This window comes from Neovison vison, chromosome 2 (genome assembly GCF_020171115.1).
Source record: "Neovison vison isolate M4711 chromosome 2, ASM_NN_V1, whole genome shotgun sequence".
In the NCBI taxonomy this organism is placed as follows: domain Eukaryota; kingdom Metazoa; phylum Chordata; class Mammalia; order Carnivora; family Mustelidae; genus Neogale; species Neogale vison.
The window spans coordinates 19,405,177-19,531,824 of NC_058092.1; the positions used below are offsets into that span (position 1 = coordinate 19,405,177).

General features: G+C 50.1%; 8 protein-coding genes across 12 annotated transcripts; 6 read left to right on the forward strand and 2 right to left on the reverse strand.

The window, feature by feature from the left end:
- Positions 1-1,721: 1,721 nt before the first annotated feature.
- FAM110D (family with sequence similarity 110 member D) lies at positions 1,722-4,566 on the forward strand. Its single transcript, XM_044236333.1, has 2 exons — positions 1,722-1,825; positions 3,615-4,566. Exon 2 carries the CDS (start codon positions 3,709-3,711, stop codon positions 4,564-4,566), a length of 858 nt encoding a protein of 285 aa, XP_044092268.1. The 5' UTR covers positions 1,722-1,825; positions 3,615-3,708.
- A 1,462-nt stretch (positions 4,567-6,028) lies between these two features.
- On the reverse strand, positions 6,029-9,410 carry C2H1orf232 (chromosome 2 C1orf232 homolog). The gene is made up of 4 exons (XM_044236334.1): positions 9,327-9,410; positions 7,911-7,994; positions 7,725-7,822; positions 6,029-6,329 (listed from the first exon to the last, which is right to left on the reverse strand). The coding sequence occupies exons 1-4, from the start codon at positions 9,408-9,410 to the stop codon at positions 6,029-6,031; spliced, it is 567 nt and encodes a 188-aa protein (XP_044092269.1).
- A 1,438-nt stretch (positions 9,411-10,848) lies between these two features.
- ZNF593 (zinc finger protein 593) lies at positions 10,849-11,776 on the forward strand. Its single transcript, XM_044237495.1, has 3 exons — positions 10,849-11,114; positions 11,339-11,401; positions 11,493-11,776. The coding sequence occupies exons 1-3, from the start codon at positions 10,915-10,917 to the stop codon at positions 11,632-11,634; spliced, it is 405 nt and encodes a 134-aa protein (XP_044093430.1). The 5' UTR covers positions 10,849-10,914; the 3' UTR covers positions 11,635-11,776.
- A 4,347-nt stretch (positions 11,777-16,123) lies between these two features.
- CNKSR1 (connector enhancer of kinase suppressor of Ras 1) lies at positions 16,124-25,560 on the forward strand. The gene is made up of 21 exons (XM_044237496.1): positions 16,124-16,248; positions 18,299-18,456; positions 18,541-18,722; positions 19,318-19,402; positions 19,827-19,868; positions 19,953-20,057; positions 20,612-20,671; positions 20,782-20,850; positions 21,169-21,270; positions 21,352-21,422; positions 21,501-21,574; positions 21,733-21,839; positions 21,917-21,947; positions 22,307-22,479; positions 23,335-23,408; positions 23,571-23,642; positions 23,928-24,001; positions 24,161-24,222; positions 24,305-24,404; positions 24,488-24,669; positions 24,929-25,560. Exons 1-21 carry the CDS (start codon positions 16,197-16,199, stop codon positions 25,196-25,198), a joined length of 2,145 nt encoding a protein of 714 aa, XP_044093431.1. The 5' UTR covers positions 16,124-16,196; the 3' UTR covers positions 25,199-25,560.
- Positions 25,561-26,404: 844 nt separating this feature from the next.
- CATSPER4 (cation channel sperm associated 4) lies at positions 26,405-40,261 on the forward strand. Its single transcript, XM_044236335.1, has 11 exons — positions 26,405-26,473; positions 26,597-26,671; positions 27,149-27,292; positions 31,020-31,121; positions 35,939-36,036; positions 36,194-36,314; positions 36,526-36,659; positions 37,905-38,079; positions 38,849-39,060; positions 39,386-39,551; positions 40,208-40,261. Exons 1-11 carry the CDS (start codon positions 26,405-26,407, stop codon positions 40,259-40,261), a joined length of 1,350 nt encoding a protein of 449 aa, XP_044092270.1.
- Positions 40,262-54,987: 14,726 nt separating this feature from the next.
- CEP85 (centrosomal protein 85) lies at positions 54,988-88,341 on the forward strand. 4 transcript variants are annotated; one of them, XM_044237499.1, is made up of 15 exons: positions 55,000-55,103; positions 60,933-61,008; positions 64,367-64,519; positions 72,081-72,397; positions 72,653-72,775; positions 73,586-73,719; positions 74,124-74,241; positions 75,216-75,401; positions 79,210-79,362; positions 79,592-79,743; positions 80,849-80,963; positions 81,844-81,894; positions 84,649-84,756; positions 85,902-86,127; positions 86,644-88,341. In XM_044237499.1, the coding sequence occupies exons 2-15, from the start codon at positions 60,954-60,956 to the stop codon at positions 86,802-86,804; spliced, it is 2,052 nt and encodes a 683-aa protein (XP_044093434.1). In that variant the 5' UTR covers positions 55,000-55,103; positions 60,933-60,953; the 3' UTR covers positions 86,805-88,341. The 4 variants fall into 4 exon arrangements, with proteins under 4 accessions (XP_044093433.1, XP_044093432.1, XP_044093434.1 ...); XM_044237500.1 differs by having other exon boundaries at positions 72,668-72,775; XM_044237498.1 differs by having other exon boundaries at positions 54,988-55,070; positions 72,081-72,775.
- A 1,207-nt stretch (positions 88,342-89,548) lies between these two features.
- SH3BGRL3 (SH3 domain binding glutamate rich protein like 3) lies at positions 89,549-91,034 on the forward strand. The gene is made up of 3 exons (XM_044236336.1): positions 89,549-89,730; positions 90,325-90,492; positions 90,613-91,034. The coding sequence occupies exons 1-3, from the start codon at positions 89,683-89,685 to the stop codon at positions 90,676-90,678; spliced, it is 282 nt and encodes a 93-aa protein (XP_044092271.1). The 5' UTR covers positions 89,549-89,682; the 3' UTR covers positions 90,679-91,034.
- Positions 91,035-91,752: 718 nt separating this feature from the next.
- On the reverse strand, positions 91,753-113,267 carry UBXN11 (UBX domain protein 11). 2 transcript variants are annotated; one of them, XM_044236338.1, is made up of 15 exons: positions 113,217-113,267; positions 109,200-109,305; positions 108,393-108,421; positions 107,667-107,765; positions 105,150-105,250; positions 104,605-104,659; positions 104,068-104,144; positions 101,655-101,781; positions 95,129-95,343; positions 94,749-94,826; positions 93,680-93,797; positions 93,446-93,549; positions 92,216-92,289; positions 92,001-92,141; positions 91,753-91,920 (listed from the first exon to the last, which is right to left on the reverse strand). In XM_044236338.1, exons 2-15 carry the CDS (start codon positions 109,268-109,270, stop codon positions 91,758-91,760), a joined length of 1,452 nt encoding a protein of 483 aa, XP_044092273.1. In that variant the 5' UTR covers positions 109,271-109,305; positions 113,217-113,267; the 3' UTR covers positions 91,753-91,757. The 2 variants fall into 2 exon arrangements, with proteins under 2 accessions (XP_044092273.1, XP_044092272.1); XM_044236337.1 differs by having other exon boundaries at positions 107,667-107,858.
- Positions 113,268-126,648: the final 13,381 nt, after the last annotated feature.

Sequence of the window (126,648 nt, forward strand, 5' to 3'; positions counted from 1 at the left end):
GCTAGGGGCCTGCACATCTGTAAAATTAGGTGAATAAAAGTACCCCTTTCACTGGGTTGTTTTGAGGATTAAATGTGTTAATCACAGAACAATGCCTAGCATATGTTAATCCCCCAATAAAAGTTAGCTGTTAAAAAAAAAAAGTTAACTCTTGTCTCATTGTGAGTTTGGATGGATCCTTTCACATCTCTAAGCCTTAGTATTATCCGCTGTTAAACGGGGAAGTAAAACCCCCTACTCTCCAAAGACTGTCCCAGGGATGAATTGTGAGCATGTAGATTAAAAAAAAAAATTTTTTTTAAGATTTTATTTATTTGATAGACAGAGATCACAAGTAGGCAGAGAGAGAGAGAGAGGAGGAAACAGGCTCTCTGCTGAGCAGAGAGCCCGATTCGGGGCTCAATCCCAGGACCCTGGGATCATGACCTGAGCCGAAGGCAGAGGCTTTAACCCACTGAGCCACCCAGGCGCCCCTAGATGAAAATATTTTGCAAAGATAGATAGCATCAGGATGCAATATGGAACTATCGTGGACCAATAAACAAACAAACAAAAAAAAACCCCCAAAACCTTCCCTTGACTAGGTGATTAAAATCTCTTACTAGCAAATGGGCCTCCTGGTTTTTTCAAACTCATTACCTTACTTGACAGGCAGAGGGTGCAGCATAAAGAGCGGGTGGTTTCGGAGTTGGGTTTTGGCAAGATCCCATTTCCTCATCCTTCAGGTGGGGTGGTCACCCCTACCGCCACCGCCCCCCCACCCTGGAGTTCTTAGGAGAAACAAAGGAGATCCAAGAGCACAGGTGTGAATGTGCTTTGCAAACATTAACAGTTCTACAAGGGAAGGGAAGGGGTTTGTGGAAAGTGGCCAACTAGGGGTGGGGCAGGGGCCTGTTGGGAAGGGCTTTGAGCTTTGAGGTCTGGGTGCTGCAGGTTACTGGAGAGATGGGGGCGGAAATTACCTGACACCAGCGCTGTGGGGACAGGGCTCCGCCTTGAGACATGAGATGTCACCTTGAGAAGTCTCCAGTGGGGCAAAGCAGAAAGGAGGCCAAAGACACGGGCTTGGCCCCAGAATCATCCCTTTATCTCCCTCTTCCCAACCAATCCCATTGGCCATCAGAGGACCTTGGGCAGAGGCACCTCCAATGGGCTCCAAGGTAACTGTCATGCCAAGACATGACATGCTAGGACAGGCTCGCCCTGCACGTCCATCCGCAGCACCAACGACCCCACCCTTAGGCTGCAGATTCCTGGCCTCACCCCTAGGGAGAGCAGGCCTGCCACCCTCCACACACCCCAGCCAGGACAGGCCTAAACCTGCTACAGAGGAAAACAAGCACAATCGGCTAGAACCCTGCTCTACCTTGTCTTTTAACCAAGAGGTTCTGCCAAGGCCTAGCAGAGGGGGCTGACCCCACATGACTAGCATATCCCTACCCCAGGCCTCTGGAGGGAGCTAGGGAATCAGGAGACCTTGTTTGGGTCCTGGCTGTACCCCAACCTCGCTGTGCCTCCCTGCAAATCACCTAGCCTGTCAGGGCCTGTATGACCATCTATAAAATAAAGGGTCTGGACCTGGTCTGAAGGTCCTCTCCAGTACTGAGACTGTGACCAGGAAGGAGTTAACTGGAGACCAGGCTCCAGGTCAGGAAGGCAAGGGTTAATCTGGAGGGGCGGGTGTCGAGGCTCTCTCTCCTTTTCCTGTGGAGAGTGGAGTTTGGCTGCCACCAAAGTTACTTCCAGTCCTTACTGTCCCTCCTGCCCTTGTCTGGTCCTGCCCAGGGACCCCTGCTTCAAGCCTAGCCTCAGTGAGGGCACAGAGGTGAGTGCATCCCGAGCCCAGGGCTGGGGTGGGAAGGCACTCGGGGACCCAAGGGCAGGGAGGCTGGCACTAAACCAGTGACCAAATGCTTCCCACCCTCCCCCACCCCACCAAGTCCAGATCTGAAGCTGTGGTCAAAGTTCAGACCACTAACCACAGGACTGGGAGAAGGTGGGCAAAGGGGACGGAGGGCACAAGGATGTCTGCCAGGCTTCTAGGGCGGAACATCTGTGGTCGAGCATCAGGGCCAACCCAGGAGGCAGGGAAGAGACGGTGGATGGCAGACTATTTTAGTCCCTGTGTTTAGGGACTTTTTATAGCCTTGCTGCTCAGGGCCGGGAAGAGGGAAAGGGATGGGAGCATACCCATAAGGTCAGGTAAGCACAGTGCCCTCTTGGGACCTTGGAATCAGACCCATTGCCTGGTATAGTTCTTGGGAGCCAGGAGGGAGGTCATTGCCAAGCTCTCCTGGCTGCCTGCGTTCGCAGTCACCAGTCACCAACTACCTATGTACTGACTTACTAGACACTAGATAGGGATGTATGTGTGTGTGTGTGTGTGTGCACACACACGCACACACATGCTGGAGTGGGGGGTTTGGCAGGGTCTCTGGCCTCCCCCTATCCTGGAAAGTTCTCTTCTTTTGAGGACCTTTTGAGGTCCTCTCAGCCCCCAAAACTTCTATGTCCCTTTCAACTGAATGGAGGATTCAGGGAGGAGGGAGCAGGGGTGGGAGGGGTTGTGCTGAGCCTTGTGGGTGGCCCATTCTCTTACTGCCAACGGCATCATCAGCTCTTGATTTACAACCGCTTCTGGTCCCCTTCCCCAGTGGCAGAGGGGAGGTGGCGGACAAGGGTCACGGGGTCTCAGGATGAGAAGAGGACAGAGACCCTGAGGGCAGATTGCTGGGAGTGCCAGTTATTGGGAAGAATCTGTGGAAGGAACTTTTTAGTGAGGCAAAGGGCCCAGGTCTAATGGAAAGTGCTTGGGATTATAGCAGCAAGAAGAGAAGCAAAACATGAGAGGGACAGAGAGACAGGCCATCTGAACTAGTTCTGCACTGCAAGGCTAGAGACCCAGGTTTCAATCCCAGCCCCTACCTCTCAGTAGAGACCTGAGCAAGCCCTTTCCTCTCTACCAGTTTCCTTTTCTGTAAATGGAAATGCAGAGGTAGGCAAGGTGGTGTTTACAGGCGGGCACTGTGGAATTCCCTTGGCAGGGGTACAGAGGAGGGAGGTGGCTGGATGACATGACCTGGTCACCACCTCTCTGTCTCTTTCCCTGTGGCCCAGCTGGGACTGGGCAGGGCAGTTGGCTGTGATTACTGGAGGCTCCTACCCTGTGGTTATATCCCTGACCTCGGGTGCTTGGGGGCGGGAAGGGTGGGCCCTGCTGGAGCCGGCCTGTGGCTGGGGAGCCTTCTTGTCTTGGACTCAAAGTTACTGGGTTGGGAAGAGGTATTTTTTCCGGTTGAGGCCACTTTCGGGAACTGAGCAGGGATCAGCCCCATTTCCTTTTCCAAGTGTCCCACTTGCTGATGCTTGCTTGGCATGGCTCTATGGCCAGATTGGGGCATCCTCAAAGGAGCATGTTTCTGGGTGGCCAGGGCGCCCCTGCTCAATGTCTTTGAGGGATAGAGGGGGGGAGGGGTAGCCTGAGCCTCTCTGCCCCTTAAGGACGGTACCGGCTGATTTGGATGGAGGAGGGGTGGCTGGCTGATCCTATTCCCAGGACCAACGGCAGGAGAAGTTCAGGGACTCTCTTCCTGACCATTCCTCTTTCCCTGCAGGCACCAGGAAGCCCCGGCCAGTTACTCTTGGCTCCTCAACTAGCTGCCTACTTCCAGTGGCTTATGGGGTACAATCCTGTCCAGCTCCGCTGAGATGATCCTGGCCTCTCCCTCCACCCCGTCCAGGGGACGCACCCCCAGCGCGGTGGAGAGGCTGGAGGCCGACAAAGCCAAGTATGTCAAGACCCACCAAGTGATAGCACGACGCCAGGAGCCCGCTCTGCGTGGGGGTCCCGGACCGCTCACCCCGCACCCCTGCAATGAGCTGGGGCCCCCTGCATCGCCCAGGATGCCCGGGCCCGCCCGCCGGAGCAGCGGCAGGCGGCTGCCAAGGCCTGACTCCCTCATCTTCTACCGCCAGAAGCGGGACTGCAAGGCTTCGGTGAACAAAGAGAACGCCAAGGGCCAGGGGCTGGTGAGGCGCCTCTTCCTGGGCGCCCCCCGAGACGCCACCTCGAGCAGTCCGAGCCCAACAGAGCGACCAGCGGCTCCTGGGGTTTGGGCCGCGCCCCAAGATGCCCCGGAAGCGGCAGGAAAGCGGGCGCTGTGCCCCACATGCTCACTACCCCTGTCGGAGAAGGAGCGCTTCTTCAACTATTGCGGCCTGGAGCGCGCGTTGGTGGAGGTGCTGGGCGCTGAGCGCTTCTCTCCGCAGAGCTGGGGCGCCGACGCCAGCTCCCAGCCCGGAACGTCGCCGCCGCTAGGCTCTGGGGACACCAGCGACTGGACGTCCAGCGACAGCGACACGGATCGCCCGGACGGAGCTGGCGGCGGCGGTGGCGGTGGCGGTGGCGGTGGCGGTGGTGGCGGCGGCGGCGGCGGCTCGGAGGCGGAGGGCTCGGCGCGGGACGGGCGCCCCCCGGTGTCGGTGGTGGAGCGCAACGCGCGCGTCATCCAGTGGTTGTACGGCTGCCAGCGCGCCCGCGGCCCGCCGCGCGAGTCCGAGGTGTGATCGCGGCCGCTCGGGAGCGGGCTCCCGGGGAGTCCGGGGTCCGGGGTCCAGGGTCCCGGGAGGGCTAAGGGGTGGATGCAGGGCTGGACCCGGGCACGGGCAGGGGCGCCCTGTCTCTGAGGCGCCGGGTGCCTTTAGGAAAGCCCTTCCCTCTGGATTCTTGGTTCCCCCTCCCCCCGCGAACCTTGGGAGGATGGGACAGAATGATTCGGAAGGCCCTTCCCAGAGCAGACGACCGAGGGGGAGGGGGCAGCTACGTGGCCCCTGTGGAGGCCGGATCTGGGGAGAGAAGCCTGGGGTGGGAGATCGGAGAACCTGCTGAATAAAGCCAAAACGTTATTTAAAGGAGTCGTGATGTTGGCTTAGAGAGCAGCTATTGAGGAAGGGGGCGGGGCGGGCTTGCGCCGAGTTAAGCGCCTGGGTTTTTGGAATGCGAGTTCCCGGCTCACTGTGTGATCCTGGGCAAGCACTTAACTTCCCCGAACCACAGCTGCACCCCTCAGTGATCAAAATATTTTTGAAATGGTCATAAAACGCATGGCAAAGTGCCCGGCATATAGGAAGTGTTCAATAAACGACAGCCACTAAAACCACTACTGAATCAGTACTAACTCCATTATGATCATCTCCACCATCGACCCCCAGAGGTCGATCCAGGCTAGATCTGGGAGCCAGGAACAGCATGTTTGGGGAGTTCTGGGGAGGGGTCTGCTCCAGAAATGTGGGTCTGCTGGCCCAAAAAGGCCCCCATTCCTGGAGATTTGCTGCCCTCTTTGGTTACTAGCTATGAATGGGCTGAGACAGGAAAAATCCAGAATTGAGGACACCAAAGGAAAGGACCATTCAAACCAGGACTTTGATCATCGGCAGCCTCACAGAGGGCCACTGTCTTCCTTTCCCTCAAAGACACACAAAGTCATTCGATTGCCTCCAAGTGGTCCTCCTTCCTTTGCCTGGGCTACCTTCCCCTTTCCACTCATCCTTCTAAGATTACATGTATTCATTCTCCCTCCGAAATTCCTGAATTCCTCAGTTGGCCTCATCTCCGAGCTCCCAAGTACAGCCTTATTTTTGTGTCTCAACTTGTCACCTTTTGTGGAACCCGCTGGTCGGTGAGTCTCTGACCTTCCCCCAGTGCAGGGACGGTGCGCACAGGAGGGCCACAGGCAACGTTTGTTGAATTAAAGAGGCTGAACAAGGTGATGGGGGCCTGTTCTCTAGGGTTCCCCAGTTTCCTGGAAAGTTGTATCCTAAATCCGACGCCAGGGCTGTCATTTTCTCCCTGTACATTTGTGGGGGAAGGGAGTGAGGGTGCTTTGAGCTGGATCTGCCTTGAGGTTGCCCACCCAAAAGCAGTCATCCCCGCCGTCCGGACAAAGGCACGCGGTCACACGGGGTGTCGGGTCAGGGTTTTTATGGGAGTGGGGGAAGAAAGGAGGGGGTGTCCAGCTGGGCCGGCCGACTAGTCGCCCTTGGGCGCAGCCTTCACCCTCATCTCGGCCAGTTTGTGGGTGAGAAAGCCCCACTTGAAGCCGGCCACGTTGTCGGCCTCCCCCGGCTCGGGGCGCTCAGCGGCCTCCTCTGCGGCTTCGTCCCCGGCTTCGGGGTCTGGCTCCGGGTTGGGTTCGGCGCCGCGCAGTATGGACGCCGCTGCCGCCTGCTGCTGCTGCCACCTGCTGGCGAACGCGTCCCAGAATCCCGGCCCGCGCGGCTCCGCCTCCGTCGCGGTCACTGCCTGCGAGGGGGACCGCGCCGCCAGCGGGCTGCGGGATTAGGACGGGTGTCACCGGCCGAGAGGCCCGAGGAGAGGACGAAGAGGGGAGACAAGGCGCAGGCGCCAGTACTGGGACAGGAGGAGCCAGAGGGAGGTCAGGTGACGGGGGTGGGGCGGGAGACTGGAGGTCCGCGGAGGGCTCAGAGGCTCTGGGAAAGGCAGCTGGGATGGGTCAGTGTCAGGGGATCAGGTGAGGAGTCTGGGAAGAGGGGACTGAGACGACGATTCCTGGGAAAGAGTCGGGGTCAGGCGTTTAAGAAAGACGGGGAGAGGAGTACAGCCAGAGGAGGGAAGAAAGCCTGAGCCGTGAAGTCTGGAAAGCTGTGGGAGGATCTCGGACGAGGGGCGGGGCCCAGCGATGGTTGGGGCGGAGTCAGGCTCTGGGAGAAGAGGTCCGGAAAACCAGGGTTGCAGCCCTGGGGAAAGAGGCGGGGCGGGGGCGAGCGCGATGGAGGGAAAAGGGGACTGGGAAAATGAGGACACACTGGAGAGAAGGACAGGTGGAGCGACCCAAGGAAATGAGAAAGGCCTAGATGAGGGCTTAGTGGGGAGGAGCACTGGAGAGGTGGAAAGGCGTGTGGGGGAAGGGCAGTCAAGGAGCGATGCCGAGTCTTGAGGTGGGAGCCTCAGATCTGAGGAGGAGTCCTTGGAGCTCTGGGAAGGACAGGGGATGAGCGCCAGGAGGGAGAAAGGGACCCCTGGGGAGGGAGAGATGGGTGGGTCAGGGGGACCCCCAGGGGAGAAAGGAATAAGGGAGTGTCAAAGAAAGGGGGTGTGACTGGGCTGGAGGAAAGGGCAGAGCGGGAGTGTGTGCCAGAATGGAGCTAGGAGAAAGGAGCTGCCCTGGGTCCTACCCCTACCCTCAGCATCAAAGCCCTTCTAAATCAGTGGTTCCTAACTAAACTAGTGCCTCTCAGGTCCTCCCAAGCAAGCTGCAAATACAGATCCCAGGCCTCAGCCCACACCTGCCGAATCAGAAGCTTTGAAGCTTTGAGGGTCTGGCACAAACTTTCTAGGAGGAGGAGGGTTTAGACCAGCACTGGGAACCACTGGTCTGGACCATCCTCTGTTCGGAACACCTAAATGTTCTCTCTTCTGTTCCTCAACTGTAGGGAGAGGACCACCCCCCAACCATGCGGATGGGGAGGAGAGAGAGTATAAAGTACCTTTCTAGTACCTCAATTTCAACAGCCCTTAAAGTCCTCCTGAGATCTGACCTAAACTCCAGATATGTCGACTTGGCCTCTTTCCTGATGAGAGAAACAGAAACAGCCAGGAGCTGGCTCTCCCCCTGGCTCCCTGGTCAGAAAGATAGACAAATAGATCAGAAGGAAAGGACATTGGGACGTCAGACCCAGCCCAGCCCCCACCAACACACACGTACTGGTCGGCACAGGGCTCCGGTGGCAGTAGCTTGTCCTCATCTTCTTTGTTAAACAGAGACGACATTGTCAGCCAACCTTTCACCCCAACCCCCTGAACCTGGGAGGAAGGGGCTGGGAGTCAGGGAGGGGGTCACAGCAGCCTCTGCCAGGCGCCCCAGGGCTGGGGTGAAGAAGGGAAAACTCACCCGGCGGGCCAACTGTGACATGGAATGGAAAGCCTCTTCTGCGGGTTCTGCCGGCTCAGATTCCGCTAACGCTGGGTTCCCTCTCTGGGACACAAGACCCCCTCCCAGGATGAGAGAGGCCCCAGAGGAATGAGACCTCCCTCCCTGACTGCTAGCCTGGTATGCACACTCCAGTACCCCAAACCCTCCCACCTAAACACCCATCTCATCCACTCACACAGCCGGTAAATCCAGACAGGTGGCCCTCTACATAAAGCCACGAGTCCCATACCTTACCTGGATAGTAGACTCCTGCAGACAACCTTGAGCACACACCTGCTCACCCACAGACACATCCACACGCACCCAGAAATGTGTGCATAAGGGCATGCATGCCAATGCAGACACACCTGTATGTGAGCAACCCCACACGGCTATACCTCTTCCCTTGTGCTACATGTACGTCCTGGGAGGCACCTCTACAAGAACATGTCCTTGGTTACCCCATTCACACCTGTACACCAATGCAGACCAATGCAGATGGCCTTACACCAATGCAGACGGCTGCCTGGAGGCCCACCCACAGCTCCCTCCACCTCTCCACCCCTCCACAGATGCCAAGGCCGAGACGAACACACAGGATAAACAGCCTGCACAGAGGGTCTCCGGAAGAGACATGCCCCAAATCCACACACCCAAAAATCCCTATCTCTAGATCACGCCCACCCGTACAACTTCATGGACATTCTGCACGGACCCCAGTCCTCATACCAAACCCACAGCTACTTCTACACAAGCCCAGCCGGGGACACCCACCTGTCTAGACAGATGCTTCTTCACATTGACACACACACACACACACACACACACCCTTACAGAAATAATTCCTGCCCTGCAACACCTGTTTGCACAACTGCCATATATCACAGCATCTGGATGGAAGATGGTTCCCAGTTTCAGAGCTTTTTTGATCTTTAATGTCAGGACAAAGATGGTCCAAGTTCAGGCTCTGACCTGATGCTGCAATGGTGACTCCACGTTAAGTGCCGCTTTCCCTACTTCCAGTCCCATAGGACTCTCTTCCTCTCAAGGCAAGCCATCTGCATTCCACTGAGCCCTGCCCACTAGAAAGTCGTGTCAAACCCCACGTACCCCCGGTGGCTACTGCCCACTGGTGCTGGAAGGATCTCTTCCATGCGGTAATCCTTGAGATCTTTGGAGACAATGACTATTCTTCTGGTGGTCCCCAAATCTTCTCCCTCAGTTTTCTTCAATACCCTGGCTTTCTGCACCATGCCATTTGTCATCCCTGAATGTGCTGCTGGCTTCTGCACAAATGTGCCCTTCCCCCAGAGCCTGTCCCTTGCCCTTCCTTGTACCTTTCACACCTGCTGCCCCTCTTCCAGGACCCACTCAGCAAGCATGGATCGTACTCACCTCCTCTGCCAGGTCCTCCTCAGTTTCTCCACTTAGGGTCTGTAACACTTTGGACTTGTAGGTTTTCCAGAAGGCCTGGTTCATGGCTGCAGGGGAAACACACCTGGCGCCCTAGTTCAGGCAGGCAGTGACTCAGTGGTCACCCAGTGGGTCTGGCTCCAGGAACTTGGTGAGGCCAGGAGCCTGTCCCAGGGATCAGGTGACTTCATTAAAGATGCACCAGTCTCCCCATCTGGCACAGTGTCCAGCAGGTGAATCTGATCCAGAGGAGTCTGGGGTGGGGATGGGACAGAGCTGGCTTCTGTGGCTTCAGTCCCTGGTCTTGACCCACATTGGCCAAGAATAATGAAGACATCTCCATGGAGGCCTCCTTCCTGGCCCTAGGGGTACTTGAGTTTGAATCTGATCTCTTGGAATGGCTCCAGGAAAAATCTGTTTTCATTCACAAAGTCCATTTATAAAGTCTTTGGGCCCAGGACCCACTCTGGTGCTCCTGTGTCTGTAGTCACACCAGTTGTGCCCTAAGCAGGGCCTGCCCTAGATCCCTACTCAGCTGTGAACTGGATTGATGAGGTTCTAAGGCCCCCAGTTGGCACCCTGGGCTTACATTTCATTGCTTTGTCTGGGCTGGAAACTGATTCCCTTCCCCAGGGATGCACGTGCACGTCTACCTGTTTCCTGGCAACAGGTTCCAAAGAGCTGGAGTCCCTGAATTATTGCTGAGCTCCTCTGGTCAGCCAGAAAGGCACCAGGCTCCAATGAATGGGGAAAGGCTCTCTGGCCCTCTCCCCATTCTGAGCACACAACACCTCGGCTGTATTTGCCTTTGCTGCCAGCCCATGCCTGGGAATCCAGGGCTCAGAGAAAGGGGGCAAAGATGAGAGGTCCTTCTGTGCGCACTTCCTCTTCCCGTGAGAGGAGCTGACCCCCATTCAGTCTGAGGACATGCCTGTGCACTGTCCTCCCCGAGGAGGAACACTCCTTGCTCACGGATCTGACTGGGGTGGATGAAGGATGGAGACCCAAGGGAATAAGTGGGGAACGGTGAGAAGTGGTGAGGGCTTTGTCAGGAACTGGAAGTATCTCAGGAATCCTTGTGGGGGCCAGGATCGCAAACGTACTCACTCTTACTCATTAATTCATTTATTCACATCACGGACATTTTTCAGCACCTTCCAGAGATACGCGAAGCATTTTCCCTCTCTCGACTGACCGCAGAGTCTAAGATCTGAGAAGAAGCTAGGGATGACAGTGCCCGGGGATGACGCAGAGATACACTGGGCCAGGCAGGACGGGAGGGCAGGGACCGGAATCCCCCGGGGGCACGCACCACCCAGCCGCTCCCCAGCAATAGCCTCGCTCAGGTCCGATGAAGCCGCTTCTGGGCCCCGCCCCGCGCTCCGTCACTGACGTTGACGGCCGCGTGGGGGCGCTCAAGACTCCAACAGCGCGAGTGACGTCATCTGAGGCGGTCTGGAGGAGCCTGCTCTGCCCCCGGGCGTCACGTAACGTCAGCCCACAATCCGGAAGCTCCCACACGTGTGCGCCCGACCCGGCTCTGGGCGTCCTGGCCCCTCTGTCACCCGCCATGGGTCGCTCCCGCCGGACGGGTGCGCACCGAGCCCACTCCCTGGCCCGCCAGATGAAGGCGAAGCGGCGGCGGCCGGACCTGGATGAGATTCACCGCGAGCTGCGGCCCCAGGTTCCCGCACGGTCTCGGCCAGACCCGGGCCCTGAGCCTGACCCCGACCTGCCAGGGGGCGGCCTGCATCGCTGTCTGGCCTGCGCGTGAGTCCCGCCCCGGCCTGGCCTGGGGAGGAGAAGCTTAGGCGGGACGGGACGGGGGCCTGAGGTCCGGGCCCTGGGACGTGCAGGGTCTCCTCTCCCGTGGGTCTCCTGGTTTCCCATCCCTTCAGGTTCGCTGCCAAGTGTCAGGAGTAGCTAGGTTCAGGGAGATAGGCATACCTGAGAGGCATCACCTCACTCTTTTTAGCCACCTCCCATCCCTACAGGAGATACTTCATCGATTCCGCCACCCTGAAGACCCACTTCCGATCCAAAGACCACAAGAAAAGGTATGAAGGAGTAAGGAGAGGACTGATGAACGTCTGGGCAGACAGGGCTTGCGTCTGGTCAGCTCCCAACTCTCATTCTTCTTTCTCCCAGGCTAAAGCAGCTGAGCGTGGAGCCCTACAGTCAGGAAGAGGCCGAAAGGGCAGCGGGAATGGGTTCTTATATGACCCCCCAGCGACTGGCAGTGCCCACGGAAGTATCCACTGAGGTCCCTGAGATGGACACAACTCCCTGACATGACCTGAGGATGCAAGTCAGGGGAGCTGCCCGTGGACAGCAAGGCAAGGGCTATGCTGGGAGAGACTGTGCCAACCTCTTTTGGCCCTGGGCTTGGGGAGTGGATGGCCTCACCCCCAATAAAGGAACTGGTTAGAGAAGATTTGCCTCTGACCCTAACCTCCAAGCCACTCCCCTCAGCTCCTGCCCTGGGTGGGGGTGGGGGCGGGTGTTTCTGCTACTTTTGTTTACAGGGTGTCTATTCCCTACTTGGTCCAGCTTTGGAACCTACAGCTGTGCCTTCCCTCCGGGATCCTGCATCTTAGCTGGAGACCCAAAGTGGAACCCAGGTCAGTGAAGGGGAGAGGAAGGATCAGGTTTATACTGTCCTGCTCCCATGAGAGCAGGGACTGGCCCTCAGAAAAGAAATGGGCTCCCGAGATTGCAGCCCCCACTGAGTCACCTCCCCCAGGACCCAGGTAAGAGGCTGCCTACTTTATCCTCAGGCCTGTGGCCGCCGCTGCTGCCGCACCATCTTCCAGACAGCATAGCAGGAGCCACCCAGTCCCAGGACAGCCAGCAGCGTAGCCACAACCCCAGCCAGCGGACTTCGGGGCTCTGCTTTCAGCTCCCCAGCTATCTGCATCTGGAGATACACAGAGGCTCCATCTGAGGGGTGGGTCAGTTGAGACTTCTGGGAAGGTAGAGGGTGGGAAGGAGCGGAGAAGGGACAGCTGGGTGAAGGAGATACGGGTGCCATTGTTGCCCCAGGGAGATTCCATCCCAATCCCTCTCGCTTCACTGCCCATCTGGGCCCTGGCTGCTCAGGCGGCAGGAAACGTGACAGCCTGGCTGCTGGGGGTGTCAGCCCAGCTATGGTAATGGAAAAGCGGGGGGCCGGTGGCCGAAGCCATCAGTGAGAGGTACTTACCTGTAATACCCGGAAGTAGCCGGGGGTCAGGCGTCGGAATTTCATGGTGGATGCCACTGGTCTCCCTGGCGGCCTGTGAGGTGGAAGCAGGAATGAGGGGTAGTGGTGTTGGTGATACCCAGAAGCGGAAATCAGGGCATAGAGGTTTCTGACCTCCCATATGCATGAGAGCCATGCCTGAGAGGATGCTCACCAGTGTTTGCTCTCCCAGGTCTGGCGGGGGGCGGGGCAGCTAAACCTTTAAATCTGGTCCCTTCCCCCTCCTGCCCATCCTGCCAGCCTCAGGAACAGCTGTCAAGAGAGATCAGCATCAGGCCTGAGCAGCACCTCCCCCACTCGCCAGGGAGGCCAGGCTGGGTAGGCAGGAGAGGCCTTGCCTGGCAGCGCTCAGGAGTCTTAGACCCGGATCAGGTACTGGGAGGGTCTCCCCAGCCCTGGTTCCGGCTCTTTCCCTACCCCTCAGATGGTTGGATATCGCCAGTCAGTCCTCAGCAAAGGAGGAACAGAGTGCCTTATTAACTTCCTATCCTCCCAAACATTGGTAGGCCTTTTCACTTGGTTTCTGTTGGATCAACGGCCCCTACCTTGGGGAGAGGCACATACCACTTCTTTCTCCAAGATGAAGTTCCTATAGGGACTTTCCTATTCTTGGCTTGAGAACAATAAAAGGAAATCAGTATATACTGATTAAGAAAGTTGTCCACGGCATGCTAAAAACCAGTGGCCAACCGTGTCAGGCAGTATTCTAAGCAGTGAATGTATATTATTTTATTTGGTGTTGACTATCTCCTAAAATGAAAAACATAGCATGTGGCGTATCTGCCTATGTAGAGAATGGAAACTTACAGTAGTCCCCGTTTGGGAATGGAAGAGAGAGAGAGAATGCCCTACTGTTAACCTTTGAATGTTTTACAGCAAATGTATAGAAGTAGCTCTTATAAACTCATAAAACTACTACCATTTACTCTACCCTTACCTGCCAAGCCCTACCAGGTACACAAAATAAAGGCAAGGTTGTGGGTGTGAGGCCCCCAGGCCTCTCAGGGGAGCAGTTGAGTATGAGCGGTGAGTTCCTGTCTGTTTTTCCCCTGCAGGATTTCGTGTTCAGGGAGGGCAGGGGCCGGCTGGCTCAGGGAAGGTGTTTGACGAAATCAGGATGGTGGAGACAGGGTCTGTGTTTATTGGGATTCCGCAGAGTGCCACAGGAAGGCTGTTGAAGGAAGAGGCAAAAGTGTGAAAGAGGGGTGCAGCATGGAGCAGTGATGGAGGGACACATGCTGCGCAGGGTGTAAGGAGGCGTCAGGCAAAGGAGGAAGACAGAGGTGAGGGCTGTGTTGCACATTTGGAGCCTCCTGGGTCACCAGTGAGGGACCTGCGGGGACCTTGAAAGATACAGCCAGCAGTCTGCATTCATGTTCGATGCCCCATGTGAAGGTGGGAAGGGGTCAGCAGAGCTGGCCAAGGTCCAGAGACCTGCATTTGTATGTGAAATTATTCAATGATGACAACTGAAACACACTATAAGAGCCATCCATAGGCCAAGTGCAGAATTTGGGTTTTAGGGCAAGATCATGACAGGCTGGGGCACTGGTAGGGATTCCAGAGTGATACAGCCAGAGGGCCAAGCCCCTCTCCACAAAATCAAAGCAATAATAACTCCTGTGTATCCTATGTGTTAGATTTCAAAGTACTTTGAGCAAATCTTCACTGTGCTAAGGTGTAGATGTCCCTGTTTTAGATGGGAAAAAACAGGTTCAGAGAGGTATTGAGGTTAGTCTCAGTCACACAGCAGATGGAACTGATTCTGTCTGATTACGAAGTCCAGGGAGTCTCCTGGCATGGGATGATGATGGTGATGGTGGTGGTGAGGAGGGTGACAGTTCTAAACAGTATGTTTCAGACTTGTTCAAAGAGAAGGGGTCTTAACTGGGATTCAGAATTCAGGGGCCCCATAAATTTGGATGAGAAAAAATGTTACATTTTTCACTAACTTATAACCAAAATTTACCATTTCTTTCTAAATGGATTGACATATCAGTAGTATCTGTGTCTTTATCACCTATTGAAATCACAGATATTTTCATATCAAAATACAGTTGTTCAACGGTCTCCACATTATATATGCTCATGACTATTTCAAAATCGTGATAGTTATTAGCCCACTACTAAATCACACTCTTTCAGACACTCCTGCTACATAGCCACCATTGATTGGGCAGCTGTGGCCTAGCAGAGGATCCGTGACCAAATGGTGCATCTCATCTACCCGTTCTCATGCTGGTGACCTAGGCTTCCCCATTAAGCTCCTGCATTCCCTCTGCTTAGTTGTTAACTGATAAATATGTGCAAAAAGGTGAATCAAAGACCCCCCCCCCACAGCTGAACGTTCTTCTAGGTGAACAACATGCTGATATCGTTACAAAAGGAAAATTTAATAGTCTTATTTAATGCTAATAAACATAATACTATATCATAAATTTGTGGTGTGTTTTTTTAAAAGATTTTATTGTGTTTTTTTTTTAAGATTTTATTTATTTATTTATTTGACAGAGATTACAAGTAGGCAGAGAAGCAGGTGGGGGGTGGGGTGAAGCAGGCTCCCTACTGAGCAGAGAGCCCGACTCGGGTCTCGATTCCAGGACCCTGAGGCCATGACCTGAGCCACCCAGGCACCCCTAGGATTTTTATTTTTTTAAGTAATCTACCCAATGGACATGGGGCTCGAACTCACAACCCTGAGATGAAAAGTTACACATTGTACTGACTGAGCCAGCCAAGCACCCCGATCATAAATCTGTGTCTTGTTTTGTTTTAAGATTGCATTTATTTGCCAGAGAGGGAGAGCACAAACAGAGGAGCAGCAGGCAGAGGGAGAAGCAGGCTCCCCACTGAGTAAGGAGCCTGATGCAGAATTGGATCCCAGGACCCTGGGATCATGACCTGAGTCAAAGGCAGACGCTTGACTGACTGAGCCACCCAGGTGTCTTATAAATTTGTGTTTTGTATATATTTTGTATATATTTTGGTTATAATTCTCTTCCTTGTAAACTTCAGCAATTTTTAAATGCTTCCAAAAGCACTATTCTGCGAAAGGGTCTGTAGCTTTCATCAGAGTGCCAAAAGGATCTGTGTGCCAAAAAAGAGGGGAACTAAAAACCCCTGTTCCAAAAAGTTTTAGAGCTGTTAACGCAGGTACTATGCACAGCAGCCCATTTTGCAGACAAACTGAGGCTCGGCAGCTAAGAAGCTGCGGAGGGGACATTTGCAGTCAGGGCTCTGGCTCCCTAACCTCTGTGCTTTGCTGCTGCACTCCCTGCTCACCTTTTTCTTTTCTTTCTTTTTTTCTTTTTTGAAAAGCCTAAAAGTCAAAGTGCAGTTTGGGGCGGGATCCTTGGGTCTCACAGCAGGGACACCGCCTCGGGTCGGGCGGCGGAGTAGCGGGAGGACGCCTGGAGGGCGGGGTAGGAGGCGGGCCAGCGGCGGGCCAATGGCGGTCGCAGCGCCTCACCTGGCGGTCCAAGTTGGGCCCAGGTGTGCCGGTGGCTCCGCCCCGCGCCCGGCCCAGGTCCCTCCCAGGCCGGACTCCGCGGGCGGAAATTCCTGCGCGGGCGGGACCCGGCGAGAGTGGATCCCAGCGGGCGGTCTCGGCCATGGAACCAGTGTCGACCTGGACCCCCGGGAAGGTGGCAGCTTGGCTGAGAGGTGGGCCTGGGCAGAATCGGGCTTGAGGGGCGCTGCGAGGGGAGAGGGAAAGGAAAAAAGGACGAGCCAGGTCTGTCGGTTAGTCAACAAGTCCTGTATAGACGGTCTGCCAGGTACCCGGTACTGTGCTAGGCAGAAGGATCGGCGGCATGACCCCGGGGGCCCCGAGAACTCAGAATGGGTCTCCCGGCTCCCCAACAACGCCGGTGGCGGCCAGGGCGGCGGAGGTGATGTCAGGAAAACAGAGAGACGGCCCCAGCGCGCCCCCGCCCACTCAATCTCCTTTATCTTCCCTCGGCCCCAGAGCTCAGTGGGCTGTTCTTAAACCCATTTTTCAGAAGCGGAAACTGACGCACTGAGCCAGGAAGTGATTTCCTTGGGCTTTGAAATAGGCCCGGTCCTCCTGTGTTTTCCTTTCTCCCCACCTTGAGGTTCCCAGTGAGAGAAACAGAAGGCCCAGCCAGACCGAAGGGGTTGGCACAGCCCCACCCTGGGGGCCTCCAGGGAGGACATGCTGGCCAGCGTCAGTCCCTATGGGTGGAAACGGCCCAGACTGCAGTTAGGAGAGGGGAGGGGAGGGGAGTCCTGACAGCCTTCCTGGGAGGGAAGCTCGCAACGGAGTGGAGGGGAACGGAGGACGCTGCTGGCAGGCTCAGGGCTCAGAGCGACCAGCCCTTGAAAAGCAGGGATTCAGGGCTGGAGTCAGACTCCTAGGCCGAGCTCCAGGCCCCTCCCCTCCGCTCACCCTCTCTGCGACCAGAGGTCTCAGAGAGTCTGCAACTCTCATGAGGTAGACAAAATGGGACAATCATGGCAGGAGCCTAGCCTGTGTGGCTCAGTGTGGGAGACTTTGGGGAGGAAGGCAGCGCAGCAGGGTCACTGCACAGGGCAGAGGGGCTGTCCAGGGGCTGTATACCTGGAGTCAGAGGTTTGGGAACTCACAGTCCAGTGTTCTTAATGTCACCTGGGGAATGAAGGAGAAATATTAATGACACTCACACTCCCTGGTGATAGAGCCTGACTTGGAATGGAAGGAATTCCTTCAAAGGGTGAGCAAGCTACTTTTTTTTTTTTTTTAAGATTTTATTTATTTCTTTGACAGATCACAAGTAGGCAGAGAGGCAGGCAGAGAGAGGAAGGGAAGTAGGTTCCCTGCTGAGCAGAGAGCCTGATGCACGCTTGATCCCAGGGTCTGGGATAGTGACCTGAGCCGAAGGCAGAGGCTTTAACTCACTGAGCCACCCAGGCGCCCCGCTACTTACTCTTTGTATCACTTTGTCCACCTGTAAAGTGGGGATGACAGTAGTCATTACCTTCTACACTCAGTGAGCACCAAATGTGTTAACATGTAGATTGCCCTTGAAATTTTGCCTAGCTTTTAATAGATATTATTCCTATTTTTGGTCTGCCTTGTGTACCCTGTGCCAGGCATGGGCTAGAGTTCAAGATGAACAGTTATTTATGGCCCAGAACTTGAGGGGCAGTGGGAGCAGGAGAGCCCAGGACCCGCTCTGGGGAGTTATGGAAGGCTTCCTGGAGGGAGTTGTATTAAAAAGGCAGGTAAAGTAGCTAGAACCACCCAGGCAGAAGAAATAGCACATACGAAGACCCTGAGGCAAAAGAGCATTCCAGGAGCCCCAGGGAGTTCGTGCTCTGGATCTAAAGTATTGAGTTCGAGGGGCTGTGTCAGGGGGTAAGACTGGAGAGGCAGGTGGCCGCCTGCTCATACAAGGCCTTGTAGGTCTGGGAAATAGTTTGCTAATGATACAATGGGAGATGTCACTACCATGATTGAGGGAATGGGCCAACTGCTTGACATGTATCCTGTCATTTGGTACGCACTGGATCAGAAAATAGGTGCTTATATTACTGCCATTTCCCTGCTGAGGCACAGAGCAGTTATGTTACTCACTCAGTAGTCTCATCTGTGAAATGGGCAGAACCCAGCCTGGGTCCCAGGATTGTGGTTAGGAACAGATGGGAGAGAAAGGGACTTTGTGGGAGTGAGGAAGTGGCCTGAGAGGCCATGGAAGTCCTGTCCTCCCTCCAGGCCTCGATGACTCCCTGCAGGATTACTGCTTTGAGGACTGGGAGCTGCCCGGGAAGTACCTGCTCCAGCTCTGTCCCCGCAGCCTTGAGGCCCTGACTGTGTGGCCTCTCGGTCACCAGGAGCTCATCCTAGAAGGGGTGGAACAGCTCCGGGCCCTGGTGAGTGAATGAATGGTGGACACGCTGGCCGAGAATGGGGGGCTGGCTGCTGCCAGGAGATAGCCTGCCTTTTTTCTGGTCCAGAGCTCTGGCCTACAGACGGAGAACCTTCAGAGCCTGACAGAGGGGTTGCTCCAGAGGACCTATGCTTTCCAGAGCTTAGTCCAGGGCCACCTGGAAGGCTGTGCCAAGCCCCCTGCTGATGTCCTCAGTGCAGCTGTGGAGTTGGTGCATGAGGCCCGTACCCTCCTTTTCTGGCTCAACAGGTACCTAAAACCCTACTGGGGAGGGGACCCTTCTCATCCTTGACCTCCTCTGCAGCCTGGGAGAGAATAGAGCTATGCTGATGTTCAGATGTTGTGGAGCTGGGCAAAGAGGTTATTTGGTTCGTGCAGAGGCACTGGGAAGCCTGGGTTCCCATTCACCCCGCAGCTCATAATCATAACTGTCCCGACACTGCATGGAGAGCTTCTCCACTCCCTTCAGCCGCCGCTGCTGGTCCCACAGATGCCAGCTCAAATGTCACTCCTCTGGGAAGCCTTCCTGTTGTAGGTTCTCAGAGCTCTCTACATCTCACAGCTCCTGGAGTTATATCATTATTGATATAATCATGTGTGTAAGGTCTCTCCCTAGTGCTTGGAATAGGGCCTGGCCCATCCTGGGTGCTTGACGGATGAGTCCTGTGCTAAGCTCTGTCGATGTATTAGTTCTCTCCTTGACCCCAAGCAAAACCCATCAGAGCAGATATCCCCCACCCCCACCTCCCGTGTGGCAGACGAGTAGTTGCCTATGAGTGGTTCCATGACTGACTGGTCATCACAGTCCCCTAACCACTGCCCTTACCATCCTTCCCCCTGCCAGGTACCTCTTCTCCCACTTAAATGACTTCTCGTCCTGCCAGAAGATTGGGGAGTTGTGCGGGGAGCTGGGCCAGGCCTTGCAGGAGGTAGGAGAACCAAGGGCCAGGCTTGGCCCAGGCCATAACAGACCAAGTCAGGCTAGAGCTTTTTATCACCTGTGAATCAGCACAGGATCGAATGTGGGGGTTGGGAAGAGACGGGCAGGAAGAAAGGAGGCCTGACCACGGGGTAGGGGGTGATGGGGGCATGGGGTCTTCTAGCTGGCAGGGGCGGCTCAGAAAGTTTATCTCTAGGGATGGGGGTGGAGCGGGGGAGGGTATGTATGGTGATTTCTGGGGCTTGGCATCATTAGAATGAGACCCTGGAGCCAAAGCTCTGAGGCCTTGTCATTCTGGGAGGAGACCAGCATTCAGGTCATGGGAAGGGACCACGGGGAAGCCCACCCTTCCCTCGGGCAAAGGCAGTGCTCCTTCCTGTCTCAGGGAAGGCTGTTGCCCTCTCTGCTTCCAGGACAGTCCGGCAGCCGAGAGGGAGAGCAAAGTCCTGAGGATCGTAAGTGTGGCTTCAGTTGAATGGGGGGTTGGGGTGGCGGTGGGATGGGACTCGAGGCTCAGCTTCCCATGCCCCCTCCCCCAGTGCAGCCACGTGGCCGGGATCTGCCACCACATCCTGCGCTGCAGCCCCCAGGAGCTGCTGGAGCAGAGGGCCCTGCTGGAGCGTGTGCAGCTGGATGACCCTTTGGTGAGCACTGACCTCTCAGCAGCTTTGTCTGGGCCCTGAAGTATGGTTCTAGGAGCCCCCGGAATGCTGTACAGTCACGGCTAGAAGCCCTCTTCTGTGCAGCTGGTAAAGGCCTAGAGGACTTAACTGGGGTCTTAGGTCATTAAGTACTTTCTCCAGTCCTGGGGGGCTTTAGCTGATGTGGTCTCAGGGGACACATTCTAGCCCTTGGACACAGATGTGGCAGATTAGGGGACTGGGGAAAGGACACAGACTTAGTTCCTTTCTTCAACTGGTTGAAAACACCAGAGCCCCCAGCCCTGCCCTTGTCCTGCCCCAGCCCTACTGATCCCTTCAGGAGGGCGGCTGAGGATCTGAGACCTCATTAGTCAGCAAGCCCAGCCTCTTCCTGGCCCTTATTAGAGGAGGCAGCAGGGGCCCAGAGAGGAGTGACAGGCCCAAAGTCACACAGCAAGTTGGGCAGCACCTACCTGGGGCCAGCTGTCCTCCCAGTTCCATCCACAGAATAATCCTGGCCCCCCAGCACTCAGTGACTACGGCCTCTGCTTGGGCAGGGCCTGGAAATCCACACCACCGGTAACTGCCTGCACTTCGTGTCCCGTGTGGGCCCCCAGGTGAGAATCCTACGCCCTTCTCAGCTGCCCGCCCCAAGGCCCTACTCTCCAGTTGAGCCCGCTTCAGGCCTGCGGAGAGCGAACCCCATAAGCCCCACCCCACATTCCAGGTCGCTGCTGACTCCCCGCTGCAGATCCTTCCCGGAGACGAGATTGTCCAGGTCAATGAGCAGGTGGTGGTGAGTGAGGAGGAGAGGGATGTGGCTGTTCGGGGCAGAGGAGGGTGGGGGGGGGGTTGGTGAAGGGGCTGCTGAGAAAACCCAGGGCTGGTGGGGGTGGGGGGGCCTCATGCAGTCCCTTGTGGAGACCAGGCTTGTGGGAGCTGCTGTCTGTGAGATGAGCCAGAGTGGCCTTGGCAGGGCCAAGGTGAAGGGGCTGGAGGGGTAGTGGCCGGAGGCTGAGGGCAAGGGTGGGGGGCTGTTGGCTTACTCCAGAGACTCCTAGGCCGCTGCCTCAGCCCAGGGTCCCTGACCTGCCCCGCCCCCTGCCCGGTCCAGGTGGGCTGGCCCCATAAGAACGTGCTGAGGGAGCTGCTGCGGGAGCCGGCCGGGGTCAGCTTGGTGCTGAAGAAGGTCCCCGTGCCAAAGACCCCTCCTCAGGTACCAGTCCCCCAACCCTACTCCCATCCCGCTTTCAGACCCCTGTCAGCAGCTCTGTCACCATTTCTGGTTGTTCCCCAGACTCCTGCTCAGACCCCGGGCTCTGCACCACTGTCGAGTCCCCTGCTGGCTTTCACCCCACTGTCTCCCAGGTAATAGGCTCTGCCGCTGGTGGGTCTGGGCGGGGGTGCCACGGGCTCACTCACCACATCTCCCCTTGCTCTCCCCAGGGCCCCATCCGAAGACGTCTTTGCCTTTGACCTGACTTCAGACCCAAGTCCTGCACCCAGCCCTACCTGGACAGGTAGTTGCAAAGTCCCAGCAGGTGGCAGATGTCCCCGGCGAGGCTTGTGGGATGCCTGGCTCTGACCCTGCTCCCCCCACCAACTCTGAGATTCTCACCCTGCTGCCCAGCCTGGGACTGGGCTCATGGACCCTCCTCTCTCTCCTCTTTCCTGACAGACTCTACCTCCCTTGACCTTGAGTCCCAGCCCGTTCACCCTGCACCTCTAGCCACATACCCAGCAGGGGTAGCGGAGACTCAGGAAGCCCCAGAACAGCCTGACACGGTAAGGAGAGAGCTCTACAGGGAGGGGTGTGTGGCTCTGGGCCCAGACCCTTCTCTAACCATTTAGGGCCTTTTCAGAGTCCTGTTTCTGGTCGGAAGAAATCAAAAGGTAAGAGACATACTTGATTGGCTGAGGGTCCCCTGACAGGAGCTCTTCAAAGTCTTTCCAGTGTTTGGCAAGACGCAACCCCCCACCCCTGCCCATTGCACACACAGCGTCTCCTCAGCAGCCTGGGCCTCTCACCAGCTCTGTGACTTTGGGCTATGGGCTCCTCTGATCTTCCATTTCCTCGTCTCTCAAATGGGAAGAGTCAGCCCTACCTCAGGGGGAGGCCTGTAACACTTCAAGCACAGTATGGGTTCAGAAAGATCAGCTGGGAATGCTGGGGTGGGGGGTGGGGGGCAGGTGGGGGTGTCTGGGGTGCCTTGCTAGCCCTTGATCACCCGGGCCGGGCCGTGCTCCTGCAGGCGTGGCGACGCGGCTGAGTCGCCGGCGGGTGTCATGCCGGGAGCTGGGCCAGCCGGACTGCGACGGCTGGCTTCTGCTGCGCAAGGTGCCGGGTGGCTTCATGGGCCCTCGCTGGCGCCGCTGCTGGTTTGTGCTCAAGAGACACACGCTCTACTGGTACCGCCAGCCCCAGGTGAGGCCCCCCTCCCCCGCCCCATGCACGTGTCAGGGCGGGAGTCAGAGCCACGGTCCTTGTCCCTATTCCTCCAGCCCCTCCATCTGTGGTCACAAGCAGGCCACAGACCCCCCCCACCCCACCCCAAGCCCTATCTATAAAATGAGATCGCTCTTTGGAGAGAAACGAACGGATACGTGTGTGAAAGCAGGCTGAGAAAGGCATCATGGGCAGCGAAGAGAGTCCTGTTCGCTCTGCCCACCTTTCTTTCCTCTTCTGTTCCTCCGTCTGTCCCATTTATTCACTCTGTGAGCATTCCGGTGCCTGCTGTGTCCCCCACTCTGGGCCTCATACTACGGACGTAGGGCAGATGGGGACAGTCGCTGCTGCTCTGGGCTGGCAGTGGCAGGGATACAGGCACACTCAAGGACAGTTCAGGGAATGCATCCTCTGATGAAAAAAAGCTCAGGGATGGGTAGGAGCCCAGTGGCGGTGGCCAGTCCAGCCTCAAGAGCTGAGAAGGCCCCCTGGGAAATTAATGCCTGGGGGTCATTCAGATGAAAAGAAAAAAGTAAACCAGGAAGGGAGAAGATCATTTGCAAAGCTCATCCGATAACAGAACAAATGCATAAGCAGTTTTCTCCCTTGTGGCTGTTCTCCTGGCTGCCTTTGGCTCCCCTTTCTGGCTTAAGAGCCCCCCCTTGGTTGTGTCCCCTCCCCCCACCCCAGATTCCTGCCCTGAGCTCTAGGCACTGGGAGATTTGTGGTTGGAGAGCCCAGGAACCACTCTCTCCTCTCCCTGCCCCCAGAGCCTGACTGGGCCTCCAGGGTAATGGGACTTCAGGCTGACCCTCACTCTGTGATTCCCCTCAGGATGAGAAGGCTGAGGGCCTCATCAATGTTTCCAACTACAGTCTGGAAAGTGGACAGGATCAGAAGAAAAAATAGTTAAGTCCTGGAGTGTGACACATGGGGGGCTGGGGCAAGAAAGAGAGGAGGAGGAGGAGGAGACGGGGGTGCCGCAGGTAGGTGGGATTCCTGGGGCAGCCTCATGGGTTCTGGATGGGCACCACCAGGCTGAGTGAGGCCTCCCGTGGCCTCCCTGGCAGTGTGTTCCAGCTCACGCATGACGTGTACAAACCCTTCATTTTTGCTGCTGATACCCTGGAGGACCTGAGCATGTGAGTGCCACCTCCCCCTCATACCCCCGCTCCCACATGAGGGCTTGTGAGCCTGGCTCAGGAACCTGAATCCCTAGCCCCACTGTCTGATAGTGGCTGGTCAGGGCACTCACTTCTCCAAGCCTCAGTTTCCTCATCTATAAAATGGGTTATTAAGAGTTCCTACCTCTCAGAGGTGCTCTGCAGATGAAGTTAGAAGATGATAAAGGTGAAAATCCCCTGGCATATGGTAGATGAAAACTCCAAGACCTATTCCGCCTCCCCCCCACCCCGACCTCCCAACAGGTGGGTACGCCATCTCATTACCTGCATTTCCAAGTACCAGTCTCCAGGCCGGGCCTCCCTGCCCCGAGAGGAAGGTGGGTATCTCACAGGGGTGGATCCCACCAGGTGGGTCTCAATTGAGCCTCTGTCTCTCCTAGAATGGGGGCTGGAAACTCTAGTGCCCTAGCCTGCTCCCTGGTCTCCCCAAACCCTATGGGCTTAGTGGGCTCCCTCTCTGCTCCTCTTCCCCCCAGACTGCTACAGTGAGACAGAAGCAGAAGACCCTGACGATGAGGCTGGGTCCCGCTCAGCCTCGGTGAGTAGGAGACTGGTGGGGAGCTGAAAGCTGACCATAGGGCTCAGAGTGACACCCACCTCTCTGTATACGCTGCCCACAGCCCAGCCCAGCCCAAGTTTGGAGTCCACTCCATGGAGACACGTCACCTGCAGCTACCCCCACCCAGGGCAGCCCACGGACTTCCTTTGGCCCGCCATCAGGTGTTTCACTGGGGTTCGGAGCTGAGCTGGAGGGTGGGGGAAGCTGGGATGGGCACATCCTCATCTGCTTCCCCCTCCCACAGACAGCAGCGAAGGGGCGCTGGAGGGAATGGTGCAGGGCCTGAGGCAGGGGGGCGTGTCCCTTCTGGGCCAGCTGCAGCCCTTCACTCACGAACAGTGGCGGAGCTCTTTCATGAGGCGCAACCGAGACCCCCAGCTCAATGAGCGAGTGCACCGCGTGCGTGCGCTACAGAGCACGCTCAAGGTCAGCTGGAGGGCACTGGGCATGGGGAGGGACTGGGCTCCGGACTTTCTGTTCTGGTTGCTGGCCCTGAGCGCTGGGCTCAGCTGTGGACTGAGCCAAGTTGTAGGTTCCCGGAGCCAGCCTCTCAATGTGAGGTTTGGGGCTAGGCCGAGCCAGGTGCTGGGTTCTAAACCTGGACTCCAGAGTGAGCTCTGGACTTGGGCTCTGGCCCCTCTCCCTACGTGATCATGGCCCCTTAACCCCCCAACTCTCTTCACAGGCAAAGCTGCAGGAGCTGCAGGCCTTGGAGGAAGTGCTTGGTGACCCGGAGCTGACAGGAGAGAAGTTCCGGCAGTGGAAGGAGCAGAACCAAGAGCTCTACTCAGAGGGCCTGGGAGGCTGGGGAGTGGTGCAGTCTGAGGACCCCTCCCAAGTCCCGAGCTCTGACTCCAGAGAACAGTCTTCCCACCCCCTGCCCTCTGACCCTGAGGAGCAGTCCCATCTCTGCCCCCTGACCCCAGAGAGCAACCTCCGACCTCCTGACCTCTGACCCTGGTCCATACCCTGGCTCCTGACCTCTGGCCTTGAGGACCACCTCCGCCCCCAAGTCCTGACATGTCCAGGACAGAGCATCCCTGGGTTCTGTTCAGGGTTGGAAGTAGTCCTTGTGTCACTCCCAGAGGCCCCCCCTTTGCCCACGTGTCCACCATTTCTGCTCCTCTCTCCCTTAAGTGCACTCCGTGCCATCTTCTTTCTTGCCAGTGAAGGAGTGGCAAGCTGGGTTGAAATTCTCTCCCCCTTCATCCTCCCACCTGTGGGGAACAGACCTGTCCCCCTCCATCTCTGACCCTTCTCCCTTCCCCAAACCAGTCTTGTATAGGTGCTCATTTTACACAAACACTTTCAACAAAATAAAATCAGTTTATTTAAAATGAATCTGCGTGTGCCTTTGACTGCATATTAGAACCCTGAATCTGCTCCCGCAGGGGACAAGGATGGAAAGTATCAGGAGGACATGAATGTAACTAGTCTTGGTAACTAGTTAGTCTTGGTAACTAGTAGTTGGTTGGGAACTAACTTGGTAACTAGATAATCTTGGCAACTAGGTCACCATGTGTGCAGACCAGCGGCCTGGGCCCTGTAGCTAAAGTCTGTGCCTGTCAGGATGCTGAGTTGCTGATCCATGGTGAGTGAGCGCTTCCACATAAGCATCTCTCCAAGCACTTCGGAGATCAGGGCTGCTCTCCTGCCCCATCCTCCGTGGGGGCACGAACAGCAACAGACAGGCCTTTTACTCTAGATGGAGAAGCACACCTTGCATGGAAGGACAGGGTGAGCAGCCCTGGGGACTGGGGTCATGGACGACATAGCTGGTGGGAAGCAGGACAGTTTGAGGTCAGCTGGGAAGAGGGCCTCGGGGCCTCTCTTCTCTCCTCTCTTCTCTCCTCCCAGTCTCACCTCTAGCTCCTGGACCTGAAGAAGGGACAAGCCCCGTGTCTCCAACCAGGCCGCACAAGAGACCTGACCTTCTCCCATCAGCCTCTGACCTCCGACCGCAGCCCAGCCCCTTGGTGTCCCTGGCTCTGTCCGTGGGGTACCGAGGGCAGTCAGTGGGAGGAGCTTTTCTCGGTATCAGAATTCCTTGGTGGAATGCAGACGGCCGGAGGTCACAGAGTCCTCTATGATATCACCACGAGGGGGAGCAAGACCACTTGGAAAGAAGTTTCTTTGAGGGGTGGGAGGAGACTGAGCAGCTATGATAGGTAATCAAGACAGCTGGTGGCAGCAGTGGACCGATACCAATATTAAACCTTTGACTGTCCTGGTAGGTGGCCCCTTCCTCGGTCCACCCCAGCTGGGCATGCCAGGGAGGGGCAGGGCGCAGGGGCATCGCCCTGGGTCCCAGGGGCCGCGTCTGCACTGATGGGCCCTCTGCTGACCCTTGCAGAGGGCCCCTGATGAGCCCTACGCCCGGCCGGAGGAGCAAGTCCTCATCAACCGCCAGGACATCATGAGCACCAAGGTAAGGAGGAGGCTGGGGCGGCGGCCTACAGCTCCTCCCCCGCCCCCACAGTCAGCCTTGTGCCTCTGCACCCCAGGGACCACGGGCTGCCATCGTAACTCTGCCCCTTCTAGTTTCTAAACATCCCCCTGAGGACCCTCCCGGTGGCCCCTGCAGTGACCCCTTCATGGCATGTTAGTACCCACCTGGTAGTGCTCCCCATGGGACCCCCGTATAATGACAGTCACTTACCAGCTGAGCCCCCAAAGGTCTCCCTTGCAATGACTCCCACAAAGATTCCCCAGCAGTCACCCCCTTTCAATGGCCATTTAGGTAGTGATCCCCTACATCGACACCCCCATTTCAAGACCCCTCTCAGGCAGCTTCTCCCCCTAGAGCAGCCCTCATCCAGGGGCCCCCATTCACTGAGAACAAACGTCCAGGCCGAGGCCTCCCACGTGACGCCTGCCTGAAGGAAGGTCCCCCGCCCTCTCCCAGGATGCCTGGGACATCCAGGAGTTCATCACTCGCATGTATATCCAGCAGCTGCTTCGACACCCCGCCTTCCAGCTGCTGCTGGCCTTCCTGCTGGTGGTCAACGCCATCACCATTGCTCTGCGCACCAACTCCTTCCTTGGCCAGGTGGGACTCCAGCCCGACCTCTGTCCCCACGGATCTAACGGGGGCCTGGGCAAGCCACTTTCCTCTCTGGGCCTCAGGCCCCTCACCTGTTCATGACGATTGCATTGAATGTTCTTCACGGGCCTGCCAGCTCTGACCTTCTAGGAAATCAGAGATCAAGGAGGACTTTGTGGTGGAGGGGGCCCAGACTTGTTGTAGAGAGGGTGGGAGAAAAATAGTGTGAGCAGAAGCAGACAAATGGGTGCCTGGTGGGGGAGGGTATTCCAATTTAATCAAGAGTTACTCTGAGAAGTTCTAGGTATGATCACAGCAGACCGAATGCTGTCTCAGACACAAGCATGTCATTATGGATACCTGAGTGTCATGGAGTACATGGAAGTTCAAAGTAGGCATCGAACTTGCCTAATCTGTACAGTTAGGGAAGGCTTCTTGGGGGAAAAGAATGCTTCAGATGGGAAGAAGGAGTAAGTAGGAGTCATCCAGGCAGAGAGAGGTGGGAAAGAGTGTTTAGGGATGGAAGAAAGATCTTGTGAGCAAGTTCTGTATGTCGATCTTGAAATCCAGTATGCGTTTGGTCTTATCCTTGATGTGTTTTTTTTTTTTTTTAGGTTTTATTTATTTATTTGACAGACAGAGATCACAAGTAGGCAGAGAGGCAGGCGGGGTGGTGGGGGAAGCAGGCTTCCTGCTGAGCAGAGAACCCAATGCGGGGCTCAATCCTAGGACCCTGAGATCATGACCTGAGCCAAAGGCAGAGGCTTAACCCTTGAGCCACCCAGGTGCCATGGCTGATGATTTCAGAGAAGTGGTCAGCAGCCAGCTGTTGGAGGGTCTTTAAGTTATCTTAAGGAGGCTGGCCTCTACCCTATGTCATTGGAAAGCCAAGGAATGGTTTAAAGCATGGAAGTAACCATGATTTAAACACATGACCAGACATGTGTTTTAGAAAACTTACACTTGCTCCCACAGGGTGAACCACAGAATGGAGGGATCTGGGAATGGGAAAAGATGGGCCAGGCACACTGTGTTGTGTTCAGTGGAAGGTGGTGGTACTTGGACTTGGGCAAGGGCCATGGGTGAAAGAGGTCATGTGTCTAAAGCTCTGTAGGAGTCAAATCCATGGGCCTTCCTGACTGGTCTTTTTCTTCCTTCCTTCCTTCCTTCCTTCCTTTCTTTCTTTCTTCCTTTCTATCTTTCTTTCTTCCTGTCCTTCTTTCTTTCTTCCTTTCTTTCGTTCATTCATTCTTTCTTTCATTCTTTCTTTTTTTTTTTTTTTTTTTAAAAGATTTTATTTATTTATTTGAGAGAGACAGTGAGAGAGAGCATGAGCGAGGAGAAGGTCAGAGAGCGAAGCAGACTCCCCATGGAGCTGGGAGCCTGATGTGGGACTCGATCCCGGGACTCCAGGATCACGCCCTGGGCCGAAGGCAGTCGTCCAACCAACTGCGCCACCCAGGCGTCCCTCTTTCATTCTTTCTTCTTAAGATTTATTTTCTTGAGAGAGAGACAGAACAAGCAGGGGCGGGGGCAGAGGGGGAGGGGGAGAAACTCTCCACTGAGTGGGAAGCCTGATGTGGGGCTTGATCCCAGGACTTCAAGATCGTGCCCTGAGCCTAAATCAAGAGTCAGAGGCTTAGCCGACAGAGCCCAGGTGCCCAGGCGCCCCTGATCACTATTCTTTCCAACAAACAGTAAGCGCTTAATATATGTACACTGTTTAACATACCTTATCCTCTCACACATGTAGAGAAAGGGAGAGCAAGGACTCACATTTCTGGCTTGAGCAACTGTATGGGGACGGTGCTGATTTTTGGGATGTGGGGGACACAGAGGGTGTGGGGAAGATGCTGAGGTCAGATTGAGTTGAGTGGTGTGGTGGTTGGAGGTGCCAGGGCAATATCCACACAGAGAGGTCTAGGGAGAGGTTGGAGGTCAGCTCTGAACCAAGAGATCGGGGACAGAGATGGCAGCGTGAGGGTTGACAGCATCTGGGTATGTGGTGGCCAGAAGCTAAAGGAGATGAGGCCACCTGAGGAGAGAGTGTCCAGTGAGAAGGGAAGCACCCCAGGACAGAGCTCTGAGGAGAGCCTTCGAGTGAGGACAGAGAATGGTGGCGGCCAAATGAAAGGAGAATAAGGAGGGGTGGGCAGAGGAGTGGGAACACCCGGGAGAATGGGCTGTCGGGGAGGGTGGGGTGCAGGGCCAGAGAAGGTGAGAGAGGAGGCCAGAGAAGGATCATGGAGCATCCCTCAGGTTCAGTTCTTGTGGCCTTGACAAGAACGGCCTCTGGTGTGGTGGAGGCAGAAACCCAGCAGCCAAGATCGCCGCTTCTACCCCTCATAGATCGCGAGATGGGTCCAGACTGCAGACACCAGGCTTCTGAGATGGAATGAAGCCAAATGAAAAAGAAGGAAGTAAAAGTTGTGTGTGTGTGTGTGTGTGTGTGTGTGTGTATGAGAGGCGGGGGGCGGGCAGGAGGAAGAGAGCGTACTCTGCTGCAAAATACAAAGCACTTCCATTTTCCCATGGGTCCTGGTCCAAAATGCTGATATGTGTCCATGAAGGTAAAATCCTAGAGGCCTGTGAATGTCAGACTGGTTTTGACCTGGTTTAGACACTGAAGGCCATCGGGAGCCATGGCAGGCTTGTGGGAAGAGGAAGCAAACTCTAGAATCTCATGACTTGGAGAAGGCAGGAGGCCTACTCAGGAAAGTTGCATAGTAAACAGTGAGGAGAGCTGTTGCCTCCCAGAGCCAGCGGGATGGAGCTGAGGGGACAGATAATGGAAAAGAAAGTTCTTCCTTGTTGTAAACAGACATCCCTGGCCTGTGATGCCCTTTGGGAATGTGGAACAGGCAGCAAGCAGGCTCATAACCTTAACCTCCCATCTGGGTTTAAGGAGCTCTGCTCAGCCTCTCATGAACCAGAGGACATGGGTGCTGGTAAGGTGGGGGAGCCAGGAGGCCTCTGTGTGTGGCAGTGAGCTTTGAGGCACTGAGTCTGGACCATGGAGGTGAAGGAAGAGAAGAGTCTTTACAAGAATTTTGGTAACTTCCAGGGTGGAATCAGAGGTTCTCAGAGCTGTTAGTGGAGTCACAACTATAGTTGGGTCAGGGGTATGAGAGATTGGGGGGTAAAGTGAGTTGGATTTCAAAAAGAATTCAAGGTCATCAAGTCATCCATCCATCCATCCATCCCTCAGTCCACCCAGGGAACTGGACCCATGAGTATGGGGGATACACAGGAGTTTGGCCAGGCTTTGCCTGGGGGATTCGGGAGCTGGAGAAGCAGGAGTGGCTGGGACAACCAGAGAAGGAGGATGAGGCTTGTATCTGCCCTCTCGGGAGCAGGGCCTTTCTTCCCAGTCCTGGGGCCTGTTCTACCTCTCCCGAACCCCTTTCTCGAGTGTCCCTACTCTAGAGGTTAGGAGGGAAAGTTTATAGCCAGACAACAGTCTTTCTTGCTAATTATCTGACCTTGGGCACCTCTCTGATTCCTCCTCTGTGAGATGGGAATAAAACCTACTTTGTAGGAGGGGGTGATGCTAACATGAACGGCGCATGTACACGGAAAATGTGCTCTAAAGGGAGCCGCGAGGATATTGAGGATGAGAAGCAGCAGGAATACAGGCCTTCCTTCCCCCGTGGATGTCCGCTCTCTCCGGCCTCCCCCAGGCTCTGCTCCACTGACCTCTCGGCCCCTCTCTTTTTCTCTGTCTTCCATATAGAAACACTATGAGTTGTTCTCTACCATAGATGACATTGTGCTGACCATCCTCATCTGTGAGGTTCTCCTCGGCTGGTTAAATGGCTTCTGGATTTTCTGGAAGGTAAGATCCTGGGCCCTCCCTGCCCTTTCCCCAGCTCCTCCTTAGGGACTGTACCCCAACCCTGTGCTTCTGCCCCAACAAGCTGAGAATGCGTGTGCGCGCGCGTGCATGCGTGCGTGGGTGTGTCTGTGTTGTGATGTGGAGAAAGAGACTATTTCTGAGATGTCTGTCTGAGGTGCAGCAGAAAATAATTTGTCCTAGAAGTGCAGCCTCCATGGGTTCCAGTCCCTGGATTAGTCTTCCCCAGTTCTGTGATCTTGGGAAAACCTTGCTTTCCTTACCTGAGCAATGGGCTTGAGAGTCTCCACCTTAATTTACAAGGTTCAAGAGCAGAGGTCAGCAGACTTTCTGCAAAGGGCCAGGTAAGTATTTTAAGCTCTGTGGGACATACAGGACCTGTGACAGACACTCACCTCTTCCCAGAGCACAAATGCCCTATAAACAGTCCAGACATGCTGACCATGGCCGTGTTCCCAGGAAGCTTTATTCACAGACGCTGAAATTTGAACTTCATATAATTTTCACATGTCACAAAGTACCGTTCTTTTGATTTTGCCCCCTAACCATTTAAGAATATAAAAACCATTCTTAGACTGAGGGTCTTACAAAAAATGGGCTGCTGGCCAGATTTGACCCAGAGGCTGTAGCTTGCTGACCCCTGTTCGGGTCAGAGCTATTTGGGTGGGAACAGGTCTTAATGCTACATTAAATGAAACTCAAGCTTTGCTTCACTAGGACTTCTGCAGTCAAGTGGTTTCTGAAGTCAAGGGATTTATTTTGCCTTTGGGCATGTTTGAGAAGAGGCTTTAAAAAAAACCTATCGGGGGGCGCCTGGGTGGCTCAGTGGGTTAAAATCTTTTTTAAAAACATCAATTACTTATACCTTTTATAAAAATAAACATTCATTTATTTAAAAAAAATATTTTACTTATTTATTCATTTGAGAGAGAGAGCCCAGAGTGAGAGAAAGCATGAGTCGGGGGAGGGGAGAGGGAGAAGGAGAAGTAGGTTCCCTGCTGATCAGGTAGCTCAATGTAGGGCTCGGTCCCCAGGACCTTGGGATCATGACCTGAGCAGAAGGCAGACACTTAACCAACTGAGCCACCCAGGCACCCTGGAAGTATCTTTTAAATATCATTACCAGGGGGCGCCTGGGTGGCTCAAGCAGTTACGAGGGTGACTTGGCTCAGATCATAGTCTTGGGGTCCTGGGATCAAGCCTCACATCAGGCTCCCAAGTCAGTAGGGAGTCCGCTTGCCCCTCTGCCCCTCCCCCTGCTCCTGCTCTCTCTCTCTCCCTCTCTCAAGTAAATGAATAAGATCTTAAAAAATAAATAAATAAATAAATGCCATTACCAGGATAATCAATTAAAATTTTAAGTTTTCCAGAGGTCAGAGGTTTTACTTTATAGAATACAGAGTGTAGAACCCAGAACATTTCTGAAGTCTGGATGTCCTAAGAACTGCTTTGTGCAAGCAACGTTTGCAAGGATGTTTATTAAGAGAAAATAGAATGGGCTGGTGCATTTTTACATGTTTGCACACTCAGGCTTTTTGTGAACATTTCAATACACCACTTTACCAGAACTAGCCCTAGGAGGCAGGCGGGCAGCTGTTCCATGAGAGAACACAGTTCCTCCTTCATATCTTCTTGAGATTTCTTTTCACCAGCAGTTAGGGGGTCTGCATTTTCTGGACAAGGCTTCTTTACTTATTTATTTTTATTCTTATTTTTAAAAAGATTTTATTTATTTATTTGATGGAGAGAGAGAGACAGAGAGAGACAGCGTGAGAGGGAACACAAGCAGGGGGAGTGGGAGAGGGAGAAGCAGATTCCCCGCTAAGCAGGGAGCCCCATGCAGGGCTCGATGCAGGGCTTGATGCAGGGCTTGATCCCAGGACCCTGGGACCTGAGCCGATGGCAGATGCTTCAATGGCAGACGCTTAAGGACTGAGCCACCCAGGCACTCCATTCTTATTTTTTTAAGTAAGCTCTATGCCCACTATGGGGCTTGAACTCATGACCCTGAGATCAAGAGTGGCAAGCTCTACTGAGCCAGCCAGGTGCCCCAGGGGTCTACACTTTCAAGGCTAAGCCCCAGGGTTCCAATAGTGCAAGAAAATTGAAGCAAGCCTGAGAATCTAATGTTCCTCCAAGGCACTCTGCTTGTCCCCTAAATCCGGATTTCTTTTTTTTTTTTTTTCCAATTTATTTATTTTCAGAAAAACAGTATTCATTATTTTTTCACCACACCCAGTGCTCCATGCAAGCCGTGCCCTCTATAATACCCACCACCTGGTACAACCTTGGCAATATTGACATTTTTACTTGGATAATCCTTTACTGTAGGGGCTAGCCAATGCACTGGAAGAAACATCCCTGGCCTCTCCCACTAGAAGCCATTAGCACCTTCCCAGTCGTGATAAACTAGTCATGACACCCCCAGACATTCTGAAATGTCCCCTAGAGGGCAAAATCATCCCTGGCTGAGAACTAATGTCCTAAACCCTAACCTTCCTCTAGGGCCCAGGCTTCTGGTTCCAAAAGCCAGGGCTTGTGGGAGACTGCTTCTGCCCCCCGCCCCCCTTCCTCATCTATCCCCTCCCTTCTTCCCCTCGGTCCTGGTTTACAAAATCTGCTCCCTGATAAATAGCCATGGTAGAAGGGGAGGCAAGAGGAGGGAAAGGGGAGATGCAGGAAAGGGAAGAAAGTCTATAAATTAAGATCTCAAAATATTACCCAGCCTCATAGGAATCCCCAAAGTTTAGTCCCCAGCTCTTCCTTTTCTTCTACCCTGTGGGGTCCCTCCCACCCCCTCACCCCCACAGCCTATTAATTACTATTTCACCACCTAAATGTTTCTCAATTTCTTAAAAATACCAGAAGCTCCCTATGGTTTATAGGATCAGGTCCAGTTGCTTTAGAGTGCTTGAGGCCTTCCAAGATGTGGCTTGCTTATTTTTGCGGCCTCATTTTCTGCCTTGCTCTTGACGTTCCAGCTACCAAAATGATAGGTGCATTCCCCAGCACACACATGCACGCACACACACACATACACACGTGCGCACATGCACTGCTGCCTCTCACCTCCTGCCTTTATTCAAGCTGAGCCCAAGTCCATGAAAGCCTCTTGCCATGTGACTCACTTGCTTTACTCCTGCTTACAGCTTAAGACCCCTTCAAATATCTTCTCTTCCAGGAATTTTCCTGTCTCTCCCAGGCCAGGTTAGGTGTTGCTGCGTCTCCCTGATGCTCTGTACCTATCGGTCTCACATGGGGTTTAAATTCGTTATCTATCTTCCTGGAAATAGTTGGTGTGCCCTGCAGGGCAGAAACCTTGTATCCTATGATCCCGTTCAGGGTCTGGCATACAGTAGGAGCTTAATACTGGCTGGGTGGAGGGCTGGGTCTGTGGATAGACAGACTTGCATCTCCTTGTGTATGTGTAGGCACAAGCGTGCTGAATGTGGGATACCAGGAAGGCTTGTGTTCATTGAACGGCCCAATACATTTAAGAACATTTTTTCCTGCTAAAAAATAATTTTTCTCTTTGAATATTTAATGCAGATACAGATTGGTCAAAACTATATGGAAAGGTAGGTACCCAGAGAATACTTCTTCCACTCCTTCCCTTCATCTCTTCCCCTCCCCATCAGGTGGTCTTTTTGTATTTATAGTCTCTTGTTTGTCCTCATAGTGTGTATCTTTTTTTTTTTTAAGATTTTATTTATTTGACAGACAGAGATCACAAGTAGGCAGAGAGGCAGGCAGAGAGAGAAGGGGAAGCTGGCTCCCTGCTGAGCAGAGAGCCCGATGAGGGGCTCAATCCCAGGACCCTGAGATCATGACCAGAGCAGAAGGCAGAGGCTTTAACCCACTGAGCCATCCAGGCGCCCCTCATAGTGTGTATCTTGCAATCATAAGTTAATATGTATGTATCTTAGTCCTCCCTTTCCTTTGTCCTCCCTCCGTTTGTACTTGGCTTTTGTCACTTAATGGATCCTGGCAACCTTTCTGTATCAGTACATGGAGATCTTTCTCATTCCTTTTTTTTGGCTATGCAGTGCTCACTGACTAAATGCTCCGTGTTTTACTCAGCAGTGTCTCATTGTCGGACACTTTAGTGGTCTTCAGCCTTACACAAATGGCATTTTGTACTTGGATCAGAGTCTCCGTGGTTCATATTTTAGAAGTGGGATCACTGGTTAAAAGCTAAATGCATCCATGGTTTGCTATATAAGTTTCCATCTTTAGTGGCTGTGCTTGAACTTTTCATACATGGGAACTTCCTTCCTCTGTCCCTATTCCTCTATGGCTTTATTCCTTGCTGGACAAAGGGCTTGTAAAAATTCCCTTCTAAATTGGCTACCGAAGCTGTATTCTTTAATGGTTTTCTTGGTATTTATTTTCATCTTATTATTAATTGTAGCATGTGTCACACAAAGCCTGGAGTGCCCAAACCCTCTTCTGTCCCCTAACTGTAGGTCAGGGCCATTTTCTGCACTGCACTGGCCAAGGCCGGTGCTCAGCTTGGGAATCAGCTGTGTGTATGAGAGTCTCCACCTTGTGTCTCCCAGAATACACTTGGCTGTTGACATACACAGGAGACAACGAGTGCCTGTGTATTTTGTGGCACATTTGGGGGCAGCAGGAGAAATAACAGCAGTGGATAGCAGATGACTGGTCCTGCCCTGAGAAGAACATTGAGCTCCCCCATCCTTGGGGTGGTGGGAGGGCAGACCCAGGATGTCCCCACGGCCTGGGTCTGATAGACACCATTGGGGCTGGCCCACCTCCCCATCCCCCACCACCCCCAGGACGGCTGGAACATCCTCAACTTCCTTATCATCTTTACCTTGCTCCTGGGGTTGTTCATTAGCGAACTCAATGTCAACGCTATCACCTATACCCTCAGGTGAGCTGGGAACTCTGGGGAAAAGAAGGGCACCTGTCTGGATCCCGGGAGAAAGATGGGGTGGGGATCGTCTCTGCCCCTCTGGGCAGGTTGGGGGTAAGTGGGGCGGAGGGGCGTGGGAGGGGCCGAGGGGCACCCCTGAGAGGCTGTGCCATAGGGCACTTCGTCTGGTACATGTGTGCATGGCGGTGGAGCCTCTGGCCCGGATCATCCGTGTCATCCTGCAGTCGGTGCCTGACATGGCCAACATCATGACCCTCATCCTTTTCTTCATGCTGGTCAGTGCTCTCCCCCACCCCCAACTGCTCCCTTTCCCTGACCAGAACCCCCAGGTCACTGGGGACTGGGGGGAGGGGGTTGATAGAGAAGAGGAGAGGCCTCTGAGCCTGAACCCCTGGGATTCCCTTGGCAGCTTTGCATGGCAGCTGCTTGTCCTGTCTCCAAGGTGGTTGGGTAAAGTTCAGGCATCTTCTTTGGTCTCTCCGGCAGGTGTTTTCCGTGTTTGGGGTCACTCTCTTTGGTGCGTTTCTGCCCAGGCATTTCCAAAACATGCAGGTTGCTCTGTATACCCTCTTCATCTGCATCACCCAAGATGGCTGGGTGGATATCTACAATAACTTTAAGTGAGTGTCTGCAGGGTATCTCTTCCCCCCTCCCCCGACCCCAGTGGGGCAAGGCAGTAGGAGTGGAGATCCAGGGCTTAGGAAGAGGATGGCCCAGCAGGAGGGGGCTGCCTGGGCCTTCAAATCAGGGAAAAGGAGACCCCCTAGGACTGGTCTTGGTTTTCTGGAGGCCTTGTCCCCCTTTCGAAGTCCTACTGCAGACCCATTCATGAAGATGGCCCCTGTCACACTAAACAGCTGGGTAGTGAGACCTCGAGCAAGAGAGCAGATCTGTGGTTTCAGGACAGCCTCCCAGTCCCCATTCGAGCCCATCAAACTGCCTGGACTCCTGGGAGTCTCATTTCATTCATTCATAGAGCCACTGCCCAAGGTTATTTCTGGCCACAGATGGCCACCAGGTTCTGTTCTTTATGTCTTTTCCATTTACACCTCAGCCCTACTTGTTTCCCGTCCCCTCCAGAGAGTAGATCTCTCTGACTGATACCTTTTTTCTCTTGAGGGAATAGAACAGTTGGCAAAGAGCTTCTGCGGGCATTGCCCAGTATGATGTAGGCAGTGGAAAAATCACAGGGTGAGCAGTAAAGGTAGACTGAAGGCTGGGCTTTTGAGTCCTTGCTCCTTCACACTAGCCATGCAACCTTGGACAAGTTACTTCATCTCTCTTCTAAGCCTCAGCTTCTTTACCTGGCAGTTGGGAATGGTAATAATTAACTATATCTGAACTGCTATGATCAATAGAGAAAAGCTATATAAATCTCTTAGCATAGAGCCTGGCACAGAGTGTATATATACATATGTGTGTGGTGGCGGGATGTGTGGAAAGAGAGAGAAAGGGAGAAAGACCTTCTTACTTAGGAGATTCATAATGTATTAAGAATGGATGGGCTTTTTTCCTGCATATCTCACTTCTTCCTTCTGATCCTTCTATAATGAGCTTGAATTACTTTTGATAATAAGAAAAACATGAATAAAGAGTATAGCCAATAGATTAAACTTGATAATGCCGATGTACAAATCCCCACCTTGGAGGGCTGGCTTGAGGCCTATGCTCTGTCCCTGGCAGGACAGCAGGTGCTCAGCAAAGAGTGGATCCTTTGACAATCAGAACAGGCACTAGATCTGCCCAACAGCAGTGAGGTAGCAGAAGTCCCGGGAGGTCTTGAGATATTGTCCGCATTTCATAGATGGGGAAAAGGAGACTCAAAGGACCAGGGCGGTGATGGGGCCCCTGCCTGTCATCTCCAGGATAGAGACAAGAGAATATGCAATGGAGATTGGGGGCGCCATCTACTTTGCCACCTTCATCACCATTGGTGCCTTCATTGGCATTAACCTGTTTGTCGTTGTGGTCACCACCAATCTGGAGCAAATGATGAAGGCAGGAGAGCAGGGGCAACTGTATCAGATAAACTTCAGTGAGGTAAGTGGGCTGGGGAGGGCAGAAGGGAGGAGAGGGTGAATGTATAGGTGCTGACTGGAGCACACGTATGTGTGTGTGTGTGTGTGTGTGCCCATGTGTGCATACACGCTTAAGGGCCTAGAGAAAGTCAAGCCTGAGACGTGGGGACAGCATCCCCCACCTTGTGTGCCATCTGAGGGGTGTGGGTTCCCTAGATGTCTGGTTTCCATGGCAACTCAAAACTGAGTGGCTGGGTAACCTTAGGGCAGGTAGCCAATCTAAACCTCGACGTCTTCTTCTGTAAAATGGGAATAATAATAGTATTGCTCTCATAGGACTATTATGAGAATTACGTGGATAAATGAACAGTAGTGGGCACACAGGTAGAACTCCTTAAATGTTAGTTACAGTGTTACTCATTCATGGGTAGGACTTCCAAAATGTTGGTGGAGTGGAAGGGGAGTACATCCCAAATGTTGAGGGCTGGGAACTATGACTTGAGAGTAGTTAGAGCTTTAGACGTTGGTTAGGTAGGATTTATCAAGAGTGAAACTGGGTGCTAAGTTTTGAAAAGGGATGAGAATTTTCCAAGAGGTGGAGGAGGGGGTAATGCATTTGAAGCTGAGCTCCCGCAGCAGGGGGGGAGGGCTAAGATTGGTTGGAGCTGAAATGAGGGGCATTAGAACCCTGGTGTCCTAAGAGACTCATCCTCCCCCAAACCAAGCGGGAAGGGGCTGGGGGAGGGGTGCCGGCTGAGCTGTCTGTCTCCTGTCCATTTCCCTCTTCCCAGGGAGGCAAGCAGGAGCTGGATGGAAGTAACAAGCTGCCGCTGGTGCACTGTGTGGTTGCCCGTCTGGAGATGTCTGGCGTCCCGCAGGAGCCACTGTCGGGGGGCCACCTGTCTAACCTCTCAGAAAACACCTATGACAACTTTTGCTTGGTGCTCGAGGCAATACAGGAGAACCTGACGCAGTACAAGGAGATCCGAGATGAGCTCAACACGTAGGGCGGGTACTGGGGGTACCCCGAGTCCCGTGAGTCCGGGCTGAGCGGAGCCCCAGATTTTTCTGGCTTCACGCCCTCACCGTTTTATAAGGCGGACCCTGCGGCTCAGAGAGGTTTCAATGACTCGCTGGGGGTCGGTGGGTGGAGGAGCCGGAATCCAGACCTTCCTGTTCCTTCCATCTCACACGACAGCGCAGCTTGGCTTGGATCTCCATAGGAGCGAAGGGGGAGGGCGGAGCGGAGTGGAGGCCAGGGAAGAGATGGGCATCTCGCTTCTTCCACTCGCTCAGCCCTCGGAAAGTACTCACCCTTCCGCCCGCAGGATAGTGGAGGAGGTCCGCTCCATCCGCTTCAACCAGGAGCAGGAGGAGGAGCTGTTGAACAAGTACTTGTCACTGAACCTGTCGGTGGTGAGCGGCTCCTCCCTGGACATCCGCGATATGACGTACCAGCAAGACTTGATCACCGCACTCATCAACAGGGAGAAGGTGCGTGCAGCTTCCCTCTCCTACCCAGCAAGTGCTAGCCCGCCTCGCACCCCCAGGCCAGCCTAGCCTCTGCCCCATGAGCCAAGCTTTCTGTCTGCTCCGAGATCGGATCCCCTGCTTGGACTACCGCATGCCGGCGGCAGCCTCGGCCGGTCCCTTCAGTTCCACCCCTTCCCTCTCTGAGAGGCTCTGCCTCAACCCCTCATCAGGCTCCTCCCACTGAGTCGCTTAAGTCCCTGACTCCCTCAAAGCTACTACTCCTTCTTAGGGTGGTAAGAACCAACTCCGTTTCTGCCTGGTGGCAGATACCTAGGCTCACTGTGGGCAGAGGACCCCTGGGTTCACACTAGAGCGCCCCAGAACAGCCTCCTCCAGAGGGAGGAAGCTTCTAAGGAGAAAAAGGCACACACCCATTTTCCATTTTCCTTAGTTTCTTTCTCTGCTTCCTATACCACCTGAGGGGGCTAGAATGACCTGGAGTCTTGTGAATGTCCACAGCTGCCAAGCTTGGAGAGGACACTAGGCAGCTAGAGTCAGACATAGGATGGACTTCCCTGGGAAGCCCGGTGGGGTAGCTGGTAAAGCTAGCAGAGGGGGAGTGAGGGGGTGTATGCCATGTGAAGGTGGGGGACTGACACAAGCCCCTTGGTTTGCAGGTTCAGGAATCTAACACAAACGTACTCCTTAACAAAAACAAGAGCAGCCGCTGAGAGGCAGAATGGGAGCCAAGGGGCCTGAACACACACACCCTGCGGCATTTTCCTGCATCGCTATGTGACTTGGCACAGTCTGTCCTGAGCCCACCTTCTGCCTTACACCTAGGCAAATCCATGGGGCTGTGAAGGGGGTGGCTTCTCCAGGGCTTGTGTCTGTGAGCCCCAGGTCCGGAGGAATTCAGATGGAGAAGGATGCTGGATGAGAGAAGGAGCCCCACAGCAAAGAATGAGCGCGGAAAGGGAGTGATGGCCAAGGCAGCCAAGATTAGTCCTAAGGATGGACATCCCTGGTCCCCTGCTTTAGGCCAGAGCTAGCTGGGGCCCAAGTTGACCTAAGCACTTAGAGGAGAAAGGTGAAGCCAGTGGGGCCAGGAATCTATGTATTGACAATAAAGTTTTGTGTTGGGATCAATATGTCTAACTGGTAGATCTCCAAACTTGGGCCAGTCTTGCCCCTTAAAAGCCTGTTTGTCTGATGGGAGAGTTACTGACTGCTCTCTAGAGCTTTCCAGTCTAATGGGAGAGAGAATGTACCCTGAAAATTTCTGACTTAATGTAATCTCCCCTTAGTGTTCTAAATTTTTATTTTTGGCAGGGGAGGGGGTGGGAATCTGGTTCTCATGGTTGGGAGCCCTAGTCTGATGAAGGAGTCAGCCCCAAGATAGAGAAGACTGGTCTTCATTCTGGGGGGGGGGGCGCTAGTCTGATGAGGTCACACCGACCAGTCATGCAGGTACAGCTTTACAGAGGAGAGGAGCCCTGGAGCTTGCTGGAAGGTCGCAGAAAGAGTTTGTGGGCCAGATGAATGAGATCTGGTGGGATACTTGGGACCTGGGAGGTCTCCTTGGGACCTTCACACTAAAGACTATTGAGAGCCACAGCAAGCTCCTGAGCTAGGAATGCAGGAATCTAAGAAAGCTGTGGCAGTAATAGGCATTAGGAAGACCTGCCTGGAGGGCTGGATTCTCATCCTTGGGTAAGTCATTGGACCTCATTTTCCCCAGCTGTGCAGTGGGGAGACAGTGAGATTGATCTGCAGCTCTAAAATCAAGTGGCCAGCTCTTAGCCCAAGAGTTGGGAGACCAGTAAATCATCCATGTCATTGAGACTCAGATTCCCTGGTGTTGTGCTGGGGGGAAGGCTGGAAGGCCCAGAGTTCTTCCCAGTTGGTCAGCAAAGGCTGACAGAGGCCTTGGGAATATTTACCAGTTGGAATGGGAGTCCCCAAAGGCCCACTCATTGCAGCTGGTGGGAAACTTCACCTTCCATCCACCTCTTGTCTGCATTGGTTCCAGCCCTGTAAAGTCCCCTGGGGCCAGCTAGGAAGGAGTCTGGACAACTGGGGACAGGGGTGGTAATATACTCAGGCAGAAGAGAGATGGCACCAGTGCCAGCAGCGCCTCACTATCTTGGAGCACTGCTGTCTGTTCCCCTGTTTGAGCTCAGTGCTCTCCAGGACCATCAACCAGCAGGGCCATGGGTATCCAGTGATTTTTGTGACTACTGCCATCTCTTTGGAAGGAGACCTTAATCTTCCTGGTGAGCACCCACATTATACCTTTTCCATCTATCCTGCTCTGGGGGCTCTCACAGACCCAAATAGAGGGGAAGAAGCTGTCAAAAGAAGAGACAGAAGGTAATGTCCCCAAGAAGATCATATAATGTGAGTATAGCCATCCCCCGCCCAACCCTAAGTTGTCTGAATGGCTTGGGACACCAGTGAATTTGGAGGCAGGAGCATGACAGGATAACCTCCAAGGGACTTCCAGCTTTGCTCATCCATCCTCTTCCAGGATGCTCTCTTTGTCTACTCCCTCCATCTTGTCTATCAGCCCAGCTGTCTCTCCCTTGCTGTCTGTCCTTCCCATCTGTTGCCAGGCCAATAGCTTGGGTAGTTCCCTCTTAAGATGGTCCAGACTGGAGGCCTTGGACCCCTACTGCCCTCCCCTGCCCTACTCCAGTGAAGAACAATGACCATCTCCAAAGCCTCTCTGAGTCCAGATAGGAGTGCAGCCCTGGGTCCTGAGCTTCTAGGACAGTATGGGGGAAGATCTTGGGAAGTGGCAGGAAATTAGATGTCTTATTGCTCCCATGAATCTGTAAATTTTGCCAGAGAGAAGTATCTTTGGCGAGCACCCAGGAAGCAGATACCGATCTTGGTGAAAGGAACAGAGGGGATAATCATTACTAGTAGCAGGCTCTACTTATTGAGCACCTACTATGGGCTAAGCACCATGCTAAGTGCTTTATAGGTATCTTCTTATTTAACCCTCATGACCATCAGCGAAGTGGGTACTATTACTATCCCTGTTGTATAGCTGAGGAAACTGAGGCTCATGAACGTGATTCTATCCCAGGTCAGACTTCAGAGGCCTGGGATACACCCAGCCTACACCCCACTCCTTCTCAAAAATACTGCTGTGGATGGGGAAATCTCATTATCATAAAGTTGTCCACTCTTACCACATCTATAATTGTAGCACACTTCCAACCAAAATCCCAACAGGGGTTTTGTAGAACTTGATAAACAGATTTTAAACTATATGGTAGAACTAAAAGCCAACAATAGCTGAGATAATTTTGAAGAGCAAGATGGGAAACTCACTCTACCAGATACTGAGATTTACATTATATGGTGTCGGTGCAGTGATAGACAAGTGAACCAAAGGAACAAAAGAGCATGAAAATTGGTCTGGATATAGCATGACAAATCAGTGAGGGAAGGATGGACTTTACCATAGCATGGCAGGGACAACTGGTTAAATACATGAGGGGGGAAAATCCCATAAAATCAGATCCAATGGAAACGTCTCTCCCTGCAAATTAAAATTTGTGGCATGGCCTCTATTCATTACAATCAGGATTTTTGTTGCAAATAGACTCACAGATCACCGGAGCTTAAATGACTTCTACAATATTGAGCCCAAGTCCCTCACTGTTTTGAGGGGGACATGGAAGCATAAAGAGGGTTGGGTCTTCCTCAAGATTACACAGCAAGTCAGCAATAGAGCCAGCTCTAGAACCTAGGTCTTCTTACTCTTTCCACACATTCTGGCCAGCTCTCCTGCCCTGTTGTGACTCCTTAGCTCTGCACAAGGCTAGAATAAAGTGAGGTGTGGAGGGGGCAGGTGCCAGATGCAGAATTGAAGACAAGGGTTAGTGCCTCTTCAAAGCTAGGTTGTGGGAAGGATGATGAGCCTAACACCTGGGTTGGGTCACCTCCAGTTTTTGGAATTAGTCCTTTGATGACTGTGCCAAGGATGCAATGAGAGAGCATTGGGTTAAGGACCTATTTCTGCCCATCGCCCAGGGGAAAGAGGAAGGTTTCCAAGAGACCCAGCTCTTAGCTGATTTGGGACTTTCTCTCTAGAGTGGTTGACTCAACCAGGAGTATGAAGCTACATTTTTGCAAGGTGGTAGAGTGCGACAGGGAAGACATTGGGCTCTAGAATCTAACAGACCTCGTTTCAAATGCAGTGTCACCACTTCCTGGCTGTGTGACCTTGCACAGTTCTCTTTGCCTGTCTGAACCTCAGTTTCTTCATTTCATTATTATAGAAATAATAATCTTTACCTCATGTTGGTTGTGAGGATTAAATGCAACAATACTTGTGCAATGGAACAGCACCTTACTTGGACAAGGTGAAAACTGAATGATGTCAAAACTATCCTGGACAGCTACTGCATTAAATGAAGCACTTGGATTGCAAGTAGGGATCACATTATACCAAAAAATGTATATCTTTAAATATTAGAACCATATTCAATGTAGAAGGAAATTCACATCAAGAAAGTCATCTGGAGGGGCGCCTGGGTGGCTCAGTGGGTTAAAGCCTCTGCCTTCGGCTCAGGTCATGATCCCAGGGTCCTGGGATTGAGCCCCACGTTGGGCTCTCTGCAGGGAGCCTGCTTCCTCCCCTTTCTCTCTCTGCCTGCCTCTCTGCCTACTCGTAATTTCTCTCTCTCTGTCAAATAAATAAAATCTTTAAAAAAAAGAAAGAAAAAGAAAGTCATCTGGATACTGAAGACCAAACGCAATTGCAGATTTCCATCTTTTGCTGACTCTGTCTCTAGAGTAGTCATTGAACAGGAGACATAGTTGCCAGCACTAGTGAAATTCATCTGTAAGAGGAATGAAGATCATGCATCAGTTCAGATCTATTCGCACAGGGCTGGCACATAAATGAAAGTGAGTCAGCAATAGTGTAGTTGGTGTTGATAAGATTTTTATTGACTCTTCAAATAAAGATAATTCATCAACTGAGAACATTTGAAAAGAACTCTGGATTGGTGGAGGGAACAGGTGTATTGGTTTCTTTTTGTTTGTTTGTTTACAGGCACTATTACAACTCAGGGAGTTGAATCAAATACAGCAAACTCCACAAAACCTAAGGGACCTACAGCATGCTCACTGAAACCTTGGCTGTATCCAACAATGGGAGAGACAACAGCTCTGCAGTTCCCCTTAACCTCTCACCAACAACCAGGAGGACAGTAATGTCAGAGTCCAGAAGAGTACACCACTAGCTACTCCTCCCATTTTACCACAAGCCAACAGCTCTGCTGGGTCCACTGAGCAGACTACCCCAATACTTGAGACTCCAAACGAGAGATCCAGAAGCACAGCCTCATCTAGAACAGCTACTTCAGCTAAGCACTAAAACAGAATCAGAGCTCCAATCAGAGCCCCATTAGCATCAAGCTCCATAATCAATGGATTGGAATCATCAGTGTCCACTGACACTCAGATATCAGCCACGATCACAGTTCTAACAGCATTAAGCATACCAGGTGATGGCGTCCTATCAATGGGGTCCATGACAGCCACTGTGTCTGAGGAGTAAGCTACAGTGATTTCCCCAACCACACTGAACAAGATCACCAATGTGAAAGAATCTCTACACACGACAACCAGTGCGGTCATCCACACCACTTCACTAGCCTTGACCATCCTAGGGATAACTGTTCCTGGAACAAGCATGTCCGGGACTCAGCAAGGGGAAACTACAGCTGCACACCCAGCCCCAACAATAGCCCTCATGATAAGCATACTGTCCAAAACACATCACAGCGCTGCCACACAGACACCTTCCTGGCCAGTGGAATCAGCCCCGACTGCTGGAGCTGCAGCAGCCTAGTCACCTGAGACAGTAGCTGCTCACTCAACAGCCCTCATCACCCAGCTCCTCAGGGACAGCAAAGTCCTCTGACTTGAATGGGTCAGGTCAGGTGTCCCTAAATGCACCCAGAGCAGTAGTCCCGGAGCAGGAGCCCATGCTTTGGATGAGTACCCAGCTGGTGGGGGTGTTTATATGTGCAAGGACAACTACTGCGCCCACTCAGGTGAGTCAGAGCAGCTCATGTCTCTACAGCAAAGAAGAGGCGGGGGCCAGAGTGGACACTGTAACTCTGGGAAGGCCCAGACAATATATGTGTCCAGCGACTATGGGAGGACCAGTGAGGTTTGGCCAGACCCTGGCATCTGAAGAGTCCGTTGGGTAGAGGTGATTTTCTAGGAAGAGGACAAGCAGCCGAGCCCATGTTGTGACAGTAGGTTTAGTCTGCTGGGAGAGAATACCACAGACTGGGCAGCTTTTAAAGAACAGAATTTTATTTCTCATAGTTCTGGAGGCTAGAAGTCCAAGGTCAAGGCACCAGCAGATTAGGTATCTGGTAAGAGCCCACCTCTGTTGTCCGTTTGTCAACAAACCGTATTGGTGAGATACTTGCAAAATGCTGTAAAATCCTTCCCTAGAAATTAGGAAGTATATCATTGTGTTTTCATGCACTGAGAATGAGACAGCTTTTGTTTTGGTGTTAATTTTTTTCCGGGTTGGTTGGAACATGGACTCTGCAACATAGACTGTCTGGGTTTGAACTACGCCTCATTTTCTTCTGCTGGGAGTAATAAGAGCATGTTTACTGCATAGCATTTGGGTTTATGAGGGTTAGCTTTATTGATATGATTATTTGGCATTCTGTATCACAAGATACTGCTGACTGCAACAGCAGAAAGTTATATGACTGAGTTGACCCCCACCCTGCCCCCGCCGAGCACATATTGGTACAAAGCACCTGCTCTTAAATTATAACCCAATCCTCCAACCAAACCTGCCTGCCAAAACAGAAAACAGTGAGCTTTTAAAAAGAAAAGGGAGAAAAGTCTATAAATTCAAAATAATAAGCCCAGATGCATTTAACACTAGTATCTCCATTATGTTTTGCTTTTTAATGACTTTTAAACAGTTCATCCCAAATTCAGTAGAAGTGTGGAAAGAGGGGGCGCCTGGGTGTCTTAGTTGGTTAAGCGTCTGCCTTCGGCTCAAGTCATGATCCCAGGGTCCTGGGATCGAGTCCCACATGGGGCTCCTTCCTCAATGGGGAGTCTGCTTCTCCCTCTCCTTCTGTCTATTGCTCCCTCTGCTTGTGCTCTCTCTCTGTTAAATAAATAAATAAAATCTAAAAAAAAAAAAAACCTTGGAAAGAGCAGGCACAGAAAGAAGGGAAGGGTTAAGTATGAGCTTCTCTTTCATCACCCCAAAAGCATCACTGTTTGACATGTATCAGGACACTGTGTATTGCAAGTGGCTGAAAACCCAACTCTGACTGGCTTGAGCCAAATAGATAGATAGATAGATAGATAGATACTGTGAAAAAAAAATAAAACAGAACTTGTTGACCCATGAAACTAAAATGTCCTAAAGAGGACTTGAAGATGCAGATGCCCCTGCCTCCTGATTCCCAGAGTGAGAGTGACTCCCTCCCTCCCACCTCCCTCCTTCCCCTCTACTCCTCTCCCTTCCCTCCCTCAGGGTTGCCTCTTCATTTTTTTCAAGATCTTATTTTTAAATAATCTCTACAACAAACGTGGGGTTTGAACTCACAACCTTGAGATCAAGAGCCCCATATTCCATGACTACAGCAGCCTGGCACTTCAGATTCGACTTTTAGGAGACAAAAAGAGTCCTTGACTTCAAACAGTTTGGGTCCTTCAAACACCCCAAAGCCCAGACTGCCTGTTGGAATGAGAGAGAAATCAAAGAACAAATCAAATTAGTATCTCTAAAAAAACCACCTTGCCAGACAAGTAACAGAAACCCAACTGGGCTGCTCAGTGAAGACAGGAGAACTTATTATAGGGTGTTTCCTGGGGGCTCCTGAGTGGCTCAGTAGGTTAATCATCTGCCTTCATCTCAGGTCAAGACCCCAGAGTCCTGGGATTGAGTCCTGCATCAAGCTCCATGTCAAGGCCTACTCAGGCTCACTGCTCAGTGGGGAGTCTGCTTGTCCTTCTCCCTCTGCTGCTCTCCCTGCTTGTGCTCTCTCTCTCTCAAAAAAAAAAAGGTAAATAAAATCTTTTTAAAAAATTTATTTAAAAAATTTTTGCTTGTTTATTTGACAGAGAAAGACACAGCAAGAAAGGGAGCACAAGCCACGGGAGTAGAAGAGGGGGAAGCAGGCTTCCCACCAAGCAAGGAGCCCAATGTGGGGCTTGATCCCAGTATCCTGGTATGACCTGGCAGACCCTTAAGGTCTGAGCCACCCAGGTGCCCCAGCTCAAAATTTTCTATGTCTGTCAGAGTTTGCCGACCAATCCCTACATTGCCACCAATAACTGAGGTTTATTTTTATTTTTAATTGGAGCAATTATTGCTAATAAGTGATGATTGATAAACTATGCCCTATCAAGCAAACTTTACCAAAAGAAGAGAGCCTTATAAAAACAAATAAAATTAAGACAAAGAAAATGAAAAGATGGGGCACCTAGGCTGACTCCATCTGTTCAACATTAGACTTTTGGTTTTGGTTGAAAATCTCAGGGTGGTAGGATAGAAACTCTCAGTGGGGAGTCCTCTTCTCTCCCTCTGGCTCTGCTCCTCCTCCCACTGGTGTCCTCGCTCTCTCAAAATAAATGTTTAAAAAAAAAAAAGGAAAGAAAGAAAGAAAACTAAAAGATCATCTTGCCATGAGTTATCACCACCACACCACCAAAGTAATAGTGAAGAGAAGAAGAAACCAAAACACAGAGGGAGAGAAAAGATAGAAAGAAAGAGAAAAGGAAGAAACAAAGAAGAAAAAAGAAAAGAGAAAAAGAAAGAGGGAGGGAGGGAGTAGGCGGGAGGAAAGAGTCGGGAGAGAGAAAGAGAAAGGGAAGGGGGCAAAAGTATAATCTTCCGGCTAGGATTGATGCGAGGATGGAATGAAACAATGCAAGTAAAGTTCTCAGTTGGAGACGCAGCATCTACACTCAAAGCACAAGCAAAAAAGGGGAAATCAATGTTTCTGCGCCCACAGAGCCAGCCCAAGCCGGGACTCCAAACAGTGAGAGACGCTGCCTCTCCCCCACAGCTGCCCAGTCAGCAACTGGTTGCTCAGAGGCTGCGGGCCAAGGGGGCCTCTCTGCCAGGGACGCTGGCCTTCATTCAACGCGTTCCACTTCGTAACCAACGACACGTTCTACCTGCACAGCCAAGTGACCTTGTGTGACGAGCGAGAGGGATACCTGTGCCAACCAGTAAGCAGGCAGCCCTGGAGACTCCAGGCCGTCGAGGCTGGGGCGGCCACTGGGCACCGCCACTAGGGATCCAGACGCCTAGCAATATACCAATGCTGCCATCCTGGGGGCGGGACTAAGGAGGGGCCTGGAAGACAGCGAAGTTGGGGATTGGCTTATCTTGACAGGGGCGTAACCAAGGTGGGGCTTGTGGAGCACGGGGCCCGTGGATTGACCCATGGGACGGGATTTTGCAGAAAACACCTATTCTTTGCTGTCTCCCGCAAAGGCCTTCCCTGGCTGGGGCTGGGAGGGACCTTGCTACCTTTATGCTGTGTCCTCCGCAGACCTGCAGGCAGAAGACCTCACCTGGGGGACCCCAGCCCAAGAGCTCCTGGAGAGCGGCGCCGGCTAGATGGTGTGCGGGCCCAACCGGATAAGCGGTGACTGGGTCATTTAGGAGCTTCCTTGACTCCTTGCAGAGCCTCCCAGGGACCTGCTCTGAGGTCCCTAACCTCCTTGTCCTACACTCTTCCCTCGGTCCAGGTCCATATCCCCACCAAATCTATATCCTCAGCTTCTCCTCTGCTCTGGAGGCGTCCCCTCCCTTCACGTATCCTGTTCTCATTCAACTTCTACTCCTCCTCCATTCCTACCTTTCCTGCCACACCAGTTCACTCTTCTAGTCTGTCCCTGCACCAGTCTGCTTTTGCATATTCCTGCTAGTCTGAACAGTCTCTTCTTTCTATTCCATTCCATCTTCATTTCTTTTTTTTTTCTTCTTATATTTATTTTTGACGGAGAGAGATCACAAGTAGGCAGAGAGGCAGGCAGAGAGAGAAGGGGAAGCAGGCTCCCCGCTGAGCAGAGAGTCCCCCGTGGGCCCGATCCCAGGACCCTGAAACCCTGACCTAAGCTGAAGGCAGAGGCTTTAACCCACTGAGCTATCAGGCGCCCCTTCATCTTCATTTCTATTCCATGAGAGCTGACCCTCAGGGGAAAGCCTATCTTAGGAAGTCCGTTTTAATTAGAGGCAAAATGGTCATCATCACACACTTCTGAGGCCCTGCTTCAACAAAGGGTCAACCCTTTCTCTTTATCTTGTTGAAGCAATGGGAATTCTGTCAGGATGGTTCCTCAAGCTCAGTCTTTCTTTTTATGGGGTTCCGGAGTCCAATGCCTCCAGCAGATGGTGCTTAGCAGGTTGGTGCATAGAGACTGGTGTGAAATTCTGGTAGGTGCACCAGGGTTTGAGGGTGCACACTGGGTTCTGGATGGTGCTGGTCTTGGATCCTGTCTCTGCTCAACTCTATGTGACTTGGGAGAAGTCAGTTACCCTCTCCAAGTCTCAGCTTACTCAGCAGAAATATGGCAGAGTTGTCATTGTGAGGTTGTTGGTGGTCACAGAGCTTTACACCTCATCAGAACCTAAAACTATCCAGAAATGACTTAGAGTAGGGGGTTAGGGCCAGGCAGGTAATAAGTGAGGGAGGCTAACTGGGGTCCCCATTGAACTAGAGAGTGCATTTCATCCCTATACTCCATCTGCCTCACCCCCATTTTAAGGGAGGGACTGTCAGACAGTTGGGACAGTGGGACCCAGGAAAGCTTTGTTGAAAGAATGCATGACTGGATGGCTAAATAATCCCCCAAAGTGGAATATTTAAGCCTAAAAAGTTTCCCAGGCTCCCAAAGCCACTGAACCCTATTTGTAATCATTTCTTTCTTTCTGCAGGAGCCTGGATGACTGTCTTTCTTCTGCTAGGCTTGCTGCTGGAATAAAATCCTGCCAAGATATTTCCCCCAACTCTAGCGTTGGTCTTCTAGTTTCATTGTCTGAGCTAAGGGTGGGGTGGAGGAAGACTTAGGGAGAGAGAAGTAGTCTGTCCTTTTTTTAGGGAGTAGAGATGGAACCCCTGTGTGTCCCAACTACTATCTGGTACTTCTACTATCTTGAGCTGAGCCTTGAGCTGTGCTTCCTCATCCCACCATCCCTTCCTAGCTCTGGAATTCTTCCAAAGGCAGGGCTGGGCTGCTCAATGTGGTAGAGGGCTAGGCAAAGAGAATGGCCAATAAACAGCAAGAAATTCTACTTTGACCTCCCTTTCTATGTAATCTGACTACAGATCTTGTATATATGTGAAAAGTCACTTTCTTCTCTATGGCTTCTGGTTCCTCTATATGTGAAAGACTTTGACCAGATCATCTCTGTCTCAACGCAGGGACTGAATGACTGGTTCCAGGGAAGGTGTCTGGGCATTGGCCAATTGGTCCTGTCTCCTCTCTTCTGCAGAATGGGCGGAATGGACATTCAATTTCATAATTAGGATTAAATGATTCCATATGACATATTATCATGCATATTAATTACTTCCGACCTCATAATCCCCCTCTCCTTACTAGTAGAGGGGGATATAGGGAGCAGTGTTTGTGCTACTATCATTTATGCATTCAAAAATGGGCTGGAGGGGTGCCTGGGTGGCTCAGTGGGTTAAGGCCTCTGCCTTCAGCTCGGGTCATGATCCCAGAGTCCTGGGATGGAGCCCTGCATCGGGCTCTCTGCTCAGCATGGAGCCTGTTTCCTCCTCTCTCTCTGCCTGCTGCTCTGCCTGCTTGTGATCTCTGTCTGTCAAATAAATAAATAAAATCTTAAAAAAAAAGAATGGGCTGGAATCTACTATGTACCAGTTCCTGTGTTAAGCCCTGGGGATTAAACAGTACATAAAACATGGTCTTTGGCCCTTACAGAAAGGACAGGTGAGTCCAGGAAGTAGGTGATATGGACCAGGAAATAGGATAGGCTTTGTAAGCTGGCAGAGGTGGATCTTTCACAAAATCACAAGAAGGCCTCTTTTTTGTCGTTTTGGTTTTGAAATACTACTTTTGATTGATATCTGTGATCATTTTGGAAATTAATTTCTTGGGAAAATATTTTGGTACAAACAATAAAAGCTAAACTTAACAGTCCTAATGTTTCATTTGCAAGAACCTTTCTTGTCATTTAATGCTTTCACGGCTCCTGAAAAAAATTAAGTCGGATGATCAATACATTTTGTATTTTTAGGTACACCAAAATCACACATCCATTAAATCAGCACGCAAGTAACTACATTTCATTGGGAATTCATATTCACTTTATGGGTCTGGAGTAGTTTGTTTATTTATTTATGAGTAGACTATTTAAATAGACCTGTTGGTGAGGGCATTAACCCATGCTCTTATTTAAAATATACCCTGGGTGCACCTGGGTGGCTCAGCTGGCTAAATGTCTGCTTTGGTTAAGCATCTGCCTTCTGCTCAGGTCATGATCTCAGGGTCCTGGGATCTGAGCCTTCTGTCAGGCTCCCTGCTCAGTGGGGAATCTGCTTCTGCCTCTGCCCCTCCGGCCCCCACCCCTGTACTCTCCCACTCTCTCAATTAAATAAATCAAATCTTTAAAAATAAAAAATTAGGGCACCCGGGTGGCTCAGTGGGTTAAAGCCTCTGCCTTCGGCTCAGGTCATGATCCCAGGGTCCTGGGATCGAGTCTGGCATCGGGCTCTCTGTTCAGCAGGGAGCCTGCTTCTCCATCTCTCTCTGCCTGCCTCTCTGCCAACTTGTGATCTCTGTCTGTCAAATAAATAAATAAAATCTTTAAAAAATTAAAATTAAAAATTAAATAAAATATATCCTGAAGGATAAAGGCAAAAAGATTATGACTATACTATACTAAATATCTCCAAAAGAAAACAGAATGAAACAAAATTAAGTAAACAAGGAAGCTACTGAACTTGAACTATACTTGGTTGAGCGCATGAAAGAAACCTCTGTGCTGTTTAACAATAGATGCTTATAAATTAAGCCACTGGACAACACTAATGCATGTGAAAAGTGGTAGCTCTAATGATATGATTATAACTAAAATGCAGTTGTTTTTCTCATGTTCTTTAATTAAGCTGAAGTGGCACATATCTGGCTAACTTTTTTCAGTCATGTCAGGTGATAGTTCCATTGACATCTTATTTTTTATTTTTTTCCATTGACATTTTATTAAATTTTCAGCAAGTCTTTTTTTTTTTTTTAAAGATTTATTTATTTTGGAGAGAGAGCATGCACGTGCATGTGTGTGTGTGTGTGTGTGTGTGTGTACAAGCAAGCATGAAGTGGAGAGAAGGGGAGGGTGTGAGAATCTCAAGCCCACTCCTGCTGAGCTGTGGAAAGCAGTTTGGGGCTCAAGCCCACAGCCCTGAGGTCATGACCTGAGCTGAAATCAAGAGCCAGTCACTTAACCGACTGAGCCATGCAGGGACCCCTTTCAGCAAGTCTTTTTAAAATAATAGAGTAACTAAAGATTTAAGACTACCTCTTATCTAAAAATTGATTGTGAATATTTTCTGAAATTAACACCAAATCATGGCTAAAATATGAAGACTCAATCCCATTTGAAAATTAGTAGTATGATAATGGAGTTACTTTTAAAATACAGATATTTGGTTCAGTCTGTTGGGCATCTGCCTTTGACTCAGGTCATGATGCCAGGGTCCTGGGATCCAGTTCTAAGTTGGGCTCCCTGCTCGATGGGGAGCCTGCTTCTCCTTCTGCCTGCTGCTCCCTCTGCTTGTGCGTGCTCACACTCTCTCTAACAAATAAATAAAATCTTTTTAAAAATTTTTTAAGAAAAAGAAATAAAACACAGAGATCTGGGGCACCTGGTTGGTTCAGTTGGACCATGCGACTGTTGATCCTGTTGTGAGTTCTTGGGTGTAGAGATTACTTAAAGATAAAATCTTTTAAAAAATCCATTAGAGGGGCACCTGGGTGGCTCAGTGGGTTAAAGCCTCTGCCTTTGGCTCAGGTCATGATCCCAGGGTACTGGGATAGAGCCCTGCATCCTGCTCTCTGCTCAGCAGGGAGCCTGCTTCCCTCCCTCTCTCTCTGACTGCCTCTCTGTCTACTTGTGATCTCTGCCTACTTTAATAAAAGATTAAATAAAATCTTTAAAAAAATCCATTGGAGTAAACTGTACAAATGCAGTATTTGCCATTTGTAAATTTAAATCTTAGCACTACCATTATGTTTCCAATTAGGTTTGTCTTCCCTTCTCTGCATCAGCACTTCAGATCCTACCCATTCTTCTCAGTCCCCTACAGGTCCCTGTTCCCTCCCTCTTCACAGATGTTTCTCACAAAAGAAATAGAAGCAATCAAGTAGATGTTTCCACCACCCATCAGTCTACTTCCTACCTACTAGTCCACAAATTTATTCATTTAGATATATATCCTTACCATTTATGTTTTTAAAAAAGCCTTTGGTCCTAATTTCAGAGAATACCCCCTAAATGCATCTATCACATCATACCCTGATTCATTACCCATTAAGCCTATTTTATGCCTTCTATATGCTTACCTTAAAATGTTATATGAAGCTGGGGGTGAGGTGGGGGAACGGAGCAGAATTTTGGAGCACATCCCCAGAGTCCTAACTCTGAAGTGAATTTCATCCGTAATTAACTCTCTTTAAGTCTGGTTCTTCAAAGTTAAGAAATCACACAAGTTTTCCATGCCTCTTCCTCCCAAGTCAGGTTTCCAGAAGCCTGGAATTTATCACTATCCTTTGGCTGATGGCTTTGTTCCTCTTTTTAACAATTCCCCAGTGTGATTCTTAAGAATATATTAATGCAAATGAACTTAGTTCTTTTCCTGGGGACCGAGGTTGGGTAGGGAGGCAAGATCGATCTGTTAGTTATCCTTCAGCCTGAGTTCTGGTCAGTCTGACCACTGGCCCTAAGCCAGCCCAAGCCCTGACCCCAGCCACAGACAGCACTAACCCTGACATGGCAGTGACTCAGGCCACACACTAACTCGGGACCACTACCTGACTGACCCCCTGGTTCATTTCAGATGGGAGTACTGAAAGGCCCTGGGGAATGGGAGAAGGGTGGGGCAGGTGTTTGGGGATGGGGCTCCCGAATGATTTTCCCTGGCCTCCAGCTCCTCCAACCGCCCAAGCCCAGCAAGCCACTCCAGAACCGAGAGACGAGGGCTCTGCCCACAGGCGAGACCTGGCTAGAGGCTGAAGAAGAGGATCGGCGGAGTGGCGGGGTCATGCGCAAGAGAGATCCGGCCGCTCCCGGCGCCGAGCGCAGCGTGCGGGGGCGGGACACCGGCGCGGCCAGACTCCTGATTGGCCACAGGCCGGCAGAAAGGGGCGGGGTGGGGCGGCGCGCGCTCTAAGGCGCGCGGCCTGGCGGGTGTGTAACGGCCGTTAGGCGAGCTGAGGAAGTGAACCGTCGCCTGCGGCCGACGTGGTGGCCGCATTCGGCGTCCCTGGGTAAGGGATTTCGCCGCCCGCTTTCGGCCCTACGTAAGTCCTGCTCCCCTCGGGAGCCCGTCTCGGGCTAGGAGACCCCGCCCCACCTTGGGGACCCCGGGAGGAGCCTCAGAGGAGCCCCAGACACTCATGACCTACCTTCGGGGGCCGTGGGAGAGCGAAGCGCATGCGCAGAGCTATTAAGTGGTCCCCTCTGGGTTTTTCACCCACTGGGCTTCCTAAAATAATGCCCCGCACACGCCCCCTCGCGACTCGCTTGCCTCCCTGCCCTCTTCGTGTGGCTTTCTCCAACGTTCACTCCCTAGCTGTTGCTTTACCTTTGTAAAGGGTAGGCCCTGTGCCAGTCGCCGGGGGAGGGGACGGCGGGTAGCGCGTTGCTTGCCTTTGCGGAGCGGAGGGTCCCAGAGAAGAGTAGACGTGAAGCCGATGACGACTTGGATAGCGCTGCATGGTGTGGGCTGGAGAAGTACACAGCACTAGGCAGAAGGCGCCGGTGTAGTCCGAAAGGGCAGGGAGCCCTCCCTGAGGAAGGGAAGTTGGGGCTGGGGGTTACAGAGTGAATGGGGACTTAGGGTTGGGAGACAGGTCTTGTGAAGGCGTTGCTGGAGTTTCCCAGCCCGCACTGGTAGTTGACAGTGTCAGGAGACATTTTCATTTGCGGCAACTCAGGGATTGCTCCTGGTACTAGTGGATAGAAAGTCAGGGCTGCTGCGAAACATCCGACTTTGTGCAGCACAACCCCCCCCCCCACCGCCCCCCCGGGCTCCAAGCAAAGATTTATCTGACCTAAAATGTCAAGAGCATCCAGATTGTCTAGACCACCCTGCTCTAGATGAGGCAAGGAGGAGCTGGTGCTTTGGACGGACCACAAGTTTAGTGGGTTACAGCGAATTTGTTCAATAAAAGGTATTCAGCACTCCCATCGCGCTAAAACAGGAAGATCAGAACCCCGTTTGCCTTTTACACCAGGGTATTTCCACCACATGGCACAGAGCCAGGCGAATAGTAGGCCCTCAGTAAATTTTGTTTGATGAATCGAATACTGTGTGCGAGGTACGGAAGGGTGATGATACCAGGATGATTAAGATAACCGTGCCTCATTATTTGCCCCTAGGCCTTGTAGGTTTTATAATGGTCTGGTGGTGGTGTGGGTCTCAAGACTTTGTAAAGGCAACTTCTTGGGAAGAATTTGGCTTCTCTTTCTTTTGGTGTGGTTTAATGAATGATCAAGGTCATGAAAATATTGCCAGGGTGTGAGATTCCTTTTTTTAATTATTATTAAAGCTTTTACTTATTTATTAGAGATCATAAGTAGGCAGATAGGCAGGCAGAGAGAGAGGAGGAAGCAGGCTCCCCACTGAGCAGAGAGCCCAATGTGGGGCTGGATCCCAGGACCCTGAAACCATGACTTGAGCGGAAAGCAGAGGCTTTAACCCGCTGAGCCACCCAGGCACCCCAGTGGTGTGAGATTCTTAATGTGCTTTTGTCAGCTGCGTATCCCTTCATATCCTCTCCTGTCTTGATGTGGATTCTCAACAGCTGCAAAGTGTGACATTCCACACTAACATAATTCTTCAAGGGGAAAATACTTATAACAATCAAAACCTAATTCTTGGGAGGCAACTTGTGAAATAGAGCCGGGGTGGTGACCAAGAGCAACATGAAGAAATTGTATGAGCTGTCCCTGCTTCTAACTACTTTGGGGCTTTCAGCTCTGGCTGTGTCTGAAGCAGAAATTCCCAACTTATGGTGCCTTCATAACTACCTTTATTTCTTTTCATCACACAGAGAAAGAATGCAGACTAGAATCTCTATAGCATTAGAACACAGTCCTGGCTTTGAAGCCTCTTCCTAGCTATATGACCTTCCCTTCTCTCAACCTTCATTTTTTTTCATCCATAAAATAAGGGTTATAATAACTACCTCATAGATTTGATGTGAGCATTAAATATAAGACATTATACCTGTAATAGAGTGTTTAGCACAGTGCTTTGTGGGTAGTAAATATTCGGTACTTGTTAAATTTGTTGAATGAATACTTCAGTAGTTTAAAGGGCTTTGAAGATAGAAACCATCAATGTGGGTGTTTTTTCTGTCTGCTTCATTCACTCCTACCTTTCTTGGCTGTGTAATCGGTTATTTTTGTTACTTCTTGTACATTAATTTCTCTTACTTTTATCTCAGGAAATCTTTATGTCCTTCAGATGGTCCTAGAAACCATCAGTAGCTCATCTACTTCTGAACTTAGTAGGAAAAACTCAAGAATTACCTCTTCCAGGGGCACCTAGGTGGCTCAGTCGGTTAAGCATCCAACTCTTGGTCTTGGCTCAGGTCTTGATCTCAGGGTTGTGGGTTTGAGCCCTGTATTGGGCCCCATTCTGGGCTTGGAGGCTACTTAAGAAAAAAGAGAATTATCTCTTCCATATAGTTTTACTCCTTGTGGGAGTCTTTTTTCTTTAATTGAGGTAAAATTCATGTATAATAAAATTCAGTTTTATGTGCGTACAATTCAGTGGTTTTATACATTCACAGGGTTGTGCAGCCACCACCACTATCCAGTCTCAGGAGATTTTGATCACCCTGGAAAGGAACACCATGTCCATTAGTAGTTGTTACCCATTCCCTGACCTCCCACCTCTTAGTACTTGGTAACCATTAATCTGCTGTGTATATGGATTTTCTAGTTCTGGACACTTCATATAAATGGAATTTACCTGTTTATCAGTTGATGGACATTTGAGTTTTTTCTGCTTCTTAGCTATTATAAGTAATGCTACTGTGAATATTCATGTACAAAATTTTGTGTGAACATGTTTTTATTTCCCTTGAACATATACTTAGGAATGGAATTTCCGAGTTACAGAGTAACTCTTTTTTTTTTTTTTAAAGATTTTATTTATTTATTTGACAGACAGAGATCACAAGTAGGCATAGAGGCAGGAAGGGAAGCAGGCTCCCCGCTGAGCAGAGAGCCGGATGCGGGGCTCGATCCCAGGACCCCAGGACCACGACCTGAGCTGGAGGCAGAGGCTTTAACCCACTGAGCCACCCACTTTCTTCATAAGTGAAGAAAAGGATTTTGATATTGACCATTTGATACCACTGCTAGGTAGATAATCTAATCCTTCTGTGTCACCATTAACACACTAAATGATAATAGCCATAAATTGAAACTTTTACTGAAGAGTCATCTCTTACCCACTATGTGAAGAACTGGGATGTCAGGGGATGGTACCATTTCTGTTTATAGATGCCTTGAATTAGCAAGGGTTTGTGTTGTTACTAAGAGAAAACTATAGAGGTCAGTAAAGCACATTAGAGAAATAGTACCCATATAGCCTTTGTTTTCTCACCAAAGTTGAATTTCACTTCTAAGAATTGTGATCTACCAATTGAGTTTGTCCCAGACTCTTTAAGGACTCTTATAAGTTTCTAAATTCTTATCAGTTTCCAAATTCAAACTGTATCTTCCTAGGACGATCATATCTCATTTTTTTATTGATATAAACTGCCAAGTAATAATAATAAAAACATAATTAATCACTTATATGTGTCAGGCACTGTTGTGAGTTAATTTTAAATGAATTGGCATGAATTAGGTACTGTCTTTATTCTAATTTTTATTTATTTTTATTGTTACTATTTTAAGTAGGCTCCACCCCGAGCATGGAGCCCAATACAGGGCTTGAACTCACAGCCCTGACATCAAGACCTGAGCTGAGATTAAGAGTTGGACATTTAGGGGCACCTGGGTGGCTCAGAGGGTTACGCCTTTACCTTCAGCTCAGGTCATGGTCCCAGGGTCCTTGGATCGAGTCCCACATCGGGCTCTCTGCTCAACGGGAGCCTGCTTCTTTCTCTCTCTCTGCCTGTCATTTCCTGTTTGTACTCTCTCTCTGGCAAATAAATAAAATCTTTAAAAAAAAAAAAAGAGTTGGACGTTTAACTGACAGACCCAACCAACCACTTCTATCCTCATTTTCACTTATTTTTTTTTTAAGATTTACTTATTAATTATCTGAGAGAGGGAGGCAGTGAGTGCATGCACACAAGTAGAGGGAGGAACAGACGGAGAGGGAAAGAGAATCTCAAGCAGATTCCCTGCTGAATGCGCAGCCAAACATGGAGCTTCATCAAAACCCTGAGACCATGACCTGAGTGGAAATCAAGAGTCAGATGCCCAACTGACTGAGCCACCCAAGTGCCCCCATCCTCATTTTTTTTTATTTGTTTAAAGATTTTGTTATTTGAGACAGAGAGAGACAGAGATAGCATCAGTGGGGAGGAGAGGGAGAAGCAGACTACCTGCTGAGCAGGGAGCCCGACTCAGGACTCAATCTCAATCCCAGGACCCCAGGATCATGACCTGAGTCCAAGGCAGGTGTTTAACCAACTGAGCTGCCCAGGTGCCCCCATCTTCATTTTTATGTGAAGGAACTGAGGTATAGAGATACTATAAAATTTGCCCAGCATTACACAGCTAATGAAGTCAGACTTCAAACCCAAGCTGTCTGATCACAAGTACATACTCTGAACCACTTCCCTGTATTGCCATGCCTCTCAGGTACTATGCAAATATATTATTTGCTACTGTTAGTTAGTTATTTAAGGCTTTTGTTTACACAGATAGTAATCAGACATTTGCTGAATTTTCACAGCCTACCATTAGAATAAATATAAATGGGAAGAAAATCTTGTGTTCCCAGCTGAGAATTGGGGTTCTTCTTATGACCAAGAATTCTATTTGTGCATCTTATTTTTTTTTATGCATCTTATAATTAACTTTCATTACTGGAGGAATTGGGGAATTTATGTTAATAATTGAGTCATAATAATACACTGTTGGTTTGGTTATTTAGTTCTTTCTCTACCCTACTCTCTCATCCTGTTTCCATGGCTAAGAAAATCTGTGGTAAAGTGTGTTAATTGAGAGTAATATTATGGGGCACGTGGGTGGCTCAGTCAGTTATGTGTCTGCCTTCAGCTCAGATCATGATTCCAGGGTCCTGGGATTGAGCCCAGAGTCATTGGGCTCCCTGCTTACTGGACAGCCTGCTTCTGCCTCTCCCTTTGCCCCTCCTCCTAATCTTACATGCCTGTGCCCCTCTCCCTCTCCCTCTTGATCTCAAATAAATAAATAAATAAAATCTTTTAAAAAAATAAAATGAAAATAATATTATTTTTAATTTTTGCAACAGTTGAGGAATTCTAGGACATAATAGGATCAGTATTGAGAATCTCTATTTGGTTCTAGATTTTCTCTCATTTTAGGAAGAGAAGTAGGATGGATTATTAGGAGTTGCTTTGCCTTAAAAAATATCTGTAGGAAGGGTGCCTGGGTGGCTCCATCAGTTAAGCCTCTGCTTTCGGCTCAGGTCATGATCCCGGGATCCTGGAATTGAGCCCCGTGTTGGGCTCCCTGCTCAGCAGGGAAGTCTGTTTCTCCTCCTTCCTCCATCCCTCCCCCTGCTCATGCTCTCTTTCTCCTCTCTCACATAAATAAATAAAGTATTTTAAAAAAATATATCTTTAGGGGGCGCCTGGGTGGCTCAGTGGGTTAAAGCCTCTGCCTTTGGCTCAGGTCATGGTCTCAGGGTCCTGGGATCTAGCCCCACATGGGGCTCTTTCCTCGGCAGGGAGCCTGCTTCCTCCCTCTCTCTCTGCCTGCCTCTCTGCCTACTTGTGATCTCGGTCTGTCAAATAAATAAATAAAATCTTTAGAAAAAATATATGTATCTTTAGGAGTAAAACATGTGGAAGACGAATCCTGTGTGGGTTTGGCAGTTTCAGTTGAATGGGAGCGAGTTACAAGGAGTTAAAAGATAATGGAGAGCTCTGACTGGTTATTCCTTCATTTTACAGTTGGCTCAAATAACGGTGTTGATGGCCATGCAGGAGAAATACCCAAGTGAGAGGATTTCTCATGCCACTTCACCAGGTGAGTAAGCAGAGTTTTCTGACCTTTGCTATGTTTTTTCATAACAGAAATATCCTTTAAAGGAAATACATAGCAAACAAACAATTCACTAAAATGCTGGTACTTGAAGAACAAAAATAATATGAGGCTATATTGAATAGAAAAACAGGCCTCTCCAAAAGAACAACTGTTTATCTCTGGTCCTTCATGGCTTCCAAGAAGACCACATGATTGATGGGGAGGGGAGGACACATTAAGGAACAGAATGACTTTGGAACATAGTTCCATTTGAAATCAGAAAAACACAGCATAAATTACTGTGTTCTATGTTGTCTTTGTAGTCCTGTGGGTGGGTCAGTCATCTGCTAGCCCACAAAGATTGGAATTCTTCTTGGATGCCAACAGTCTCAGTTATGTTGTCACTAGAGACTCGGGAATTTATCTTTAGAATGGATTGACAAGATTTTGAAAGCTCAGTAGATATATTAAGTGGATATACTAAATATATATGTTAAATAAACATAAATATGTAAATAAACACAGATGTGGTATATTTAAATAGAAGGTAGGATAGAAAAATAGCTTTTGGAATTTTGAGTTGTTTATGAAGAGAGGGGTACCTTTTTTCAACTAAGGATATATTTTATTTAACTTTAAAATCCTACAGTGCCTTATAGCATGTATTAGATGTTGTTGTATTCTCCTGGGAGTGCTGCTTGCATAGATTAAGCATTTTGAAAAACATTTGTTGAATCAGTTCAAGATACCTTCAGCAAATATTTATTGAACGTCTGCTACATGCCATTCACTGTTTTAGGGCTGGATTGTATAATTTCTAATGACGATTGTGTTATAACACACAAATTTGGGGGATGTAGCAATTTCTAACAAAACTCACTGCTTTTCTGATGACTTTGTCTTTAGTAGTCTTTCATTTGATGAATAATAGTCTTAATATTTTGATTAAAAAGATGTTAGTGATAGGACATATGACATAACAAAAAAATTTCAGCTTTCAAACTTGAATTTTGAAATAAGCATAAGCCTCTGTACCTATACCAAAATACATTTTAAAAAGTTTTATTCATTTACATGATCTCTAGGGCTCCTGGATGGCTCAGTCCGTTAAGCATCTGCCTTCGGCTTAAGTGGTGATCCTGGAGTTCTGGGATCAGTTCCTGCATTGGGCTCCTTGCTCAGCAGGGAGTCTGCTTCTTCCTCTACCCCTACCCCATGCTTATGATCTTTCTCTCAAATAAATAAATAAAATCTTTAAAAAAAAAAAAAAAAGTGATCTCTACACCCAGCATAGGGCTTGAACTCACAACCCCAAGATCAAGAGTTGGATGTTCTACCAACTTAGCCAGTCAGTTTACATTTACAAAAATATAAAATACATTTTTATTTTAGCAAATATCTGTTCAGAATTGATGTATGGAGTGAGCAGATAGAAAAGTGGTACTGGTAAAGAATGGAAGATTAGTAGTGATAACAAGAAGTAAGAGGCCAGAAAGATGGTAATAGAGGCCCTCAATCGATTTTCAGTATTTTAGAAGGCCTGGAAGTTTGTCTACTGGCTAGAGAGATAACACCATATAGACTTACCTAGAAGTCAAATTTCTTTCCTTCTAGCTAGAATTATGCTTATATGTACAGATAGTAACACCAGCTAATCTTAGCTAATCGAATGCTCTGATCATTGGGTATGTCTTATGAAAGATTATTATAGATTACTGCATGAATATAGATTCTTTCACATCAGGCAGTCCACTGTGACCCCAAGAATAAGTCCTTGGCGAAAGTTAGAGTGCCTTCAGTAGAAGGCAGAGGGTAGCAAAAGTAGAAGAAAGTGAGTTAAAAAGATGGGAGAAGCACTATAATTGGAAGAAGAGAATAAGGTGATTTGTGTTCAAATATCATTTGCTTCCCATAAATCAAAGAGTCTGTAGAACCTCCTTTTCTGATTTCAGCTAAAACTCTGATATTTTAAATGGATAAGTAGCCATCATTACGTTTTTGTTCATTTGTTTACATGGATTATCAGATACAGTTTAGAAAAATTATAGTTTTTTTAAAACAATAAATACTAGTAAATCAAGTGTTTATTGAATGCTTGCTACCTATGGCCCTCAAGTAGCAACCTAATAAAGTTCAGTAAATCTCCTCAGTCTTGGGGCGCCTGGGTGGCTCAGTTGGTTAAAGGATTACCTTCGGCTCAGGTCATGATCCCTGGGTCCTGGGATTGAGCTACCTTGTGGGGAGCCTGCTTCTCCATCTGCCTGCCACTCTGCCTACTTGTTCTCTCTCTCTGTCTCTCTGTTGAATAAATAAATAAAAATCTTATTTTTTTCTTTATTTTTTTTTTATAAATAAAAATCTTTAAAAAAAAATGTCCTCAATCTAGTTTTGTCTTACCCACTTAGAAATTTTAGTGGTTTATTTGCATTGGACTCAAAATAGTGTTAAACTCTTCAGATTGACTTTTAAGGCTTAACCTTGATCTGGATTCACCCTGCCCACTAGGTATCCCAGTTTAGTCAAGCAACGGTTTTCTTCTTTTTTCTTTCTCTCCTTCCTTCCTTCCTTCCTCTCTCTCTCTCTCTTCAATTTATCTATTTGAGAGAGCCCACATGCACACGAGTGGGGTAAAGGGCAGAGGGAGAGAAGCAAACTCCTTGCTGAGCACAAAGTTCAATATAGGGCTTGATCCCAGGACCCCTAGATCATGAATTGACTTAAAGTCAGACACTTAATCAGTTGAGCCACCTAGGCACCCCCAAGCAATGGTTTTCAACAAGAGACTGGACTGCCTGTTACCCTAAGGAGCATTTGGAAACATATGGTATATTTTCATGTTTCATAGTGATGGTGGAATAGGTTTAGGGCTGCTACTGGCATTTAATAGGGACCAAGGATGCTAAACCATCCTGACATGTATAGACTACACATTGAGGAATTGTCATGCCCAGTATGCCAGAAGCACCTACTGAGAAATCCTTTAATAGGAAAGAATGTGGATATTGTAATCAAAACAGCCTGGGTTCAAATATCAGCTCTGTCCTCTGTTAAATGGGGGTGATGATTCTGTTCGGTAAGTAAGTAGATGAGATCATGTTGGTAAAGTGTTAGGACTTCTAGATTTCAAAAAATGGTAGCTACTGATAGATTCCTGGGTTCTTGATAAGTCTTTTTTCTGTCTGTGAACATTCTCACATCTCATGCTATTTCCATTCAAAATTAACTAATTTAGAGAAGCTGAAAAAGGCACAGAAGAGAGAATGATGCTGTTTTTTCATAGGTTTAAGTGCTTTATTTAAACAGTCTTGTGGGGTTACATCAACTGGTTCACACTAAAGATGGGAAATGCCGCTTGTTTCAGGTTCCGGTGTAATTCAAAAGGGTAGTTCCCTGGGAACTGAATGGCAGACCCCAGTTATCTCAGAGGCTTTTCGGAGTCGCTTCAGCCGCTGCTCAAGTGTAGCTGACAGTGGAGACACAGCCATTGGCACATCATGCTCAGACATTGCAGAGGGTAAGTTTGGATTACTCTTTTGATTACTAGTATGTGTTGTCATTTTCAGATTGTGTTCCATGTATACTGTCAATTCCAGAATATTCATAACTTGGGCCCTTCAGCCAAGGAGTTTGCTTGATTTTTTTATTCTGTGTTTCTTACATTTGGCCCTTTTCTTTCAGTTTTTACTGTTTGTCCTATTTTAATAACTTTTCATAGGTTTCTTGTCCTCAAGTCTTTTCCCTCTACTGCCAGGTTAATCTTTCTAAAAGCCTGGTTTTATGGTTTCCCTTTCCTGTAAATCCTCGACTGCTTATGTTACTTGGAGGATAAAGTTCAGAGGCCTTAATTTTGTGATCTGGCTTTCCCACCCAATCAGACATATTTCTTACTGTTACAGAGTGTGGTGTTTTACTATGCAATGAAAACTTTTTTTGTTGTTTTTGTTTTGGATATCTGAGCTCTTTTCTTCTTTAATCCAGGCCCATTTGTGTTGTTTCCACCTCTTCTTGCTCTTCCCAGCTGTGCTGATCTTATTTTTCAAAATCTAGTGAAGTGTCTGACTAGACTTTTCCCATCCCTTCCACCCATTACATCTCCCTCTCTGCAATCTTTTTATTTATTTTTATTTTTAATGTTTTAAAGATTTTATTTATTTATTTGAGAGAGAGAAAGAAAGAGAGCACGAGAGGGGGGTAGGTCAGAGGAAGAAGCAGACTACCTGTGGAGCAGGGAGCCCTATGTGGGACTCAGTCCTGGGACTCCAGGATCAAGACCTGAGCCAAAGGCAGTTGCTTAACTAACTGAGCCACCCAGGTGCCCTGCAATCTTTTAAAAAAAAAATAAGATTTCATTTATTTTGAGAGGGAGGGTGGAGAGAGAGAGAGAACAAGAGCAGGGGGAGGGAGAAACAGACTCCCTGCTGAGCAGGGAGCCCTGTGTGATGCCTGGGATCATGACCTGAGCTAAAGGCAGACACTCATTCCACTGAGCCACCCAGGCACCCCTCCCTCTCTGCCATCTTGTAATCTTCATTGTGTCTGCCATTTGAGGGGCACTTAAATTAAGTAATAACTGTCAGACAGTGTTTTACAAGAGTATTTTCTTTTTTAAAAAATTTTATTTATTTAAGTAATCTCTATACCCAATATGGCTTTGAACTCACAAGCCAAGATGAAGAGCCCCATGCTCTACCAACTGAGCCAGCCAAGCATCACAAGTGTATTTTATTTTTTCATTTAGATAGTGAGTTCCTAGAGGGCAGAGGAACTGATGGTAATAATAACTATTTATTAAATACTTTGTGATGGATACTATACTAAATTTTTTCTACATTTTTTCATTAACATCTTTGAGAATGCTATGAAATATTATTTCCATTTTACAGCTGAGAATCCTGAATTGCTTTTTTTTTTTTTTTAAGATTTTATTTATTTATTTGTCAGAGCGAGAGAGAAAGCAGGCAGAGCATCAGGCAGAGGCAGAGAGAGAGGCAGGCTCCTCACTGAGCAAGAAGGCTGATGCTGGACTCGATCCTAAGACCCCAGGACCATGACCCAAGCTGAAGGCAGTGGCCCAGCCAACTGAGCCACCCAGGCATCCCTGAATTTCTTTTTTTTTTTTTTTTTTCAAAGAGTTATTTATTTGAAAGAGAAAGATCATAAGTGGGAGGAGGGGCGGAGGAAGAGAATCTTCAAGCAGACTCCCTGCTGAGTGCAGAGCCCTACACAGGGCTAGATCCCACAACCCTTGAGATCATGACCTGAGCCAAAACCAAGAGTTGGACGCTCAACCAATTGAGCCACCCAGGCACCCGGAGAAAGCTGAATTTCAAAGTGATTAGATTACTTGATTAAAGTTACAAAACTAGTCACTTTAGTACTTTATCAGATGTCACACCCACTATGATAGCTATAATCAAAAAGATAATAACAGGTTTTGGTGAGAATGTCAAGGAATTGGAACCTCTATACATTATTGGTGGGAGTGTAAAATGTTGAAGCTGCTTTGGAAAGCAGTTTGGCAGATCTTCAAAAGGGTAAAACATGGAGTTACCCTATGACTCAACAGTTGTACTCCTACCTATATACCCAAGAGAAATAAAAGCATATATCCACACATAAACTTGTTACAGGAATATTCATAGCAGCATTATTCATAGTAGGCAAAAAATGGAAACAACCCAGATGTTTATCACTAGTGAATGGATGAGTCAGATGTAGTATATCCATATAATAGAATATTATTCCGCAGTAAGAAATGAAGTACTAATACCTGTTAGAAAATAGTTGAACTTTTAAAACATTTATGCCAAGTAAAGCCAGACACAAAAGGCCACATACTGTATGATTCCATTTATATGAAATGTCTAAAATAGGCAGATCCAGAGAGACAGAAAATGAGTGGTTGTTCAAGGCTAGGGAAGTTAGGGTAAATGGAATGTGACTGCTAAAGAGTAAGAGGTTTCTTTTGTGATAATAAAATATTCTATAATTAATTATAGTGATGGTTACACAACAATGAATAATAAAAACCATTGAATTGTACACTTCAAGTGGGTGAATTGAATGTTATGTGAATTATATTTCAGTAAAGCTGTTTTTTAAAGAAAAGGATAGAAATGTTTGAAAATAGAAATGGGTAAAAAAAAAACAAAAAACAGTTATCTACTTTATTGACCCTTAGACACCTGGCATTTAATAGTTTGATAGCTGTGTGTATATGGCGTGGTGCTCATAAATGTTGAGTAGAACTGAATCATAGATGTTGTTGTAGACGGACTTTGAAAGTCATTTAATCCAGTTCCTGGTTACTGGTGAGTAACAAAAATTCTCCAAGGGGTTAAGTAATTTGCCTAATGTCACAGAACTAGTCAGATTCAGGTCTCCCAGCTGTAGTATTTTTTCTGTCACTTCTGTAATCAAGTGTTATTCTCAGTTTAGTTATTTGTTAAGGTTTTGTCTACATTGCAGTCATGGGACCTTTTTCATTTTGACTAAATAGTTCTTTTAAAAATCAAACAATGGTCTAGATTTCCCCCTATTGAATTTAGTGACTGTATTTAATTCAGTCATGTTGTTACGCAGATTCTGTGCTTTTTATTCCTTTGAAGGGGGAAATATATTTCCTGTGTAGTGTATTCTTTTTAAACTGTAGTAGCCTTGATGTGATGCCTTTTTTTCCCTTTTTAAAGGATCCAAGGTGGGGCACCTGGGTGGCTCAGTCAGTTAAGAGTCCAACTTTGGATTTCAGCCCAGGTCATGATCTCAGGGTGAGATTGTGAGATTGAGCCCTTCATCAGACTCCACATTCAGTGCACTCTGCTCGAGATTCTCTCCTTCTCTCCCTACTTCTACACACACACTCCCTCTAAATAAATATATAAATAAATCTTTGAAAAAAATAAAGGATCCAAGATGTCTTCTCTGCCACGTTTGTTATATACAGTGGTCTTTATGTTAACCCTTGCTTATTGTGTCCATCCATCTAGCTTGGTTTTATTAGGAGCCCAGTTGACAAGAACCCTTATGACTGGTATAAAATATAGTTCATTGTTGCATCTTCTTTTTTTCATTGTTTCATCTTTAAAGTGAACAGGTTGCTTTTGATTCTACCCTTCATTAAAATGTTTTACCTTGAGGGGCACCTGGGTGGCTCAGTTGTTAAGCGTCTGCCCTCAACTCAGGTCATGATCCCAGGGTACTTGGATCGAGCCCCGCATCGGGCTCCCGGCTCGGCAGGAAGCCTGCTTCTTCCTTTCCCACTCCCCCTGATTGTGTTCCCTCTCTGTGTCTTTCTCTCTCTCTCTCTGTCAAATAATAAATAAAATCTTTAAAAAAAAAAAGTTTTACCTTGAAGAATTGTAAGGGATGGGGTAGGGGTGGATACTGGCGACGTCAGAAGACTTTCAGCTTTTTGCTAAAGACTGCAGGAGTTAACTGGCTTAGTTCAGACTCCCTTACTTCATAAACCAGTAAGGGATATAGACAGAAGTGATCAAGATTTAGTAATAGCTAAATCTACCCCTCAGTAAGAAAGCGTGGTTTTTAGAAAGAATTAGGGAGTGAGGCAGAAGGTATGGTTGAAGAGAGGAGAGATTTAGAAATATGAATATCCTTAAAGTGGCAAAACCCCAATATTCTGATAACTGTAGACTTCTTTAAAAATCACATATCACATACACTAAATTTTGAGTCTTTGAAAATTGTAGAAGGTAAGTGGTCCTTTTGAAAATGAGTTTTGTGGGACACCTGGGTGGCTCAGTCGGTGAAGCGTCTGCCTTCAGCTTAGGTGACGATTCAGGGGTCCTGGGATTGAGTACCACATCAGGCTCCCTGCACAGCTTCTTCTCTCTCTCCCTCTGTCTCTCCCCCTGCTTGTGCTTATTCTCTCCCTCTCTCTCAAATAAATAAATCTTTAAAGAAAAATGAGTTTTGCTGTTTTGCTTCAAAATGTTTCAAAATACAAACCAGACTTAAGGTGTAACTTGACATTTTATAGCAGTTTGTCAGAATTGCCAGTTTTCTGGGTCCCTGGGTGGCTCATTCAGTTAAGTGGCTACCTTCAGCTCAGGTTATGATCCCAGGATCCTGGGGTCCCTGCTCAGCAGAGAGCCTGTTTCTCCCTCTCCCTCTGCCTGCCGCTCTGCTTACTTGTGCTCTCTCTCTGTCAAATAAATAAATAAATTCTTTAAAAAAAAAAAAGAATGCCAGTTTTCTTACTATAAATAAACTTAATAGATAAGTGACATGCTGAAAAAGATTTTTATTTTTTTATCAGTGGATCAACCACACTTCTAGAAAATTAAAAGTCCTGGGTCATTTGATACCTTTCCAGGCTTTGGTTTTGGCATTACTACTTTGGGGGTTATGGGCTCAAAACTGAATTTGGTGAGTCTTGAGAGTAGGTGGTGCTGTAGATGGAGAATGGAAGGAGGGGTTACAAAGTTCAGCACAATAGCAGTTCTTCATATGCTACAACTTCACGATCTTCTGTTCCATAATTATACTTTGAGAGCAGAGACCCTTGGTGAGAGTGAATATTATGGTGCCATTACAGAGGGTTTCAAGTGGAGAGCTTGCTATTCTTGGAAGTTTTGATCACCACAGTCTACTTTAGCCTGTTGGCCTATTCCTGTGTATAAGTTATGGGATGTCAAAAACTGTGTCTTTAGCCTCTGAAATGTTCTTGGTCCTTAGAAGCAGACACATTTATCAGAAATTACTGTTGTTTTGTTTTAGTATGGCCTTTATATATATCCCCAAGATCATCTAAGTATAAGAAATTAGATACTTTGCCTTATCCCATACATTATAAGGGATAATTTGGCATGTCCAAGGTTTTTGGGTTTTTTGGGGGGGGGATTGTTTCTGTGTTTGTTTGTTTTTTAAAAGATTGTTTATTAGAGCGTGTACATGGAAGGAAAAGGGAGAGAGAATCTGAAATAGACTCTGTGCTGAGCACAGAGCCTGTTGCAGGGTTTGATCCCTCAGCCATGAGATCATGACCTGAGCCAAAACCAAGAATTGGACACTTAACCAACTGAACCATCCAGGCGCTGCCGTTTTTTTGGTTGTTGTTAAGATTATATTTATTCACTTATTTTAGAGCGGCGGGGTCAGGGCGGGGCGGGGGGGGCACCGAGGGAGAAGGAGAGAATCTCAAGCAGATTCTGCTCTGAGTGTGGAGTTTGATGTGGGGCTCAGACCCTCAATCCTGACATCATGACCTCAGCCAAAATCAAGAGTTGACACTCAACCAGCTGAGCCACCCAGGTGTCCATGATTTTAAAGAGCTACTTACAAACCCATATGAGAAGATGGTAGCTGATGTGTAGTAATTCTGGAAAAGGTTATAGTATCTGTCCTCATTAGCTGAGTGTGTTCTGTGTTTGTTGATGGAAAGAAAAAAATGAATTAAATTGGTTGGCCACTCTTCATGGTAGATGTGCTTGGTTTGGAAAGAGTATTGGACATAGTTGAAAAAGGAAGACGGGTGCCTGGATGGCTCAGTCAGTTAAGCAGCTGCCTTCGGCTCAGGTCATGATCCCAGAGTCCTGGGATTGAGTCCCACACCGGGCTCCTTGATCAGCAGGGAGCCTGCTTCTCCCTCTCCCTCTGCCTGCCACTGTGCCTACTTGTGCTCACTCTCCCTGTCAAATAAATTAAAAGGAAAAAAGAAAAAGGAAGACATTTATATTCCTTGGCCCCTTACTCAGTTTACTCCGTGCTAAAGGTAACAGGTAGGGGCGCCTGGGTGGCTCAGTGGGTTAAGCCTCTGCATTCGGCTCAGGTCATGATATTGGGGTCCTGGGATTGAGCCCTACATTGGGCTCTCTGCTCAGTGGGGAGCCTGATTCCCACTCTCTCTCTCTGCCTGCCTCTCTATTTGTGATCTCTGTCAAATAAATAAATAAAATCTTTAAAAAAAAAAAAAAGGTAACAGGTATGTTTCCTGACATTACCGTCTTGTTTGTTTGCAGCCCACTGCCTTGACGCATTAATTCTGTGACCCTATAGTCTTTTTCAGAGTAGCACTTGAAAGTGGGAAATAATGTAGAAATGTGTACCTTTTGTAGCAGGTCTAATGAGAGAGTTGTCCTCCAAAACCAGGCAAGAGCTAAAGGAAGCAGAAATTGAGTATGAACGAAAAGTGAAAAGTCACAGTTGGATAAAACAAGGGGGAAGTGAAAGGCAAAATATAAAATAGAGGATTTCAGTGTGTGCCCACTTGAGAGTGCTCCCTGTGCTAGAGTGAAACCTGAGAGTTACTAAGAATAACTTCACATATCCAGGCAGTCAGGTCTGGGGTGTGGGGGAGAGAATAGAATCCTGATTCAGATGCTGTACTCCCTGTCCTAGACACAGAGCAGCACTATCTATCCACTTTGCCTATTCTTCAGATAGATTCATTGCTTACCTTCACTGGGAAGCTTTTGGAGGCCACAGAGAATTCTGGCAGCCCTTGGAAAGAATATTTTTATTGGATTGGATTGTAGCTTGAGAGTTGCCCAGCTCCCAGAAGAGTAGGACCTAATCCATTTCCCTTAAGTAAGTGGTTTTTTGGTTTTTGCTTTTTGGTTTTAAATTTGTTTCTTAGCTTTGTTTGTTGACTGGCCAGATTTTCTTCAAATAAAAAGGACAGTGTAAGTTAAAAATAAAGCTATTGTTGCCTTTTGTTGATTTACCTTGTGAATGGCATTTGAGATCCTAGAATACATGTTAACTTCTCAGTTAGGCTGCCTTTCTGCCTGATACTTAGGATGATTGTTATCTATTCTGCTTGGTCTCAGTCAGGAGAGAACATCTGGCATAGCAGCCAAACTCAAAAAATCCTGCTGCTGGGGTGCCTGGGTGGCTCAGTCGCTAAGCGGCTGCCTTCAGCTCAGGTCATGATCCCAGGGTCCTGGGATGAAGCCCCACGTCAGGCTCCCTGCTCAGCAGAGAGCCTTTTTCCTCTCTCTGTGCCTACTTGTGCTCTCTGTCTCTCTGTCAAATAAGTAAGATCTTTTAAAAAGAGAGGGAGAGAAAGAAATCCTCCTGCTTCAGTTTTGACTTACAGAAGATTATTCTCTTTGCAGATTTTTGTAGCTCAAGTAGCAGCCCTTCTTTCCAGCCCATCAAAAGCCACATAACCATTCCAACAGCCCATGTGATACCTTCCACTTTGGGGACCTCTCCTGTCAAGCCAAATCCTATACCTGCTGGACTCTCTTCCTCCAAACTCCCTTTGTCAGGGCTGGCTGAAAGTGTGGGGATGACAAGAAATGGAGACCTTGGTGCAATGAAACGTTCTCCTGGCCTGTCTAGAGATTTCACGTATCTTTGTGGTGCTACTGGAGAAAATGGAATTGAGCAGTCCTGGTTTCCAACAGTGGGCCATGAAAGAGAAGAAGAGGTGAGGAAGTTTGATATTCCCAGTATGGAGTCTACCCTTAATCAGTCAGCAATGATGGAGACACTTTATTCTGATCCCCACTACCAAGTCCACTTTCACAACCCAAGAGCTGACACGAACAAGGAGTTATACAAAGTGTTGCCTGAGACCAAGAAGGCACCGGGCAGTGGGGTGGTATGTGAGCGGAATGGACCTCACCCTAATAGCAGTGGAGTGCTCCCTTTGGGACTCCAACCTGCTCCTGGCTTCTCCAAGCCTCTACCCTCTCAGGTATGGCAGCCGAACCCTGACCCTTGGCACCCACGTGAGCGATCTTGTGAGCTCAGCACTTGTCGGCAGCAGCTGGAGATGATCCGTTTACAGATGGAACAAATGCAGGTAGAGACCCTTCTTTCATTGGGTTTTGTGGGTTCTTTGCAGATCTTAGAACTATGTAGGTTTAGTCCCATAAGTTTTGACTCTAAAGAAAACAATTGTAAGACAGACGGAAGATGTTTATAGATGGGAAATGAAGGCTTGTGAATGCCATTGAATATGTTGGTCATCTAATTAAACACCAGATGGGTCCTCCAGAGTAGAGAGTTACAACAGAAGACCCCAAAAGGTGTGACATTAACCCTGATTGTGTACTTATGTATCAGTAGGCTAGCTCTTTTCACATACGGAATCTTAATTTAATCCTTGTAGCACTTTGATGAGGTAAATGTAGAAATTTACCAGGTTCTTAGAAAAAGTAATCTCTCCAGGGTCACAAAGCTGGTAAGTAGCAGAGCTAGGATTTAAAAACCATCTCTGAACCCGTGTTTCTTCCATTATACTAATTTTGTGTTTAAAAAAAAAGTGTTGTGCTGCTTAAGAGTGGGAAGGAAAAAGGCAAGACTTATTCTCCTTTCCTGGTTGGTGAGGACATCTTAGCTCCTGCTTTGCCTCTCTTGCCAGATAATGAAAGATAAGTGACCTTTTCTTAGAAACTAGAGCCTTCATGAGCAGGGAGTGTCCAATTGGCAGAAGTCTCCCTGGCAGGTTCTTTCCAGTCATGCACCAGAGCTAAAATTATTTCATAAACACTGGGCCGCCTCAGCTGAGCCAAAGTGAGCCTTGACTAGAGACCCAGCTGGTTACTGCTCAGGTGCTTTCCAGGTGCCTGTGGGTCAAGATCAAGCCCCTCTGGGCCTCCTTGTCTTCCAGCTTCAGAATGGAGCCATCTGCCACCATCCTGCTGCTTTTGCTCCATCATTGCCCACATTAGAACCAGCGCAGTGGATCAGCATCTTAAACAGTAATGAACACCTTCTGAAGGAAAAGGAGCTCCTCATTGACAAGTAAGAGGTCAAGGGGTGCCCTAGTACCAGGCTCTGCTCTCCCAGCCCACACTGAGGGCACCTAATGAGGTCTCTCCAAGGGTAGCACATCCCTCTCTGTTTGGGTCTGTGTCAAGCAACCTAGTTCTGTATTTGAGTAATGGGATAGGCCAATTGTGTATGCTCTGCAGGGACTCTGGGAGTGCCCAAAGCAGGGAGCCAGTCCTTTGTAGCTGATCTTTCCTCATTTCCCCCAAGTCAGCTTTCTTATTTGCTCTTCCTCCTTCAGCAAGACAGTACTGTCCAGACGCAAGGCCTTTTTTGGTTTACATAGTATGAATTGTATCCACTTAAGGAAAGTGGGGGCTCATGTTGCCAGTGGGTTAGTGTCAGTACCCTGGACCTCATTCTACTGGCTTTTGTAGGCAGAGGAAACATATCTCTCAGCTGGAGCAGAAAGTACGAGAAAGTGAACTGCAAGTCCACAGTGCCCTTTTGGGCCGCCCTGCCCCCTTTGGTGATGTCTGCTTGCTGAGGCTGCAGGTAAGCATTGGCAGCCAGAATGGCATTCTGGTTGTCATAACTCAGTGTCTTCCCTTTGCTTGGTACTACTAGGTATCCAGGAGATAGAAAAGGGATCAAGTGATATAAGGTGCCCTTGCCCTTAAAAGGGTAGGCATCCTAATTATAAAACATCCCTCATTCTGCCTTTGTGGAGGCAGAAGAGGCTCAAGGGTAGAATCAGGTATGCCTTGGTGTTAGGACATACTTGGGAAAAAAACGAAGGCAGAGCAAGGTACATAGTAAGCTTCTTGAACTGGGTGATGTTCTGATAAGTCTTAATCTACCAGCTGTAGCCAAGTGGAGGGAGAGGCAGAGGTAAAGGGATTTAGAGCCATTCTCATTTTTAATTTTTCCATGTCTAGGAGCAAGTAAAGGTAGCCATATTTTCACTGAGGGCAGTGGCTCCTAGAAAAGCTTGCTTTGCTTACTTCTTCTGCAATATGGGCTTTTGAGTGATGAGTATTAAACAGATTATAGTACTGTCTTTGCCACATAGTGGGCCTGTCAAGACAGTGTTCTATCTTATAGAATCAGAATGTTAGAGTGAGAAAGACCCTTATATAAAATCTGGTGCAGTCCTCTAATTTACTGGTGAAAAAATTGAGGCCCAAGAGTGAGGAAGAACTTTTGCCCAAGATCATATAGAGAACGAGTAGAGGAGAAAATGTGAGTGTGCTTCAGAATCACCTGGAGGGCCTGTTGAAACAGATTGTTGAGCCCCATCCCCAGAGTTTCTGAGTCAGTGGGCTGGGAGTTGGGCTCAAGAATTTTTATTTCTGACAAATCCCCAGGTGTTGTTGAAGATGTTAGTCCTAGGACTACACTGTGAGAAGCACTGCTTGAGGATATTCTTAGAGAAAGATGATATTTGACCACAAAGTAGATCGAGGATAAGTAAAGTACCTGGGACTGTAAGGGTGAGGAACCATTATGTATTGAGACTCTTTATGCAGGAATTGCAGCGAGAGAACACTTTCTTACGTGCACAATTTGCACAGAAGACAGAAGCCCTGAACAAAGAAAAGATCGAGCTTGAAAAGAAACTCTCTGCTTCAGAAGTTGAAATTCAGCTCATCAGAGAATCACTCAAAGTGGCGTTGCAGAAGCACTCAGAGGAAGGGAAGAAACAGGAAGAAAGGGTGAGCTAAGGAGTTGGTAGCTTTCTAATTCACAAAGGAGTTGGCAGTCAGCCTTCTCTTGCCAAATCCTAAGCTGTTTCTGGCCCCCATCCTTGGAACTAGGAGGAACCAGTTGGGTGAGATCCTACATTGACTTTTCGTGCAGGACTGGTCTGTTAGAAATGGCACTCCTCCTTTTTGCTTCATCTCCACAAAACTGCCACAAAGTCCCTCACTGCCCCGGGTTGTGATGGGCCTCCAACTGACCTGGATAGAAAACCAGCCTGGGCAGTCATACCAGATGGTACTATTGTAAGATGTTTAAACATCTGTGGTAAATTTACATCATCCAGCCGGTTTTCCCTTATTCTGCCTAAAAAGTAGAAAAGAATTCCGTGTGTGCAGCCACTTTGGGAATTTTTACATTTTTCCAAGGCTCTTAGAATCGCCTTAGGGTAAGATTGGTCATAGAAGGAGCTGATTTGCTTCTGTTTCATAGCTTGCTGTAATGCAGATGGTCTTGGAGGGCCAGTTTAGTAATGTTTAGCTCTGGGCCACGTGCATGAAAATCAGCAGAGCAGTGCTGCTTAAACTCTAATGTGCTGAAGAATCACTGGGTTATCTTGTTTAAAATGCAGATCCAGAGGCACCTGGCTGGCTCAGTTGGTGGAGCGTATGACTCTTGATCTCAGGGTTGTGAATTTGAGCCCCACATTGGGTGTGAAGATTGCTTTAAAATAACATCTTTTTTTTTCTTTTTTTTTTTTAAGATTTTATTTATTTATTTGAGAGGCAGAGATCACAAGTAAGTGGAGAGGCAGGCAGAGAGAGAGGAGGAAGCAGGCTCCCTGCCGAGCAGAGGGCCTGATGCGGGGGCTTGATCCCAGGACCTTGGGATCATGACCTGAGCTGAAGGCAGAGGCTTTAACCCACTGAGCCACCCAGGCACCCCAACATCTTTTTTTCTTAAACAAAGTAAAACACAGATCCAGATTTAGTACTTCTAAGGTGGGGTATGCCTGAGGTCCTGCATTTTAATCAAGCTCCCAGGTGTTGTTGGTGCCACTAGTATATCAAGGATTTAGAGGCTTGTTAAAAAAGAAACTTTTGGGGCGCCTGGGTGGCTCAGTGGGTTAAGCCGCTGCCTTCGGCTCAGGTCATGATCTCGGGGTCCTGGGATCGAGTCCCGCATCGGGCTCTCTGCTCAGCAGGGAGCCTGCTTCCCTCTCTCTCTCTCTGCCTGCCTCTCCATCTACTTGTGATTTCTCTCTGTCAAATAAATAAATAAAATCTTAAAAAAAAAAAAAAAGAAAGAAAGAAAAAAAAAAAAGAAACTTTTAGGGCACCTGGGTGGCTCAGTGGGTTAAGCCGCTGCCTTCGGCTCGGGTCGTGATCTCAGGGTCCTGGGATCGAGTCCCGCATCGGGCTCTCTGCTCAGCAGGGAGCCTGCTTCCCTCTCTCTTTCTCTGCCTGCCTCTCCATCTACTTGTGATTTCTCTCTGTCAAATAAATAAATAAAATCTTTAAAAAAAAAAAAAAAGAAACTTTTAGTCAAAATACATGTATCTAAGTTAAATAATCTAATACCAATATAATAAAACTTAGCTCTGTACCCAACCCCACTCCACAAAGATTTCCATCCTTAACTCTTTTTCTCCTGTCATAAACCTCTGTATTTCTGAGTATTATTCTTGAGGTTTTTGCTATTTTTGTTTCATGGGTGTAGTATCTTCTCTCTCTGATGACATTGATTATATCTTTTGGGATGTCTGCCTCTGCTTATAGTGTTGTTTCTTGTTTTTTTATTTTGTTTTGTTTTTAGAATGTGTTCTTTTGTTTTAGTATCTTTTGTGTTAGAGGCTTGGTGATCCTTGAATGAATGGGCACTCATGTTTAAGAATGAAATATTTGAAAGCTGGATAGGAGCTCTGGGTTCATGGTAATTTCCTCCTGGACTGCATTGTAGGATAATCAGATTTAGACTGCCTTCTCACTTGGGAACCAACAAATAATAGTATCTGAATGTCTTAAACAACTCTGTCCAGAAAAAAATCAATCTTCAGCCTGTTGCCTAATTGGGAGGCTAAGGACAAGAATGCTTTTGGCCTTTAGGATCTCAATACTGAGAAGGAGATTAGGCTTAGAGCACTCCAGTTCTGTACATTGATTTTTACTTACACTTTAAACCCAGTGCTGCACTTTCTCTACTGTGATTGATATCCCTGTGTTTGGAATCTCCCTCATCTGATTTCTCCAGAGAATAAATCTCCACCAGTCTCCTGTTGGGAAAATCTCTGATAAAAATGGTATCCAGCTAACTTGTATGTAGATTTCCAGTGAGTGCCCTGTTTTCAGATCTATGGCTGATATCTGCCACAGACGTACCTGGTTCTTCAAATACAGAGTACTTGTGGGGTTTAAAGGGCACATTGTTTACCAAGTTGTCTGTAACTCCCACTGCAGGTTATAACCCTTCTCTTAAGTAATTTATCTGCTGTCTTTGATTTTCTATAAACACATTGAAATCTCTCATACACTTGCGTCTCCTATTAACTTTTTAAAATTAGTATTTTATTTCCTTTTTAGAGATGTAAATCCATCCAGTGGGGGTAATCCACCACTTTTTTTTAAGATTTTATTTGAACGACAGAGATCACAAGTAGGCCAAGAGGCAAGCAGAGAGCGGGGAGGGAAGCAGGCTCCCCGCCAAGCAGAGAGCCCAATGTGGGGCTTGATCCCAGGACCCTGAGATCATGACCCGAGCTGAAGGCAGAGACTTAACCCACCAAGCCACCCAGGTGCCCAGTCCACCATTTTTTTTTAATTTAAAGATTTCCCCAACAGGAAACTGGATATTTATTCTCTGGAGAAATCAGAAGAGGGAGATTTCTCAAGGATATCAGCATTTTTGATAAGCTTCCCAGTTGAGTCTGAAGCATATTAAAATGTGGGAATCACTGGTTTAGAGCTCGAAAGGGTACAGGTTATACCTGGAGTAAAGCCTTTGGCTGATTTTCAGGTATCTACTCTTAGTACTTTATTATCTTTGGATTAAATCAGGTCTTTGATTACTTTTGATATCAGGAGATCTGCATTTTCTCTGCTTTCTCTTGCTTCCTTCAGCATCCTTTTTTCATAACCCAAAATAAAAAACATAATATTGAAGAAAAGTCTCCATTCAGCAAATCTGGCATGTGCCCACTCTGTGCCAAGCATCATGCTTGGCACATCATATTGGGGCTATGATAATGCAAAATAGACACAGTTCCTTCTTCTAGAAGTTTAGAGTCTCATTAACCCTTCCAGATGATTGCTTAACTTTTATATCGTGTGGTGTTTAGGGACACCAGGACAGACCAGACCACTATAAATAACAAAGACATTCCTATTATTTGGGAAATTCTAAGAGTTTAGAAGTGTGGGCTGGAGAAGTACACAGCACTAGGCAGAAGCCAACTGTGTAGTCCGAGAGGCAGGGAGCCCTCCCTGAGGAAGGGAAGATCATAACCTGAGCTGAAACCAAGAGTTGGATGGTTAACCAGCTGTGCCACCCAGGCATCCCAGCAATTAAATATTTTTAAAGACATGTACATTGTTGTTTTAGATATAATGCTATCGCACACTTCATAGACTAGAGAGTAGTGTAAACATAACTTTTACGTGAACTGGGAAGCCAAAAAATTCATTTGACCTGCTTTATCATGATGTTCACTTTGTCACAGTGGTCTGGAACCACACCCGCAGAGACAGTGGTCACTTCAGAAAAAATGTGATGTTCAGAGTCCTAGAGGAGTCAGTAAAGACAGATTCTTGACACTTCTTTCCCTAGGTAAAGGGTCGTGATAAACATATCAATAATTTGAAAAAGAAATGTCAGAAGGAATCAGAACAGAACCGGGAAAAGCAGCAGCGTATTGAGACCTTGGAACGCTACCTGGCTGACCTGCCCACCCTGGAAGACCATCGGAAGCAGAGCCAGCAGGTAGCAGCAATATCTGGGCATACCTGGGGCAAGCAGGGAGTAGCCAAGCGGGGGCACTGTCTCAGCTTCTCCAGTACACAGTTACACTGTGATTTCCTGAAAGGAAAAACCCAAAGGAGTCATGTCCAGACTCACATGTGTCAAGTTAGCAACTCAACTGCAAAGTTTTTGGGATACCCAGACAGTCTTCCTTGGCTTGTTGACCTAAGCATGGAATCTTATCTCTCAGCTTAAGGATTCTGAGTTGAAGAGTACAGAGCTGCAGGAGAGAGTGACTGAGCTGGAGAGTTTGCTGGAGGAGACCCAGGCAGCCTGCAGAGAGAAGGAGGTTCAACTGGAAAGCCTAAGACAGAAAGGAGCAGAACTCTCCACTAGACATAGGTAAATACGCCAGTGTGGCTGAGGAAAGGAGCAGAGCTAAGTTTACTCCACTCACTACCTGTGTGACTTTGGGCAAATCGTTTTACTTTTCTTTGGAATGTGAGTAATAGGAAAGCTGCTTATAGGTAAGGAATAGGTCTTTGGGATGGAGAGGGGAGGATGTAGTGGTACAGTGGGGGCTTGTTACTATATCCTTTGGCAGGTCCAGCCTAGTGCTCCGACCTAATACTGGGTAATAATTTCTGAGTCTGTATGTGTTGAATAAGGGGAACCACTTTATAAACTGGGAAATAAGCTATCCATATATTTGCAAAGCAGATCCTGGTGTTAAGAACTGGGAAAGGAGGGGGTTATCTACATTTTGAAGGTTATAAGATAAAGGGTACCAGGAACATCTGTTTCTCTTCAGCCCTAGGGATTGTTCCTGATGGTCACAACAGGTTCTAAGAACAAAACAAGATGCCATAATGTACTCTCTCAGGGTGTCTTGAGAGCATCTTACATATTAGTTGCCATTTCTGTAAATGTGATGGCTGTGTTTCAATAGCCTCTTGAACCAAATCCAGTTTCTAATGGGGTGGGTTGTATTTCTCATCCCATATTCTATCACACTGGCCCTGTTTATCTCAGCAGATGAACCATGATGAAAGTGATTGTGGGGATCTGTTGGAGGAGACCATTGGTTGGAGTCAAAAGAGAGGTTGGGGTCAAAGTCGACTCTGCCCTAGACTTTGTGTGCCAAGAAAAAAGGGTTTTTTTTTTGTATTTTCCAAAATTTCTGCAGTATACATGTATGACTTTTATAATCTAAATACATGTGATGAATGTTTATTTTTAAATATCAAAACAAATATAAAAGAGCTTTGGGCAGGTAGAGAATTGGTGGCACATTAGATAGATGCTGGCCTCTAGGGACGGGAACTAACGCATTAGGCAGCTTGTGTGTGACACACCCTATGTTATAACAGACCTAACATTATGCCCAGCTACAATACAAGTTGGAAGCACCTAAGTGTCTTGCCCAAAATATACAGTAAATAATGGAATCCGGAGTCAAAACCACATCCGTCCAACTAAAATTCTTAAAGAGGTCACTGTTTTTCAGCCTGCAAGATAAGCAGAGTGTGGAGGAGGCCAGTGGAGAAGGTCCAGCCCAACAGGGAGAAGGTCCAAAGGTGGAAATGGAGTCCTGGCAGAAAGAATGTGATTCCCTTCGAAAGGTGATCGAGCATGTCCGGGCAGCAATAGAGGGCAGGCTGAGAGGAAAGAAAAGATTGTGTCCTGGGTAGGAACCATGAATTTCCGGCCCTGGGCCAGAGCTTTCCTCCCTTTTCTGAGAAGTCACCCCTGCATAATCTTTCATTTAGGGATTTATCCTTATAACAGGCAAGCAGAGTTAGGGGAGGATATGCTTCTGAACATCCAAACTAGATGCTCCAAAATGGTGCATTGAAGCTTGGTGCATTTCATTCATGTTTAGGCCCCATACAGACCTGTTGCATTGGGCAGAGTTCTAACCAGTGAGGTGGCCCTAATTCAGCAGAGAAGAAAGTCTCCAAACCTGTTGATGAGACTAATGTCAGGTTAGCAAAAAAGAAGATCCAGAAATTGTTCAGAGAATACCTGAGGTCTCAGAGGACAGGAAACTGGGCCTGTTCAGGTTCTCTCCTTAGTCAGTGTGACCAAAGCTATAAATAATAGCATCCATCACAGCCCTGGATAGGATAGATTTCATTAAACTGAATTTTTAGTCATGTCCTTTACTGAAGAACCAAAATATTCTCTGGTTATATATGGAGTTCATTCCACTCATCAGGGTGGGATCCCCCTCCCCCACAGTAGTGGTTATAGGTCCACACTACATTCCTGTTTAAACCTCTTTGTGAGTAGAACACAGAAATGTGAAGCTAGTTAGCTAGGACAGGGAGTCTGGATTATACTTCTGTAAGTAGAACTAAATTGTCTTCACCCTGGTTTCACTGTTGATTGCCTATAGCCAGTGGGCTAATAGCGAGACTACAGATCCTTGTGTAGTTTCTTGCAGTCTGACCTCACCATCAGCCCATGCTTATAGCCTTCCTTGATAACTTTGCCTTTCAGATTGTGGAGAAGCAACAGCAGAAAATGGATCAGCTGCGTTTACAAGTACAGGTGAGCTGGTGTCCTTGTGATGTGGTACACAGGACTCTAGAATTTAGCCAACTCTTTATTCTGTGTCATACAATTTGCTCAGTGTTGGGAGTATAGCAAGAATGAGACCCGATCAATGCTCTTCGCCTACAGTCATTGTTGGGAAGGGGTTTTAGCACAGTCTTGTGAGCTCAATGTCATGTTACTTTGGGGGAACATGGAAGAGTTAGTCAGAGCAGGGGAGGTTAAAGAAGGATTTCTGGAGATGACGAGCCTGGAAGGAGGAGGAAGAGTTAGCCAGGCAAAGAAGAAGAGCTGGATAGGTTGGTTTTGGAATTCAAGATAGAAGGAATAGTACTGATGGGAACATGGAGGCATGAAACAGAGTTTGCACACAGAGCGGCAAGCAGTTTGATATTGTCGAAGTAAAGTGGTGTGAATAGCAACTGGGCTATGGGAGGGCTTCATCTTTCCAACTAAGTTTGCTTTTATTCTTTTGATAGGTGATGGGAATCTACTATAAAGATGTATTTATTTATTTCAGAGATTTATTTATTTATTTCATAAGCAAGGGGAGGGGCAGAGGGAGAGAGGGGGAGAGAATCTCAAGAAGACTTCCCACTAAATGTGGAGCCTGATGCAGGGCTCAGTCCCAGGATTCTGAGATCATGACTTAAGCTGAAATCAAGAGCCAGATGCTTAGCTGACTGAGCCCATCCAGGTGCCCCATGGGAATCTAGTATAGAATTTAATTTGGATGTGATGTAATTAGGTTTGCAACTCAGGCTTGAGTGTGGAAAGAAGAGTGGGATTTGGAGAGGGACAGGGCTGGAAGCTGGAAGAATATTACAAATCCTGGTGAGAGATGAAGGAACCTGGCCCAAGGCAGCATAACGAGGAGATGTGAGGGAACAGATTTAAGTGAATTTTAGAAGGTAAAATTGAGAGGAACCAGTGATTGACAAGATGTAGGGAGTTAAAGAATAAGGAAAAATTAAAGATGACTCTTGGTTTCTATTCTTGGCCAGAGTGTGTGTGTGTTGGGTGGGGGGGTGTCCTTAATTGGATTCTCTCAAGAAATCCTAGGTAGGTATAAATTTAAAAATCTTTAAAAAAAAAAAAAGAAAAATATCCTAGGTAAAGCAGGTTCACTCAGGTTGTCTTTGGATTCCAAAAGAGGTTTTCACGTCAAAACAACTGAAATACACTCACTCTGAGAACAGCTCAAAGCTGCAATTCTGCCTTTGCCATCATGTGGGTCAGGCTGTGTCTGTCTAGTTCCCCTATTTCAAGTCCTGTAAGGATAGTCAAGCCTAGTGAGTGTTTATACCCATATAAAATCCCAGATTCTTGGTGGAGTTTCTAATGGGTCTCAGATATATTTCCTGGAACCCACAGGTTCCACAAAGGTTGAAAAAGCCCAACACTTAAGTGGTACATTTACCCATGGTGAAATTCCTCAGGCAAATTAGGGTTTATCAGGTGAATTTGCTGGAATTGGATAGATTCAAAATGGCTGCCTAGGGTATTTCATGGTGATGAGATGTTCTTCTTTGGCAGTTACATTTTTTTATTAATACAAAATTGAAAATTCAGAAAACTTTTAAATACTTGATTCAAATAAGTTTCAAAATTGGGGGAGGGGATTGGAATGAATAGAATGAAAGACAAAAAAATAGCAAACATAAATACCTCCCTCTCCCTGACCCTGACCATCCCTACACAAACACACTCTCTTCCTCCCTCCCTCCCTCCCAACTAGATTAGGTGCCTGTGGGAGCGCTCTCCTTCCCTTTATCTCTGTCAGAAGCATTTAGTATACAGTATTCTCAAGGGCTTTGGCTATGAGCTCCTCAAAGACAGGTATTGTTTGTATCCTCAGTATCCTCAGTGAGTGTCACAGTAACTGCTCAGTAAATACTGAGCTGAACTGAATGGATATTCCCTGCCCTCAAGAAAGTTATGGAGGTGGGGCGCCTGGGTGGCTCAGTAGGTTAAAGCCTCTGCCTTCCGCTCAGGTCATGATCCCAGGGTCCTGGGATCGAGCCCCGCTTCGGGCTCTCTGCTCAGCGGGGAGCCTGCTTCCTCCTCTCTCTCTGCCTGCCTCTCTGCCTACTTGTGATCTCTCTGTCCAATAAATAAATAAAATCTTAAAAAAAAAAAAAAAAAGAAAGAAAGTTATGGGGGTGGGTGGGAATCACATGCACAGCCAGCGAATGTACAAAAGAACCATGACAGAGGTGTGAGTACAGGGTGAGAGTACGATTAGTAGGATCTGATCTGCAGATCGAGGAAGGCTCAGGTGGGCCTTGAAGATTTCCTGGGTGACAGGGAAGAGTAGCCTGCGCAAAGGGGAAGGAGAGTACACAACAGCATTGGAGCTGGAGCCTTTGGGCATGAAGGCTTTCAGTCATTTGATGTGACTGGAGTGGAGGCTGTGGGGAAGGTAGAAAGAGATACGGCTAAAAAAGCAGGTAAGGGCCAAACTGGCCTGGAATGCCTTGCTGAGAAGCTGGCCTCTAGTGAGTTCATGGTCAGCGACTACAGGAGGGTTTCAAAGGGAAGTAGCAGATCAGGGCCATTCTAAGGTCGTCTCCCAGCAGAGAGAGAGAGAGAGAGAGTCTGTGTGCGTGCGCGCTCGCGCGGTGGGGTGGGGTGGGGCTTTACTGTGTGTGTGTGTGTGTGGTGGGGTGGGGCTTTACTGTGTATTCCAGGCCAGAGGTGATCTGGTCTGAACCAGATTTGCTGCTACTCCTGTGTAATCCTACCATTCAGACCCTAGAGCAAGAAGTGGCTCAGGAAGAAGGAACAAGCCAGGCCCTGAAAGAGGAGGCCCAGCGGAGGGAGACAGCTCTGCAGCAGCTACGCACAGCGGTGAAGGAGGTGAGCGGCATCAGCTTCGCTGCTGGGTACTGCCTCCACAAACCTGATTGCTCTGTGAACCACACCCCCCATCCCTACTTCCACAAGAGCCCTCATGTCTGACAGTCCCTCCTGAGGTTTTTTGGCAGAAGAATGGAAGGGACATTGCACTATCCTTTATATTAAAGGAATATTAATATTAATATTAATCCCATCTTAGAATGGCCATAATTACCCAGGAATGCTTTTTGGATGTGAGAAGTCTGTCTCTCTCCCTTTGTCTTTCTGTAGCCCCAGGTTTGTGGGGTTGGGGAGGAAGGGTTCAAGAAGACCGAGAGCTTAGTGTCCTCATGGAATAAACAGAGCTGTCAACAAGGGGTGACCAAGTTCACTGACCTACAAAGGAATCTCCCAGCTGGGATTGTCACATGGCCCAGTGAGGGTGAAGGGCTGGGATTGGAGAAGGAATTGTATTCAGTGTCTTTAAATCAGAATAGAGGTAGGGAGGGGAGAATGGGTCAAGGTGTTAAGGGAGAGGGAGGGAAGGAGACCTGGACATACATGAGTAGCTGGTCTTTATAGGGAAGCCTGACTCTACTGAGGTGAAGGTGTGAAAAGGCAGGCAGGACACTTCTAGCACTGTGTTCTCTAGCTTTCTGGTTTCTCCAACCCCCACCCAGTGGCTGGCTGCTAGCTGTATTGTTGTCTTTCTTGCCCCCTTTATTCCTCTCACACACTCTGATCAGGCTGGCCGGTGGCCACTTTTGTCAGGGTGGCAGGGAGAGATTGAAACCAGTGTCTCCTCAGATTTCACAGTTCACGTTAAGCCTTCTCTAATAGCCTGGTTAACAGAGTTGGCTGAGGGACTGGCTGCAGATAGAGTTCCGAGGGGCGGGAGTATCTTCTCTGGTTCCTGAACAGAAACCTGGAGGCTGGTGACTCAGAGTCTGCTGGGGAGTGGTTTCCTCTCCAGTGCTGGAACCCTACAGGCCCGACCTACCTGCAGGAGAATTTAGGCCCAATTTTGGGATTGGGGAAGTGCTAAGCCTGTTGGTAGGGGTTTAGGAGGGGGTATCACCTGTGACTCATACATAGCCACACACAGGTACAGATATTCTGCCCTTCCCTGGGCGTGTTTTGACATGTTTGCCCATCTATCTGCTCAGCTTTCAGTGCAGAACCAGGACCTGATTGAGAAGAATCTGACACTCCAGGAACACCTGCGCCAGGCCCAACCAGGGTCCCCCTCTTCACCAGACACGGCCCAGCTGGCATTCGAGCTGCACCACGAGTTGGCCAGTTGCCTTCAAGATCTGCAGGCTGTCTGTAGCATTGTGACCCAGAGGGCCCAGGGCCATGACCCCAATCTCTCCCTGCTCCTGGGCATTCACTGTGAGTCTTTAGGCCGGTCTGGGAGGTCTGGGACGCAGGGAAGAGTGGCTTTCATTCTCTTGTCACCCCCACCCAACTTTCCCATCAGTTATGGTAATGTGTGAACAAGGCTTTGAAGGCCTGGTCACTGCCTGCTGGGAGTTAACTAACGTGTTTAGCAGAGTAGACAGTAAATCTGTTTTGGAAACAGATTGGATACCTGAATGCAGAACAAACAAAAAATGGCCCTGAGGCAGCAAGTTTTTAGCCCACTATTCTATTTGCTTTTGTAAAAGCATGCTGTGTCCTGAGATACCTTGGGTAGCTCAGTGGATTAAGCATCCGACTCTTGATTTTGACTCAGGTCTTGATCTCATTCAGGGTCATGAGTTCAAGTCCAGCATGGAGCCTGCTTGAAACAATGTGCCATGTTCCCAGATCGTGGGCCTCAGAGAACTACTTATCCTTACTGTCCCCTCCATGAAAGCACCTCCTAACTGACTCACTAACAGTCTCTTGAAATGCTCTCCTACTCAGCTGCACAGCACCCGGGGACTCAGCTGGATTTGCAGAAGCCGGATGTGATCAAGAGGAAACTAGAAGAGGTTCAACAGCTGCGCCGTGACATCGAGGACTTAAGGACCACCATGTCAGACAGATATGCCCAGGATATGGGAGAAAACTGTGTTACACAGTGAAGAATGTTGGGGGTGGCACACGCGCTGTTCCCCCAGGGAAGATCTGGTCTGTTGCGCCAGTCTGCCCAGGTTCTGCCCTGACAATCTCTTCCTCCTGTCTGCTGCTATTCCCAGAGAGAAGGGGTGGCGGGGGTTAAGAACCTGCGTCTGGGGCGGTGGGCTTATTAAGGAATGGTGCCTACCCTGCCCCACACTGGCTTTGCATTGTTGGATTGCATTTGTCCTGTCATTGGATTTACCCTTTGAGGGTGAGTTACTAATTAACTGCAGATTACCTGATAAGTCCTCACAGACTGTTCCAGCCCCTGGCTGATGTCAAAGCTAAACAGGCTGCTCAATTCCCTTTTCCATCCTCCGGGATGGATCCGTATTCATTCCCACTCCATACCTTGGTCCTGCTGATGGCAGAGTTCAGTAAAAGGGCCTGGAAAGTCTGAGTACCAGTCATGATGGCCATGTGAGAATTCTCAGGCCAGTAGGCCAGCCTGCCTGGGATCTGAGCTGGCTTTCTTGGGTGTTCTTAGACCTGGTCCCACTGCTGCTTCCTCAGGGCTCTTGTTCTCACAGACACCTCAGGGTGATCTGTTTATTAGCAAAGTACCCACTAGAATTGGCCTAAGGATTCTATCCATGTCTCCTCCATCTGTGCTGTCATGCCATTTTGTAGGATGCCCCACTTTCCAGCTGCCCTGTCCTTTGGGGGCCTGGTCATGTGGTTAGCATAGCTTCCTTCTCTTTTGTTCTCAGGCCAGTCAGGTAGCCCCCTTGCATACTCTTCTTTATGGTTCTGGATTTGAGCAGGATTTTCCCCTAGAATACCACGGGGCAACTGTCAAGCTGCTTGCCTCCTCCTCCTGGTGTCTAAGGGCTGGCGCCCCGCCCTGACTTGTGCCTCTCTTTTGTTTGTGGCAGGGTCCTTTCCTTTTCTTGCTCTGCTGCTTCTTGAGAGTTCAGAGTACCCAGTATAGTTTGGCTCTAAGGTATAGCTTATTTGCTGGGTTTTGTTTGGGGCCTTTGGACCCTCTGCTTTCCGGTTTCTCTTGCCTCCTCATTTAGGGGGCATCTCTCAACACAATTGTTCGTATCTGGTTGTTGGGCTGGCCCCAGGCCTGCACTAGATCTGGAGCCAGGCCATCCAGGGCCTTGGAAGGGTGTGCAGGAGCACTGAGCAATCCCAGAGCCAGCCACCAGGAGTTTGCTGGTAAGCCTTGAGCAGTCAGAGAAGCATCCTGAACCTCACTCTTGGGTCTGAATGAGACTCCTTAAGTGTTTTCACAGTTCTGTGTCTTATTTATGGAGTGATGTATCCCTTCCATTCAGAACAGCCCCACCCAGCCGTCCTCCTCAGCCTCTGGGCTCCTTCCTGCCTCCTAAAAGCAGAGCTGCCTGGTTGCTCTCCACCCTGTTTTGGGAGCCCAGCCACCATGCTCACGGGTATTTTTCCTCAAAGTTTATAAGCAGTTATTTATATGAATCCTTGTTATGTCAACTGGTTTGTATTGCCTATTTTGATTACAAAATAAAATATTTAACAAACTCTTCAGTTTTCCATCACCATCACCACCATCCCTTACTCCACCCTTCATTTTGGCTTGTTGGGGCCAAGGGCTGGGTGTTCAGCCAAGTTCCCAGATGGCAGCAAGGAGGAACCTTTGGCAGGTCCAGTCTCACGGCTGTTTCTACCACTTCCGCTCCTCTGTTCTCTGTGGGGACAAATAAGAGCTCTTCCCACACGACTTTCTATTGGGTGAAGTTGCCCGAGTCATTGAGCAAGTCTGTCGTTGGAAAGAGTTTCCGTAATCATCTGAGAGGAAGTCAGCTGCCTCTAGGTTGCTGTGAGGTGGCGGCTTCTCTGGAGCCAGGCAGGGCACTGTTTGCTTTAGGGGGCTGGGGTTATCTTCCTGGGCTGCCATTCAAGCCCTGGACCTGGGGAGGACTTGTGAGGGGAATCCTGTCCCACCCCAGCCAGCCAGCCAAGCCTCCAGATTTGGACTGGTTGCTAGAGTCTGCTCCATCTGAACCCCTTCCCATTTTTTCTGGGAGCAGGAGCAGCTTTAGAATGCCATCTGGAGTTGAGGTTGAGCTAGGGCCACCCTAAGATCATCTGTGGGTATTTCACAAGGGTGGGCCAGGCTCTCAGGAGTGCTGGCCAGCCTCTGCCTCCACCCTTTCTAGAGCTAGCAGCCTCTTACCTTGGCCTCCATCTGGTGCCTTGAGGGTGTGGCCTTGTCTCTGGCCACCACCCTTTCTTGTTTAAACCTGCCTGAGTAGAGAGGAACTTTGGGGGAAATCTCCGGGAGGGGGGGGGGCTGTCCCTGTTTTGGTGTGCCACGGGGTTACCCAGGTGTGTCACCCTGGGGACTGTGGGAGGGGGTTCCTTAGAGTGAGGTCCCCTAGCCAAGGCACTGTACGTTCCAAAATGGCCCAAGCCTTCAAAGCTCTGAGCTGCGCTGCGCTATCGTGGCACCAAGGGGTGGATGGCTGGGTGCAGCTAGCCCGGGGGAGGCTGAGGAGGCGCCTTTGCCACACCCTCACCCTCCCTTCCCTGGCCTTTCCGGCCACCCAGGCTACTCCCCAGCCTCACACTGAGCCCCAGATCTGGGGAAAGCCGTAGGGGGTGCCCTCGCTGAGCCCTGGGGTCCTTGGCAAGCCCGGCCCCTGAAGGGGGAGGGGAGGGGGACAGCGGCGCGCAGGGCGGGGTCGCGCAGGCTCCGCCCCAGCCGCACGCCTACCCGTGCCGCCCATTGGTCCCGAGAGCGGTGACTCGCGGGCTGAGCAGGAAGGAAACCGCTCCCGAGCGCCGCGGCGTCGTCTTTAGGCCGTGCAGCTCCCGCTACAGCCGTCCGTCCGCCTGTCGGCTTGCCCGTCCACCCGCAGCATGAGCGGCCTGCGCGTCTACAGCACGTCGGTCACCGGCTCCCGCGAAGTGAGTGCTCGCCTGGGCCGCGCTGGCGGCCGGCGCGGTCTGGGCGCTACGGCCCGGCTCCCGAGACCCACCCCCAGGGCGGGGGCAGGACGGGGGGCGACGAGGTGCGGGGCTCGGCCTCTGGGGTCCGGTCCCGAGGTGGGCTCCAGACTTGAACCCCTCTTTTGGGCACCCTGGAGCCTTAGCAGCCCCAGCACGAGCTGCCCACGCCCATCCCGTTGCTCCCACACGCACTCCCTGCAACCCCACTACCACCCCATCACGTCCTGATGGTGCCCTTCGTCTCCTCCAATTTGTGCGTACCTGGGCGGGGGTGGCCCCTTACCAGCCTCCACCCGAGCGTGCCTTGCCTTCCCCTCGCTGAGCTCCTCTCTCCCCCGCCCCCCCCCCCCCGAACTTTATCCCACTTCCCTTCTTCGTCTGACTCTCCTCCGCATGGTGGTCCCTCTCATCGTGCACCACCGCAAGCCTGACTCATCGTCCTAACTCCCTAGTGGCCAGAACGCTGTGGCCATAGCCGCTTTCTTTCTGCCCGGGGTTCCCTCGTCAGTCCTCCAGTCTGCTCACTAACCCCTGCCCGCCCTCTACCCCCAGATCAAGTCCCAGCAGAGCGAGGTGACCCGCATCCTGGATGGGAAGCGCATCCAGTACCAGCTAGTGGACATCTCCCAGGACAACGCCCTGCGGGATGAGATGCGAGCCCTGGCGGGCAACCCCAAGGCCACCCCACCCCAGATTGTCAACGGGGACCAGTACTGTGGGGTATGGGCCCCGGGGACTGGGAGTGGGGAAGTGTAGGAGGACTTCTGAGTCAGAAGTCAGAGTCAGACCTGAGACAAAATGCCAGCACTCAGGTGACCGCCTCTCGCCTCCCCTCCCTAGGACTATGAGCTCTTCGTGGAGGCTGTGGAACAAAACACACTGCAGGAGTTCCTGAAGCTGGCCTGAGCCCGCTGGACTCCCGTCACCACATGCCCCCCAGCCACCGCCCGGCCATGAAGGACCTTATGACCAACTCCCTGTTATCCTAAAACCTTCTGACCTTGGAATCTTTCCCCCCAACCCAAGCCCCTTCTCCTCCCCTCCCCGTTCAAAGGCAACATTCCTTACCCACTAGTTTCAGAAATTGTCTTAAGCAACAGCCCAAGTGCTGGCTGTCCTCAGCCAGGCCCTGAGGCTGCCACCCTGCCTGGCCCTGGCTGATGGGTGCCTTTGCTGGTTCCATTAGCCAGGGCTCTGCCAAAGGCCCCGCATTCCCCGTCCTGGGAGCACCCTAGAGACAATTAAATGTCCCATTCCACTGACAGCGTGTCTGTTTGATATGACCTGGGCTCTTGCTCTGAGCGAGGCTGGTAGACGGGACGGTGCTGAGCCTGTGCTCCTGAGGGCAGCTCACCTGAGCGGTCTCCCGTGTGGCACCCGTGTGTGTGATTGTGCATGTCTGTGGGTGTATGTCTGGCACATGCATACCCATGCGGACCTGTGTTTCTGGAACCAGTGTGAGTGGGTCACCTCCTGATTCACACGCAAGGGATGGTGTCCTGACACACCTGGCTTGGTGAGTGTGGCACATCTGTGTGCCAGCTGGTAATGTGGCTGTGCCATGTGGCCGCTGACCAGGGCTCCAACAAACTGGCCCTGAGCGCATGTCTCATGGAAGTGGGTTCACCCAGTTTGGGGACAGTGCAGAGAACAGAGGCTTTGTGCAGAGTGTTGAGGAAGTGTCCCATCTGCGCACAGGGATCCGCCGCTGGCACACTTGCACAGGAGGTTCTTCTAGCCCGCCGAGGCTGAGCTGCAGCCCGCCTTCCCTCCCCTGGATCTGCTTAGCCCTTCTGGGAAGAAAGAGGAACCTAGAGGACAAAGACCCAGCAGCCAGGCCTGCCAGCTGGGGCTCATGTTACAGAGGGGGCGGGTCGGTACCGCCCCCCGCCCCAGCCTAGCTGGGCCCCTGGCCTTCCCTGGCGCCCAGCGGGTCTGCCTGGCCAAGAGAGCCTCATGGAGCAGCCTGTGTGGGAGCGGGCTCTTTATTTGGAGCTGGGGCCTGGAGCAGGCAGCGGGGCCCGGCTTGTGCGAAGCAGCAGCGCTGCGTTGGGCACCAGGCCCGCGGCCTGCAGTGTGACTGTGTTGTCGCTGTAGACCGTGGGTGGGAAGGTACTGATGATCTCGAAGCTGGTGGTGTCCACAGCCCTGGGGACGGGGCAGAATGGATCAGACTGAGTCCTGGGCCCAGAGACCCCCTGTAGCTGCCAGCCCCGCCCCATACCCACCTGGCCTTTGCAAGCAGGGTGCGCACATCACCAACAGTGTCCTCGGGCCGCATCATCAGCAGGAAGGCCTTCTCACCGTTCTCAGACTTGATGCGCAGCATGGAGAGCAGAGGCGCTGGTGACTCGGGTGACTCCTGGCTCCTGTGGGCCTAAAGGCCATCAGTGCCCCCTGGTGGCCCAACCCCAAGTTCCTCACCTCCTCACTCTGCCCTCACCTCTCACGCTCAGCAGCCAAGGCTGGTGTCTCCACCACGATCTCCTGGACCTGGGCCGGCCATGGGCAGCAGTTCTGGAAGGCATTAATGAAAGGAGACAGAGTCCTGGGTCCTGCCAGAGACAGCTTTCCCCCCAACCCTTAGAGGGGACCTCTCCCTGGACAAGAGTGGATGAGACCAGTGAGCTAAAGGGGGAGGAAATGGAAGGAAAGCTTTGGGATGCAGCCCCATCATTCCCCTAAGAAACCTTAAGGTCCCTCAGGCTAGTGGGGGAGACACGATGACTGGACTGAAGGCCTAACCCAGCGTGGGTCAGGGAAGGCCTTCCCTTCACCCTAAGCCATGACTAAGGATGAGGAGGCCGCAGAAATGGAATGCAGGGAAAGAAGCCCTGGTCAGAGAAGCCTTCTCTGGGAGATGATACATTTGAGAAAGTGTTAGCCGTTCACCTGGCTGAAGCTGAGAATCAGGTTGAGCTGGAAGAAAGAAAAGGTTAGACAGGGCAAGGGGACCGGCAAGGGATGGTGGGCCTTGAGTGCTGGGATGAGAGCTTGGCCTTATCCAAGAACCACTGGAGGGTTTCAGCAGGGAAAACCCAGATCCAATTTATGTTTTCACACACACATACTGCTGGGGGAGGGCAGCAGGCAAGGCAGGAGTGGGGGTGTCAGGTCAGCGAGAAGCTACCGCAGGTGTCTGAGACAGCCATTCGGGGGCTAAGGCTAGAAAGGTGGGCAGAGGGAAAGGAGAGAAGAGATGGATTTGGGAGGTGTGCTAGAGATGGACAGATCAAACGGACTTGGAGGAGGTAGAGTGGTAGGAAACTGAGGTTTGGTACCTTTCACAGGTGGAGATGCGGGAGGAGCAGCAGGACGGGGAGGGAGGAGGGAGGATGATGTGTTCTAAGGACCAGGAAGGGGAATCCAGGACTGATTTGAATATTCCGGACTGGACGTCGAGGAGGTGGCCTAGTCCTTGGGCTCACGCCTGGCCTAGACTTTGGCTTTCCGCCTCATAGCCACAAGGCCACCAGTCCAGCCCCTCTCTGGGTGCCAGCCCAGAGCCCTCCCCAGACTGTTTTTCAGGAGACAGTGAAACTGCCCTGAGAGCCTCATCTCTCCGTCCAGGCCCTCCTCAGCAGCCCCTGAGCCCGAATCTCCCACAAGCCTCTTCTCGGGCAGGTTGGTCCAGGGAGCCTAAGAAGGCTGGGGGAGCTAGGGCTGGCCTCACCTGCAGGGTGTCTCGGATGGGTCCCCGGATGTCAACCACTTCGCCTTGCCGGATCACAAACTTGGGGAGCCTGTTCAGAAACTTCTCAGGAGTCATCTTGGACCCTGCAGGGAGTGCATTGGGAGCCTTGGCCTGGGAAGGGGCTGTGAGGAATGGATGATGGTGGAGGAGGCTACCCGGAGATCATCCCACACCGTGTCCCACCACCAGGCTCAGCCTCAAGTCCAAGCTAACCTGGGTGCTCCATCCTGTCCGGCAGCTTGTGAATCCTCTGATGGCCCACCACGCGGCCCTCACCTGGGAATGGGTCCAGCCCATTCTCTGGGTAGACCTGATTGCGCAGATCACTCACCTGGCAAGAAGGGTGGGCAGCGGTGGGCCTAGACCTTCAGCCCTGGGCTCCACCCTACTCTTGCCCAAACAGAGGCCTCCCCACACCAGCCCCCGCCACACCCTCCCCCCAGGAATAGGCTCAAGGGACAGTCTGAAGCAATCCCCATTTTACAGATAAACTGAGGCCCCCAAGAGAGCAGAGAGCTGTAGTTCATGCTACTGTCCCCAACCTGGGCCCAGCTTCTGCAAGCATGCCGGCTGGAGCTGCGGTACTGCCATCCCCCCAGAGAGCCCCTCTTGGGAGCCAGCCAGGAAACAAGGCACCACAGTGTTAGGAGAGGGCAAAGCCCCGTCTTGGCATGGACTGCCTCAAACAACCCCGGTCATGACTCACGGTATTCCAAGCCCAGGTGGTGGCGGCACACACGCCCTCGCGTACCCTCACTGTGCAGTGACACACCGCACCCGCCCTCCCCATGCTCCCACCACCACACCCCTCGTCTCACCCCCACCCACCCCTGCCAGCAGGGGGCTGGCACATGCCCTGTCCTTTAGTCCCAACGTTTGTCCCCCATAGCACTGTCTTCCACAACCAACAGATGGCTTCAGGAGCCTCCAGGGCAAGCCAGGCCACTTTTGCATAGAACCTCGGGAACCAGGGCCATCAAGGTATCTTGGATGCTGGGGAGGGGCAGTGGCCCTGCAAGGCTGAAGGCTGTGCCTCCAGGGTGCCAGCAGGGGGCACTGCCTGCTGCTTAGCCTCCAGCCTGCGCCCTCGCTGATGGAGCAACTGAGACCCCTGCAGGCCCCCTACTCCCCTCTCCGCCAGGCTGAGGCTCCCCCTCCTCCCAGAGGTCATCAGACTAGGGCTCCCTGCTGGGGGGGAGAGTGGCTTCCCACCTCAGACTAGGGGACGCCCCCACCCCCTCCAAACTCCTCACACAGGGTGGTGTGAGGAGCAGCCCATCACCTTAAAGGGAACCCCATTGGGGTACAGCCGCTGGAGCTCTGAGGGGAAGAAGCCATCCAGGAGGTCTCTGAGGCAGCGCTGTGGCAGGGATTGAAAGAGTGAGGCCCAGCTGGACCAGTGCCGTGCCCCCTGCTCTGCTTCCCCTCTGGACAGCCAGCCCTGGGCCCTGGATTTACCCAGTGGATCACACTCTGGATGTTCTCAGGGCTCCAGGACTTGGGGGTGGGGAGGGGGGTTGGGGGCACAGTCTGCAAGTTGCACGTGGACTTGGGTACCTATGGAGGGTAGGTTGAGCTGCCCCCCCCCATCACCAGCTAATGGTCAGGGAAGGCAGGGCAAGGCCACCAGAGCGGCCTGTCTCCCCTCCCCACAACGCCTACCTGTGTGGAGGGGTCACGGAAGGGCCGGAAGGGCCCATCGAACATCATGAGGCCATTCCGATAGAGCTTCAGTGGGATGGGCTCAAGGACATGGAGCCGTGCTCCACCAGGCATTGGTGTCACCTGGGTGTCACCGTCTACCACCAGCTCACTGAGATCCTTCAAGCTGGCCAGCAGCCTGTCAAAGTCCACCTCGGGGGGCGCCAGTGAGTCCCCTGGCAAAGAGGATAAACAGTCATGAGCCTCTCTTTGGGCAGCTGCACACTCCAGCAGCCCTGACTTCCATGGCCCCGGCTGGCTGAGCGGTGGCCTTGGCATCTCCGTCAGTGGCCATCTTGCCCGGGGGGAGGAGGGAGAAGACCTGCCCTGCAGAACAGCCGTCTTTTGCTGACTCCTCACTTGTGCTAGGGGCTCCAGACCTCTCGTGCCCCTCTTGTCCTACCAACCCCGATGCTGTAGGGGCTGTAATCGCCCCCATTCTTCACATGAGGAAACCACAGGTTAGAGAAGGCTAATGGCTGCTCTTAATGGAGCAGGGGTGGGATCTGATCCAGCTCCACACCCGTGTCAGCTCTGGGGATCCTCTGGGTTCAAATCCCAGCTCTTCAGCTTCGACCTATGTGACCTTGGTCAAGACATGAAAAGCTGTGCACCACAGCCTCCCCTCCTACGAGGGTCTGAGAAGGTAACCGTGAGAGGGCCCGCTCGGAGCAGGCCCTATGCCGTGCGGGTTATCGTTACCAATTCTTGCCTTGCACCAACGGGCCTCAGGCCAACCTAGAGTCTATGACGCAGGAGTCATTTATCTCCATTTGACACATGAGGAAACAGGTCCACAGAGATGAAAAATGACTTGCCCCAGGTCACTTGGCAAATTAGAGGAGGGGCTGACTTTTCCCACCCATCCGCACCATCAGGAAGCGGGGGTTGGGGTAGGGACACATGGCTGTTGGGGGGTAGGGAGGGATGTTGGGACAACTGCTGGACAGAACACATATGCGGCAGACCTTGGCCTGTGCCACTATTTGTGGGTCACACACCCCTCTGAGAAGCTGACAGACATTTGGGCCCCCTCTTCTGAAAAATGTGTTGCACACACAGGTGTGCCTAAGCTTCAGGGGGCAGTGGGGACAGCCACAACAGACACCAGAACAGAAAGGCTGGAGGGCAGGTGAGATGCTGGAAGGGGCCAGGCGGGGGCCTGTTGTGGGTCCTTGAAGGGATCTAGCTCCCAAGTCCGTCATCCCCTGGAGCGTAGCCCTACAAAACCTCCTGTTTTCACCAGGACAGCAAGGCCCCAATCCCTTTCCTCACAGCAACTGACAGGGGGCTCTGGAGGTATGGGGGCGGGGCGAGGAAACACCGTGTGGCTTTGTTTCCTGTTGCCCTTGTGGCTGCTCAGGGCCCCAGCGGGACTCCTCCCTCCCCTACATCTGCCAGGTGGTAGGGGCTGCACCTGCCCCCCACCTCATTCCAGGGTCCCCTGGACTTCCTGAGACGCCCAAGAAAAACTCACAGAACACCCTAGTCATCCCCGGCATGAGTCAGAACAATAGCAAGGCACTTTTCTCTTTAACAACGAACTACATTCGGGACACACTGGTAAATCTAAAAATGGCATCAGAAAATCTCATCTCCTTGAACCCCTGCCTCTACCCCTATGTTGTTACAGACGGGAAAAGTGAAGCCTAGAAAGGTCAGAGGACTGGGCCCACGCAAACCACACCACGCTGACCAAGGACCACTCAGATACGCTGCCTCAGATCCACTCAGATCCAGCTGCATCCGGGAGCCAAGGCTTTTCCAGGGAGCTGAAGGACACGGGGTGATGGACAGGGAGGGGCCAGGTGGAGGCCCAGGGGAGGATGCCAAGAAGCAACTGGAGGGAAAAGAGTTTGCTCAGAAAGTCAGCCCTGGAGGCTCTCAGCCAGTGGGGCTAGGGGTGGGGAAGTCACCGTGGGGTGGGCCGGGCGGGCGCCCGCGGCAGCAGCCTGCAGGGAGTCAAGGGGCCCCGGATACAACTGCAGCTCCAGGCAAAACAGGCCTGAGAACAAGGCAGCAAGCCTGGCATTGGCACCAAAGAGCAGGGAGTGTGCCACAGAAGCCTGGCCCATTGCCAGGTCACATGGGGTAAGGCAGGTCAGAGGTCTACTGAGGCATTTCCTCTTGGAGCTGCAGCTGTCCCATCCATGGAATGGGGGAGAATAGGAACTTTTGTCCCATCCAGCAAGATCCAGCTGGGGGGGATTGACTGTAAGGACGACTCAGTGAGGGTTATTTCGTGCTGAGCACCTAGAGGCAGGTATTACCGTTCCTATTTTAGAGATGAGGGGACAGGGCCTTGTAAGGTGACATGCTCCTGTTCAGGCAGCTTTCAGGGCCCAGGTGACCCTATGCCTCTATTCTCAGTGACCATGCAGGCTGCCTCTGGGACACTGCTCCCTGGGCTCCCTTTCTAAGGAGGGGTGTGGTGCAGGGAGAGATCATCTCTGAGCCCTCATCCAACTTTGAGCACCCGTAAATTTATTAAACAGGGGAGTGGGAGGGGCGCCTGGATGGCTCCGTGGGTTAAAGCCTCTGCCTTCGGCTCAGGTCATGATCCCAGGGTCCTGGGATGGAGCCCCGCATCGGGCTCTCTGCTCGATGGGGAGCCTGCTTCCTCCTCTCTCTCTCTGCCTGCCTCTCTGCCTACTTGTGATCTCTCTCTCTGTCAAATAAATAAATAAAATACTTGTTTAAAAAAGTGGGGGGAGAGTTGGGGAGGCATGGAGATCAAGACCAAGTTCCTTGGCCTAAAGCCTGAGACCCCTGGGACCTAGGTTCCCCATCCTCCCCTCAGCCTGCTCCTCCATCACTCTCGGGAGCCGTCCTCCCAGGGCTACTGCTTCCAAGCTGTGTGATCCTAGACAAGTGGGTTGACCTCTCTGGGCCTGGGCCCCCTCTTCTATGAAATGAAGACAGTAACAGTCTCTACTTCACAGGTGGCTGTGAGGCTCAGAGGAGGTGCCTGGCAGACGGTGGCCTTTGTTGTCACTGACACCCTACCCTCTTGCTCCCCACCGGCTCAGGGAACCACCTCCTCTGAGAGGCTTTGCCAGGAGCCCCCGCCTCGGAGACTCAGCCTCCTGAGTTCCTGGAGCCCTCAGGCCCACTGGGGAGCATGCCACGTATCCCAGGCCGTTATCCTTTCCTGGTTGCTTGTCTTTCCAACCACAGTGAGCACTCCCTGAACACAGGCTACAGCATCGAGACCTGGGCCTGGCCCGGAGTGGGAGTTCAAGAAGCACATACTGGATCCATTCCTTCCTCCCTCTGTCCCGCCAATATGTCCAGACTGCCCAAGCCCTGCTGGGCCCTGAGAATCATGGCTGTGCCCACACCCACAGTCCTGCCCTCCTCACGCTCATACTTGAGTGAAGGAGACAGGGTGACCGCAATGACCATGCATGTGGTTAGTACCGCTGCAGAGGCCATGGAGCCCAGAGGAGGGCCAGCCCGGGCCGCACTCAGCAGGGGAGTGGTGGGCTGGCTCCTGGCACATCAGGCAGGGCCACCTGCTCCTGCGAATACCACCACGGTGCCCTGGGGCCCTGGCATGCCTGTCCCCACCGCTTCACGCAAAGGCCGGGCAGGAACCAGACTGCTATCTCCAGACCTCCGCGAGGCTGACCCTGCTTGGGGGAGCTACATTCGCTCTGCTCTCAGCGGGGCTGGTGGAACGAAATCAGGCCCTGAGAGTCTGGTCCCTGCCGGCTCACAGCCAATACTCTGGCCTCCGCCGCTGAGCACTGTGCACCCCGTTCCCACTGTTCCCACCTTGCCCTGTGCAGCAGGTCGTGTGCCGGACCATGCAGGCCTGGGCACGCAGGCACCCCCACCGTCCTGCACACAGGCCCAATGCGCTGGCCCCTGTGCCAGGCTCCATGCTGGGCTTTCTGCAGCCTGGCAGGGGCTAAGTAACCATGGCTCGGTCATTGTTCATCCACCATCAATAGCCTGCAAGAACCGCCACGTGCACAATGGCATTCGGTGCTCTCAGCGCCCTGGGCATGAACACACTCATCTCCTCATTTGAGCTCGGAGGGGGCAGGGATGAGGGGGAGGAGGAGCTTAGAGGGAACAAGGATGAGGAGGAGGAGCTTAAGGAACAGGAAAGGGGGAGCAAGGAGCTCAGGGAACAGGGAAGGGGGAAAGCAAGGAGCTCAGAGGGGACAGGGATGGGGAAGGAGGTGCTCAGAGAGGACGGAGTTGAGTGAGAGTGGGGAGCTTTGAGGCGGTGGTGAAGGGAAAGCAAGGAGCTCTCAGCCCTGAGGCTCAACACCTGGCAACGGGTTGCACCAGAGCAGGACCGTCCCTTTCAAATCCCCGCACACCCTGGAGGGCCTGGCATCATAGTTGATGCTCAGTTCACCGGTAGAGAGGGCAGGGAGGGGTGAATAATCCAGCCGGAGGCCACGTCCTTGCAAGGCTTCCCCTGGGCCGGGTCCCCTTTGTGGGACAGAGAACCCTTCTCCCCAGGGCGAGAGTCCTGGTTCTGGACCAGTTACCCCATCCAGATGCCCAGCCCACCTCCATGGCCGCCTGGGGCCTACAGGGAGTGGTGGCCAACAGAAGGAGAGCCAGAGCAACGAGCCAGGGCATCAGGGCCACAGCAAGAGGCTGGCTTCATGCCCCTGAGGGCCCTTGGGGCAGCAGCAGCCTGGCACCTGGGGACAAAGCTAGGGGGGTGGGGGAGAAGACAAGGAGGCGGGGGCAGGGTGTGCGGCGCCAGGAGGAAAAGCTGCTGGAAATGAAAAGTGTTCATTTCATTCCAGAAGAGTGTTCATTGTTCAGCTGGCAGCAAAGCTAATCTGAGGCCCCTCCATGCTGAAGAAGCAGAAAGCAAAGAGGAGGAGGGCACACAGTGGTTTTCACAAGTTGCTCTAGCTTTGAAGCACTGGGCTTCAGAGCCAGCTTATTCTGGGCGTAAACATACAACACAGCAGAGCGGGGGCTGCCCTGTTCTAGGAGTCCACAGAGCCAGGTCCGGAAGCCAGCTATCTGGGCTGACCCCCAAAGGAGCCAGGAGGTCCCCCCTGGCCAGGAGGAAGGCTGCCCTCCAGCTGGCAGGGTCATGTGTGGGGTCCAGGGTGCCATGGTGGCTGACCCCTAGCGCTAGACCCCAGGAATGTTCTTAGAGCATCTGGCAATCGCCTTTCAGGACTTTCCCGCCTACCCGGGAAGGGGTGTCTCAGGGCCATCCCCGATTCTTCCTGTCCGCTCGCTGATGCACGGTCTTCGAGACCATGGATTCCACTTCCTAAGTCTGCCCTGCTCCTCATCCAGGATCACCCTGCCTCTGGACGTCCTCTCATCTCCTGCCTGGATGACTGGGACCACCTCCTAAACGGGCTCCGAGCCTTAAGTCTTGCTCCCTTGGCTCAACAATCTCCAGACTTCTTAAGTGATTCCCATCTATAAAATGGAACAACCCGTGGCTTGTGTCAAGGCTGTTGATGAAAATGCTTTGAAAGCTACAAATATTGTACAAGTGGGAAGTGATGTTTTTAGAAGAAGCAGTGGAGGAGTTGTGCCCTGAGATTTAGGGGGATCTGGCCAAAGCTCAGGCCTGGATGGGGAGGCAGCACTCTCAGGTTGTGAAAGTTATGAAATCAAGACGGTGTTGTCACTTTCCAAACACTCCCCTCGGAAGCCATGCTCACCCACGCTCCCGGGAGGCTGCCTCTGGCACGTCACCGTGGAAAACAAGCAAAGCCCCTGCCTGTGGGGCTGATGACATGCAAGGTCAGTGCCAGATGCTCGGCATCGACCCCGCTGATCCCTTCAACTCCACAGGGAAGAGCGCACCCCCACTTACTGAGGGGGGCCTGGAGGCTCAGAGAGCAGAAGTCACCCGCCCAAATCCCACGTGGAGCGAGCAGTAGAATGGAGACGAGCACCCAGTTCTGACAGCTCCAGAGCCTGGAGAAGTACCTCAGGGCAATCACCTCCATTCTTTGAAGAGAATGGACTTTCAGAAATGGCCAGATCTACAGCTCCACATCTGTGGAGCTCATTCCTCTAGATCAGGAATGGTCAAGTTTAGAAAAAAGAATGGAGGAGTCCCAGAGAAATAGGGCGAGTTCAATGGCTTGGCTACAGCCAGGCTGAAAAAGGAACGCAAAGAGGGGGTCAAGCCTGGCTCTGAGGGCAGCTTCCAAAGCAGAGGACTCGTTTTTCAAAAACTTTGGGATGGAAGACATTTTGTAAACTATGGAGCCCAACACAAGTGAGGTTGTCTTATGTCTCGTATCTCTTGGGTCTCTCAGGCCTTTGAAAGATGAGCAAGCAGGGGGTCTGAGGCAAGACCAGAGGAAGAACATGGTGGCAGGTCAGGTGCTCAGTGATGGAGGCAGAGCCTGTCCTCCCTGCTCCTGGGTCAGTGTGCGAATGAGACTGCCCCTGGACAGCTGCTGGCTGTCACCACCAGAGTGGTGTTGGAGAACTCCCTTTGTAGGAGGGACTGGGGGCAGACCCCCTACTCTACCTGGTTTCCAGAACTTCTTGGCTGTCATCCAGTCCCTCTTGCCATCCTCTGAGTCTGCCTGGTTGTCTGAGCCCTCCTGGTCCGCAGACTCGCCCACCCACTGCAGCCCGTAGTCACCGAGGAACCGCTGTATGGAGAGAAGGAACAGATGTGGGGGGCGCGGTCAGCTCAACCCCCCAGGGAGCAGCCAGCAGCAGTCTGGTCCCCAGCCTCAGGCCTCAGCAACCAGCGCCCACTGGGCAGAAGGGATGGGCCCCTGGGGTCTTGGCTACTTCCTGGCTGGAACGTTGGGAAGCCATTTCACCTTCTAGAGCTGTAGGCTTCTCCCTGCCCTAGAAGCATGTGAGGAGGACTAAGTTAAGATCATTCACATAGAGTGCTTAAAGCACAGTGTCTGGCACCAGGAAGACCTCACTGAAGGCGGCCCCAATGGCAGTGGGGCACCCGGTGCATCTGGCCTGAGTGGAGGAAGGGCAGGGACATGGGCTTATGCAGGACCCAGAGGACTTGGTGAGCCACATGCAGCTTCTCTAGGGCTAGGCCTCCCATCCCCCCAGCCACAGGAAAACTTCTGTCTTGTCTACACTTCCTGTCGTTGCTTCTTCGACTCCCTCTCTCTCCTGACCCCATTCTAGCCCCGTCTCACTACTGACTGGAACTGCTCAGGTGCAACCACCAACGGCCCGGCCCGGCCCGCCCAGTTCCAAACCCAGAGGGTTTCTGTCGTCAGCCCCCCCAACACACGTCTTGTTCCTTCTCCCTTGCGCCCGGCCCGCCGGCCACACTTAAGAGGTCTCACAGGCATTTCAATATGAACTCGTCCTCGACAGCCTTAACTCGTGTCCCCATCTCCCAAACCTCTGTCCCTCCAGATCTCCAGTCTCAGTCTACGGCATCCCTCCACCTGGGCCTCGGCCACGACCCTCAAGGCCTCTGAGCGCCACCAGCGATGCAGACTCGGATCCCTCCACTCTGCCCCAGCACCTCGCTCAAGCCCCAGCCATTCCCCACCCGGCACTCCCCCGATGACTCCAACTGCTCTTCCACAGGCCTCCCCGTCCATGCCTCCGAAAACTTCCCGTGGCCTCCCATCCTGGAGGACAGAATCCAGCCCCGCATGACGGGTGGACAGGCTCCCCCAACGGTCCTTGCCATCTCTCCTTCTCCCTCTTGCTCTCCACGCCCACAGGAGTCTGTGTGGCATCTCTTCGGCCTTGATGCTCATTCCCTGATCACCTCTTTATCCTTCAGATCTGCCTGATGCCACCCCGCAGAGGGGCCCAAACTCCAGCTTGCCCCTATCCTGTCACCCAGCTAAATTCAGAAATATTTCACCATGTGCTATGTGTGTACCCGTGTCCTTGTTTATGTCTCTGTCCCCTTCAGCCTGCCAGCCCCAGGGACAGGGACCACGTTTACATCCCAGCACCTGGCCGGCTGCCTGGTACCCAGAAATGCTTTGTTTGAGTTAAATGAAGGAGGAGTCAATGTGTGAAGGCCACCAACGTGGGAGCCGGAGCCAAGATACCTTCTGCCCTGAAGCTGTGGGCATGGCCCTCACCCCCTGTGGCAGCAGCTTAGAGAAGCCCCCCAGGACCCCCAAACAGCATTCTCAGCAGAGAGTTCAGGCAGCCCTGGGGTAGGGAATAGGCCCCAGGAGCCAAGGGCCCTCCCGCAGCTGTGGCCTGGTCGCTGATTCTGTGGTCTCTGTTAAGATGGGGATTTGGAAGCCAGCTCTGTGAGAGGGAGAGATTTTGGGGGTGGGGGAGCGCCAGTCATCAGGGGCAGGGGGGCACTGAGGAGGCATGTGTACCTAGTACCCTCCTTTGGGCCTATGGTCCCTACAGTTCAAGTCTGGCTTGTGAGTAGATAAGTCAGTAGGGGCAACAGGTGGCACCTGGTGGGTGAGATGCCATGTTCAAAGGCAAGTGATGGCCATGACCCACCAGTAACCACACATGGCCGGGTGCTAAGCTTGGTCCTGGCTGTGCAGCAGTGACCAAGAAGAAAGTAGTCCTCGCCTTGGTGGGAGCTCACAGTCCCACAGGGGAGACTGAGGCCCCCTGGGAAGGGCCCCCACCCCTGATGTGAGACTGACTATGACTAAAGACCCACCAGGGGAAGGTGGAAAAACACTCCTCAAGAAGAGGCAACAGCATGGACCAAGGTCCTGTGGTGGAAAGAGCTCAAGGTGTCCAGGGAACCAGAGGCAGGCCCGTGGCTGGAGCCGAGAGGCTCCCAGCGAGAATGAGAAGGTCAGGGGGCGGGCCCAGCGGGGTCAGGGCGCTAGATCCTCCCCGGCTCTTCAGACTCTGGGTTAGTCCTGAGGAGGGAACCATAGGGCGTGCAGGGGCTGGAGGACCCAGAGCCAGGTCCTGAGGGCCAGATAGCTCTGGGCCAGTGCCTCTCTCACCTCCATCTCCTCAACCTGGCGCTGGAGCCGCAGGATTGTGGTCTCCAGGTCCTGCTGCTGCTGCGTCCTGACCTGGCCTGCGGGGAAAGATCAGCAGCAGGGAGGCTGCCGGACCACCTCTGGCCTTGCCTGTCATTCTGCCCTCACTGTCCTTTGGAGTAGCTGCCCCTTGAGAACTCAAGGGGTCCCCTGAAAACTGCCTCTGGGCCTCTCCTCTGACCTTGAGAGGGGAGGCCCGAACTGACTCTCAGGAGACCCCCCCCCAACCTCAGCCCCCTGAGGCTCCCAAGTGGGCTGTGTTCCTCCACACTTTTGATGGCGAGCCCAGTGCTCGGGGTTGGGCTACGGCTGCACTCTGGGGACTCAGTCCCACAGAGGACATCTTTGTCCTGGTGTATCATAACCACTGTCTGGGCTCAGCTGTCCAGGACCCATGACGGGGTCAGCTTGATGCTCCTGGAGCCCTGCTGCCCAGCAGCCACCGGCCCAGGGGAGGTACCCGGGAGGGCTGACCAGCCGACCAAGAGAGCCTCTTACCCTGGTGCTCCTGGAGGTTCTGCACCATTTCCTCCAGGGCTCGTATCTTCCGATCCTGCAGCAGCAAGACAAGGAGGGACAGGCAGACCTGGGGGTTCTCAGAGCGCAAGGGAGCCCCTTCCAGATGGGAAGACCCAGACTTCTTGCCTCTGTGGAACACTGGGGAGTTTAAAGACCCTGTCCCTGCCCCCCTTTGGCACAGCCACTGCTCCTACCCCTCAGATACCCTTGTGGTTCCACTATGGTGAGGAGAGGCAGGGAGCACCTCCAAGTGCCCCACAGCCAGCAGCCACTGCTACCACCTTGTCCAAGGCTACCGGCCTCACTCAGCTGTAGAGAAGACCCTTAGCCTCTCTGCTCAAGTCACAGGGACCCAGATCAGCCCCAGGCCATACCTAGGGCTTGAACTGGGAGGTTCATTGGGAGAGACGGTTCTAGAACCCACCTGCCCTGGCCTATTATGGTAGTAAACTCACTGACCTCCCCAGCCTGGGCCCTTCCACCGCTCAGACCAGACCCTGGTCCTGTCCCCACCGGGGCCCCACCTTAGACAGCAACTCATCAGTCTGAGACCTCACTTGCCGCTCCAGATCCCGCATCTTCCTGGTCAGGGTGGCCACCAGCTCCGAGTCACGGAACACGGGGACTGCCAAACAGACAAAGTCCTGGAGCCCAGGCCTAGAGTGGAAGCTGAAGTATGGGGGTCCAGTGGAGGGCGATAGGGATTCCCAGAAGCAGAAAGAACAGTAGTAATAGAAGCTGACACTTAGATATTAGAGATTGTCCAAAATACTTTGCCTGTATCAGCTCGTGCTGTCCCCACAGTGCGCCTCAGTTTATAGGAATGCAGCAGATAGGGGAACGAGTCAGCACAGAGGACAAGCAAGCACCAAGATCTGTGTGTGGGCTCTCCGAGGGACATATGGCCCGGACTTCTCAGAGTCAGTTTCATTTTAAACTTAAAAAAGCAAGGACAAGGGTGCCTGGGTGGCTCCGTTGTTAAGCGTCTGCCTTCGGCTCAGGTCATGGTCCCAGCATCCTGGGATCGAGCCCCGTATCGGGCTTCCTGCTCAGCAGGGAGCCTGCTTCTCCCTCTCTGGCTCCTCCATGGTTGTGTTCCCTCTTTCACTGTGTCTCTCTGTCATAAATAAATAAAATCTTTATAAAAAAAATAATAAAAAGGCAAGGACACTGTTCTACAGAGGTATAACAATCAAATGCAGTGCCCGACCCAGATTAGAACCTGGATCAGGAAAAACAATAGCCAGGAGCTAATTTTGGAATATAGGAAATCTGAGCGCAGAAGAGGGGCTCGAGGGCATCTCCGAGTCATCCACATTCTCGGGGGCTGTCCCTGTCCTGTGGGCATGGGTTCCCTTATTCGGAAGAGATACTCACTGAAGCATGTAGAGGTGAAATGTCATGATATCTGAAATTGACTTCTAAATGGTTCATCAAAAAAATACATTGACATTCATACATATGTGTATATGGACAGAGAAAAAGCAAATTAGTGGCAAAATGTCACTCACTATTGCCTCTAGCTGGCAGACATACAGGTGTTCACTATACTCTTATTTTAATTTCTGTATAGGCTAAACATTCTCCAAAATAAAGTCTCGGAAAAGAAACCAAGAAAGACCCAGAGGGGAGGAACGGGCCCTCTCCTTCCCCGGCCCGCTGCCCTGTGGGTGAACCAGGAACTGCTTGTGTCGCCACAGCCATGTGGGCAGACAGGCCAAAGATGGCTCAGGGGAAAGACAGAGAAACCTGAACTTTTTTTTTTTAAGATTTTATTTATTTATTTGAGAGAGTGAGAGAGAGAGAGTGAGCACGAGCCAGGGGAAAGGGTAATGGGAGAGGGACAAGCAGACTCCCCGCTGAGCCCGACTCAGGGCTCCGTCCCAGGACCCTGAGATCATGACCTGAATTGAAAACACACGTTTAACCAACGGAGCCCCCCAGGCACCCCAAAACTTGGCCTTTCAATGATGTCTTTGAGGGGATGGATTAACAACCCTGGAGTTGCCTCCTGGATGTCATGCTATGCGGGACAGTAAGTCCTCCTCAATGTCCGTGCTAGCTGAGTAAGGGATTTCTCTGCCCTGCAGTCAAAGCCCTATAACGGCTCTACGGACCTCCGAAGCCCATCCATGCCTACAGCGTGGATGAGCTCACTGAGGCAGCAGGGGGAGAGAGAGAGAGGTGGAGAGAACCCAGGGGAGAAGCATCCCCACTGAAAAGCTAGGAGGAAAAGAAAAAGCTAGCAAAGAGAGGGAAGAGCCTGGGAGGCAGGAAGAAACCCGAGAGAGTGGCGTCATGGTGGCGAAGAGCCCAGAGCGATGTGAGAAGGAGGGAACGGTGACCCTTGTGGAATGCTGCTGTGCAGAGAAGTGAGACAGGACAGGCGAGTCCTTGTTTGTGACCTCAGTGGGGACAGACACTGGCTGAGAGTAGGGTGAGGAGCAGATGCCAGGGGGAGAGGCAAAGAGCACACGGGACAGCTCCTTAAGGGGAGGAGCTGGTTACTGGGGTTGCTAACAAGTGTGTCCCCAGCCGGGCTGCAGGAGAGCCAGACTTTGTGCCTTCATGGTTGTGGGGCCAGGCTCTTCTGGTTTCCTTTTATAGCCTCAATTCCCTGTTCTATCCCATGGCGGGGTTCAGAGGAGGAGTGTCTCCCCGCTCATAGACAAGGAAATGGGAGGCACAGAGATAGAACATTCCTTACCCAAGGTGTTACAGCTGGTGGAAACTTCTAGTCTTGTCCCCACTTCCTCTGGGCTTGCAGCCGACTCTGACGACTCTGCCCAGGTTTCCCCTGTGCCCGGGCCCATTCCACCCTCCACCGGGAAGCTGCCCAGTGGGCCCCTCTGGGCACCTCTGAGATCGGTGTCACCATGGTCCTTTGGGGACAGTGCAGGCCAGGCGAGGAGCGCTGTCTGCGGGCCAGGGGCTCACCCACAGCAGGCAAGAGTAGGTCCATGCCTCTCTGGGCCTCACCCCCTCCCTGAGACCCTCTCCTGCTGCTGGGGACCAGACCCGTTTTAGGCCTCTGTTCTTACCTTGTCTGTTCACAGGTGCACCAATGCCGCCATAGCAGGAAGGGACAGCGATCTTTTCTTCTGGGCCAAGTCCATTATTCAGCACGTCTGCCTCGTCTTCTGCAGACAGGGATGCCCAGGTCACTGCTCTGGGGCTGAGGCCCAGAGAACACTGGGGCCCCGGGCTCTGGCCCAGATGAAGCAGCCTGTACTCTGTACCCCAAGGATACACGGATAGAACACGTGGGATGTCAGGGAGCAAGGATCCAACCAGAGCAGGCTTTCTTGCAATTCTCCCAGCCTGGCTCCCAGGAGGACCTGAGTAGCCGATGCCAGCCACAGGGTGGCAGCAAGAATGGGCTTGGGATGCAAAGGTCTGAGCCTGTGGTTGGCGGGGCAGCCAAGGGAGGATGGGGCTTCTGGGGGGAAAGGCAGGATGGGCTGGAGGAGGCTGTCAGGGGAAGGACTGCTGGGGTCTGACCCCCATGGCTTCTTGGCACCCACTGGCCAACCCCACAGTGAGTGGAGGGCTTCCCATGTTAGCAGCGACATCTCTGCTAAGGGTGTGGGGCCTCTGAATCAGAGAGCTGCTGGGGGTCCTGTCCTCAGGAAGGCGTGAGGGCCCTGTGGGTGGGCCAGCTGTTCTGACAGTGGCCGCTGTCTTGTCCCTTCTCTCCATCTACACGACCCCAGAGACACCCAAGAGGTGTGAGGAGAGGGGGACATGAGGGCAGAGCCGGCACTTACCATCTCCATAGATTTTTATCCCTCGCCTGCTGGAAACCCGGGCAGGAAGGAAAAGGAAGACAGACAAGTTAGGACCCTCTGGAATGTCATCAGGGGAGCGGCTCCGGCACTAGGGGCCCAGCCAAGCCTAAACGAGATGGAGGCTGGGACTCTGCCTCCTGAGGCAATCTCCTCCCCAGATCCCATCCTTGACCCTGGGGCAAACCAAGGGACAGGCTTCGAGGTGTCCCCTTGTCCCAGTGGGGAAGGGCAGGGAAGGGCTGAACGGAGCGGGGTGGGGGGGGTTGGATGGAAGACACAAGCACTCCCAAGCCCAGCAGCCCAGCCCCGCTATGAAATGGCTGTGGGACCCCAGGCCTGTCGCTCAGCTGCCCTAGATCTCCCTGGCCTTCAAATGACTCAAAGTGGTGTTCAGAAGAGCAAGGAGAGGGGTAAAAAATGCTTCAAAAGGATAAAAGCGGGAGGCAGATGTAAAGGATTCCCCTTACTGAGGGCTCAGCACATGGCCGGACCAGAGAAGCTGCCCATCGGTTTTGATAAACCGACCCCAGAACTCTGTGTACCTGGGGGCCACGCCGCTCCCACCCAGCCCACACCCTGGCAGAGGGCCCCAGGCAGCGTCTGCTCCGAAGTGGTACAGAGAAAGATCCAGTGGTCAGGGAAGGTTATGTAACTCTTGGTTTTTGCCCTAAGACACTAGGAGCCATCCTCCTAGTCCACAGGGGCCAAAAGGCAGAGACACCAACACAAAGATCCCCCCACCCCACCCCCCAACCCCCGCCCCCTCGCCCCTGGCAGGTTCCTTACGCTGGATTCACAGGCTCTGACTGCAGGGGCACTCTTCGGGTCTTGCCAAGGGAGGCCAAAGGTGAGCCCATAGTTCTACTTCGAGACGCTAGCTGTCAGGAACTCCCTGAAAAGAAAGAAGAAAGTCAGTCCTTGGGGAAAAAAGGGACCCAGGGCTTCAGGACCAGGGAAACTTCCTCTTCCATGGTTTCTTTTCCCAGGAAGAAGCACTGTCCAGGGAGCAGCGCCCCTCACTTCTTCCCACCACCCCTGCAGAGGTTTCTGGAAGCAGCTTGGTCTCAGGATCCTTGTGCTTGATGTTGGCCTGAGCCTCTGGATATCCTGTTCTCTGTTCTGATCCTGGAGGCCCCTGGCCTGGTTGGGAAAGGGTGATGGGAGTAGGGGGGTCCAGGTCCAGAGATGGGCCAGGAGCCTGGGATTTTCCCAACTTGTGTCCTGGCTCCATCCTTCAAGGAGCTGGTTGACACAAAGCTCAAGTCCTAGGATCGTGCACTGCAATTGATCGAGAATAAAATAAACAAACAAATAAATAATAAAATAAAAAATAAAAACTACTTAAAATTAAAAATAAAGAAATAAAATCTTAAGAAAAAAAATTTTAATGTGTCTCTTGTGGCTTTTGTTACTATACACTGAGGACACTTATACATGTCTGTTCCCCTCCTTCTCTCTTCTTCTGTTAAGATGAATGCACGTCAGGGATGGAATTAAAGGCCATTACTCTATTCAGTGAATTAAATATATTGTGTGGCTAATATTTAGAAACCCTAGAACCAAAGGACCCCCATCAGGGCCTGAATCAAGTCTTTTTAGGACAAATCCAAGACAGCTGCCCTTTGAAAATGTGTGGCATGACCTCCACCCGGCCCCTGAAGCTGCCCAGCAAAGGGAGCTGTGCCACTGGGAGGCAGCTTCTCTGTCTTCACTCGAGTTTGGGACTCCTGCCCCAGACCTGGCGTTTCCTCACTCCCACCATCGGCCTTCCCAGTCTGCCCCTGGCCTGCCCCAGTCCCTGCCTTCTTGTCCAGGCATCCTTTTGTTTTGTGTGGCCAAGTGTGACAGCCCCTCCTGGTTCCCTGCACGGGTTTCCAGCTAGAGGGATCTTCAGAAACATAAAGCTAATATGTCACCTCCTTTTTTTTTTTCTTTTTAAATATATCACCTCCTTGCTGAAAGCTCCCAGTGGCTCCTTCTTGCCCAGAGAAAAGAAATTCAAAAGAAGAAATTCAGAATTAACAGAGATGATCTGGTCCCTGCCTGCATTTCCTGACCTCACTCTCCCTCACTCCTACACTTAAACCTGCCCGACCTCAAATGCTCCCCTGGCCCAGAACTCCTTCCTGGATTGGAGTCCCCACTCCGAACTGCCCCCTTCCCTCAGTTGAGCTAACTCCTCTTTTTTCTCTTTATTTTTGTCTGTCCTTTAGTCATATGTTAAGTTTTTACTTTTAAATTACTATAGATTCACAGGAAATTAGGAAAATAGTATGGAGGGGATCTGTGTGCCCTTCACCCAGGTACTCCCAACAGTTACACTACATGTCTGTATCCTTTTATGCTTTGTCACCCCCATGGACATTCCAGGTAACCGCTACTATAGTCAAGATAAAGAACTACTCCATCGGGGTGCCTGGGTGGCTCAGTGGATTAAAGCCTCTGCCTTCAGCTCAGGTCATGATCCCTGGGTCCTGGGATGGAGCCCCACATTGGGCTCTCTGCTCAGCAGGGAGCCTGTTTCCCTGGCTCTCTCCCTCTGCCTGCCTCTCTAACTACTTGTGATCTCTGTCTGTCAAATAAATAAATAAATAAATAATTTTAAGAAAGAACTACTCCATCACCACAGAGATTCCCTCACCCCAAGGATCTCCCTCATACTAGCCCATTCCAGTCACACCCATACCATCCTCAACCCTGGCAACCACTACTGTTTTCTTACTTCAGGAATGTTAAATTAATGGAAACATACGGTATTGACCTTTAAAAAACAAACAAACAGCGGGGCACCTGGGTGGCTCAGTCGGTTAAAGCCTCTGCCTTCAGCTCGGGTCATGGTCTCAGGGTCCTGGGATCGAGCCCTGCATCGGGCTCTCTGCTCAGCAGGGAGCCTGCTTCCTCCTCTCTCTCTCTGCCTGCCTCTCTGCCTACTTGTGATCTCTGTCTGTCAAATAAATAAATAAAATATTTTTAAAAAAACAGCTTTACTGAGATCTAATTCACATACTTAACCCTTTTAAAGAGTACAATTCAGTGGTTTTTGGTATATTCACAGAGTTGTGAAACCATCACCACAGTCAATCTTTAGAACATTCCATCATGCTAACAGGTGATGTTCCTTTCCCAGCTAGCACTGTTCTGCATGAGTTTCCTCTGGCCCCAATTACCCCTCCCTTCTCCAAATTCTTATCACCATAACAGCCCCTCAGAAGAAACTAGTTTAAAAAAAGACAGAAGTGAACAAGTGTTGGTGAGGAGGTGGGGAGATTGGAATCTTAGCTGGAGTGGAAAATGGCGCGGCAGCTGTGGAAAACCATCTGGCGGTTCCTCAGATGGTTTCTTTATGGCTCAGCAATTCTGCTCCTGGGGATCTACACAGGATGAAAACTTATATCCACACAAAAACTCACCTACATGTTCACGGCAGCATTATTCATAATATGCAAAAATGGAAACAACTCAAATGTCGACCAGCCAAAGGACACATAAAGAAGTCTGGTATGTCCTTACAATGGAGTATTAGAAAGCAATAAAAAGAAATGGAAGCCAGGTCACCACGTGAATGGACCCTGAAAACATTATGCTAAGGGAAAGTCACAAAACACCACATATTGTTATGAACGCATTGATATAAAATGTCCAGAATAGACAAGTCTAGAGACATAAAATAGATTGGTAATTGCCTAGGGCTGGAGGCCGTTGGAGAGTATATGGTGTAGTTGATAAAGGGTATAGAGTTTCTTGTTAGACAGATGAAAATATCTAAATTGATTGTGGTGGTGGTTGCCCAAGTCTCATGAATATCCGAAAAACGGTTGATATTTCAAAGGGGTGAAGTATATATTATGGGAATTATTATCTCAACAAAGCTCTCTCAGAAAAAAAGGGACCCAGTCCCCAAACCAAACTCAACATCTTCCTTCAAAATAAGCTCCTCCCACTTCCCCCTTCTTAATGCGACCCCATCATCCAACCACAAAATTGTCCTCTCTTTCCTCTTCTCTTAATCCCATCCATCGCCAGACTTTGCAGGTTAAACTCTGCAACGTCTCTCACACAGCTCCTTCTTTCCATGCCCACTTTGGTCATCCTCGTGGGTCTCTCAGGGACCTTCCTTGGGGCTGTCACGATAGCCGGCAAGCGACTTCCTGCTTCCTGTCTCGCTTCAGACCAGCACACTGTCTCCAGATTAATTTTCCAATGGATTATAAGGGACCCCTGGCTTCTGGGGCTGTGTCTCCTCCTTCCTGAGACCCGGGGCAGAGGTGGGTCTGAGGATAGAGCCACGTCTACTCCCCTCACATGGGGGCTTCCAGGGGCTGACTCTTGACTTCCCGCTCAAGCTGGAGACGCCTACAGGTTGGACTGTGTCCCTCCCCTTCAGGCTGGGGCTTTGAGAGGAAAGCTGTGTCCCATGCCCCTACATCTTTAGGACCCAAGTCAGGGCTGTGCTTGACTGATTATATCCTCCAGCAGACCTACGCGGTCCATTTGCACAGTTAACCCCAGGCCCAGTGCTTTCCGGCGCGGACAAGGCCCGGCAGGCTGCACGCCTTCAAGCCTCTCCAGCTGGAAGCGCTCACGACGCGACTTCAGTCACGACCTAACCCCTCCCCGGGAGCTGCGTCGCCTCCTCCTGCCTCCTCCCGTAGCCACGTAGGCGGGGACCTGAAGCCGCTCCCATGACGCGGAAGCCTGCTGGGCCACCCGACCGCAGGACTCGCGGGTCCTCGGGCTCTCGAGGCGAGGGCCCCAGCCTCCGTAGGGGACTCCGGGGCCGCAAAACTTTGGACCGGGACTCACAGCATAGGGCCACAGAGCCGTCCCACGGCGCCGCCATCTTGTTGTCACACGGTTTCCCAGGCGACCAGAACCCGTGCGCTTCTCATTGGCTAATTGGGCGGATGGGGGCGTGCCACAGCCTGTGCTCGAATTCTATTGGCCCACGAGTCTAAACTCTTCGCGGGATACCTCAAATCCCAGAATCCACCACCGTGTACGCCCTCGGTGTCTGGAGAAGTGGAGGGTTAAATTATACCTCCCACTCCCCAACCTCGAAAAAGGAGAGAAGCTGGGGTTAGATTCCCGAAGCCTCTGAATCCTGAATGGGTAATCCGACAGAGCAGCCGTTTTTGCTAAATTTATTTGGGGGGAGATTAGCCCTCTGAGTCTATTGTTTCTGCATCCGATCAGTGCAGTACATCTCGGGGCTTTTTTGAACATGAATTGAAATGATGCCAAGTACTTAATAAATGTTTCCTAAATCCGAATTTCTCTGCTCACTTCGTGACCAGGGATGCTCAAATCCTAGTTCCTTCGTGTTTAAGTTCAGGTGAGACTCCCTTTGCCTTTGGATAAGACATTGACTTTGAGATATTTACCCTCCCCAGCCTCCTCTAAAAAAAGTAAAATGTTAGAAGAACTAGAGGCAGTTTAATTAAGAGCATGGACTTTGGCCTCAGGAGTCCTGGCGCCTGACTTGTGTGTCCTTGAGCAAGTTTTTAGTTTCTTCATCTGTAAAATGGGGATAATACCCACCCCACAGGGTTGCCTTGAGGATTAAATGAAATAATTATTCACAGTAACAACCACAACACCCATACAGAGTAAGTTTTCAAAAACATTTCCTGCTCTTAACTATCTTTATCATCATCTCTCAACCTTTCAGCAGTGATGGTCTAAAAATCAATGACTTCTACTGGCAGGCACCCACTTCCTTAGGCCTGTGCTCAACCACCAAAACCCTTGCATATCACAGACTGCACTTTGTAATATTTTCCATTTGACTTTCTGGTCTACCGCATGCAGGGGAGGGCCAGCTCCTTGAGGCATTCCTTACAAACCAATTGGAGGCTGAAGGGAGCTACGAATTAATGAGTGCCTTCCAAGTGCTGGATGCCAACATTATGAGGTTTGCAGATGAGAAAACAAGCTCAGAGAAGTGAAGGTATTTGCTCGGGACCATGCAGGTAATCAGTAAAAGTGGTTTCAAATCCAGAACTGTCTGCCTCCAGAATCTGTGCTCTTTCTAGAAGCTCCCACTTTGGTGAAACGGGCAGACAAAGATAGGCTGAGGGGCAGGTGGTACAGGCCGACAGCCAAGGGAAGGGTTCCTGTGGAAAGTGACTGGATGTGGGAGGTGGAAGAGCCCTCTTGCCACTGAGCTTCTCCCAGAAATTTCTCTGAGGCTTGAAGTATGTGTGTTGAGAAACCATTAGGTTATGCTGGGCCAAGTGTTTTGGGGGTCTTGGAGCTCTGGTCAGCAAATTTATAGTGTCACCTTGCTTATGTTTGTTCTGTTCTTGAAGATAAGCAAGGACCAACAGAATAGGAGGTGGGGCTAGGGGGGCATTGGTCAGGCCTCATAAGCCCTGCTGTGGTGTGCCTGCTGTCTCCCATCTCAGTGAGACTGGGGAGCATGGATTGTCATTTATCTGGACATCAGGATTTGCCACATTCCTCCTTCCTACCCAGGACCTGAAGCACAGACTAAGATCCTGGTGCTCAGTAAGCACCTAGTTCGTGTCTAGGTCTAGTTCATGGCTAGAGAGAGGTGAGAGCCCTTGACCCTGGTAAGCCAGTTTATTAGTTTTTTTAAAAAGCATTTGTTGGGAGAAGTCAGAGCCTTATTATAAAACAAGTATACATTTTCACATAGAAATTTGGAAAATAATTATAGCCATCATTTATTGAGGATATATTATAGGCCAGCATAACTTATCAAGTCTATGAAGCTGGGATCTGTCACTTGTAACTTGTTCCAGCTCAAGATACTTCACTGAGCCTCAGTTTCCCTACTAATAGAACCCACCTCATAGGATTTTTTTTTTTTTAAAGATTTTATGTACTTGAGAGAGAGTGACAGAACATGAGAGGAGGGGTGGGGAGGGACAGAGGGTGAGAGACAAGCAGGTTCCCTGTTAAGCGGGGAGCCCAATGCAGGACCTCATCCCAGGACCCCAGGATCATGACCTGAGCCAAAGGCAGGCACTTAACCGACTGAGCCACCCAGGCACCCCTTACCTCATAGGATTATTGTGCAAATTAAATCTCATAACACTGTCACATTATTGATTTTAAAAACGTGTTTTCCAGAAAAAAGGTTATGAAAACAAAATCATAGTCTAAGCTCACCGAATAGTTATTTTTCTTAGACTTCACTATCCCTCATTTTAGATAGTTCTGGAAATCTTTGCAAGGGCTCTAGGCTCACATGAGACTTGGGTGTTGGGAGGACGTTGGAGGCCAACTCTGTCTAGTTTCCAAGGATTCCTTCTGGACTTCTGGGGTGGGGGCCACTCGGCCTCTTCTTCATTCCATCCCAGGGAGCGTGTTCGCTGTTTGACAACAGTGGACAGACCCTGGACCAGGAGGAGGGAAGTCCTGAACAAGTCTCTCTCTGGGCCTGTTTTCATCTGTGAGATGAGGAAGTAGACCCCCGACATAGCATTAGATGATTCTGGAAATCTCTATTCTTGGGAATGGACAGAGTCCTCTGCTTTAGGTCATTTCCTTAAAGATCTTTATCAATTATGACCCCTTTGGCATTAAAAAGTTTATTGGTTCCAAGCAGCTGAGGAGGGAAAGGTAAATAATAGAGGAGAGAGAAGTCTTCAAAGTCCATACATTCCTTTCAAAATAAAACCCTGGCCATCTCTCCTTCCTTCCCTTCTTCCCACCTACATCCAGGCCATTTTATACATCTTTCATGCCCTACCATCTCTAGTTTAACTGGCATTTAAGATCTTCTAATTATGAGTGCCCTCCATCCTTCTCAGTATTCCAAAAACTATCATGCTTTCTCCTATGTTTAGGCCTCTCCTTCCAGTGAGAATATCTACCTTTGCCTTTTTCCCCTGGGAAAATCCCCCATAATCCTTCAAGGACTAGCTCAAGTGCTCCTTCCTCCATGGATACGCTCACTCCTCCCAAGCAGAATCACACTCTGCATTCCAACTGTCCTGCTGCCATTATAGCATTCCTTACTCAGTCTTGTGATTATTACAGTATGTGTCTCCCTCTTAGACTACAAACTCAGGTGAAGAGACCCTCACTCATTCATCTTGCCTGATACTCAGTAGGAATCAATAAATTGCCTGAAATGGATGGATGAGCAGATGGGTGGATGGATGGACAGATGGAGGAAGATTTACCTTAGAGTGCTCTGTGGTACTATGGGATCACGTCCTTCTCTTAGTGGGGATGTAAGATGCAGGGTGGACCATATTGTAATATGTGTTGCAATCCCCTTCCCCTCCCTCCCAGGGCTTGAACCCCAGTGACAGACAGTTGAGGGCTCATCCCAGTTCTCTCCTGAACCAACAGCACCCCCTGCCCAGGGTCCTCAAGACTCCTGCCCTCTCCCTCCCCCTGCCCTCTCCCTCCCTACTTCCTGGCTTTCTCTCACCAGTTTTCACTCTCAGTTCTTTTCTCTCTCTCTCTTTCTTTTTATCCAGAGATGGAGGCCCCTAAGTACCCACTCAGTTTTTCTAAAGCTTGCAACAGGAGGCTTAAAACCATAGAAGGGAAGCGAAGGGGGTTTCTTTTACTACCTGGCATGCAAATGAGGCAAAAAGAGACCAGGGAAGGGTGAGTGGGTGAGACTAGAGCTGGGCTTCAGAGACAACCACTGTGTCCTCTAAGAGGGAGAGGGGCAGGGAATCAGTGACTACGAGGGCAGCCCCCGAGGTTACATACATGACTGTGGCTTCAGACAGACCCGTATTCAAGTTCAAATGAGGCTGACTCCACCATTTACTACCTTGAACAGGTCACTGAATAGCTAAGCCTCAGTTTCTTCATCAGGAAAATGGGGATAATTGGAAAACCTATTGCAGAGCCCCACTGAGAGAATAAAGTATATAAATGTATGTATATATTTATATGTATAAAGGTATAAAGAATGTATAAAGAATAGAAAGAATGTATAAATATATAAAGAACAGAGCACCATCAAAGCAGCTTTGTGATTTTTTTCTCATCCTCCACCCCTTGCTGGGACTTGAGGACCATCCCCACTCCAAATCTCTTCCGCTACAGTTTAGTCACCTGCTTGCCCTCCCCTAGCCCTCCTCTCATCCATCCTAGATTGATAGTCTGAAAATTAATGAAGGGAAACCTCATTAAGTGTGGTCAGGAGGCCAGAAGGGGGAGCTCTCATGCCATTCGATTCAAGGCCAATTATAGGATGACCTGTCAATTACAGACCCCAAGAGAAGAATTGTGGACAGAAAGAATCATCAGTTACAGGCCCAAACATGAAGAGATGTACATTGCATCTCCTACAAGAAATCAAGTACCCCTGCAACTCAGCCAATGAGAAACTGTCATCACCTTGAACTCGTGCTTTTCTTCATTGGACTTTTCCAAACTACTCCTCCCAACTTTCTTCTTCTTCTCCATAAAATAATGTTTCTCTCCTTTGTTGGACTAACCTATGGTATTTGCTGTAGTTTGTTTGTCCTAAAGTGTAATTCTCTACTTATGCCCAAATAAACCCATTTTTGCTGGTAATATAACTGACAGTTTTATTTTCAAGGTTAACATCCCCTGGTGTCAGAAGTGGGATCCAGAGACGACTCTTACTGAGTCTTTCTGCTGAACTTCGAACTCCACTCTCATTGTGTTCTGTGCTCTCCAGGTTTTATTCAGGATATGTTTCAAGGATTTGTCCTTTCTGAGAGTACTTGGCTTTTGGTTTGACTTCTTTGCGGAACCAGGCTATTCCTATTCAAACAATGCTATTTAGGACTTTTTTCCCCCTCTAGAAGAGCCTGTAAGAAATGGGATCCCAGGAATCAAAATGCTTTGACAGTGCATCCCCCTTTCTGGCACCCCAGCTGGTTTTATTTTTAAAAATTTCAGTCCCTTTTCATATGCATATCTTACTAAATCACGTAACCAAAAGTAATTTAAAACACAAATACTCATTATGGGGAACTTTCAATCACCCCAAACTTACTTTTTTCAAAACTGAATTGAACAACCATGGCTTAAAAATTGTCAAAATGAAATAGGATGCTGCTTCTGATGTCTTAAAGCTTCCAAATGTTATCAGGAATCTAAAATTGCCTCTCTAAAATAAACTTTCTGGACTGAGGCAAACAAACAACTAAAAATAAAAGGACTTATGAGGCCTCTCTTTTCCCTCCCCCATTTCCTTTGTTTCCAAACATACAGTCCCTTTAAAATTAACTCTTCTGAGGATTCAAATAACCCCCAGATGTCTTCTGTTCCCTGGAGGAAGGCCAAATTGTGAGCCATAAAGAATTTTTTATGAAACTGACTGAGGATCCTCATCGGTTTGCTGAAGAATTAATAGCTATTCAAACTTACCAGCCTGTTTTCTCAGATTTGTATCAGTTAGTTTGTTGCTGAGGAGCAAGCTAACCCTCGGCGAAAACTAGCCTGATGGGCACATCATAAACAGGATTTAAAAAACAAGCCCCTAACTTACAGCAAGCACACTTGCTGAAAACTTCCACTGAGCAATTGCAAAAGCTTTCCCTCAGTCTGTTAATTGGAGCAAAATTCAGGCTTGCACACAAAAATCTGATGAACCTGTCCATGACCGTTATAATCAACTTCACATTGTATTCAAAGAAAACTCTGGTCTTCCTTTAGATGTTGGATCCTCTTGGGGAGAGTTTATTCATGGGCTGAGGCAAGATCTTTTTCTTTCAGTTAAAAGGACCAGGATGGAACAGGAAACTATGTCCACCCCAGACTTCGTTAATTTGGCAAACCAGGTCGCTGGCACCCTAGATGAGGCACCTAAAAGAAAGACTGCTAAAATTAATTTTCAACACTGGCAAATCAAGGTCCCTAAACAAAACAAAAACGTCCTAGTTTCTGCTGTTATGGCAAATGGCCAGGACATTGGACAAAAGATGGTTATAAAGTGATCCAGGCATCTTTAGCCCCCGGGCAGCCTTTCCAATGTCCTCCCAATTCCCAGGGTTGGGGCTCTGAGAAACTACAGAGGCTCTTCCCATTCCTTCCTCTATATCAGCTCAGAGAAAAACTCTCCAGAATGAGAGACCAGCCCTACACTACCAGTGCTCAGCCCCACCGCAATAAAACAGCACCTGCCTTGGAGTGCTGAATCAGTCTGCTCACCTGGGCAGCACATACACTAAAACTGGAACGATAGGGAGATTGGAAAGGCCCCTGATCAAGGAGAAATAAACAGCTCACATGGAAGGATCTCTAATAAATCACAACAGGTTCCATCTCTGTACCTTTTCTCTTTCATTTAGACTCTTTGAGATACACACACATTTTTCTCTGAAGTTCTTCTGTCCCTATTCATTCATTAGGCCAAGATTTCTATTTTTTAAATATTTTATTTGTTTGAGAGAGAAGGGCCACAAGCTGGGGGGAGAAGTAGAGGGAGAGGAACAAGCAGATTCACGTTGCCCAACATGGGCCTTGATCCTACAACCCTAAGCCTAAGCCGAAATCAAGAATCAGACACTCAACCAACTGAACCACGCAGGTGCCCTATCAGGCCAAGATTTCTTTAGAGAAGTATCAGGCCAGGATTTCCTTCTCCCAAAACGGGGAGATAATTCTAGAATTTGAGAGTAGCCATCAAAATAGCCAAGCAAGTGAATTAAGTGACCATTTGACTTTTTAAATTTGCTCTATTTCTAATGACACTATGGCTGAATCCGGGGACATGGATCATTAGTCCCTATTGGATCTGGTACCACCCTTCTTATGGGCAAAATCTTCAACTGATATTGGCAGGTTCCATAGGGCCTACCTCCCCTGTCCCACCTGTTCGAAATAAAAATCCACGGAAATCAGTTGGCACAGCTTCTAGACACTTTAAATGGCCTAATAGACCTTTTGAGTTTTGACAAATAGACTTCATACAGCTTGCCCCATCTCATCAGCATAAATATGTTTTAGTCATGGTTTGTGTGTTTTCTCACTGAATTGAAGTCTTCCTTTATAGACAGTCTGTTGCCTCTTCTGTGGCTAAAATCCTGTTAGAAAAGATTATCCCTGCCAGGGGAACCCCTCTTGAACATCACAGTGATTGGGGAACCCATTTTACTGGACAGGTGCTTTGACAAGTCTGTTGTGTGGTCAGTTTTGCAATACTTTCATTGTGCATAGCCTTTTTTTTTTAAGATTTTATTTATTTGACAGAGAGAGAGGGAACACAAGCAAGGGGAGTGTGAAAGGGAGAAACAGGCCCCCTGCCAAGCAGGATCCTGATGTGGGGCTCAATACCAGGACCCCGGGACCATGACCCGAGCTGAAGGCAGGCACTTAAGGACTGAGCCACTCAGGTGCCCCATGAATGTGGCACTATTAAAACTCAATTAGCAAATTTGTAGAAATGCTCCAAATACCTTGGCCTGACGTATTGCTACTGTTCCTTCTAAATCTCAGATCCACCTTCTTGAGAACCTGTAGACTCTCACCCTTTGAGATAGTCACAGTAGGTCCAATGCTCTTGGACCCTGCCTCCTTTGACATACAATTAATAAAAGATGTACTTCAATATGGTAAAGGTACAATTGCTTCCATGAAAAATAACCATGCTGGGTGGTACTGGCACAAAAACAGACACATAGATCAGTGGAACAGAATAGAGAACCCAGAAATGGACCCTCAACTCTATGGTCAACTAATCTATGACAAAGCAGGGAAGAATGTCCAATGGAAAAAAGACAGTCTCTTCAACAAACTGTGTTGGGAAAATCAGACTGCCACAGGCAGAAGAATGAAACTGGCCTTTTCTTACACCATACACAAAAATAAATTCAAAATGGATAAAAGACCTAAATGTGAGACAGGAATCCTTCAAAATCCTAGAGGACAACACAAGCAACAACCTCTGTGACCTCAGTCACAGCAACTTCTTGCTTGACACGTCTCCAAAGGCAAGGGAAACAAAAACAAAAAATTAACTATTGGGACTTCAAGATAAAAAGCTTCTGAACAGCAAGGAAAACAGTTGACAAAACCAAAAGACAACCAACAGAATGGGAGAAAATATTTGCAAATGTCTTATCAAATGAAGGGTTAGTATCCAAAATCTATAAAGAACTTATCAAACTCAATACTCCAAAAAAAAACCCAGTCAAGAAATGAGCAGAAGACATGAACAGACATTTCTCCAAAGAAGACATACAAATGGCCAACAGACACATGAAAAAATGCTCAACATAACTCAGCATCAGAGCAAAAAAAATCAAAACCACAATGAGATACCACCTCACAACAGTCAAAATGGCTAAAACCAAGTCAGGAAATGACAGATGTTGGTGAGGATGCAGAGAAGGGCGAACCCTCCTACACTGTTGGTGGGAATGCAAGCTGGTGCAGCCACTCTGGAAAACAGTATGGAGGTTCCTCAAAAAGTTGAAAATAGAGCTACCCTATGACCCAGGAATTGTATGACTGGGTATTTACCCAATAGATAAAAATAGTGATCCAAAGGGACACTTGCACCCCAAAGTTTATAGCAATAATGTTCACAACAGCTAAACTATGGAAAGCCCAGATGGCCATCAACAAAACGAATGGATAAAGAAGGTGTGATATATACATGCAATGGAATATTACTCTGCTATCAAAAAATGAAATCTTACCATTTGCAACGATGTGGATAGAACTAGAAGGCATTATGCTAAGTGAAATAAGTCGATCAGGGAAAGCCAATTATCATACGATTTCACTCATATGTGGAATTTAAGAAACAAAACAGAGGATCATAGGGGAAGGGAGGGAAAAATAAGATAAGACAAAATCCGAGAGGGAGACAAACCATAAAAGACTCTTATAGGAAACAAACTGAGGGTTGCTGGAGTGGGGGCTTGGAGGATAGGGTAACTTGGTGAAGGACATTAAGGAGAGCTTGAAATGTAATGAGTGCTTGGTGTTATATGCAACTGATAAATCACTGAACTCTACCTCTGAAACTAATAATATACTATATGTTAATTAATTGAATATAAATTAAATTAATTAAATTTTTAAAATAACCATGGTGGGGTGCCTGGGTGGCTCAGTCAGTATCCAACTCTTGATTTTGGTTCAGTTCATGATCTCAGGGTTGTGAGACTGAGCCCCACTGGGCCTGCTTAAGATTCCCTCTATCCGTCCCCCCACCTTCTCTAAACAAACAAACAAATAAATAAACAAATAACCATGCTTTGGTAGATCAATCTTTTCATCTTGCACTCTTTGGGAGATTAAGATCTTAAACACCACTCCTTGCAACCTGAAGATTTTGTCCACTAGAAATGAAACCTCCAGAAAGACTTTTCAACCTTGCCAGAAAGGCCCCTCTCAGGGGTCACTGGCCAAATTCCTGGGCCTAGAATCTTGGATTCACATGACACAAGTAAGGAAAGCACCACCTGGTGACCTGAAAATCAAGATTTCCCAGAATCAGAGAAGAGCACATCCAACAGACAGCGTTCCCAAGAAGTCCACACCGGGCCTGTTAGAAGGCTCAGGATTCACCGAAGTCTCTCTTTTTCATGTGGACTACTAACTAGTAGTCTGAATTCTTATTCAGACTCTTCAGAATACTCTTCAGAATACTCTGAATTCTTATTCACATTTTCTGAATTTACAGGTTTACTGACATTTCATGTCAAAGAATTCTTTTAAGAATACCATTCTTAACGGGTGCCTGGGTGGCTTAGTGGGTTAAGCCTCTGCTTTCAGCTCAGGTCATGATCTCAGGGTCCTGGGATCCAGCCCCATGCTTCCCCCTTTTTCTCTGCCTGCCTCTCTGCCTACTTGTGAACTCTGTCTGTCAAATAAATAAATAAAATTTTTTTTTAAATAAAATTTTTTTAAAACCTGTGTTTTTTAAAAATTTATTTATTTATTTTAATAAACATATAACGTATTTTTATCCCCAGGGGTACAGGTCTGTGAAAAAAAAATACCTGTTTTAAAACATACTTGAGGGGCGCCTGGGTGGCTCAGTGGGTTAAGCCGCTGCCTTCGGCTCAGGTCATGGTCTCAGGGTCCTGGGATCAAGTCCCGCATCGGGCTCTCTGCTCAGCAGGGAGCCTGCTTCCCTCTCTCTCTCTCTCTGCCTGCCTCTCCGACTACCTGTGATTTCTCTCTGTCAAATAAATGAATAAAATCTTTAAAAAAAATAAATAAAACATACTTGAAGTTTTGCTATTTTGCAAAAACTTCACCAAAGACTTGCTTCCATGGTCATACCTGCGCTGTATCTTCACCAATGTCCTCAGCGAATTCTTTCAAAGAACCCTTGCAGTATTCACTATTCTGCATTCACCGCTGAGTTAAACAGGCACGTCCAGGAGGCATAGGTCACTGGGGGTTTGCCTCCACTGGGAGAACTTTTCTCCCGTATGCTGGCATAAGTTCCAATATTTTCAGTTGGCTGCTTTCAGAGCCTGGTTTTGGAACCACAAGCTGTATCTTTGGAATCGTCATACTACTTTTGATTCTGTACTTGTTGCCTGTCAGACCTTTCTAAAACGATGTGCCCAACAAGGAGGTGGTCTCTGATACTACGATCCTGGTTAATGGGAACTGTAAGCGGGAAGTGCCTAAGAGTTCTGCTTCCCCTCCTTCTTCCTCAAATGGGAATTTCCTATCGGTACAATTACCCTGATTTGGGAAATAACACCCAGGGAAGGCCCCTCCTGGCACCGTGGGACAAAAGGCCACTGAATTAGGAAAACTGGACTATTGATAAGGGATAGTTTTGGAGAAAAATCTGGATGAAAAGGAGGAAATGTGGAAAGAAAAGGAAACCTCACGAAAATGGAGGGGGAGGCCACTAGGAGGAGCTCTCAGGCCATGTCTCCCAACCTCAATTACAAAAAGATTTGTCGGTTACAGACCCCAACAGGAAAAGCGGTTCATTACAACTCCTTCAAGTAGCGGACCACCCCACCAGCTCAGCCAATGAGAAATCATCACCACCTGGACTTGCCTCCTTCTCTCCGTTAGACTTCTGGTCAAAACAATTCCTCCCAACTTCCTCCTCCAGAATTCTCCATTAAATGAGGTTTCTCCCCTTTGTTGGGCTAGCCTCTGGGTTTTGGGGTACCTTGCTGGTCCGGAATTGCAAGTCTCTGCTATTCCCAAATAAACCCGTTTTCACTGATCGAATAACGGTTTCATTTTTAAAGTCTACAAACAACCCATCTGCTATTTTTGTATCTGAATCACAAAATTCTAGGCCTTAAAATAATCATCCATTCCAGTCTTCTCACTGGAAAGGTGAAACATGAGACCTGGAGAGAATGGGCTCGCCCAGAAGTTAGGTCTCCGGATCCCCTTTGATTTCACAGAGAACTATTAACGCTAAGTTTTCATGGTCCCCAAATGTTTGTTCTGAACCTGTGAAGCCAGCTGGATCCTTCCCTTGAAACCTAAGCCTATCTCAGCCCTCTTTTCAGCTCCTGTCCCCTGCTCCAATCTTCCTAATTCTATTACCTTTAGTCTTCTGACAGCTCTTGTGTTAAAGATTCAAAGAGGCCAGTTGCTAGCCCAGGTCTCCGGGTTGAGAGGTGGTTAGACTAACATTCACTTCCCACTCTGGACTCCAAGCCCAGGGCCCTGTTTGCTGTCCCACAGATGCTCCCTTAGTTTGCCTACCTCCCATCTTGACACGTGCCTCAGTCCCTATCCAGAACCTACCATCTACGGAGGGCCTTAGAACCTAGGGCCTGTTGTCCTCAATCATGAGGCCTGTAGAAAGGTAGAAGCACCCCACCCCACAGCCTGGGCCCTCCTTCTTCCTGCTTCTACCCCGCCTCCTCTGCCTCCTGATTCAAAAGTAGACAAGCCAAGAGGCCTGCAGACAAGCCTGAGCTCATCTCTAAAAGACTGCTGCCAAGACAGCCACAAGATTCTCCAAAGATGAAGGGCTTCTTCTTCCTCCTACTTACCATCAGTGTCCTGGTTATGATTCAGGTAAGAACAGCCCCTTGGAGCCCCCTGACACCACCACCCACAACTCCCCAGACCTGCCTGGCAGGAGAGGGAGAAAATGCAGGCTCCTGGGCACTCAGCCTTCTTCCAGGGAGAACACAAGGTCCAGCAGGTAAATCAAGGACTCAGGGGCCCTAGTCCCAGACTTCCCGCCCTTTTGGCTGGGACAGACTACTTGGGGGGGGTATTGACGGGGTGCCAGGCACAGCGAGGCACACAGTGGGCTGACATGGAATAGGAAAGATGAGGCTTGGGGAGACAGCAGGGAGTAGGATGGCACTGATCCCTGGGGAAGCGGGGGAAGTGACCCTGTTGGGAAGGGGCCAGGATAGGTTCAAGTGGAGCCAGAGCTGGTCCTGGAGATATCGGGGGACACCCCAGGGAGAAAAGTCTGTGTGTCTGGGAATGTAAAGAAGACAGAAATCTCCCACTCCAGAAACAGCTGGAGTCTCAAAGTCAACTGCTGTTTCAGGAGGTAGCCCTGGCAACATCCCATGTGCCCTCATGGCCCTAGTCCACATAGCACACTAGAGGCATCAAGTTCTAGATCAAGAACAGCTCGATCAAGCATCAAGAACAGCCTGATCACCATCAAAAACAGCTTCATCTCCATCAGGGGCAACTTTACTTGTAGCCTCATCAAGCATTGAGAACAGTTTGCTCACCATCTGGCAATTTCCTCGGGCAAGAGGTCACACCCTCCCCACCTCCTCGCCTGCCCACACTTTGCCAGTGTCTTCTCCCCAGCCCTGTCCCACACGACCTCAAGACTGTGATGGGCTCATTCAGGAGACGAGGAAGCAGGCTCAGAGAGGCTAAGCCCCCTAGCCCAGTTAGTCAGGTCAAGGGCTGAGACCACAGGTTTCCTGTCTCCTACGTGCTGGAGGAGCTGGTGGCTTGGCAGAGGTGAAAGGAAGGTTCCGTGGGAAGCAGAAGAGGGACCACTTTTGAACCTGCCTGTTGTCAAGGCAGGAAGGTCCTGTCCCCATAGGACCTTGTGGCAGAAGTTGTGGTCATGGGGGACAGAGAACGGAGATCTGTCATATCAGAGTAGGGGAACTAGGTCTCTACATAACGTGAGCTTCGAAAGCCCCTGAGCTTGCCCTCACTTCTCTTGCAGATACAAACTCATGTCCTGGGAAGCAATACTACAACCACTATGACCACCAGGAAACCCAAGAGTGCGACCCCAGCACTCAGCAGCCTGGGCGGTGGCGGTGTCCTTCTCTTCCTAGCCAACACCCTCATCCAGCTCTTCTATCTCAGCTGAGGTGACATGCCT

Coding starts and splice junctions, on each gene's coding strand:
- FAM110D (XM_044236333.1), top strand. CDS start 3,709: ATGATCCTGGCCTCTCCCTCCACCCCGTCCAGGGGACGCACCCCCAGC.
- C2H1orf232 (XM_044236334.1), bottom strand. CDS start 9,410: ATGAACCAGGCCTTCTGGAAAACCTACAAGTCCAAAGTGTTACAGACC. Junction 7,823..7,910: donor TGTCACAGTTGGCCCGCCGG/GTGAGTTTTCCC, acceptor CCTTCCTCCCAG/GTTCAGGGGGTTGGGGTGAA. Junction 6,330..7,724: donor CCGGAGCCCTGTGCCGACCA/GTACGTGTGTGT, acceptor CTAATCCCGCAG/CCCGCTGGCGGCGCGGTCCC.
- ZNF593 (XM_044237495.1), top strand. CDS start 10,915: ATGGGTCGCTCCCGCCGGACGGGTGCGCACCGAGCCCACTCCCTGGCC. Junction 11,115..11,338: donor CATCGCTGTCTGGCCTGCGC/GTGAGTCCCGCC, acceptor CCATCCCTACAG/GAGATACTTCATCGATTCCG. Junction 11,402..11,492: donor TCCAAAGACCACAAGAAAAG/GTATGAAGGAGT, acceptor TCTTTCTCCCAG/GCTAAAGCAGCTGAGCGTGG.
- CNKSR1 (XM_044237496.1), top strand. CDS start 16,197: ATGGAACCAGTGTCGACCTGGACCCCCGGGAAGGTGGCAGCTTGGCTG. Junction 21,948..22,306: donor TGGTCGGAAGAAATCAAAAG/GTAAGAGACATA, acceptor GTGCTCCTGCAG/GCGTGGCGACGCGGCTGAGT. Junction 24,002..24,160: donor CTCCCTGCCCCGAGAGGAAG/GTGGGTATCTCA, acceptor TCTTCCCCCCAG/ACTGCTACAGTGAGACAGAA.
- CATSPER4 (XM_044236335.1), top strand. CDS start 26,405: ATGATAGGTAATCAAGACAGCTGGTGGCAGCAGTGGACCGATACCAAT. Junction 36,315..36,525: donor TCATCCTTTTCTTCATGCTG/GTCAGTGCTCTC, acceptor TCTCTCCGGCAG/GTGTTTTCCGTGTTTGGGGT. Junction 36,660..37,904: donor GATATCTACAATAACTTTAA/GTGAGTGTCTGC, acceptor TGTCATCTCCAG/GATAGAGACAAGAGAATATG.
- CEP85 (XM_044237498.1), top strand. CDS start 60,954: ATGGCCATGCAGGAGAAATACCCAAGTGAGAGGATTTCTCATGCCACT. Junction 61,009..64,366: donor TTCTCATGCCACTTCACCAG/GTGAGTAAGCAG, acceptor CGCTTGTTTCAG/GTTCCGGTGTAATTCAAAAG. Junction 73,720..74,123: donor AAGGAGCTCCTCATTGACAA/GTAAGAGGTCAA, acceptor TGGCTTTTGTAG/GCAGAGGAAACATATCTCTC.
- SH3BGRL3 (XM_044236336.1), top strand. CDS start 89,683: ATGAGCGGCCTGCGCGTCTACAGCACGTCGGTCACCGGCTCCCGCGAA. Junction 89,731..90,324: donor CGGTCACCGGCTCCCGCGAA/GTGAGTGCTCGC, acceptor CTCTACCCCCAG/ATCAAGTCCCAGCAGAGCGA. Junction 90,493..90,612: donor ACGGGGACCAGTACTGTGGG/GTATGGGCCCCG, acceptor TCCCCTCCCTAG/GACTATGAGCTCTTCGTGGA.
- UBXN11 (XM_044236337.1), bottom strand. CDS start 109,270: ATGGGCTCACCTTTGGCCTCCCTTGGCAAGACCCGAAGAGTGCCCCTG. Junction 93,798..94,748: donor CCAATGGGGTTCCCTTTAAG/GTGATGGGCTGC, acceptor CCTTCTTGCCAG/GTGAGTGATCTGCGCAATCA. Junction 93,550..93,679: donor GGACAGGATGGAGCACCCAG/GTTAGCTTGGAC, acceptor CACTCCCTGCAG/GGTCCAAGATGACTCCTGAG.